This window comes from Neovison vison, chromosome 8 (assembly GCF_020171115.1).
Source record: "Neovison vison isolate M4711 chromosome 8, ASM_NN_V1, whole genome shotgun sequence".
NCBI classification, from domain to species: Eukaryota; Metazoa; Chordata; class Mammalia; order Carnivora; family Mustelidae; genus Neogale; species Neogale vison.
This window is the reverse complement of record NC_058098.1, coordinates 101,125,465-101,269,643: the sequence shown is the minus strand read 5'-3', so window position 1 is coordinate 101,269,643 and position 144,179 is coordinate 101,125,465. Positions and strand designations below refer to the sequence as shown.

General features: G+C 35.2%; 1 pseudogene; it reads right to left on the bottom strand.

Moving 5' to 3' along the window:
- Positions 1-34,390: 34,390 nt before the first annotated feature.
- On the bottom strand, positions 34,391-139,738 carry LOC122915453 (annotated as a pseudogene).
- Between the last annotated feature and the right edge of the window lie 4,441 nt (positions 139,739-144,179).

Genomic DNA, 144,179 nt, shown 5'->3' with positions numbered 1-144,179 from the left:
AATGAATTCCTATTATCCAAACTGTTCCAAAAAGTAGAAATGGAAGGAAAACTTCCAAACTCATTTTATGAGGCCAGCATCACCTTGATCCCAAAACCAGACAAGGATCCCATCAAAAAAGAGAATTGCAGACCAATATCCTTGATGAACACAGATGCAAAAATTCTCACCAAAATACTAGCCAATAGGATTCAACAGTATATTAAAAAAATTATTCACCACGACCAAGTGAAATTTATTCCAGGGCTTCAAGGTTGGTTCAACATCCACAAATCAATCAATGTGATACAACACATTAATAAAAGAAAGAACAAGAACCATATGATACTCTCAACAGATGCTGAAAAAGCATTTGACAAAGTACAGCATCCCTTCCTGATCAAAACTCTTCAAAGTGTAGGGATAGAGGGCACATACCTCAATATTATCAAAGCCATCTATGAAAAACCCACCGCAAATATCATTCTCAATGGAGAAAAACTGAAATCTTTTCCCGCTAAGGTCAGAAACATGGCAGGCATGTCCATTATCACCACTGCTATTCAACATAGTACTAGAAGTCCTAGCCTCAGCAATCAGACAACAAAAAGAAATTAAAGGCATCAAAATCAGCAAAGAAGTCAAAATATCACTTTTTGCAGATGATATGATACTATATGTGGAAAACCCAAAAGGCGCCTTCAAAAACTGCTACAACTTGTACAGGAATTCAGTAAAGTGTCAGGATATAAAATCAATACATAGAAATCAGTTCCATTTCTCTACACCAACAACAAGACAGAAGAAAGAGAAATTAAGGAGTCAATCCCATTTACAATTGCACCCAAAACCATAAGATACCTAGGAATAAACCCAATCAAAGAGGCAAAGAATCTATACTCAGAAAACTATAAAGTACTCATGAAAGAAACTGAGAAAGATACAAGGAAATGGAAAAATGTTCCATGCTCCTGGATTGGAAGAATAAATATTGTGAAAATGTCCATGCTACCTAAAGCAATCTACACATTTAATGCAATCCCTTTCAAAATCCCATCATTTTTTTCAAAGAAATGGAACAAATAATCCTAAAATTTATATGGAACCAGAAAAGACCTTGAATAGCCAAAGGAATATTGAAAAAAAAAAAGCCAAAGTTGGTGGCATCGCAATTCTGGACTTCAAGCTCTATTTCAAAGCTGTCATCATCAAGATAGCATGGTATTGGCACAAAAACAGACACATAGATCAATGGAACAGAATAGAGAGCCCAGAAATAGACCCTCAACTCTATGGTCAACTAATCTTCAACAAACCAAGAAAGAATGTCCAACAGATAAAAGACAGCCTCTTCAATAAATGATGTTGGGAAAATTGGATAGCCACATGCAGAAAAATGAAACTGGACCATTTCCTTACACCACACACAAAAATAGACTCAAAATGGATGAAGGACCTAATGTGAGAAAGGAATCCATCAAAATCCTTGAGGAGAACCCAGGCAGCAACCTCTTCGACCTCAGCCGCAGCAACATCTTTCAAGGAACATCGCCAAAGGCAAGGGAAGCAAGGGCAAAAATGAACTATTGGGATTTCATCAAGATCAAAAACTTTTGCACAGCAAAGGAAACAGTTAACAAAACCAAAAGACAACTGACAGAATGGGAGGAGATATTTGCAAACGACATATCAGATAAAGGGCTAGTGACCAAAATCTATAAAGATTTTAGGAAACTCAACACCCACAGAACATATAATCCAATCAAGAAATGAACAGACGGGGGCGCCTGGGTGGCTCAGTGGGTTAGGGCCTCTGCCTTCGGCTCAGGTCGTGATCCCAGGGTCCTGGAATCGAGCCCCGCATCCGGCTCTCTGCTCAGCGGGGAGCCTGCTTCCTCCTCTCTCTCTGCCTGCCTCTCTGCCTACTTGTGATCTCTCTCTCTCTGTCAAATAAAAAAAAAAAAAAAGAAAGAAATGAACAGAGTACATGAACAGACATTTCTGCAAAGAAGACATCCAGATGGCCAACAGACACAGGGGAAAAATTGCTCCACATCACTCGGCATCAGGGAAAAACAAATCAAAACCACAATAAGATATCACCTCACACCAGTCAGAATGGCTAAAATTAACAAGTCAGGAAATGACAGATGCTGGCAAGGATGCGGACAAAGGGGAACCCTCCCACATTGTTGGTGGGAATGCAAGCTTGTGCAGCCACTCTGGAAAACAGCATGGAGGTTCCTCAAAAAGTTGAAATTAGAACTACCCTATGACCAAGCAATTGCACTGCTGCTTACTTACCCTAAAGATACAAACGTAGTGATCCTAAGGGGCATGTGCACCCGAATGTTTGTAGCAGCAATGTTCACAATAGCCAAACTATGGAAAGAACCTACATGTCCATCAACAGATGAATGTATAAAGAAGAGGTGGTATATATATACAATGGAACACTATGCAGCCATCAAAAGAAATGAAATCTTGCCATTTGCAACGACGTGGATGGAACTAGAGGGTATCATGCTTAATGAAATAAGTCAATCGGAGAAAGACAACTATCACATGAACCCTGATATGAGGAAGTGGAGATGCAACATGGGGGGTTAAGGGGGTAGGAAAAGAATAAATGAAACAAGATGGGATCGGGAGGGAGACAAACTATAAGTGACTCTTAATCTCAGAAAACAAACTGAGGGTTGCTGGGGGAGAGGGGTCAGGAGAGGGGGGTTGGGTAATGGACATTGGGGAGGGTATGTGCTATGATGAGTGCTGTGATGTGTGTAAATCTGGTGATTCACAGACGTGTACCCCTGCGGATAAAAATATATTCTATGTTTATTTAAAAAAATAAATAAATAGATAAAATTTAAAAATAAATTAAAAAAAATAAAATCCTAAGAAAAATTACCTCCTCAGAGGGTTAGGCCGCTGCCTTCGGCTCGAGTCATGATCTCAGGGTCCTGGGATCGAGTCCCGCATCGGGCTCTCTGCTCAGCAGGGAGCCTGCTTCCTCCTCTCTCTCTCTCTCTGCCTGCCTCTCTGCCTACTTGTAATCTCTGTCTGTCAAATACAATAAATAAAATCTTTAAAAAAAAAAAAAAAGAAAGAAAACAGGCATGGAATTAAGAGCTAGATAAAATAAGCAAAATCCAATATGTAAGACTTCAGATGTTAAACAAATCCTGTAAGATATGCTTACACACTGCTCTTAGAAGAATTAGGCACTGTCCATTTCACTCCACTGGTAGAAGACAACTTAACTTGAACTCTATCCAGGACTCTGACCTACCCAAGTATTACCTTTGCTGATTTTAGTCTGTATCTCTCACTGTAATACACTGTAACCATGAGTATAGCAACTTTTCTGAGTTCTTGCAAATAACTGAACCTGAGGGTGGTGTTGGGGACCACCAACACAGTAACATAGATAAGAAAGTATAAAAGTAGTGTCACACATCTAATATTTCCCCATATGGGAAAGGGACCAAGTTGCCCTGTAGCACCTAAGATTGACTTAGTGTCCCACAATAAAACTGTACAGCTCTAAGATGAAATAAGATAATTACATAAAATGCCAAATGGGAGCAAAAGTAGATTAATTCTTAATACATGCTTTCTGTAAAGCCTATCATGGAGCCCAATGTGGGGCTCGAACTCACAAACCTGACATCAAGACTTGAGCTGAGGTCAATAGTCAGACATTCAACTGACTGAGCCACCCTGGTGTCCCTCTGTAATAGTTGTTTTTATCTATCAGGCACATCTTTATCCCCACTAGGATGTCATCTTATGTGGAAGACCAAAAAATAAGTAAGTACAATGAGATCTTCAACTATAGCACTTTGTAAGTTCCACGGAGAGTCTCAGGAAGGAGACTATGGCATTCCTGCATCCATATTTAGCACATGCTCTACCTGACTCTATGCTCGAAAGCATGGCTTTACATCCATTAAGACTTGGGTCCATGTCCTCTTTCCACCAACTCCATTACTATCTATGTGAGCTTTATACAAACTTTCGATCTCTATTTATTTTCAATTTCCCATTCTTGTAGTGGGGAGAATAATATTACATTATGGTGCATTATGATTCTATTTTAATACATAACGTTATATAATTATTATGTAGGGTTTTGGTAAATATCAAATGAGAATATGCTTGAAAATCATTTAGCACAGTGGCTAAGCAGCTACAGATACAGACTATTCAATTAAATATTCCTCTAATTATTATAAGTAGCAATAGTTAGTAGTTGCAGCAGTAGTCATGTGAGTGCTTTTTAATCACTAAATCATCACACACCTATCACACACACACCTATAAGGGATAGTTGGTCACAACACAATGTTCATTTGCTACAAGTTCATAGGATCTTTTATGCTATTTAGCAAGCCACTTATTAACATGGCTCTCACAGTGCTGAGCAGGCAGACATCTTATAGAGTAATTTATTGCTTTGTAATATAGTTATGGAAATAAACAGATAAGTACAATGAATCCGCCATGCTTTATTCACAAATATGAAGTTTTGAGCCCAGGGTAAAAAGTAAATAAAGTTCAGTACACGCCAGTAGGAAAACACATTCCCAAGCAAGCTGAAGGTTAATCTTCTCAAGACATTTGCCACCCTCTACCAATTAAGGTGCACCACAGTGACCCTTAAATGAGAAGTTAAACTAAGAAAGTCTGACTCCAGAGTTAGATTTGGAGACCCTGTGCTCCCGAGGGTTTTAGATATGAACATAAAGACCAGGGACAGAAATAAGTTTAGTCTAGCCTGTGCATTAGCTCCACAAAAGCTGTTAAAGCATTTCTGAACTTAGCAGAAACTTCCACTGACCTAATCAGTGAACCTCTAACCAAAACAAACTCTGCTTATTTGCTGAAACCTGAGCCACAAGCTTATTTACTACTGTTTTTTTATAATTGCTTTTAACAGAACAGTGGAACAAAATGAATGTTTAAAAATAAAGAAATATTAAGTATCAAAAATACCTGCTCTAATCCAGCCAGTAGTGGTTTAGCTTATATATTCTCTAAATTAGTCAAAAAGAACAATACTAGAATAAATCCTTTAAAATACACTAATATGAAGAAGAAACAACCTAGGCTTCTGGTAAACAGGCAAATAAGCTAATGATATACAAATGCTTCAAGAAATCCTCTGTAAATGTGTGAACGCCCAAGGTGAACAGGAGCAGAACTAGTATTAACAGACCAAGACCCTCTTATCTTTAAGATGTGAGGATTTTTACTCAGGGAACATTTGCCAAGTCTACCCATAATTTACTTCTAAATTTAATTTAGTTTTTTATGCTTAAGGGAATTTTAAGTCTTTTCCTGGTTTAAAAATTCTTAAATAATACAGAAATCCTGTTAGAGTTGGGAAAAGGGTAGCAATTAAGTTTTCATTGGGCAAAACCTGAACAATGATTAATTTTTCAATAGTGACTAGCAATGAAAAGATGAGTACAAGAGTAACTGATATATTCTAGAAGAATAATAGGAGCTACTGTAATTATTATAGGAGTTCTTATTATTAATAATAGGAGTTATTATTTTAATTATTAAAAGGAAGAAAGGAGTATTGAAAGAGAAAATCTGGAAAATTGGAAATCAGTCATGGTAATCTTTGCCTTTGCAAAATGTTTCCTAAGATGAGCAAAAAATTGATCCATATATCAAGTTGTTATGTTGTATACCTTCAAGTTACACAACATTATATGTCAATTTTACCTCAATAAAGCTGGGGGAAAAGAGCAGTTGAAAAGCAGCACTTTTAACCACTGTAAGTAGTTTGCTATACTGCCAATAAATAATAGGCCAGATCATCCCATAGTTGGGTGGACTGAGGTACTGTAATCAGGCGAAGAAATTAGAAGGTATACCAGGAGATTAAGAGTGTTTGAGGGGCACCTAGGTGGCTCAGTGCGTTAAAGCCTCTGCCTTCGGCTCAGGTCATGATCCCAGGATCCTGGGATGGAGCCCCGCATCAGGCTCTCTGCTCAGCAGGGAACCTGCTTCTACCTCTCTCTCTGCCTGCCTCTGTGCCTACTTGTGATCTCTGTCAAATAAATAAATAAAATCTTAAAAAAAAAAAAAAAAAGAGAGAGAGAGAGAGTGTTTGATAGTTATTGTGAAGCTGAAAGCGACCTCTCCAGAAATGACAGGGTCCGGAAAATGTAAATAACTAATGTTGCAACACTGTTAGATGAGTTATTGACTCAAAATTATCAGGAAATGATTGTGATAATTAATGATGATGATATGAGTTTTTTTTCAAAATAGCCAAGTATTACTATCATAATAGCAGACACTAATAAATATTTATTATATTTACTTATGCTTAATTTAGTAAGAGAAGCAACCATAAAAGAAATCTGGAGAATATTAAATCTGAGAGGAAAACAAATCTGTTATAAACTTGCTCAGTGCTTTGCAAAAATCTCACCCTTTTTTCCCATCTGTAAGGCAAAGGGATTAGACCTCAAGACATTTAAGGGTGTTTTGTCTCTATTATTCTGGCATATAATAGTTTCCAAATTTGGGGTGGCCAGAGAGATAAAATATTTCACAAAAAGGGTTTTGTGTGTCTGTGTGTATGTATGTGTGTGTGTGTGTGTGTGTGTGTACATGTGCATGCATGTGAGTGCTTTGTCCTTGAGATGTCCTCATATATAAACAATGTTCAATTGTAGTTAACTCTAAAAATAAGGTAACTAGAGCAGGATCTGCAGTAAGGAGCTAACCCCAATCCCTGAATCCCTGACAGCCTTTCCTTTATACCACCAGCTTCACAGCACATAATCAGAGGCAGAAGAGTAGTTAATCCAGAAAAACAAAGCAGTTACTTTATTCTAACTTCTTACTTTATTTATACTACTTTCTTTATTTATACTAGTTTCTTACTAATTTATACTAATTTCTTAATAAAGCAGTTACTTTATTTATACTAATTTCTTACTAAGATACAGATCACATATGTTAAGGTAGTGGTTAAAGTCATGTAATCTGGGGTTAGATTGCCTTTATTCAAATCTCAGGTCACTAATTACTATGTGAAACCATGTTAGGTACTTAATCTACTAATTTCTTGGCTTCTCACTCTTGAATGAAGCAGACACCTACTATTCAACCCAACAATTCCATTGCCAATATGCCAAGAGAAATGAAAACATATGTCTCAGTAATTATATAATCCATACCAAAAAATCCAACACAAATATTTATTATGGCTTTATGTGTAATCACCAAAATTCATAATCGCCAAAAAACAACCCAAATAACCATTAACTTGTGAATGGGCATCTATAAATTACTACTCAAGAATAAAAAGGGATGAATTACTGATGCACACATGGATATCTGCTATAGCATAGATGAATCTAAAATACACTATGCAAAATGAACAAAGCCAAAAATAAAAGGTTGTATACTGTATAATTTCATTATACATGAGGACACAAAACAAATCAGCAATTACTATGGGCTGTAGATGAGGAGAGACTACTGACTCCAAAAGGGCAAAAGCGAGTAATTGTAGGTAATAGGACTGTTGATTAGAATGTGATCACATTTTGTCAATGCATGGTTAATAAAAAGAAAAATGTATACAAAAAAAAAAAAAAGAATGTGATCACATGCTTTATTCATCTACCAAAGTTCACAGAACTGTCCATTAACATAGGATGACTTTTAAAGTTGTACCTCAAAACATTTAAAAAATAGAGACATGATAGAAGCACCTATTTCATCAGGTTGTAAAGATTAAGAAAGTTAATGCACATAAAAATATTGCAGTGTTTAACATACAGAGAGCTCAACAAATGCTAGCTATCATTACTGTCACAATCTTAATTCTTCAGAATTATAATGGTAGATTTTTTGGTAGGTGAAAATTATTTCTAAACAAGTAACAGTTACTCTTTAATAACCTTTTATAAAAATTGAGGGTTTTTTTTGGTTTAATAACAGTTTGGTTTATAGTGAGGCCACCTGTTCCTAACACATTGAAGATGATTGCAACATTCTCAGGTCTGTGTTTTCAAGACAGAATCATATATTAAGATTGCCCATTTTTAGTGCCAAATGAGATCTAGATAGGAAAAAAAAAAACCTAAAATGAAAATGAATTTTGCTTGCTTTTCCGAGCCAATCTTTTTCTTCTGATCCCCAAGCCTCCAGCCCAGAGACAAGATAATGACACTTCTTCCATTTCACCAGGGCTTTGATTTCTTCCATCTCTACCTTCCTAGCACCTTTCCTCATCTCTTTTCTTCTGTAGAGACTCATACTATAGGTAGAAGACATAGTATTCCCTTCCCACATCTGTGTCTCATTCCTTCCAACTGTAGCCCAATTTTCATACCCACACAGTTCTGCAAAAATCTTGATTTGCTAAGCCAAACAATCTTATCTCCTTTACGGGGTGCCTGGTTCAGAGTACCTACTAACTTGATACTCTCCTGGCCATAGGTAGTGAAGAGCAGAGTATAGCATGGTTGTTTAGAAGTTGGTAAGAAAAGATTTCTCTGTATATATCTCTAGGCATGGTGATATACACAGATAGATTCTGCAAGAACCACCATGTGGAAAGCCAGCTTTGCGATGAAGGTCAGCCCAATTCCATTCTCTACCATTTCAGTGGTCAATACATTTTGTTGTTGTTGTTGTTGCTTAAGGCATTTATCTATCTACATATATATACACTTTTTAAGACACACCAAGAACATCTCAACCAATATATTCATCTTCCCCATTAACATTTCACTTTTCCAAGCCCATTAAGGGTCACAGCAGGTTAGAGCCCAACTAATCTGATAAATTTATATAGTAAGCCCTTAATGACATCTAATATAGACATTCTCACAAATACACATATACATTTTAACAGGCCACTTAGAAATCTTATTTTTTTAAATGTAAGTTGAATAAAATTAGGTGATTTTGTAAAAAAAAATTTTTTTAAAACCATGTTAATTTCCTAAAAAAATCTTCACAAATACTGTCTTGTAAAAATTTCTTTTGGCTTGTTGTCCCTCACAATTTCAAAAGAGTAAAATAATCTGTAGTTCTCCATATCTGCCTTTCAAAATCAAATGCATGTTTGATAGAATAAAAAGCATACAATTTCTCTAGTTCACAAAATAAATACAATTACTTAGAATTTTTTAGATGATTTTATTTATTTATTTGACAGAGATCACAAGTAGGCAGAGAGGCAGACAGATAGAGAGAGGAGGAAGCAGGTTCCCCGCTGAGCAGAGAGTCAGACGCAGGACCCTGGGATCATGACCTAAGCCAAAGGCAGAGGCTTTAACCCACTGAGCCACCCACGCACCCCAATTACTTAGAATTTTAACAAGGATATCTGAATTGAATATAGGGATTATGGGTTAATTTCACTTAGCATTTCTTTTGAAAGTTTAAAAAGAAAATTATTTCTCTTTAAACTTCAAAAAAGACAACATCAGATTCATAGCACAAACCCCAGTTTTTGTTTTTGTTTTTGTTTTCAGAGTGGAAATAAAAATTGAGAGAAGTTATCTTCATTGATGAAAATAAGTGATTAATAATAAATTATCGTCCCAGAATTTCCCAGAACTAGTTTTTTACTTTACTTTTACAACAATCTTAAACGCAAAGTCATTACATCTCGTTGTTCCTGGATTTTCAGCAAGAAACTTGTTTTCAGCAAGATGACTGTCTTTCGCACTCAAATATACCAATGACTAATTTTTGTTCCAATTCCATCCAAACTAGTAATTATGTTTCCTTCAAAACCAGAGGATGCACTTGACACCTTGCACATGGCTGAGTCATCATTTTCCATATGGTTATCTACGTACTATAGGACTTCCAATCATTTTGGAAGAATAGAAAACAAAGTCTGCAGTAAAAAAAGCACATATATTTTGCTTTCAGTTCACCTATATCCAGTCAGTTTCTAAGTCACTCAGAGTCAACTGCTGTAGCATTTTCTTGGCTGTCACCACTTTATTTTCCTTTTTATGTTTATCCTGGGTCTATTCTTCAATATTTCCTATGTGAATGAATGCACTGTTCTCTTAGCTCCTTGCCTATTTCCTGTCTTCCCATTTATTTTCCTATTCAAATTTATCCTCCCCAGTAAAAATTACTTGAAAAACGATTTCACCTTGGTATTTAACATCTCCATCTTCATGTTCTAGCTCAGGATCCCCCACCCACCTGGAATTTTCACTTATCACTCTGCCCACTTACCATGATTCTATCCATCCTTGAAAGTTCATCTCAAATATCAATCTTTCACTAAAAATATTCCCAATGCCCTACTCACTGTGACTACTCTCTTTTCTTTGAATAATTTGTTTCTTGCTTATGCCATTTCAAATTTCCTATGTCCTTAAATATACTTTTAATCTTTCCCTTAGAGGAGTCTACATTTCTGGAGGGTACAAACTCCATCCTTTTAATCTTCATCGTCTCTGTCTCAACTACCTATAAAATCAAGTGATCAATAATGATCAATCATGTTGATCAAGAACTAATATATTGTTTTCATCAATATGCTCTCCCAATTCAAAGTTGATATCTTTTTCTTGGATCAGGCTTTGAGCAAGATAGTTTTTGCATATAGACAAAACTTTAATTGAGTCTTTGATGGGGCAGATTTGAGATAAAATTGTAGTGTCCCTGACTTTCAATAACTAACACATACTCTGTTTGGGAAATAGGGGTAAATTAAGAGTGACACATAAAAAGCCCCAAATTTAAGAGTGGCAGAGTATCACAATAATCAAAGAGGAACTGATCTGGGAAATCTGGGAGTCTATGTTGATCTAATTACTGAATTAGGCTGGAGTCACAATGAGTATAATTTGTAGTTAAAATGCTGGAAATGAATTTGTTCTTACGGACTTTTTATTAAATCTGAGGATTATTAAGGTATACGTAGTCACTTTTTTTTTTTTTTTTCTGAAGAGCTAAGATCCTATTAAGTTAAGGACTCCAAGAATTCAAACATGAACATTACATGTGTTACTAGTTAATATTTATTCTTTTGGACTTAATTACGAACGTGGTCTGATACTTATGCATACTGTCTCTCCGCTGAAGTGATCTGTCAATTACCACTTGTCATGTGCACCATCCTACCATAGCCTGGGCAGGCACTGTTGCCAGACTTACTCCAACAGATGAAGTGGTGCCACTGAAAACAATAAAAAATGGATGTGTGCTAATTTCAGATTTTTCGTTAGAGAAAGGGAAGGTGTGAGGTTGGAAGTACTTGTGGAGTGAGATAATGCATTTGAATAGAAACATCATTCTTTTTTAAAAATCACTTATTGGCCTGGGCTATTCTTTTGTTTTTGCTTTGGAAATTTTCAAAGTATTTAGCAAAAGGTTGATTATATGCTTGACTGCACAAAGCGCTATGACTGAAGAAGCAGAGCTGATGTAAAGCTTCTGTTCTCTGGAGGCTGGAGTGCAGTGTGATTAGTTGTGACATTTTGAAGGGTGCGAATGGATTTAGAACAGTGTAGTGGACACAGGATTTTCAGTTCGTTGCCAAGTGGTTATAAACTCAAGCACCATCAACCAATTTACTTACCTTTCATTGTTTTAGAAACCAAATAGGAGTAGGAATATTATACTAATTTGTTTAAAGAGTAATTTGCATTAGGTTTTCCAAAAGCACATTATCAGAGATATTAAAATATCAGGATTATGACTTTACACAGAGACAGTTACTAAATGAAAAACCGGTATTTTATCTGTCATCTATTTTTTTTTTCCTGTTTCCCAAGGTTTGGAATAGTGGACATAATACGTATCCAGAAAAACTGAGTAGAGTGAGTAGATCCTTAGGTGTTTTAAATATAAGATTGTTCCTTATCCTGAAAATCTGACTTTGACATATCACAGAATAAGTAGTTTGACAACCCAGTTACTAAAGGTAGTACTGGCTAATTAAAAATCTGCCAATAGACCCCAGAAGTGCTACTCCTTAATTATTTACAAAGCTGAAACAGTTTGAACACCCTGAATTTCTTGTTGAATCTGCTTGGGCATCTGGATATCTCCCACTATATGTTTCTTGTTTTGGCCCATGCGACTGACCTAGCTCTCTCCTTAATTTCAGTTCCCTAGGTTAGAATTGTGGCTTCTTCTAATTTGACCAACTCAAGGAGCTGCCAGTTGGTAGCTGGCCTGGCCCTAAAGATCTGGGCTGGGTTTCTCACTACTCAACAGAAATGACTCACAGAACACCAACATCGGACAAGATAACTCTAGTGTGATGGGGTAAGACAAAACAAAATACTTTCTGACAACACTCAAAGGAAAGAAAAGACTATGCTTCTTTGATCCTTTCTCAAAATTACCTATTATGGGACCAAATGTCATAACTACCCCTTCTGACACCCTCTGAGAAAGCCCTCATTCCCTCAGGGTGTTCAATTTCCTTTTCCTAGCAAATGATAAACTCATCTTTGCTAAATAGTGTGTTCTCAATGGTCAGTGACAGGCAGGCAATGGCAACTTATATATTAAACATGCATTATATGAGTTCTATGACTGTAATGCTCTGGTAGATATATACCATTGTATACTATGATAAAGAAAAAAGATGAGGATATCTTTGCTTTACAAAGGCATACAGCATTTTAGAAAACAGAATATTCTCAATGATTCCTGCATGTTAAGCACTATACTAATCATTATATGGGCATTAACTCAGTTATCCTTACTATAGTCCCAGAAAGACAGCCATGCTATTATCTTTATTCTGCCCACTACAAAACTGGCCTCACAAGAGTTAATCAGGTCATCCATAGTCTCTGTGGCAGAAATAAAAATTCACCACTCATATCACCCACTGAGGCAAGCAAAATGGACTGACAGCCTCATCTGCCATTCCCTTGATCTACCACTGTATTGTCATCCAGGCCATGTTTCTCCTAGCTTTTCCCAGGAAAAAGGGAAGCACAGTGGAAATATTAATGCTGGCCCATTTCTGGAGGACAGGACTGAGACAGATAGGCTCAGAAATGCCCTGTTGACGTACCCAAGCCTTTCTTAGAACTGAAGAGAAGTTTGAGCATCTTCCTACCCAATCCTCTTTCCTTCTTACTCTGGTTTTACAGATGACAGACATGCACGTAATCTAAAGGTGATCTTGCTCTAGCCTCCTTGTCCATTACAGGTGTTTTCCCAATATATCTCATACACGTCTAATCCCACTGTGGCATTTGCTTCCTGGAGGACCAGGACTGAAAGTCACTGTAAGAGGAAGTAGAAGAGTTAAATTTTAATATTGGACAGTCTATTGCTATTCCCAATGTTTTTAACAATCACTGAAAGAATGAGACCACTTTAAATGTCAAATCTTGAAGGATGATTTTAAGATGCTAAAAGAGCAAATTTAACTAAGATAGTGCCAAACATTTTATAAAATCTGTCTGAGCTGTGTCATACTTAATTTCATATGAGATATGGATTTCACTCTCTAATTCCTCTACCCATTTATTCCTGGGATTTGGTCTTGCCTCTTGTCTCTGACATGTATATTTGAATTGCAGACTTCCATATTCTATTAGCTCTTAGAACTTTCTTTCTTCCTGTGAAAAAAATCTTTCATCCTTCAAGATCCACTAAGCTTCTTGAGGGCAGTATCCATGCATCTGAAGGCTTAGTCTATACTCCTCCTTTCCATTCACCCTTAACAGTTTGTACTTATCATATATAATGAAGATTTTAGGTTCTCATTTTACCTCTATTAATGTCACAGGAAACAGTATTTTTAAGATTTGCAGCTACAAGTAATGAGTGAATAAGTGGATGAATTTCATTCTAAATGGTCTTGCTTCTAACTCATGTAACTTTCTGGTGTTTCCACTGCTACTTGACCACTGTACTCATAAAATTTAGAGTTGTTCGGTCTACTACATCACATCTTGCCCACACCTGTTATTTTGACTATTTTTTCTGAAAAATTACAGTATCTCTGGATATTTTGTTATGGATGTATGATAACATGATATGTAAGCCCAATGATGGCAATGATTTCATTGTCCTATCGATGCTCCACTTCTAGTACCTGGTATGTGTTAGGAACCCAGTAAATGAACGTAATACCAGAGTATACGGAATGCTATAAAACACAACAGAAGGTCTTGTTAAGAAGATGAGTGCTAGTATAGACTTCTTGAAGATGTAGAAACTTGACCTTTAGAGAAGCGGTAGATGAACTTAATTATATAATTGAAGACTATTGGAAACTCTTCAGTACTGGAGAACTCTGACAATTACACAAAAGCCTGTCAATGCCCAAATACTCATATACAAACCTCAGGGATGACAAGAGCATGACTTAAGTGACCTCCATCAAACTTCATCTATTCATGATTGTGCTGTGAATTACTACAGCATCCATCTTTAGCCCAGGCAGTGACAAAAATTTTAAGTTGACAATCCATACAAGAATGCAGTAAAGTAAAATATGAAAATAAAATATGAAACGGTTCTGTGATTAAACTCTTATATAGAAGTAATGAATCCAGAATGGTATATGGCTAAAGTTCTGACAAACACTATTTCACTGCAAATTATCCATTTTATGATCTATGCAAAATTGCAAAGTGTTATCTAGGTGTAGTAAATAGAACAAATTGGTTGTTACATCTATTACCAAATATGGAATAGATAAGGTGCATGGATTTAAATAAGAATAAAACAAAACTAAAATAATAAGTAGTAAGGTACATAGATTTAAATATAGATAATGTCAAAGGGATTCTATCCAAAGAATTAACCACTTATTTATAGAACAATATCTTCATTGTGATGTCACAGTTGGAAGAATCTCTGCCAGTGAGAATATTTCCTGTGATAATTGTAGGTCTATAAAGTACCTATTGGAACATCTGGATTAAAACAAAATATGGTTGAAACAATCATGTGGCTATTTGGCTACGAAAAAGCAAAAATTATTGTGAATGTTGGTGAGAAAATTTTCAATAGAATTCTTACTAACATGTCCACTTAATAATTACGAGTTTTCTTTGTGAAGTTTAGAGTAGGTATAAGCGCTGTAATACTTACTTCTGACAATTCTGACTGGTAAATTGTGCTGACTGCTCTGACTCTGTATGTAAACTCAACAATATTTCAGTTATGATTCTGCTGCTTTAAAAGAAAAGGCTCACACTGATCCAAATTGAAAATAAAAAAGTATAATAAAAATTCAAAAGCAATGCTTGGCAGAGACCTACTTCCTTATCAGAAATGATATTTATGGTTGTCCCAAATCTCTAACTTATATTTAGTTAGTCATTTACTGGTGCATCTGTCAAATCCTTCCTAATTGCCAGTAGTGCCTAGTAACTGGGAGGCTAAAGTGTGCAGTTTGGAAGGAAAGCTAGGTAACATCCTCCGAGTCTGAACATGCTCCTTATCCTGTACAGGATGCTTCAGCTTCCTCCTACACAAGTATCCCATGGAAGTCCTACTAGAGGACCAACAGATATAGGAGAGGTCACAAAATGGGGAAAGGGAGCAACAGTTTTAAAGTAGAAGCTGTCTGACCTCAAGTTCCTACAACTACCATGGACAAATAGTTCTCAAGTTGTTTCACTCAGTGCATCTACTCTGGGGATACAAATCAAGAGTTCCAAAGAAATCTTAAGGATACTCAGCCTCTGCCATGGAATAAAAAATGGGATTGTTCTTTCTAACTATCAAATAATAGTTAACAAAATAAAAACCAAATATCCCAAACACTTCTGATTACCAATCTGAAGCAGAGAGTAGTGTTCAGTAAACACTCCTATTCAAGCAAATTACCTGCCTTATGCCTCTCAATCACCACAACCACCCAGAAACCAGGGTACAGCAAAGTACAGTATCTTGTCCAAGGTCACAATACCAAAAAGTGTTTGATCTTGGATCTGAAGCCAGAGTCCACATTGTTTAGACCCTGCCATATTCTGTGATAATTCTGAGGGAATATGAATTAAGGCAGATGAATTGAATTTACACAGAGATAAATTTTAATTCAAAATAAAAAGTATTTTCAGAAGTTATAGGATTGCATTAATTAAACATATGGATTCGTGACATAGTGGCTTTACAGACTTAGGTTTAGGTCCTGGGAGTACTGAAAAAGAAATTAACTAGTCATCTGTCACAGATAGTACATGCGGACCTGAACTGTGTTGCTCCTGATGGTAAATTATTATAGCATTTAAATGTTAACACATCCCTGTCATAGTCTAAATCCTTAGTGGCAAAAAACAAAATTCAGTCTCGGTAATTTACATATAGATTAATTTATTATAAAGAACTATAAAGAATAAAAAGAAATATCATGGATGCCAATAGATAAAAATACAGAAGAATCCCAAGGTGAACTAGGATGATGTCCACTACCTCCCTTGATAGATAGACCAGTAGATAAATAGATGTAAATGTACTTATTTATTTATTTATATTTGGTTAAAATAAATACATATGCATATTTCAAATACATTTAGCATATAATTTGTCAATTATGCCTAAATAAATGTTTTAAGAAGGTGAAAGTCTTCTATTCTAAAAATACAGTGATAAAAATGGTTTCTTTCACTCTTCATGTATCTATATTTACATCTGGTGGGGAGAGGAGAGAACTACATCCTTTGGCCACAGGCTACCAAATAGGGTCCTTGAAGGGGGTCTTATTCTCAATTCCTAAAACATAAACCTACCATTAGCTTTGTGTTGCTGACACGGTAGGTCAGGCACCAGGACTGAGCAGTAATTTGGAGTTAAGGTGGGGATAAAAAATGCATCCCTTCCTTAGTTTAGGCCATGTATTCACCACGACCACTGTGTGGAGAGTAGAGTCACCTGATGTTAACATGGCTTTCCAAAATCATTACATTAACTAGAACTGAGCTGGGTTTGAGGGGTCCTTATAAAGTAGCCTGTCTGTATGCTAGATAGAGTCCAATTTGAAACTTGGCTTGGTCAGCATTCATACCCTTTTTATTGCCTGAGTCTCCCAAGTCTCAATAATCTAGTCCCACTCTAATTAAACCTCTAAATTCTATGTCTAAATTCTCATTGCAGAAAAGAAATTCAAGTGAGGTAGGATATCTTATTTGATTAGAAGTTATGCCAAGTTTCAATCATTCTGTCTTCTATTCCTATTCAACTTCTACCAGCTTAGATTATCAAACTGATTTAGGATTTGAAGCCAGAGCCCACTCTTTCACCCTATGAGGCTGAGATGGGTAGGGGAAAAAACTCCTACCCATCTTTTATGTAGATATTTTATGTAGATATCATCTGATATTAAATCTTCTTTGCATATGTACGATGCTAACTGTTAGCATTTAATCTTTTGGTCACCAACATTCCTCTGAACTGAGACTTTCATGTGAATCTGCCAGACCAGCATTCTTCTGTAAGTGACAAATTTGGACTGTCATGCCCTCATGATGGAGGAGCCATGTGATCTGAGTTCTTGTCCATCAATGGTCAGTGACAGATATCACAAGTGAGTGAGGGAGCTGGCAAAGATTTGTATCAGTCCACATGTTCTGATCTCAGATCAAACTTTCCTCAGTTTTTTGTAACATTTATTATAGAATTGTTATTATTTCCTCCTTAAATATTTGGTAGAACACATCAGTGCAGACATCCGGGTCTGGAGTATTCTTTGTGAGAAGTTTTAGTTCATTTGTTTTTATAGATACTAATTTTTTTTTATTATAGATACTAATTTTTAAAAAAATAGTTATAGAAGAATTTAGGCCATTTCTTCTTGAGTAAATCTCAGATGCTGTATCATCCATGGAATTTGTCCATTTTTCGAAGTAACTGAATTTATAGGCATAAATTAATTTATATTAGACCTTTATTTTCTTTTTATTATCTAAAGAGTCTATAGTGATATTCTTATAAAATTTCAGGTGTTATTCTATATCTTCATTCATTTTTTTACTGGTCAGTGTGAATGGAAATTTATCAATTTTATTGATCTCAAAAAATTAGCTTTAGTTTTATTTTCTTTATTGTCTTTCTGGGTTCTGTTTAAATAATTTTGGCTTTTATTTAAAGTTTTTCCTTTCTTCTGCTTACATTTTTCGAGTTCACTGATTTGGTGCCTTTCTTTTCTGACAGACTATAAATTTCCAACTAAATATTGTTTTAGTAGCATCCTGTAATTTTGATGTGTTATGTTTTCACTATTTAGTACTAAATACCTTTTATTTTCATTTATGGATACTTTTTGGAACACAGCTTTTTACAAGTGTTTTATTTAGTTTATAAATATATGGTAATTTTTCAGAGATTTGTTAATATTTCTATTTTAAATCCATAGTGGTCAGAGAAAATACTCTGTATGAATTAAATCCTTTTAAATTTGAGTCTTTTATTGTAACTCAGAATATATTTTTTCTTGGTAAATATCCCATGTGGACATGAAAAGAATATCCATTCTATTGTTGCTGTGCAAAGTATTTTATAAATTTCAATTGGGTAAAGTTTGTTGAAATTGTTATTCCAATTTTCTAACTCCTTACTAATTTTCTATTTGTTCCATCAGTTTTTCAGAGATAGATATTGAAATCTTATCATGTGATTTCACTTTTGTTTTTCTCCTTGCAGTTTTTAAGGTTTTGCTTCAGGTATTTGAAGCTTTACTATTAACTGCATAAATATTTAGCATTTGTTTGCTTTCTTGATAACCCAACACTTTCAACACTATGTTTAGCTCAGATAATATTCTTTACTCCAAAACTTGTATTGTGTAATGTTAATATAGACATTCAACCTTTCCTTTTATTAGGGTTAGCATATATCATCCCTAATCTTTTTACTTTTAACCTGTTTGTGTCTTTGTATTAAAACTATATTCCAATGTAAGCAGTACTAACCTGCGCCTTGTTTCTTTAACCAATCTATCTCTAATTGTTAGTTTTGTTTATTTATTTTTAAAATATTTTATTTATTTATTTGACAGATGGAGACCACAAGTAGGCAGAGAAGCAGGCAGAGAGAGAGGAGGAAGCAGGCTCCCTGCCAAGCAGAGAGCCTGATGTGGGGTTTGATCCCAGGATTGGGATCATGACCTAAGCCCAAGGCAGAGGCTTTAACCCACTGAGCCACCCATGCGCCCCATTAGTTATATTTAATATTACAATGAATGGGGTTACTTTGAATCTATCATTTAATTTTTTATATTTTTAATTTTTTTTCTTTTTTAATGTGCTTTTATCTGGATTTAGTCTTTTATTTTTTTTCCCTTTCTGTTAATCTAATAACTATAACTCTTAGGGATTTTTTTATACTTTAATAGTTACTTTAGAGTTTACAATATACATCCTTATCTATCAAAAGCCAACCATCAGTAACACTTTGTATAAATTCAAACATAGTTAAGAACCATACAAAAATACACTTCCCTGTATCACCTTCTAGCCTTTATGCTCTTGTTTTTACCCTGAATACACTCCAACTTTTGTTTAAATAGTCAGCTATACTTCAAAGATACATCATAAGAAAGATAATGTTATGTAATTATTCACATAGTTACTTTTTGTGTTGCAACAGAATTCTTTTTTTTAATAATCTAGCAACAGTTTCTCTTTGCCTAAATGACTTGTTTTAGTATGTTTTGAAGTATGGATTTGCTGGTGTCAAATACTTTCAGCTTTTGTAAGTCTGAAATGTTCTTAGCCTTTTTTTTTAAAGATATTTTTGTTGTAAATAGAATTTATAGGTTTAGAGTTTTTTTTCTTCTTTAAAATATTGTTCCACATTCTTCAGTTGCCTTGTTGTTGTTGTTGTTTTGATAGTTTCCTTTTTACATTTAAATAAAATGCACTTCTGATTTCCAGTCTGACATACAAAGAACTTAAAAGGTGTCACTTCTATCTCCACAACAACAAAAAAGGCTTAAAAACAGAAAATCAATAACCCTGCTAGAGATCCATCAGAAAATTAGGGTGATAGGACAAATCCCTGAAAACTGGAGAGACAAGTAGATACAGAAAATTACATCTTACCAAGAACAGAAACCACTGCTGGAGCCAGCATCAGGCAGGAATATTTAAAGGGTAGCTGACTAACTCCTGGGAACTGATTATGGGCTAGCTTGAGAAATAAAAACTCCTGGAGGCCCTGCATTGGGGAAATCTCCACACTTTTGTGAGGTTTTCCTCCAGGAGCTCCACCAGATTCTCACTATAAAGTCTAGAGAAAAATGACTTCCTACTTTCACCAGGAAGAGACAAAAAGGAGCCATTTGAAATAAGACTGTAGCTTTCTTTACTCCTCACCAAATACTTGCCCTCAAGGGAAACTATTTTTTAGTACCTCACCAATATGGGGAGGGGGGATAACCAACTCCAGCCCCTTTTAGTATTCCTGTCTCATCTAAGGTATGAAATAGAAGGCTGACCAGCACTTAGAGAGATCATAGCACAGGTGAAGAGACTCAATAAAACATGAGATTTAATCACAGGATTACAAAATGCTTTCTCACCCCCTACATTTTACTATCACAACAATAGGGCTCCTGTATAATAATAAGAGACTACAGCTGAATAGAACTGCAAGACTCAGACCCTACTTAAAAAGTCCTTAGGCTAACACAAGACAGCAGAGGAAACAAAAACTAGGTCACCAGAGGAAATTTTAGCCTTTAACATCTATAGCTCGAGCAAACGATTAACAGCTTAACTTCTAGCCAGATAAACATAAAACCAAGCAATAAAGACCAATTTACTTTGTTACCTTTCACATTATATATCATGTCTGGCTTTCAACAATGGCAAAAAATTGCAAATCATGCTAAAAGAACCAGAGCCAGATATGACCAATATTTTCAAATTATCAAACTAAAAATTTAAATAACTGTGACTAATATGATAAAGGCTCTACTGAAAAAAGTGAATAACGTGCAAGAGATGGGTAACGTAAGCTGAGAGATGGAAATAAAAGAATATCATAAGGAACTGCTAGAAATTTAAAAAACACTATAACAAAAATGAGAAGTGCATTTGATGGGCTCATCAGTAGTTTGGGTATAGACATGGGAAGAATCAGTGAGCCTGAGGATGTAACAACAGAAACTTCCCAAAGTGAAATGCAGAGAGGAGGAGGAGGAAAACAAAAGGAGAAGATGTAATAAAATATCTAAGAACTCTGAAGTGATTACAAAAGGTATAACATACACATAATAGGAATGTAGGAAGATGAAAAAAGAAAAGAAAAATATTTGAGGTAATAGTGGCTGAGAATTTTCTAAAATTTTTGACAGATACAATGCTAGGAATCTTACAGAACACCAAACTGGAAAAATACAAATAAACAAATGAATGCTATACCTAGGCATTTCCTACTCAAACTTCAAAACACTAAAGACAAAGATGAAAAATTTAGAGAAGCACTATGAAGTGGGATAAATATCTTATCTATAGAGTAACAAAGACTGGAAGAGATTATGCTGAGTGAAATAGGTCAAGCAGAGAGAGTCAATTATCATATGGTTTCACTTATTTGTGGAGCATAACAAATAGCATGGAGGACAAGGGGAGTTAGAGAAGAGAAGGGAGTTGGGGGAAATTGGAAGGGGAGGTGAACCATGAGAGACTATGGACTCTGAAAAACAATCTGAGGGGTTTGAAGTGGCGGGGGGTGGGGGGGTGGGAGGTTGGGGGAACCAGGTGATGGGTATTAGAGAGGGCACGGATTGCATGGAGCACTGGGTGTGGTGCAAAAACAATGAATACTGTTATGCTGAAAATAAAAAAAAAAGAATTAAATCAGACTTCTCTTCAGGTGCTATTCAAGCAAGAAGAGAGTGGAATAAAGTAATTAAATGTGATAATTAAATAAACACCTAGAATTCTAGATCCAGCAAAATTATCCTTTAACAGTGAAGAAGAAATACTTTCTCAAACAAAATTAGAAGGAATTTGTTGCCAGTAGACCTGATGTACAAAAAACATCAAAATGAATTTCTCAGAAAGCAGGAAAATGATGTAAGTCAGAAACACAAATCTATGTAAAGAAAGGATAGGCATGAGAAGGAATAAATGAAAACAAAGTCATTTTTATTTTTCTTATTATTAAATTCTCTAACAAATAACAGTTCATTCAAAATAATAATAGCAATAAGAAACAAAAATAATTAAAAAACACAAAATAATAATAGCAACAATATATTGGATGATTATAGCTTATGGTTAAATGAAGTATATAACAACAATGTTATAAGGCATGGGAAGGAGAAATCTGGAATACTCAAGTTATAAAATACTTGAGCTAACCATGAAGTGGTATAGTGTTATTTGAAAGTAGACTTAATTTAGTCGTTAATGTGTATAGCAAACTGTAGAGAAACCAGTAGGAAAAAAAATTGAAAAAAAATTAAGGTATGGTCAATATGATCAATATCCTGAGAGGTAAGAAAACTAAATCATGTAAAATGATTGATTAAAAGCAAAATAAAAATAAAAGAAAGAAAGACACAATAAATAGAAAATAGTAACAGATGTAGAAGATGATGGCAACTCCATCAAAAATCATTTTAAATGTGAATGGTCTTAATATACATACAGAAACCATCAGAGTGGGCTAAATAAGAATCCCAAATATATGCTGTCTATAAAAAACACAATCATAAGCAAATACAGATTGAAAGTAAAGGAATAGTGAATACACTATACTAACACTAGTCAAAAGAAAGTAGAACTAGCTATTTTAATTTCAAAGTAGATTTTAGCACAAGGGAAATTATCAGACATAAGGAGGGAGATAAAGATAAAGATAAAATATAAGATAAAGGTAAACATAAGATAAAGGAGTCAATTCTTCAAATAGGCATACAATCCTTACTGTGTACACACCTAAAATGTGTACATCAAAATAGTTAGGAAAAACTAATAGAGCTAAAAGGGAGAAATACACATATTTTAGTTGAAGAATTTAAACCCCAATTTCAGTAATTGATAGACCCAACAGACAGAAAATCACTATATAGTTGAAGTGTTCAGCACCATCAATCAACTGAATCTAATTGACATTTATAAAGTATTTCATCTAACAACATCAAAATATATATTCTTCTTAAACTCACATAGAACATTCCCAAGATGAACTGATCCTGGCTCATAAAACACATCTTTGCAAATTTAAAAGAATAAAAATTACATAAAGCATATTCTCAGATGATAATAGAATTAAACTAGATATCTATAACAGAAAGAGGCTAGAAAATCCCCAAACATTTCAATATTTGGTTATTTAAAAATATACTTGGAAGTAATACATGGATAAAAGAAGATGTTATCAAGGAAATTACAAAAACAATTTTGAACTAAATGAAAATGAAAATACAACTTTTAAGATTTTGTATGTTATAGCAAAAGCATTTTTAGAGAGAAATGTATGTTAAATACATCTGCCAGAAAAGACAAAAATATAAAAGTTAATAATCTAAGCTTCAGCATTAAGAAACTTGAAAATGTAGAGCAAACTGAATTCAAGTAAGCAGAAAAAAGAGAAATAACAAAAAATTAGAAATCACTGAAATTGCAAACAGGAATTTAACAGAGAAAATCAAGGAAACTGAAAGCTGGTTCTAGAAATGATAAATAGAATTGATAAAACTTTAGCTAACCTAAAAAGGAGGAAAAAAAAGATGACACAAGTTATTAATATCAGAATGAAACTGGGGCCAACACAACTGATCTCATGGTCATTAAAATAATAATAAAGAAAAACTCTGAACAACTCCTACCCCCAAATTTGATAAATAAGATTAAATAAACTAATTCCTTAAAAGACATGATCTACTAAAAGGGACACAAGGAGAAATAGATAATTTAAATAGGCTTATATATTACAGAAACTGAAGCTATATGTACTAATTTTCCTCAAACAGGAAATACCAGGTCCAAATAGTTTCACTGTGAATTCTATGAAACACTTAAAAAATAATACCAATTCTTCTGCAATTCCATCCAGAAAATAGAAGCAGCGGGAATACTTAATACATGTTCCCGGGCACCTGGGTAGCTCAGTGGGTCAAAGCCTCTGCCTGCAGCTTGGGTCATGATTCCAGGGATCTAGCTCTGCATTGGGCTCTCTGCTCAGCAGGGAGCCTGCTTCCTCCCCTCTCTCTCTGCCTGCCTCTCTGTCTACTTGTGATCTTTGTCTGTCAAATTAATAAATAAATCTTAAAAAAAAACATGTTCCATGAAGCCAGTACTACTCTAACACCAAAACCAAGACATTACTAATGAGAAAAATTACATACCAAATCTCTTATGAATGTAGATGCAAACATCCTCAACAAAATATTAGCAAGTGAATCCAACAATATATAGAAAAAATTATATACTATGTCCAAATATGATTTATTCCAGGTATGCAAGGCTGGTTTAAAATTCAAAAATCAATTAATGTTAACTCGTGATATGAATAGTCTAAATAGAAAAAAAAGTATTTTCATACCAATAAATGTAGAAAATACATTTGACAAATCCATGATCTACTCACAAAAATTTTCAGCAAATCAGACACAGAAGGAACATCCTCAATTTGCTAAAGAACATCTACAAACAAAAACAAAAAAACAAAACCCTAAAACAAACAACATACTTAATGGTAAAAAACTACTTTTCTCCCTATAATCTGAAACAAGATGAAAATGACCCTTCTTACCACTCCTATCCAACACAACTGAAAGTCCTAGCAAATTCAAGACAAGAAAAGGAAATAAAAGACATACAGACTAGAAAGGAAGAAATAAATCTTGTTCACAGATGATATGATCATCTGTATAGAAAAATCCCAAAGAACTGACAAAAAGAAAAATCTCCAAGGACTAAAAAATGATTACGACATAGTTAGAAAATACAGTTAATATACAAAAATCAATTGGTTTCTCATATGTCAGTAACAAACAATTTGAATCTGGAATTAAAAACACAACACTACATTAGTAAAAACAAAAAACTGAAATAATTCGTTACATCCCTAACAAAGCATGTATAGATTACAGATCTATATAAGGGAAACTACAAAATTATGATTAAAAATCAAATATTTAAATAAATGGGAGTGATATTTCACAAATATAGAGACATTGAGATATCAATTCTTCCTAACTTGATCTACAGATTCAATACAATCCCACACAAAATCCTAGCAAGTTATTTGGTGAAGATCTACAAACTAATTCTAAAATTTGTATGGGAAAACAAAAGATCCAGAAGAGCCAACACAATGCTGACTAAATGACTGTAAGACTTACTATAAATAACAGAGATCCAGATTTTGTGTCAATGGCAAAAGAAAAGACAAACGGATCAGTACAATAAAACAGGGAGCACAAAAATAGAATCACATATATAGTCAACTTATCCTTGACAAAGGAGTAAAAACAAATCTACAAGAAAAGATTAGTAATTTCAACAAATAGCACTAAAACATCTGTATATCTATATGTAAGAGAAAAAATAATCTAGACATAGTCCTTACACCTTTTATAAAAATTAATATAAAATAGATCATACAGTAAATATAATATAAAGAAACATAGTTTTTAGAAAGTAACATGGAAAAACAAAGGTGACCTTCAAGTTGGCAATGACTTTGTAGATACAGCATCAAAAGCATGATTCCTCAAAATAATTGGTATGTTGTCCTTCATTAAAATTTTAAAATTTCTGCTCTGCAAAAGAACTCAGGAGAACAAAAGACCATCTACAGACAGGGAAATAATATTTCAAAACACGTATATGGTAAACAACTGGTTTTCAAAATATACAAGCCTTTTGATACTCAGCTATAATAAAACAATTAAAATAGTGGACAATACAACTGGACATTCACCAAAGAAAATATACTGATGACAAGCATATGAAAGGTGTTCAATATCACATGTAACTAGGGAAATGCAAATTAAAACATCACTGAGATACCACTACATACGTATTAGATAGCTAAAATCCAAAACACTGACAACACCAAATGTTGGTGGTGGTGTGGAGCAACGGGAATGCTCATTCATGGCTGGTAGAAAAGCCAAATGGTGCAGCTATTTTTTTTTTTAAAGATTTTATTTATTTATTTGACAGAGAGAGATCACAAGTAGGCAGAGAGGCAGGCAGAGAGAGAGAGAGGAGGAAGCAGGCTCCCTGCTGAGCAGAGAGCCTGATGCGGGGCTCGATCCCAGGATCCCGAGATCACGACCCGAGCCGAAGGCAGCGGCTTAACCCACTGAGCCACCCAGGCGCCCCTGGTGCAGCTATTTTAGAAGACAATTTAGCAGTCAATAAAGCTAACTATCATCTTATAACATGATCCAGAAACCACACTCCTAAATATTTACCCAAATAAGTTAAAAATATTTGCCCACATAAAAATCTGTACATGAATGTTTACAGCAGGTTTATTCCAAATTGGCAAAACTTAGAAATAACCAAGATGTCTGTAAATAGGTAACTGGGTAAACAAGCTGTGGCACACCCATACGACAGAGCATTTTCAGTGATAAAAAAGCAATGAACTCTAGAGCTTTGAAAATATATGGAGGATCCTTAAATGCATTCAGGTAAGTGAAAGAAGCCAGTCTGTAAAGTGATACACCTTATGATCCCAACTATATGACATTCTGGGAAGGGCAAACTGTAGATACAGTGAAGTTCATTGGTGTCCAGGGATTAAGAACAAGGAGCACAGAGGTGACTATGTAGCGCAAAGGACATTTTTAGGGCAGTGAAACTATTCTGTGCTATGCTGTAATGGTAGACTACATATCATTATTACTTAGTTAAAATCCACAGAACTTTACAACACAAAGATTAAACTTTAATGTAAGCCATGCATTTTGGTTAATAATAATATATTAATATTGGTTTATCAATTATAACAAACATTATCAAACTATTACAAAATGTTAGTAAATGTGGAGAAATTGTTAGGGGAGAACCTATATATGACAACTCTCCATTTCCAAAAACCTAAAATTGCTCTAAAAAAGGTCTACTAAAAACTTAAAAATATGTTTTTATAATAAATTATTAATCATAACAGATCAATAATCACAAAATATAATTATTAACTTATTTTACAGAAATAAACTTTTACTATTTTTAAAAAGCTGTCTATACAGTTTTATGCATAAATTGATTATCTTAGGATCAGTTTATGTATGACTTTGCCTGTCTAGCCTAAAGGATAAAGTTTACAAAAGAAGAATGAAAATTCCTATTGCTTGGGCATGTTATCACTACATCACACTCATTCTTGCCCCCATATACTCCTTTGATCTCCATATCCTCACCAATTTTTTTTGCTGTATCTTATATACCTAATAACTTGTTAACTATCCGCCATCATTCCCCACATTTCCACTAGTAGTTCTATTACAGTGTTGAATTCATGAAAAATTAGAACAGGTTACAAAAAAAAAGAACAGGTTTTAAGAAGAAGAATAAGGTAAAATGGTATTTGAAACTAGGTTTTGATGAATTTTCAATTTCTACTTAATTTGGAATTTTTAGGTTCTTTCTCTTTAAACTCCTTCAAGAATTCATAATTAGAAACCCTGTAAGACTAAACAAAATACCATAAATTATCCATTCAACAGTTGTTAAAAAGATACCAAAAGAAGAATATTTAAATATTGATTTGCCTCTTCCAGTAAGAAAAAAAACTTATTTTGAATATACTTCCAGTGCATCGTTTAGGCTTAGATATGGTGATGTCATTTATTACTCTCTTGAAGGGACTTGGAGTCTCACCTTTATGATAGCAAAATTGGCCTGGTTTGACGTATCTGCTGCTGTGTAAATGAATTGAATCTGTTAGAACTGGTCTTTTAATGCATATTAACCTCTCCTGGGCCATACTCTTGCAACTGGAATAGCTATTGGTTGACACTGTATACATGTGCACAAATAGCTCATTCAGTAGATGGGTAACAGAGTTCAGAGCATTTGGTATCTTGTGTGGTGCTGTGTTAAAATAAATATATTTTAACTCCATACACTTATACACTAAGTATAAACAATCAAAATGATAATAATAACTACTATGTACAATATCCAATGTTTCAGATATTTTGCTTATAAATTGACATACACCGTCATACTTAATAGTCACAAAAACTCCACAGGGTAGATATCACTACTGGGTTTTGTGAATTAGAACTCTATGGTGTATGTAGGTTAAATCCCAAAGATCCACAAAAAATAATAAGCAGAGGAGCAAGAACTTAAACATACGTTATTTGACTCATTGTCAATATTCACAATTACTGCCATAATTAGTGTGAGGAAATGCTATTGGAAAAAGGATATAAAAAATAAACAAATAGCTTAAGATAGCTATTTTTACATTGTTTTCAATATGCTAATAATAAAAATGCGACTAAATTGAGAAATATACAATAATAATCATTTCACTCACGTATCTATAGGTATGTTTGGTTTAAACTACTCAACTGTGCTAGGTTCCAAGCTGCATGTTGGATCAGGATCTGCTTTAGGTAACTCTTACCTTCATCAGACCAGCCCTCACTTGAAGCATGTTCTTACGGTGAAATGCAGGAGCTTGCAAAAGGAAGCACAGCTGTATAGCCGTTTTGAGCTTCTACTTGTTCTACATTCTATTGGCTAAGTAAGTTATCTACAAAACCCAACCTCAGTGGTACCTTCCACAGTGGTCAAGTGGGAGGTGATGGACATTTGCTATATGATAATCTAATCTCACACACACAAACACATGCACATATACACACATCACCATCACCCAATCCCTTAGGTACATATTGTATATGGGTGCTATTTCCTTTCTAATCAAAGATTTTATGACTCAACTCACCCAATCTACTACTGTCGTTGGAGTTGGGTTCTTTGAGTTTGAGATTCCAGTTCCAATAACCATCATAATTATAATTTCTTTTCAAAGAAAGAATGAACACTTCCTGCTCAGCTTAACTGCCCATCTATATATTTGAAGTAGAAACAACTTTGTATCACTGGAGAGATAAGACTCTAATGACTTAAGTCTCATGACTTAAAAAAAAAGAAAAGAAAAAGAAAAGGAGTGGAGAGGAAGACAGATTCACCCTGGAGGTGGAGTAATTATTTAAAGCCACAGATAAAGGGGTGCCTTAGTGGCTTGGTAGGTTAAACCTCTGCTTTTAGCTCAGGTCATGATCTCAGGATTCTGGGATCAAGCCCCATTTGGGCACTCTGCTCAGCAGGGAGCCTGCTTCCCCCTGTCTCTCTGCCTGCTGCTCTGCCTACTTGTGATCTCTCTCTGTCAAATAAATAAATAAAATCCTTTAAAAAATAAAAAAATAAAACCATAGATATGGGTTGTAATTTTTTTTTCATTTAGACATCAAACCTCTTTGCTCTCACATTTTACAAATAATCTTTGCCATATAAGCTAATCAAATAGGGTCTATGAAATTTGAGAATCTGATCATTTCTTTGCAGGATACTAGCTTTTTTCATGTCATACTAGGAGGAATATAGGTATGGAGTTATCCAAATCAAAAGGTGGGGAAGGCTTTATCCAATTCTAAAAGGGGAAGCCTTTTAGAATTGACTCTTAAATTAATGTGTCATGTCTCTGTGTGTTCTTCACCCCTAAGTCCAGGAGGGAAGAATAATTTGAGGAGAACACACACTCAGGGTCACAGCATGATGAGCAATCCTTTTTTTGGTAAAAGAAATATTTGCTTCATAAAATCAATGAATGGTTTTAAAAGTCACGTGGCAAACAATTTTCTATTATGTGAGTGAGAATTGATTTAGAAAGGCTGCCTGTGCCTTCTCCACCACCACGTGCTCAGGCTTACAAATTTATTTCTTAGTACTCAAAACAAACATTTAAAAAATCCTGAGATTATCAGACAATCTCTCCTCATTTTGCATTGCCATCTGAATACAGATTCCAAAGCAACACCATTCTTCAGAAGAGCTACTCCTGAAAAACAGAGGGTTGGGATTGAATTGAGACCCCTGGAATGCTCTGGTTTTAATGCTTAGTCTGATTTGATATATAATTCCAAACAATTTAAGGCAGGGAAGAGAAAGGAAAGCTTTCCAGAACCTCAGAGTACAGTTCAACCAGTCATTTTGTGAACCACGGAATATGGTAGAGATTCATTCTGTGACTTTTTTTTTCCTTTGTTGTTTAAGACAAGGAAGTTACTCAGGACACTTGTCAGTGGGTCTGTCATTCTCTGGCCCTATATGAGACCATAGCAAGAGCACATAAAAATGGAAGAAGTTGGAACAAGTTTATTATAATGATGAAGACGGGACATATTTTTGCTTAGAACTGACTGAAAACTTATTACTATCCATTCTGGGAAGGGAAATATCAAGATGTACACAGATATGAAGGAGATGAAAAGTATGAACAGAGCTTCATCAAAATCCAAAAAAAACGTTTTAAGGGAGAAAGTCTATGCATGGCTATTAATGCTTAAAAGATAAAGAGTTTACTTACGTTATATGCTCCAACAAACAGTGATTATATACCTAAAACTTATTATAAAGGCAGTTTAGGCTGATATAGTAAGTTGTTAAGAATCACTTTCATTGGTTTGCATCTATTTCAGAATTTCTATTGAGCATTCCCCTGCCCCAGTAAAAGCTACAGGCTTTAATACTGATTTCCCACTGGCCCTACCCCTTCAAACCAAACACCACCACTCTTGTAATATAGCATGAATATTATACTTTAATCTTTTCCTAACTGACATTATGATCAATTTGTGTTTTCTGCTTTATAGATGCTACACGTGGGAGAAAGTCATAAATATTAAAATGTGTATCTAGGTATCTAAGATGTTCCAAACAAAAATTGGAATGTGCATTGACCATGTGAACGAGTTCATCCAGACTTGGCTGGGAGCAAAAAAAAGTTTCTGGGGTTAGCAAGATGGTGGTATAGGAATTTCTAGTACTCTTTCCTCCCAGAAACATCAATTTGAATAAACACCTGCACAGAAAATGACCTTCACAATTGCTAAAGATTCCTGGTAAGATATGACAGCAGGATGGATGGAGCACAGAAATAAGAAAATACGTGTTAAAGAAAGAAAGTTTCACATGACCCTATAACCCATACCCCAAACCATGTCAGCCCAGTATGGAGAGTGGAGCTTTGCTTTCCTCCTGACTTCACTGTGGACCTCTGCATCAGGCCTGCACCAGCTCCCGTTGACTGGCTCCTGGTACCCCAGGTTCCCAGTTTACCCTAGCACTAGGTGGGCCCCCATGGTTCCAGGCCCAACCAAGTACCTTGGATCCCAGGCTTTCAGCCTGCCCCAGCACCAGGCCAGTCTCCCAGGCTCCTTTCCTGTCTCAGTGATTTCCATGGATGAAGGTTCCAGGCCTGTCCAGGTGACAAGCTATTGCCAGCTGTCCCAAGCTCCAGGCTGGCTCCCAACCAAACCCAATTCTTGTCAGGTCTCCACAGACCCAGATGCTAGACCCACACCAGTGTTCTCCTGCTTTTAATCAATCCCCTTTCCCTAACACAGAATCCAGGCCCATCTATGCAGACCTAGAGTAATCAAAACAGTGCTGTATTGGCATAAAAACAGACACACAAACCAATGACACAAAACTGATGCCCAGAAATAAACCCATGTATACACAGTCAATTAATTTTCAACAAAAGAGCCAAGAACATACAATGGATATCCTTCAATGGATAAAGGCTAGTCCTTTCAATAATGATGTTGGGAAAACTGCATAACCACATGCAGAAAACTAAAACTGGAGCCTAGCTTACATTACTTATTCATAAAAATTAACTCAAAATAGATGAAAGATTAAAGACTTAAATGTAAGACCTGAAACTGCACAACTCCCAAAGAAAACATAAGAAAAAGCTCTTAATGTTGATCTTGGCAATGAATTTTCAGATACGACACCAACAGTGCAGGCAACAAAAACAAACATAAATGAAGAGGACTATACCAAACTAAAAGGCTTCTGCACAGCAAAAAGAAACATTCAATAGAATGAAGTGGCAATCTACTGAGAAGGGGTTAATATCCAAAATACATATGGAAGTCACACACTTTTTAAAAAAGTAATCCAATTTAAAAATGGGCAGAAAACTCAAATACACATATTTTCCAAAGAAAACATAATAATGCCAACAAGTACATGAACAGGTGCTCAACATCACTAATAAGCAAGGAAATGCAAATAAAAACAACGAGATAATACCTTACGTCTGTTAGGATGGCTACCATCAAAAGAACAATGAAGTGTTGGCAAGGGTGTGAAGAAAAGAGAATACTTATAAACTGTTGGTGTGGATATAAATCAGTACAGCCACTCTAGAAAGCGATATGGAGGTTTCTCAAAAAACTAACCAAGGTTCCTATCAAAACTAATTAATTGGATCCTGCAATCCAACTTCTGGGTATATATACTAAGGAAATGAAATCAGGATCTCGAAGAGATAACTTGTACTTCCTGTTTGCTGCAGCATTATTCATAATAGCCAAGACATGGAAGACTAAATGCCCAATGACAGATGAATGGATACAGAAAAAATATATACCCATATTCACACACACACACACACACATATTTTTTTCCATTAAATTAAAAAAAATCTAACCTTTCGTTATAAAATGTACGGATCTTGCAGTGTTATGCTAAAGGAAATAAGTCAGAGAAAGACAAATATTGCATGACCTCACACACAGAGTCTAAAAAAAGCTGAACTCATTGAAACGGAGGATAGAATGGGGGTTGTTAGGATCTGAGGGGTGGGGAAATAAATACTGATCAAATCAAAGGGTACAAGCTTCCAGTTATAAGATGAGTAAATTCTGGGGATGCAACATATAGCATGGTGACAATAGTTAATAAGAGCTGAAAGAGTAAATCTTAAATGTTCTACCACCAAACAAAAGGTAATTATGTGGATGATGGAGTAAGTTTTAAATCACCTTACTGTGGCAACTATTTCACAAATTTTTGTGTGTGTCAAACTCACGTTGTATACTTTAAAAAATTTGCACAAAGCTATATGCCAGTTATATTTCTGAAGACTTGGAAAAAAGGAAGTTTCTGGGTTCCTGAAAAGGGTAAATCAACTAAAAATCTTTCTATGGATTTTGTATGGATTCAAAGAATATTAGGGTCTCAGACCGTCTTCTGGAAAACTGGGCCCTAAATATTTACATAAACCACTTCAATCTGGCTTCTGAAGAAAGCCTGAACAAGCACCCCTGCATTATACATAAAGGTCACAGAGACAAGCTAAATTTCATCTTTCCTAAAAATGTGTGCAGTCTCTGAGGTCCTAGAGTCTCCATAACAGTCCTACCCCCGACACCAAAGGTGTGAATAACTACACACCTACACACACAGATAGATACACACTAAGGCAATGAAATTGTTACAAGATAAATTGCTTCATTCTCTTTCTCTTTCTAGGATAATCCTTATTTAGAATGTCCACCTTTGAACTAGGTGGTATTTTTTTGTTTTCATGCTGCCCAGACATCCACTAAGTTGAAACAAAATGGTCTCTGATTAATGTTTAACTAACAAGTAGTCCCACAGTAAGCTTCCAGGTTTCAGGTGCCCGCTAATCTTTCCAGACGAGATCCCATGCGTTCAGGGTGGTATAGTCACAGACCCCGCTAATCTTTCCAACTACTACTACTGGGAACCTCCTCCCATCATTCCTTTAACATCTGTGAAATGGATCTTTATTTAAAAAAAAAAAATGCTTCCTTCCTATGGAATAAACATCCAGTTTCTAGTATTTCCTATCAAGTCTTTTTCTTTCCTTTCCTTTTTCCTTTCCTTTCCCAGATACCACTGAAACAAAACAATTAGCAGAATGCTTGTATGTATAGAACAACAACAACAACAACAACAAAAGTTATACATAGCTCCCTGAAATGTGAAGGAAAGAATCTGCAAAATCCCTTACATGCTATGAAACCTAAGGAAAACAATGTCTTTCTATTTCAAGAGGATAAGAATTCCTGATCATTTTAACTTAAAAGTTGTTTCAAGTCAAATAAACCATCCAGCATTTTTTTTGGAAGGTTCTACAGTAATCATTTATTAATTTGATGAGAAAAAGTGTTTCTAAAAAGCTCCAAAGACTCCTCTAGTACTTCCAATTCCTACTTAAATAATCCCACATACCTCAAGGACACTGGGGTGGGGGGACTTTGATAACAAGCACTTAGTTTTCTTCAGTCCTGTTTTTCTCCCCAGCTCCACGGGGCCCATCCCAGGGCCCAGGATGAGGCAACCAGTCCAGTAAAGATGCATGAAGATAAAAAAGTACACTCACCTACTTATTATTATTTTTTTTAAAAAAAAAAAACACTCCCGATGCTTTGCCCGGAATTTCAAGCGGCACACAAGACCTGGTCCACTCTAGCTTCAACCTCAAAGATATCTGGCCTGTCCTGTGGGTTAGTAGCTAACATCTCTCTCAAGAACTGCTTGATCCCCTCAGACATGGAAGTCCTGAATTTCTGAGAGACAGAGGAGCAAGCAGTCCATCTTTGGGTTTTCAAGCTGCGCCTCACCAACAACGTCCACCTAGCGCTCTTGTTTGACACAGATCCTCAAGCACGCCTTCTTGGTCTCAGAATCAATGACAGCGACTCTATCTTTGTCCAGGTGCTAATGCCCGGGTGGTAAAGATATCAGCCATGGCTGTCTACAGGGTCCGGTCCGTCCCAGACGTCAGCAGCCACGTGGAAGTCTGAGCCACACGCTGAGGACAGGTGGTATTTATTCACATTCACATTTTTGTTGTCTCGAGTGCCCACTTTGCTTCAGGGGAGCCAGACCAGTACAGCCTTTGCTTAGTCCAAAGTCGGCTACCTTTTGGGTGGGGGTGCCCGACCGCTCCGTGATGAGGCTGTTACCTGGCTTTACGTCACTGGGTGCTATATGGATTTTGTGCCCGAAGGCAGTGAGGCTCGCGACCTGTACCATGAAGCTTTTGTTGGTGCTGGCTTCCACCTTCACAGAGCTCCATGACAAGCCAAGAGTACCAGGGCTCCTCAGCACAAACCACGGCCCTCCCTCCTTGGACCAAAGCCGCCGCCAACTGCAGAGAGAGCGGCGCTCCGGTAGGCACTGCCCATGCGCACAGCCTGCAGTTGCGCGACAGGACGCAATCCTCCAACTGCGCGCCTCACTCCTCCAGCCGTGCTGCGTTCTGGTGGCGCCCCTGAGGTCGCTCAGGCTCCACGTTCTCTTCGGCGTCCTGGCGCACCTGCGTGTCCCCCCTCAAGAGGTCTCTGCTAAGTCCGGCCACTGCCTAGTGACGCAGGCCGTGGCGGCCCAGCTGCGTCTCCTGCCGCGGGCTGTAGCGCCGCTGTGCGGACCGGTCCCCCGCGTCTGGCCGCCCCAGCGCCAGGTAGGCCTCGTCCCCGCCTCAGCTGTCACTGGTGAAAAGGTTCACGAAAAAAACGTCAATATGTTAAAGATAAATAATTTTGTTTTAAAATTCACCCTTCCTTAGTCATAGCTTCCATGACAGTGGGAATAGAATTTTAATAGGAATGATAAACTATGAGTTATAGCTCTGCAAAGATTATTAAAATTATTGTTTCCATTTGCTTCTATCTAGGCCCTGTTGTAGCAAGAAGAATCCCACCTGCCTCATTCCTTCCTACTTGAACAGATGGATCATAAAAGTATGGGCTCACCAAGGAACATTTAGTCTCATCCCATTACACCTGCTGGCCAAGGGAGCGATACAAAACAGCCACTATCCAATTCATATACTTAAAACCATCCAAGAGAATGGTTTCGCAGGCCTTACTGGCCAGCTGGGTTTGTCCTTGGCTTGTTCCCAATAATATAAAAGTAAATTATAGTAATTGCAGTCCCTTCCATATCACATGTGTACGGGCCCTAAGAACTGCATTACTGCTACGAGTAGGAAAAGATAATGGATCCCTATTACGTAAAATGTGAGGAATATATATTTTTTAAAATTCCAGGTTTGAAGAAACGGGCAAGAAATGGACCTTCTTCAAAATATCATGAATCAGTACTGTCTGTGGATAGGCATACCCATTTTCAGGAATCCTGTCTTATTTACCCTAAGGAACATCATACGAACACATATATTTGTAAGAATGTTTATGGTTTTATCATTTGTCACAGATGACAAATGGTTGGAAATTACCAAAATTTATAGTGACATGGGACTGGATTAAAAAAACCTATGGTATGTGTATACAATAAAAAACTAGGTATACATCAATAATGATAAGTAAAATTGAAGTTATTGACATGTAAATTGATCCATGTTATATATTTGACTGAAAAGGAATAGTGCATAAATGTGTATTTTATAATGCATTTAAGTATGTGCTTGAAAACACATTATTAACCAAAATGTTAATAATAATGAATTTTGGTAACTTTTGTGTACTCTCCAATATATTATTTACATTAGTTGAGTATATATCACATCAATCCAAAACAGTAAATTTCATTTTAAAGTCAAGCCAAACCATGTCTCTCTATATAAGGAACACAGGCATTTTAATTCATTCATTGATCACTTTCAGGTGCTTGATGTGTTGTAGAAGCCAGTTTCCTTGTTAGTCCTGAAATCAGTCATGGAACAATACAATTGAATAAAATAAAATAAACATTTAAAATACAATACAAATGAATCACCAGAAATATAATCACACTCTTAGAAGTCATGGAAATATTCAGTTTCTATAAAAAGTGCCTGTAATCTTACTCTCAAATTCTGTATTTATCTAATTGCTAGCTGGTGACACTAAGCTTGTGATTCAGCACAGGTCTGCAGATCACACTGTGAGGACTACTGCTCTAGAAAATATGGTAGTTTCTAAGGAATCAAAACATGCTATTTAAAAAGGCCATTTAAATATTGAGGATAGACCCATCTATGATGAGGTTAAAATTAATTGTAAAAATCTCAACAGATTAAATAGTAAAGCATTCTTTCTCAATCATTCAGGGTCCATGGTAGGTCAAGCCATGATTCCTATAGCTCATACCACTTGGAACATTTGGTTTCTATATCCCCCTGACAAAGGAAAAAAGAGTTGAAGAAGTAATACCAGTTCTTTATTGCCTTTGACTATAAGGAATGCGTATCATTATTGTTCTCAGTCCATTGATCAGAATTAGTCATATGGCTGCAAACTAAGTACAATTTAGGGTGAGAGATGTAAGACCAGAATTAGTCATATGGCTGCAAACTAAGTACAACTTAGGGTGAGAGATGTAAGAGAAAAAGAAGATATTTGATAAACAATAACTTCATGGAGAAGTTACTAACTGAAGTTGCCTGACACTATCAAAGCAGTAAAGAATATAAGGGAGCTGGGACTAAAACTCAGGTTTTTTAAATTATAAATTTAATATATATTTGTGTCAATTTGGATAGACTAAGTTATACTGAAGTAACAAATTAACCCCCAGATCTCAAGAGCTTAGCCCATGGGAATTTATTCCATGCTTCGTTTGGAAGATTTTCAGTCTACCAGGGCGTGTGTCTTCCAGGGTGGCAAGAGAAAGAAAAGAGAGTGCCTGGAGAAGACACACCTTTTCTATATCCTGGCCCAGAAGAGATACTTGTCACTTGTTCTCAGAATCAAGTGGCAAGAGCTGGTCACATGGACACCCCATCACAGGAAGATTGGGCATGGAGGAAGAGCATATGTTTGGTAAGCAGTATATAGGTATATGTATATTCTTTAACACTCAACTAAATCAAACCAGCTCTCTGTAATTAGTCACTGTTTGGATATTTCTGCCTTTTCAATTGCAGTTATGTTTGGAATGGTCGAATGAAATTTTTAAATTTCCTAATTTATCCTTTCCCTTTTACCCTTGCAACTTTATTTACCTATCAAATGCCAGTTCAGCAATTTTCTCTAAACTCTTCAATCCTGTGGGGGAGAAAAGAATCAGGTAAAACTATCAGTAGTTATTTGAAGAGAAATAATAGACAAATTTGTCAAGCTTAAAACATGAATAACCTTAGCCTCATATTATCTTCTTTAGGTTTCCTATAAAAAGGGAAACAGCGATAAGCCTAACTTGTTCTCCTTTTCCATCAACTGGGAAGAGGTTATCATTCTGTTTTCTCTAACATGGTCCAGAAAATATGTGTAGGGCACTTGCTTGTCAGGAAGCCCCTTTAGAGTCAAACGGTATATGAGAGTTAATCCTTGGAGAATCCTCAAAGACTATCTAAAAGAATATTCAAAGAATGAGGGGTTTGAAATGGCGGGGGGGTGGGAGGTTGGGGTACCAGGTGGTGGGTATTATAGAGGGCACGGCTTGCATGGAGCACTGGGTGTGGTGAAAAAATAATGAATACTGTTTTTCTGAAAATAAATAAATTGAGAAAAAAAAAAAGAATGTGTATTTTAAATATCAGAGGAGGAGAACAGATAGCCATCTATGCCAGCTGACATAGATTTTCACCAGTGTAAAGCCAGGAGGAAGGACCAGGTGATGTCTTCAGACAACTATTAGCTCAGGAATGTAAGGATCAAAGCTGTGTGTTTGATATGGATTGCAGCTATCACACAAACCTGTCTTTAATTTACCTAAAGTACCCATATCTCATCAGGAAATAAAATATGAGTTCAAACTGAAAGGCAAGGTGGTGTAGGAAAGTGGCACCTGATGGTGTAAATGTGACAGTAGATCACATGGAACTTGCCAAGTCCTTATGAAAGAGTGTTTTAGCTTGTAATCTTCCACATAACAAAATTCTGTCTGAGGTGCCTTCCATCTGTCTTGGCAGGTATGTGGATAAAATTATCAGTTCTCTATTAGCATATGTTTCAGTTCTTGGATGTTTGTTTATGGGGAGAATTAATGTAGCATACAACTTGCAATTAGTTTTTATACGGTTAATGACAGGTTCACATAAAATGCCTTGCATTGAAATATGGAAGGTAATGGCGTTAATAAAGTATACAGATGCTCAGATTCAGATCTGAAAAAGGAAGCCAAATAAATAAAGTTTGCTAATTAAAAAAAGATTGAGTTATTTGATAAGATCACTAGAAATTTTGTGATTGGCTACCCATTTAGTAACTTGAATATTAAGGAGTTTTTTATGGCTGAAGTCCTTAGTATAATCTGACCCTGCTAGTTAAATAATGGGTGAGTTACTTACCTCTACCTATTCATGTATATCAAGTGAGAATTTTAGTTTACCTTTTGTTGAAAAACTGCTCTAGACTGGGTTTAAAAGATAAACATATGAGTAAATCATGGTATCTGCCCTCTAGGAGACAGGTTATAAGAGTGATTCCTATGTATTTTTGCATATTAGAAATAGCTGGGAAACTTTTTCAACAATAGAAATTCCCAGGACCCTCCCATCATAACTTCTTACATCAGTTGTAATTCATTAACTCTTGGATTAGGTCTAGGTGCCTGCATTTCTTTTTTTTTTAAACTTCCCATATCTGAAGTAACTAGTCAGTTAACTAAAAACTGAGAATTCCTATTAATCTAGTTATTTTTGTATTCTTTGAATGTAAGTATTGTCACTATTTGAAATGTTTCCCTCTTTCTTTCTAATTTCCCATAGCATAAAACATTTAATATTTTATTAAAAATAAAACAAGGGGAGCCTGGGTAGTTCAGTCGGTTAAGCATCTGCCTTCAGCTCAGGTCATGGTTCCAGGATCCTGGCATCGAGTCCAGAGACAGAGCTCCCTACTAAGCACTTGTGTGCTCTCTCTCTCTCTCTCTCTCTCATAAATTTTAAAAATCTTTAAAAAATAAAACAACTTGTATAACATTTCACCATGATATTTCTCAATTCAGAAACTCTGACAATGACTGTTACTGATCATTGTCTCATTCTCTCATGATAGACAATATACAAACAATTAGGTCTTTCTATGGATGCTCCTTTTTTGTGTTTTTGGATAATTGGAACCATGCAATATATGGCCTTGTTTGTCTGGTTTCTTTCACTGTGCATCAATTTTTAAAGGTTGTTCCATGTTGTAGCATGAGTAATTACTTTATTCTTTTTTTTTTTTTTCCCCAATTTATTTATTTTCAGAAAAACAGTATTCATTATTTTTTTACCACACCCAGTGCTCCATGCAAGCTGTGCCCTCTATAATACCCACCACCTGGTACTCCAACCTCCCACCCCCCCGCCACTTCAAACCCCTCAGACTGTTTTTCAGAGTCCATAGTCTCTCATGGTTCACCTCCCCTTCCAATTTACCCAAATTCCCTACTACTCTCTAACACCCCTTGTCCTCCATGCTATTGGTTATGCTCCACAAATGAGTGAAACCATATGATAATTGACTCTCTCTGCTTGACTGATTTCACTCAAAACTTTATTCTTTTTGATATAGCTGAATAATATTCCATTGTATGGATACACCACATTTTGTTCAGCTATTCAGCGGTTGATGAAGTTTAGGTTGTTTCCACATTTTGGCTATCATAAGTAATCCCCCTATGAACATTCATGTATAAGGTTTTGCCTGTGTGTGGGCATATGTTTACAAATCTCAGGTATTTATCTAGGAATAGATTTACTAGGTCATACAATAACTCTGTTAATCTTTTGAGAAATTATCAGACTGTTTTTCCAAAATGGATGCCTCATTTTACATTCCCTTCAGTTGTGTAGAAGGATCCCAGTTTCTCAACACTCAAGATTTTTTGTTTCCCTTTTGATAATAGCTCTCCTAGTGTGTGTAAGGTGGTATTTATTATGATTTTGATTTATATTTCCCTAATGACTAATAACATTGAACATTTTTTCATGTGCTGTTTTGCCATCTCTCTTTTTTAGAGAATTATCTAATCAAATCCATTTTTAATTGGGTTTTGTGTCTGTTTATCACTGAGTTATAGTAGTTCTTGGGGGCCTGGGTGGCTCAGTTGGTTAAGCAACTGCCTTTGGCTCAGGTCATGATCCCAGAGTCCCGGGATCAAGTCCTGCATCAGGCTCCCAACTCTGCAGGGAGTCTGCTTCTCCCTCAGACCTACTCCCCTCTCATGGTCTTTCTTACTTGCTCTCTTTCAAATAAATAAATAAAATCTTTTTAAAAAATTAATTATTTATATATTGTATCAAATCCTTGCCAGATACATGATTTGCAAATATTTCTTGGATTCCTGGAGTTGTCCTTTCAGTTTTTTGATACTGTCTTTTGATGAACAAAAGTTTTCATTTTGATGAAGTTCAATTTACCTATTTTTCTTTGGTTTCTTTGTGTTTTCCATGTTATATTTAAGAAACAATTGTATAATCCAAATTTATGAATATATGTGTGTGTACATATGTATATATATATACATATCCTTCCAAAAGTTTCATAGTTTTAGCTGTTAAATGTATAAATTTAAGTATAAATATTAAGTATAAATTTAAATGTATCTTTCACCTATTTTTATTTAAATTTTGAATGTATTGTGAGGTAGGGATCTAACTTCATTCTTTTGCATGCGAATATCTACTTGGCCCATCACCATTTGCTAAAATGACTGTTTTTCCCCCATTAAATTGTGTCTTTGGGCTGTTATAACAGAATACCAGGGACAATACCATGACTTATAAACATAAGAAATTTATTGCAGTGCAAGAAGCTGGAGGGTCCGAGATGAAGGTGCCAGCCAATTCAATAAGAGTCTGCTTTCATGTTCATAGACCATGATCATCCCCTGTAACCTCATTTGGTAGAAAGGGCAAGGGAGATCTCTGGGGTCTCTATTATAATGGCACTAATTCCATTCATAAGGACTCTGCCTTTGTGATCTAACCAGCTCCTAAAGACTATACCTCCAAATACCATCACATCGGGGATTAAGTTTCAATGTATAAATTCTAAGGGGACACAAATATTCAGTCTATAATAAATGATCTTGACAAGCTTGTCAGAAATAAACTGAACAAAATGTATGAGCATATTACTAAACTTTCAGTTCTATTCAGTTGGTCTGTATGTCTGTTCCCTATGCTAGTACTATACTCTTTTGATTACTATAGCTTTCTAGTAAGTTTTGGAATTAGAAGGTATGAAACCTCCAATTTTCTTCTTTCCAAGATTGTTTTGGCTCTTCTAGATCCTTTATGGATCCATATGAATTTTAGGATTAGCAAAAAAGGCAGCTGGGATTTTGATAGAATTGCACTGAATCTGTAAATCAGTTTAGGTAATACATTATCCTAAATATTAAGGCTTCCATGAATACAAGACATTTTTCCATTTACTTAGGTTTTCAGTTTCTTTCAATAATATTTTGTATTTTTTAGTGTATAAGTATTACTCTTTCTTGCTAAATGTATACCTAAGTATTTTATCATTTTTCATACTATTATACATGGAATTATTTTTTTAACTTCATTTTTGGATTGCTCATTGCTACTGCATGGAAAAGAAAACTCTGAAGGTGGAAGATTACCTCTTTTAAGGCCCTATCTCCAGTTGCATTCTCAGGAATTGAGTGTTAGTACTTCAACACTTGAAATTTGAGGACATACAACCCTGTCCATAAAAATACCATTAGGCATGCCTCCTTACTAACTCACTGAGGAAATGTAGTGTGAACAAAACTTTCATAAATTTTTGTGCACATTGAATAACAAAGACTTGTGGGTTTTTGTAACTATAGCATAATCTAGGGAATTCTGAATGACATATTTCACTCGATAACATTATTTTATACATTGATCTATGCAATAGAAAAATCAATGAGCAAAACCCACAATGTCCCTGCTCTAACGGATCTTAAATTTTAGTGTGCAGGGGTGATAAGCACTAGACAAACAAACAAAAAAAAACTCAGAGCAAGTGGATGATGGGTGAAATGTTTTTCCTTAACTAATCTGGGATTCTAAATGCTTTGGGAATCTAATTCATATAATCCATGTAATTTAGTAGCATACATTATAATAAAGCAGTATGTATAAAGGTAATGGAAAATTAACTGAAAAAACATTTTAAAGAGGTGTTTACATTGTTTCATTTTGTAGTACATTTTGGAAAAAAATGTATTTTATACCAATTAGATTTTTATCCATGGCTAAACTGAGGGCCAGAGACCTTCATTAAATTGTCTAAGGTCATATAGCTAGTTAGGGAGAAAAAAGTTAGGCCCATAAAAAGACTTCTGTTCCTAGACCTTATATATTTTTCTCTACCATTGCAATTTTGCTTTATTGACTCAAATATCAACTTTAAAACAGTAGGGTTTTTTTGATTTGTGCCTTAGGATTCTTAAAGCAAAGTGAACCCTTCTATCCATAGGGAACAGCATTCTTCATGTTCCTTGCTTGATTAAGGATATAACTGAGTCTTTTATTTCTTACTCCTTGAATATTCATTTTCTTTTTTTTAATTAATTAATTTTTTATTTATTTTCAGCTTAACAGTATTCATTATTTTTGCACTACACCCAGTGCTCCATGCAATCCATGACCTCTATAATACCCACCACCTGGTTCCCCCATCCTCCCACCCCCCCGCCACTTCAAACCCCTCAGATTGTTTTTCAGAGTCCATAGTCTCTAATGGTTCACCTCCCCTTCCAATTTCCCCCAACTCCCTTCTCCTTTCTAACTCCCCTTGTCCTCCATGCTATTTGTTATGCTCCACAAATAAGTGAAACCATATGATAATTGACTCACTCTGCTTGACTTATTTCCCTCAGCATAATCTCTTCCAGTCCCGTCCATGTTGCTACAAAAGTTGGGTATTCGTCCTTTCTGATGGAGGCATAATATTCCATAGTGTATATGGACCACATCTTCCTTAACCATTCATCCGTTGAAGGGCATCTTGATTCTTTCCACAGTTTGGCAACCGTGGCCATTGCTGCTATAAACATTGGAGTACAGATGGCCCTTCTTTTCACTACATCAGTATCTTTGGGGGGGGGGGTGCCTGGGTGGCTCAGTGGGTTAAAGCCTCTGCCTTCAGCTCAGGTCAAGATCCCAGCGTCCTGGGATCAAGCCCCGCATAGGGCTCTATGCTCAGCAGGGAGCCTACTTCCTCCTCTCTCTCTCTCTCTCTGCCTGCCTCTCTGCCTACTTGTGATCTCTGTCTGCTAAATAAATAAATAAAATCTTAAAAAAAAAGAATATTCATTTTCTGTTATGAGCTGAAGAACCTTATGTATCTAATCTATGTATATCATCTAATAGATAATAACTTTTAAAGTGTAATACAAGGAAAAAAAACCCTAAATTCATGGAAATTCACTTTTTAAATCTTGAAAATTTAATGCATTGTTAGAATGCAACAATTTATAATAATAATGAACTTGAAAACATACAAATTAAACCAAATATTGACCTTTTTCTGTTTGTGTCTAGGGAATTGTCTAGCCTCCAAATTGCTAGCCTTTAGGTGGTTCCCCTACTGCCCACCCTCCCCAATAGAATAGATATTATTGAATTAAGAGAAACTGGGAATGAGAGAGAGAGATTAATATTTCCTTGTACTGAAAAATTAAATCTAATTTTGAAGAGATACAATAGAACTTAATAAAGACCTCTTAATGTGTTGATACTTGAAATAATTTGTAAATTAAAGTATAATGCTTCCTATAAAATTTGATGGGTTGTCTTTTACTATTCTAGAATATGTTTATTTTCTTCCCTAAATTTTCTCTGAGTTTAAAGAAACTAAGCTGTGGTCATCCTCATCTTACCATATTTTCTACTTTCAGTGCCTTTCAGAAAATTTTCAGAGAAGTTTGATGGCCTTGGATTTTCTGTTCCAGTATCCCTGGAAATTTCTTGTAAAAGAAGTATCAACACACTTCAGAGATCTGTGAAGGACATGTTAGTCTAGAGATTGTGGCGCTATGTTTGAGGGCTGATTGATGAGTTCTATCATTTTTTTCCCTATTATTTTTTGAGCATTAAAAAGAAGAAATACATTTGTTAACATGAATAATCCTTCCAGAAATTAACACAGCATTATAATTTGATACATATCTCCACTTATATTAACACAGAGAGATTGAACAATCTACAATCCTATTTATTTATTTATTTTTTTAAAGATTTTATTTATTTATTTGACAGAAATCACAAGTAGATGGAGAGGCAGGCAGAGAGAGAGAGAGAGAGAGAGAGAGAGGGAAGCAGGCTCCCCGCCGAGCCCGATGCGGGACTCGATCCCAGGACCCTGAGATCATGACCTGAGCCGAAGGCAGCGGCCCAACCCACTGAGCCACCCAGGCGCCCCCCTATTTATTTTGATATATAGGTATACTATACATTTATTTGATTATTTTGGTGTTTGTGGACACTTTACTCACCCCCCAAATTTGTAGATTATGGAGAGGTTCTAGAGATTTATACTTTTCAGATGTTCTGCAGTTGTCTCAAGCAGTCACATAAGTTAAGCCCCTAATACGTGGTCCTAACAACATTGTTTAACTTCTTTGAGACTCGGTGCCCTCATATAAAATGGGAATGATACTCTTATTACTTAAAATACATGCTAATGGTGTCAGTCTCTTAGAAATGATGTCATGAGTTTTATTCCTGAATCAAACTATCTTAGTTTGTGAAACTAGTTATGTCTTATGGACATAACTAGCTCACATCTTTCCTCAGAATTACAAGAGCCTACTATATTTTTTCATTCACTTCTATAGCTGATCATCCCTTCCATGTGATCCTTGTCCCACAGACTGCCTGAGCAAGTTGTATTTCCCAATCTAAAACATTTTCTTTCTTCCTATTAAAAAAATCCTTTCAGTTTAAATATATAGCCTTATAAATTCCAAATATTATATTTAATAATCCTCTAAATATTGAATCTTCTATCTCTTATCATAAATAGGTTAAATAAGCTCTTAGAGATGAGTCCGTAGGTTTAGAAAATTTTTACTTATCCCTGAATTCTGTACTCTTTCTTTAATCCCCTTCATGGAATCTGGGCATATACAGGGATTTCTAAGATTTTGTACTTGTGGATAGAAGGGGCTCTTGCCTGAATGCAGTGTTTTGTGGCTCTTCAAATAATTGAGAGCCCTATCTCAAAGGTGATAGTGGAGGTAACATTGCAAGATGACGTACTGGAACTCACGGCTGGAGTACTTGGTCTAAGTTGCTCATGCTCTTAGTTAAGTTGGAGTACTTGGTCTTAGTTGCTCATGCTTAAGTTGCTGAAGAAGTTCAGAACATTTCACTCCCAAAATATGTCACTTTGGCATATTGATTATTTTGAAATAAAGGCACTTATGAAACAGTACCTGTAAAGAGGAAACTCTGATCCCCCCCCACCCACTCTTTGTCTTCCTGAAAGGAGGAGAGAAAACTCCCATGTGAAAGTTATGCCCACTGTAGCAGGAGGATGGAAGAGGTTCTTACCACCAGAGACAAGGAAGTGGGTCCAAGAAGTCTATATACACAGACCTTCTTACTCTAATCCTCCTCTCATTTACATTTTCACCATTTATGGCCCCTAGCCCAAACCCCTTTGTCTTCTCAGTTCTTTACAAATTTATTGTTTCTTTTCCCAAATGGTATAAAAGCTTCCTTCTTTGGTCACTTCTTCAGGTTTTCATTCTCTTTTGAAAACTCTCATGTACAAGAAAAACTTCTGTATAATGCGTATGTTTCTCTCCTGTTTATCTTTTATCAGTTTAATTTTTAGGACCAGCCTGAGACCCAAAGAGGGTAGAGTAAGATTTTTCTTTTCTCCTGCAAGACAGGAACCCTGGTCTCCAGGACCAGAAGCTAAGCCTTATGCAGGGCACTCACCAAAGCAAGCTGAAACTCCTAGAATCCAGCAGTCCACGGGTGTCTGAGGAGAAGCCAGAAACAAGGCAGCATCTATGCAACATTTCATATCTAGGGCACTTACCACTCTTCATCACCTCCTTAGAAGTAATTACTTACAGAATTTCTTTTAAAACTTTGATGCTTTTGTCTGCAGTGGTCTCAGTGGTCTTCCCACAGTCATCTAGATCTTCTCCCCTTTCCCACCACTGAAGCCAAAGGGATGGGGTCATGCTCAGTGATATGTGCCAGCCTTTCTCTTCTTACCTTGGGTCTCTGACCTAAGAAAGGCAGATTCTTCATATTCTCCAAGTCCTCTCTTAGGTCTTGTCTTTTCCAGCAAGTATAAACTCCAGGGCCTAATATGGCCTGTTTTTTGTGGCATTAAGTAGATTTCAATTTTAGTATTCTTCCTCTTACTGTAAAATGCTGACATTAAAACACACACACACACACACACACAAAACTATAGCTTACCTAAAAGCAGTCAAATAAGTCAATAGAATAGTAACCTCTTTGTTCTATAGGAAACTTCAATCTCTTGCCTGGGTTGATCACTCAGTCTTGGAGCAGAAGGCTCTGAGAGAACATGACATGATTCATTGTGAAATGTGAAGAGGGTGAGCAGTATTTAGAATCACAGTATTGCCTTTTTTTTTAAGACACTAAACAACTTTGCACATATAAAAATGATCTTGAATAATTCACTTATTTAGATTTTTATGGATATAATTCAAAAGAAAGAAAATAATATTTGAAATTATTGTTAGGCCAAATAAATATGTAAATATATTATATGTGTATGATTTATATGATAGCATAGATTAATGGAAAAAATAAAGACTAGAGGTATGTGACCTGCATTTTGGGTTTGTTTCTGCCTTATCTGCTTTGGTCATTTTAAAGACCAAATCTCTGTTGACTCTTTTAAAAAAAGTTTTATCATGAATTTATGTGAAAGAATTGTTTTCTTCCATTTATCCATTAAGTCCTTTCTCCTTAATTCCAGTCTTGTATCAGGTATGTTGCATGTAGCCTGTTACCTGCATGTGGCAACAAGTTGGCAGCTTCATCTGATGTACTTGCACTTTACCTTTAAAATATGGCCATATATGCACAGAAACGTGACTCTTTCCAAAAGTCAACATGGAGTCTATATCCATCGGCAGATCTTGGAAGGTCAGGTTGGTAAGGAATTACATAGTGAATTCTGACTAATTAGGATGCAAGGAACAGAATACGGCATGTATTTTTATACTGCATGGTGAGACAACAATTTTGTGTGTCCCCACTTATGTTCCATTAACTTTTTTCATAAAATGATTGAAACACAGAAATACATCCTTAATCAGTATGTAAGCAGATGGCAAAAAAGGAAAAGATTCCGCTGCCTGACCTTGATCATTAGCTATAAAGACAGCACAATATCCTAACACATTGTTCTCAGTGATTAAATCTGTATCTTTATTGACTGGCATACCATATTTTTGGAATAGATTCAGTTGTACTGGTTCATATCACATAAGAACAGTGAACTCATTCCTCTGACCTCTGAAACTGTAGGGCACAGTTGCCTAGTATGGAAAGGACCATTTTCTGATGAAAAAGCATTGTGGTAGTTCTATAGAACGTCATCATCTATCAAAAGCTGTTGGAATTTAAGCAGATCACCTGATCTTGAGTTTCCGTTTCTTTTCTAGTACTCCTTCCTCAGAGTTCTTCCTCTGTTCTACTCTCTTTCATGTTTTATGTGAATTATTTTCATAATAACCTGAAAGTATAAGTACACGTTGTTTCCTTACTTTGAGGATGGGAAAAACAGAGGCTAAAGAAAGCATGCCTATTGGCCAAGAACATATAGTAAAACTGGGTATAAAGTCCATCATGTTTTTGCAATTGATACATTAGCCTCAAAGAGTTCTTCTTGTTTCAATGTTCAGTTGGAGCATGGATATCAATATTTTGACAATGGATCTTGCTACAATCTTAGAACTGCTCAGGTATATAGGCAACAAAGACTTTGTCCCTGGCAAAATGGTAAAGTAAAGCCCTGGGTCTAAACATACCACAACATCTGTTTTCATACATAAAATTTTATTGGGACACAGCCACGCCCATTTTTAATGTATTGCCTGTGGGTTGCTTTTGTGCTACAATTACATAGTGGAGTCCTTGCAATAGAGACTTATGGACTACAAACACTGTAAACTATTTATTGTCTGTCCCTTTGGATAAATGTGATGATCCTGGGCATCCTATAGACTTTATTGCTCTCTCTTGAATCACTTGAAGATAGCTGAGCACCCTTATACTTTGAATTGAACAACCTGTCTCTTTCTAGCTTTCAAATGCAGTGGCAAGATTTCTAGCCCCAGATGAAGTAGTGGGTCATTAGAAGTATCCAGCAGGTGATAACATACATTGGAGTGACATGGATATGAGGTACAATGTCAGTGCTGGAATAAGATGGAACTAGGCATCTGTGAAGGTGGACTCATTAATACATTGAAACAAAGTATTTAGGAGTGACTAATTCATGACAAGATTTGCAGTGGGCATTTAGAGTAGTATAGGAGAAGTGTATAGGAGAAAAAATGTCTCTTGCGTGTTCATTAGCATAAGGGAGTCACTTGAAAACAAGAGACTACCTTTCATTATAATACCTACAGCTGACCATATAAAAGTACTTCTTCCATTTGTATATACCTATTATGTGCAGTGCTAGGTTCTTCCCTCCTTCTTTCACTCTACATATGACTTCCTTAGGATTATTTCTCTTTATAACTACTCAGGGTTCCCCATGTGTCCCCTGGCTTCTGACCATAATCACTGTTCCTGTTCTTGCCTGACCCACCCGAGAGCACTATACCTGAGCCCAGAATTTCATAGGGTGTTTAAGTGGACCCAGAAAGGAAAGCACTCCATGGCAGTCACTGAGATAGAATTATAAGATTGGTGCTTCAGAGTGTGCAGTGGATGTTATATATTTGGGCTGAAGCAAAGAATTTGATGAAGTGTCTCATGAAGTTTCACATATAAAATTGGTTCAAATTGCTTGGAAAAAGAACACTGTCAAAATGAGAATTGGCAAGAGCTTAAGAGGCAGAAACAAAGAGCTTCTGTATGAAATGTGTAGAGTTCACAAATATCTGGACTTGTGTAAATTGGTGGAGGATGGGATTATTATTATTTTTAGCATGTTGTAGGGAAGAGAATGGAAGTCATATTTATCATATACCAAGATTTCAAGGAATATGATGTATGTCCACAAATTTCTAATTCTGATCCTTCCCTATTAAAAGAAATCATTATTTTCATATAGACCAATACCAAAACTCACATGAAGAATGTAGATAAAATTAGGTGAAGTCTAGGATGTAAATAAAGCTATTTTCTCTTTTCTCTCCACACCCCCATGTTAGGCATTTCTGCCAGATGCTCAAGATTCTGATTATAATATTTATTACTACAAGTCTCTAAAACTCCTTTTTTGACCCTCCAAATTGCCCCATTATATCACTCTGAATTCTTTATCTCCTTGTTAAACTTTATAGACTGATTGCCCCACCAAATTCATTCTCAGCAACTCCCTCTCACAAACTTCTCATATCTGGTGCCTCAATGACATCCCATTTTAAACTCAGGACTATTTCTCTGACTTCATTGGCACTCTGACACGTCTGCTGGTAGGAAATAGCATATAATTCTAACTGGATGAAGGCAACAAATCCATCCAGAACCATACTTCTCAAACACTAGTGAATGTCTGAATTATTTAGAGAGCTGGGTCAAACACCTGTGACTGGGCAGCTGTCCAGAGTTTCTGAGTCAGGATTTCTGGAGTAGAGACTGAGAATTTGCATTTCTGACAAGTTTCCAGGTGCTGCTGATACTTCTAGTCTGGGGACCACATTTGGAGAAGGGCTGCTCTAGAACTCCTGACTCTTTCCTCTTCCTTCACTCACAGTCCTTATACTTCACTGTCAGAAATAAATTCTGAATTCTGAGAAGCCTCTTACTTGCAATTCACAGGCAGAATTAAGAGCAAACTGCTTCCTATGTAAGATCTCTAATAATAAATCCCAGGTTTAAGTTCCAGCCTCTCTTCCTGCTAAAGCTTTTGGACTCCATCCACCATATACTATACATTAGTTATACTGAATTACTTTTGAATCTATAGAGATCACTTGCCTTTTTTCCTCTTGTCTCCACATACGCTGATTTCTTTTGTCTGCCTGACAAACTGACTCACAAACATCTGTTCTGTATAGACAGTGTCACCTTACCTATAAAGCATTCTCACTTTCTCTGAAAGTATTAGGCACTTCATTTTCTACAGATCTTGCATTTACATATGTTAGAGTACTTATACCATTGTGTCGCAATTGTTTTCTTGCTAGTCGCAATTGCTTTCTTTCTCTAAGAGGGAAATATGTGGTTCCTTGAGTACACTGGCATGAATGGCTTAATTGTCAATATACAATATACAGTCCCACAGCATTTTGCATAAACCCTGGCATGTTTTAAATGCTCAGTATTTTTTTTTTAAGATTTTGTTTATTTGTTTGAAAGAGAGAGAGAGAGAGAGAGAAGAAACACAAGGGGGGAGGAGGGACAGAGGGAGGGGGAGAAGCAGATTTCCTGCTGCTGAGCAGGGAGCTCAAAGCTGGACTCTATCCCAGGACCCCAAGATCATGACCCCAGTTGAAGTCAGATGCCTAACCAAGTGAGCCACCCGCACACCCGCACACTCAATATTTTTTTAATGAAAGATTTCTCTTAGGGTACCTGGCTGGCTCGGTCAGTAGAGCATGCAGCTCTTGATCTCAGAGTCCTGAGTTCAAGTCCTGTATTAGGTGTAGAGTCTACAAAAGAAAGAATAAAGGGTGGGGGGAAGGAGGGAAAAGGAAGGAGGGAAGGAAGGAAAAAAAGTAGGTAGGTTGGTTTCTCCCTTCAGATGTTTCACCCTATGAGCTAGATCTTTCTTTTCTTCCTAATGCTTCTTCTACAAAATTTAAACTAACCAATGCATTATATTAGTATCAGTTATAGGAAGCAGAAGTGTTTTTCATATCCTTCCATAAAATACTATTAGAAGAAGTGTCTTAGGCTCATTCTGTGTAGAGTCAAGCTTAGAATAATTATATGGCAGTACTTTATAAAAATAACCAAAACAAACTTAACATCTGATATTTATTTTATTGCCTACTTATTATGTTTGGAGATATTGCTCACAATTAATTTCTCATGAATCTTCAAAACAATTTTATCACAGGAGTGCTACTATTAGTTTCATATTACAGATGGAGGAATGGAGAAATTAAGTATGTTTTTGAGTATCACACTGATTATAAATGGTAGTTGGTGATTTTAGCTGACAATCTAACTTCAATATCTTCTATTTAAATAGTCTAGAAATACGTTCACAAGCCCACCCTTCCAGATAAATATAATTTCAATATCTGTGAGAATCCCAGAATAATTACACATCCTTGCCTATAAAGTAGATTTACCTTAAGAAATAATTCATCTTACGCTTGGTATGAGAGAGGTATGTTATCAAGATTATACATTGTGGGATTCTTTAGTCTAGTAATTTTAGTGGAGGCCCAGTGTGACACATCTGTGAGGCAAGGCTGTATCCATGATCCCTGGTTCTTAAATAGAATTTCTGGTTTGGTTGGAGCCATGGAGGAAGAGAATTCCTCCCCTACTGCCAGAACCAAAAATAGGTAAATAAGGTTTTGGAAGACCTAAAATAGATATTATGATTTAGAAGATCTTGGAAGTCATCCCTAAACTGAAGGAGTACAATGGACACAGAGTAGCATGAGAGGATGTTAGAGGATAAGACAGCCCAACAGAGACTATCTTGTTCAACCATGACTTCCTAGGACACGAGGGCTTACTGAGTTCTCCAATATGCCATATTACTTCATAGTAAGTGAAGATAGACCTTACTGTATGACTTTTTGATCTTTTATTGTATCATTCTCTGTTATTTGTATTTTCCTACATCATTTAACAAAAAGTTTGATTTTCTTATCTCAGTAATGTCATCAATAGTCCAAAAAGTGGCAACATTCACCTCTTTTATATAATCAGAATTACCTTTTTAAAAAAAAAATCATCTCTTTTCAGTTAAGCTCATTCTTATAAGTATTTGTAGAGTGAGTACTTTGTGTAAGACTGTGAACCAGGTATTTATTACAGATATGTGGATGAATAAGACTCAGTCTTAATATCCAACAAAGGGGCATTAGAAGCTTTGATATACTTGAATAAAACTTCAAATCTAGACAGTCATCTGCTAGAACCCTAAGTACAAATCATTGCTATACTCACTTCAATAAGTGGGAACAACTCTTTATTTAGGGGGGCTCTGAACATTTTATCTTTAGAAAGAAAAAAAAGAAAAGGAAAAACCATTCCCACAAAAGGAAGGTGCCACTTGGGTCCCTGTCTTTTGTTCTCCCTGACTCCAGAGACTTCTGCATAGATCAGCTTACTGGCTGATCTCCTCTTCCTAGGGCAACAGTCACTGCTAAGCATCCTTTTCCCCCACTTCTCACTAAACCCTGTTCCCCAAAGTCCTCAAGTGCACATCTGAGCTCTGGGATAAAATTCTTGACAAAAAGAACTGATGTAATTAGAGATTCATATTAGGAAGATTAAATCAGGTGACAGTATTAAGGAAAGTTTATAAACTAGGGCTAGTGTCTGTAGAAAGTGTGACAAGAAAGAAGTGTGGAACAGCACTCAAAAGCTCAGATTTTTCTTGATTCATATCCCAGTCTACTTTTCCGCTATGGGATTTGGAGCAATATGGTTTAACTATTCTGAGCCTCATTTTCCTTACTGGTAGATGGAAATTTCTGTGTTATTGTGATGATTGGTTGAAGTAATGTGTGTGAATTGCTTAAGATACCTGGCACTTTAACAAGTGTTCAATAGTTAATAATTAATAAGATTGCATTATTATTATTATTTCTGTTATTTCTGCTGGAGTGAAACATATATATAAGAGATACCATAGAAGAACAACAACAACAAAAAAAACAATTTGCTGACATGAGGAGCGGGGAGTAAGAAGATGTCATGGTGAATCTAAAATATCGATTCTGGGTGAAGAAAGAGAGAGCAGTATTATTAGTAAGCATGAAACTGCACTGATTCTCGCTCCCTAAACCATATCCCCAAAAGAACTGACAATTACAAAATGCAAAGAAGATTATTTGCATTCAGCTTTTCATCAAGTCTTCATAACACCAGTAGGGAGCACTGGACTCCTGATTTGAGAAGAGACTGACACCAGATGAACAAAATTATGCTTATAAGTATTTGTTTTGGAGACAAAGGAATGGCCACTAAGTAAGTCAATAAAAAACATTTTTTCCCAAAATAAGTTTAATCCATAGTGCTTTATAGTGCTCCTCCATAAACTTCTAAATTTAATCCATAGTTCATGTTTTTCTTCTATTACTGTCTATTTTTAATCTTTATTTTCCCAGATTTTGTAATTCCAGTTGCAAATTGTACCTCCCCAAAGGTGTTGATCACTATATCCTGAAAAATAGTAATTAAGTCCATTGACCTTGTGAACACATAGGAAGGCTTCCTAGCAAAGCTTAAACTTCAACTTTCTCCCATATGAAATTATGTGAGGTTGATTATAAAAGCTACAAACTCACATGCTAATTAAAGCTATAGTTACTATCATTACACAGAGCAAAAAATGTGCTTTATAATGATAAATATGTAAATAAAATTAGTTTATAAGGATTGTGGGGAAAAAAATCTATGTCAAGTAGCACAAAGTGGGCACACATTCTTTCCTTAGGTAGATTCATCCTGAATCTGTGTAATGAGCACACAGACACCTGCAGACTAACCTTCCCCTGCAGGAACCAGAGGTGATGATTAACCTACTCTGTGACAGTATTTGATTAGAAATACTTTGGGGAAGCTATACTGAACATTTTAAGAAATGTCTACTGGAGATCTTTCCTGGATATCCCATGCTGAAGCCGTCTTACCACCTATTCTTTTTAAGCCTGTTTCTTAGAAATCCAGGTTCTTTGTCTGTTTCTTTCCATTATGTAACCCAGAACTATGGAGAAGTTCTCCTCTACACCCCGCCAAGTATCTACATGCTGCATTCTATCCTTTAAGCTCCTTTATATAGGTTCTATATTTATTATATGCACTTTGTTTTTTCTCATGCTTTTCTTCAGTTGGACCTTGATTCTCCCACTAACTTTTGATAATCCCAACTTTGTATTTTTCTTTGTCCTAAGATTGCATGTCTATTGGATTTGTGTTTTTCCTTAGGCTAAAGTTGTCTGAACTCTTATTTGGATATGACATTTCTTTAAGTACTTAAGAGCTACTTTACTCAGCCCCTAACCCCCAAGTTTACATTAGCTCCTTCTCCTGCTAAATTTGGTCCTTTATCACTTGCAGGATGATATTCTGAGGCCCATTAAGCAAAAGTATAATGTCAGCATTTAACACTGGAAAATAGATTTAGATAAAGAAGACCCAAAACTACTTCACATAAATGCACAGTTTTCTACACCACTACCCTGATACTTGATTTCCTGGAAACAAAATTACATTATGAGGCAAGTCACCAGAAAGTCAGTGGAAACAAATTACCAGATATAAGGCCTTCCAGAGCAATAATATCTGAAAATGAATGACAGGTCTTAAATTTGGGTACAGTGAGGGTTCGGACTTCACTCAAGCCTTTTCAAGAGATCTGGACTGGAGAATCAGTATATAGTTAAAACTATAAAGACTCCCAAGATTGAGAGGTTTAAACAGGCAATTCTGGCCCAGATATTATTTTTGATTCCTTGGTACTAGATGAGAATAATAGAATTTCTCTGTGGGAATAGGGTGTGTGTGTGTGTGTGCATGTGTGCACGTGCCTGTGTATGTTAACAAATGAGTGTGCAAGCAAGATGGATACAGTTTCACTGGCAATATGTATGTTAGAACTGTGCTTCTATTATTAACATGCCCTAAGCTTTACCTCTGGGTATTTGAACTCCTCTAATACTCCTAATCTCAGTGAACAATGCCAACGTTACATTATCTTAATTTCATGTCAAACTTCCATTTTGGGTAAAATGCAAATATTACTAAAGCCCTTTATTTGTGTATTTAATCCCGGATTATTTTATAGGCATGGGAATTACCAAGAGTTGAAGGGAGAATAGAGCTAAGGACATTTGGTATTTGAACATTTTGAAGAAAGAGCAGGAAGAGGAGAGATATAGAAACTGGAGGTCTTGGCATTCTGAATATTTATTTATTTATTATGTTCAATTAGCCAGCCTATATACATCGTTAGTCTTGCTGTAGTGTTCAAAGATATGAATGATTTTAAACATAACCTAATTTCCTCGATCACTTTACCAGTCCAAAAGAAGAGTAGGTCTTTGGAAAGCAAATTACCAAATTTCCATTCATGTTTCTTCTTGTCCTTTCCCAGTCCTAACCATATGATTCCAGGGTAAACTTGACTTTTATAACAAATTCCCTACCTTCTGTGTCAGTCTATTTTATTATTGAACTCCTTTAGCTTTAGAATATTATTTCTTAAGTTAAACTAAAATTTGACTCTCTGCTTCTAGTTCTTTCCTCTGAGATGATGCAAGATAAGTCAAATACTTATACTTGAGAGTTTTTCAAATAGTTGAAGGAGCTGTTGTGTTTCCCCTAAGTCTTATTATCTGGATTTTATTGTTAATATTTTCTTGAGTCCAATATGACACTAAAATCCAGGTTGACACACTCTTCACCAATACTGTACAAATTGGTCTATTATTTTGGCATCGTGCAGATTTGACCCTATTGATTCTTGAGATGAGTATATTTCCTTCTTCAGAACACCTGCCTAAAAGAAAATATGACAGGTTAAAAGGCTTTTAAAATATGAGTACAGCCTTACATGCCATGGAATCATCAAGAAAAGTGGTAAAGTCAGTTTTTCAAAGATTTTGGAGATTGTTGAGTTGGCAAAAGATTATATATGATTAGAAAATCCAAAGGGATAACTTTGGTTATTGCCCACTAGAAAACCAGTTTCAGGTATCAAATTTAAAAATTTTAACTCCTTTTCTGCCTTTGAAAAATAATGTAATCAGCTGTATTTTGTGAGACAATTACTTTCTCTCTCTTTTTTTTGAAATAATACAACTTTGTTTTGGCTAAGATTATTGTTTCATATATCTTCTCTTGAATTTCCATATCTATTTTTGTATTTCTGATAAGTTCCATCTCTCTTTATTATATAATTATTTTATGGATTTCATTTTATGGATTATTCATAACATAGTTAATGAAGAAGTAGAAACTGTAACATTCATTAGACCAATAGGACACAGTGCAATAAAATATACAATGGATAGATACATGCCAACAAATCGAACAATCAACCATCAAAACAAACAGATTCAGTCTGTGCATCTCTTTTAAGGAGATAAAGCCTCAATTCTGTCCAGTCAGTATTTAAGGTTCATGTTTGAATCCGGATAATGTTGTTTACATTTTTTTTTAATTTTTTTGAAATTTTTTAATTAACATATAATGTATTATTTGCTTCAGGGGTACAGGTCTGTGATAAATCAGTCTTACACAATTCACAGCACTCACCATAGCACATGCCCTCCCCAGTGTCTGTCACCCAGCCACCCTATCCCTCTCTCCCTACCCCCAGCAACCCTCAGTTTGTTTCCTGAGATTAAGAGTCTCTTATGGTTTGTCTCCCTCTTTGGTTTTCATCTTGTTTCATTTTTCCCTATCTTCCTCTATAATCCTCTGTCTTGTTTATCAAATTCTTCATATCACTGAGATCATGTGATAAATGTCTTTCTCTGACTGACTTATTTCACTTAGCATAGTATCCTCTAGTTCCATCTACGCCATTGCAAATGGCAAGATTTTAGTTTTTATGGCTGTATAGTATTCCTTTGTGTATATGTATATATATTTTATGGCTGTATAGTATTCCTTTGTGTATACACATATATGTGTGTATACACATATATGTGTGTATATACATACACACATATGTATGTGTCTGTATAAACGCACACACACACGTATACCACATCTCCTTTATCCATTCATCTGTTGCTGGACATCTAGGTTCTTTCCATAGTTTAGCTATTGTGGACATTGCTGTTATAAACATTCAGGTGCACGTGCCCCTTAAGATTACTACATTTGTATCCTTAAGGTAAATACCCAGTAGTGCAATTGCTGGGTTGTAGGGTAACTCTATTTTCAACTTTTTGAGAGGAACTTCCATACTGTTTTCCAGAGTGGCTGCACTACCTTGCAGTCTCACCAACAGTGTAGAAGGGTTCCTCTAATATTATCTATCATTTTGTTAAAAAGACTCATGTAAAATTAAGATTTTTCTTCAAAAAATGACAAACAAAATGACAGACAACTGAAAGAAGAGCATATTTTCATGTTTTAGACCAATGAGAAATTAATATCCAGAATTTATAATAAAGTTCTAATATCAACAACAAAGAAAGACAAAATATCCAACCTTAAAAAAAAAAAAGCAACAACAGAAGAATTGGAATTGAGAATTCATAGAAGGGAAAATAAATAGTCCTCATGAAGTTAGTCATCTTTATTAAAAAGTAGTGCTGAAATAAAATTGTGCATATTATAAAAGAAGATATAGAACTATCTTTGTTCATAGTTACCATGAAAATCCAAAAGAACTGACAAAAAATAAACAAAAACAAAAACAAAACCCTCCTGAAATTAATTAGTAATTTTAGCAAGGTTGCAAGATACAAAGTTATCATAGAAAAGTCGGTTGCTTTCCTATATACCGACAATGAACAAATGGAATTTGAAATTAAATATAAAGTACTATCTACATTAGCACTCCCCCCCAAAGTTAAATATTTAGGTATAAATATAACAAAATATGCATCAGAACTCTGTAGGATACTTCAATATTCTGATGAATGAAATCAAAGAAGAAATAAATAAGGGAGATATGTTCATGAGTAGGAAGAATCAATACTGTCAAGATGTCAGTTTGTTTCAGCCTAATCTGTAGATTCATTGAAATGCCACTCCAAATCCCAGCAAGTTATTTTGTGGATATTGACAAACTGATTCCAAATTTTACATGGAGAGGCAAAAGACCCAATATAGATGATACAATACTGAAGGAGAAGAACAAAGCTGGAGGATTGAGGCCAACCTGACTTTAAGTCTTACTATAAAGCCATAGTAATCAAGGCAGTGTCATATTGGCAAAATAATAAACAAATAGAGCAATAAGAACACCTTACAAACAGAGATCCCATGAAAAGGCACCCATAAGTATAGTCAATTGATCTTGACAGAGGTACAAAGGAATATAATGAAGCAAAGATAGTCTTTTGATAAATGCTGCTGGATTAATCAGACATCTACATTTTAAAAAATTGGTCAAAGATACTGACCTTATACTCTCCCCAAAAATTAATTCAAAATGTATTCCAGACTACAATGTAAAATGCCAAATTGTAAAACTCCTAAAAGTCAACATTGGAGAAACGTTAGATGACTTTTGGTATTGTAATCCCTTTGTAGATACAACACAAAAGGGCATAGCTACAAAATAAATACTTGATATTAGAAGATAAGATATAGATTAGGAGAAAATATTTGCAAAAGATACATCTGCTTAAGGACTCTTATCTAAAATATAAAAGGAATTGTTGAAACTCAACAGTAAGAAAAAAATCCAACTAATAAATGGCCCAAAGACCTTAACAGACACCTCAGCAAAGTGGAAATTATACAGATGACAAATAAGCATATGAAAAGATGTTTTACATTGTATTCCATCAGGGAAATGTAAATGAAAATAATGAGATGCTACCATACACATAAGTAGAATGGCCAAAATCCAGAACACTAATAGTACTGAATACTGACGAGGATGTAGAGCAGAAGGAACTCTCATTCATTGCTGAGGGGAATGTAAAATGTTATATAGCCACTTTAGAAGACAGTTTGACACTATTTTTTACAGAACTCCACACACTGTTACCATCTGATCCAGCAATCGCTCTTCTTGGTATTTACCAAAGAAGTTGAAAACTTATGTACACACAAAAACCTGTACATGAATGTTTATAGCAGCTTTATAGCAACTAAAATTATAAGAAAGTTTACAGTAACTGAAGTGCCCTTCAGAGGGTGAATAGATAAAGTGTGGTATACCTAGACAATGGAATATTATCCAGTGCTAAAAGAAAGGAGATGTCAAGCTATGACAAGACATGGAAAAATCTTAAATACATATTAATAAGTGGAAGAAGCCAATTTGAAAAAGCTACATATTGTGTGATTCCAACTATATAACATTCTAGAAAAGGCTAAACTATGAAGATAATGGAAAGATCATTGGTTGGGTGGGGAAGGGACCAGAGATAGATAAATAGGCACAATATAGAGGATTTTTAAAGACAGTGGAAATACTATGTATGATATTATAATGATGGATATATTTCATACATTGTTTAAACCCATAGACTGTACAACACTAAGAGGCAACCATAATGTAAACTGCGGACTTTGGGTGATATGAAGTGTCAGTGTAGTTTCATGGTAGTTTCATGTAGCTTCTTGATTAAAAAAAAAGAAGTACCATTCTGGTTGGGATGTTGATAATAAGGAATGCTATGCATTTGTGGGGTCAGAGGATAAATGGGAAATCTCTGTAGATTTCCCTCAATTTTGTTACAGAACAAAATCTCTGAAAAATTATCTTTAAAAATATTGTGGACATGAGAATATAAAATGTTCATCTTAGTTTATTTTTAGGTAAATGTGAGTTAAAATGATCATGAGATGCTACTATCTACTCATTAGAGATGAACATTAGAAAGTTGGATAAAACCAACTGTTGTCAAGAATTTGGGACAAGAGGAATACTGGTACACTATTGGTGGTAGTGACACTGGGGACATTTTATAGTATGAGGAGTATGAATACCCCGTGACAGACTAGTCCCAATCTTGAGTGTGTTTCCAGGAAAAATGTTCACATCATTTGTGAGGGTTCTATGCAGGGAAGGATGTAGTGCATAAATATAACGAGTGGTATAGGTGATCTAGATGCCTATCACCTTTGGAATAGAAAATAAGATTCAGAAATAAAGGAATGGAATTTTGTGGAGCAGTACAAAGACATGAACCTGATAGATAAAGGACAGCATGGATATATCTTTTTTATAGGTGTCAAAGGAATAAAGAGACAGGATTTACAGTTCAATATTCCTCCTATAGAGACAAATTAATTATTGCTATATATTTTATAAATATCCAGTAGAATGAATTAGTGCTTATAAAGGTGTGTGTAAGGAATGAATAGGAGTGGGGATCTGAGAGGAGGACAAAACAAACTAGATAGAGATAAAGACAAAGGTAGAAATAGAGATATAGGTACCTATGAACATACTGTGCCATATACTAAAAATTATTAAGTCAGTATGATGTACCTGAAGGGTAAAATGAAAAGAACCCTCTCAGAATTAGAACCCAAGAAAAATATTCTTTCTCTCATGAAGTATATGACTTCTCTCATCAACACATGAATTTTCATTTTATACTGACTGGACATTAAAGAGTACCCATTTGAAATGGGGTTGTCTAGGTGATAAAACAACAAGGTTGAATAAGCCTGGTTCTCCCTCCAAGGTCTCTTCTATCTACTGGGTGGTAGGGGGCATGTATACATCTTTTCTCTCTGTCACTCCCTGGTTTCCTTCCTTTAACACTTTGGAGGAGGGGGAAGTTGTCTTTGGCGATACAACAAAACTAAACAGGAAAATTTTAGTAAAATAAGATGTAGAAGTTATATTGAAAGAGACTACTATTATCTGAGAGTTGACTGTTCATTTGTTCTTAACAGTCCATACCAAGCTCTATGGCAGTTCTCCATTTGTCTCCAGAATGGAATGCTCAGGGGTAGAGTTTCAAGAGGGAAGGTGACTAAGAATGTCAGAAGATAAAGGGATTCTAGACCACTATGTGAAGTTCGTGGTACACCAACTGGGGGGTGGGGAGAGGAAGCAAATTCAGGGAATAACATGTCTTTTAACCTCTCTATATGGTTAGCTAATAACTTAATCATTTTCTTTTATATAATGGCCTATACCAGCATTCTCTTGTAGTAATAAAAAAAGTATAAAAGAATTAATAATCAAAATTTGTGCTAACTTGGAGATGCCTATCTGTAGAATCATTCTACATAGATGAGTCAAGAAGAGGAAGTTACAGAAATAAGGGGAGCAGTTATAAGACTGGTGGGCAGATTTGAATGCAAATCATTTGACTTTAACTCCAGAGCTCTTTCTAATATATTTCAGCTGTGTTTCTAAAAGTGATAATATATTCCAAAGCACTCTGTAAACTATAAAATACTAAACAAATGGAGAGAATTAGTTTGGTAGTATACCAGCTACCCCAAAATTATTCCTTAGATCTAAATATTGCATTATGCATTCACTTTGGTCACTTGGTGGGAGATATATCAAATTCCAATCTATTGTTGAGTGTTATACAAGAAAACACAAAAACAGTGACACACTGGACAAATGTTTTTTTGAAACATGTAGACTGACTTAGTTATATTTAATAAACTTTTACCATGCTTACATGACAAATATTCCCCAACAGAAAACACTTAGGAAAATAATTTATAGATCAACTATTCCTGATTCAACTTGTTGAAGGCAACTTTCAGCTTTCAGGGCCCAGAGTCAGCCCTAGGAAAACTTTGAAAATACCAGACTTATAACTTGTCTCAATTCCCCTTATGCCCAGGCTGCCAAGACTGCACAGCTGAATTTATGTCCAATTACAGTAATTCTATTAGCTGAAGTATTTGGCATATTTATATCCCATTCCCTTTATATAATATTTGAACTTAACATTGAAATATAAGTGGTATTATTTTAAATGTCTTTTATTGTAAGTAAACTCAAAAACTTTTAAAGGAGATATAAGTTAAAGCTTCAGTAAACAAAAATTAAATGAATAAATATGGTTTTGGTGAAAGACTTGGGGAAGAGAGCAGAGATTGTTCTCTCTCTCTCTCTCTCTTTTAAGATTACTTATTTGATAGAAAGAGAGAGAGATCACAAGTAGGCAGAGAGGCAGGCGGAGAGATGGGGGGGGTAGCAGGCTCCCTGCTGAGCAGAGAGCCCAATGCGGGACTCAATCCCAGGATCCTAGATTATGACCTGAGCTGAAGGCAGAGGCTTAACTCACTGAGCTACCCAGATGCCCAACTGTTCTGTCTTTATCACAATCAGTACAGATCTTCCTCTCCTTATGGTGGGATTACCTCAATAAATCCACTGTAGGCTGAAAATGTCATTAAGTTGAAAATGCATTTAATACATAACCTAATAAATGTCATGGCTTAGCCTAGCCTACTATATATGTGCTCAGATGCTTACATTAGCCAACAGCTGGCAAAAATCATCTAACACAAATCCTATTTTACAATAAAGCATTGAACATCTTATAATTTATTGAATACTTACTGAAAGTGAAAAAAAATAGAATGGTTATATGGGTATAGAATGGTTGTATTGGGTGATTGCCCTCATGAACACATGGCTGCTGGGGAGCTGTGTCTTGCTGTCACTGCTCAGCATCATGATAGAGTATACCACATATCACTTCCTTGGGAAAAGATCAAAATTCAAAGTATAGTCTCTACTGAATGCATGTCACTCTTTCATCACTATAAAGTCAAAAGATCATAAGTCAAACCATGTAAGTCTGGGAACTATCTGTACTGAGCAAAGTTCCTGCCCAAAGAAGATGCTCAAAGAATAGTTGTAAAAGGAAGATGAAGGGAGGGAGGAAGGAAAGTGAAAACAGATGTGATTCTAAAACACAGGTTTAGCTGTCAGTGAACTTTTATTGAATTTGGGTAGCTAATGTATGTCTCCTATATTTTATCTAATTTAATCCTCACACTAACATACAAAGTCATCATCTTTATGTTCTTTATGTTCAGAGATTTTGCTATCTCTGTGCATGAACCAAAGTATGCTTTAATTCATATTTTCTTTATATTGACTTACTTTTTCTAGAATAAACTTACTCATAAAGAGAATGCTATAGCACATCCACAAACAGAACATATATTTTAAATAGTATGATACAATAATATAAACTGAAAGCAAAGCAGATATTTGAATTCTAGTAAGATATTAATACCTGTCCTCATGCCTAAGATTCTGAGTCTGGAGTCTGCCTTTTCTTTTATTTTAATGGAAAATAGTAATGACATTAGTGATTGCCCACTAAATTTGTGCTGTTATCATGTATGAGGCATTCTGTTATCTAAATATTTTATATGGGTACAGTACCATAGTTGATCCTGAGAACAACTGCTTGAGGGAGGAAATTTTATTTTCTCTTCTTTAAGGATAAAGAAACTATAACTTGGAGACTTATTTAGTGAGTGGTAGAGTGATATTAATGTAGACAGACTAGATGCAAACCAAATTATCCTATTCCATAAAAGAGAAGAATTGAAAGAAGTTGAGGAAGAGGCTGACTTTCCAGCAATGAGAATCAGTGTTGGGCCTGGATAATCGCTAATGTCTGATGTCCCAGCACTTCACTGAACCTCTCTTATACTTAAGAGCATTCAGGGAGGGAATATATTGGGGGTTATATTTTTATTTTTTATGAATTAGACAGTGACATCACATTTGGTGTAAAGTACATTCCTGTGTGTAGGTAGAAGGAAAAGCAAGTAGCCTTAAATTACTTTATACTTACGTTGAGCCAAGATTCACACTTTGCAGGAATCAGGAGGAAAATAAAGCATAAAAGCATCCATAAAAGGTTATAGAAGAGTATCCTAATAAAAATCATGTGGATTTTTTATACGAAAAATGAGTATTATTGAGGAGACATTTTGAAACATTGACTAGGGAGTGAAATCTCAGGCATTCAGAAGGGACTTAATCAGTTGTACAGTGGCATGCCTCTACCTACCACTTTTCTTTTTTTTCAAACTGAAGAATTAGTTTCTACAAAGTTTATGTTTCATATGCTTATTTAAGCAAAGTATTTGTTTCTCTGTGCTTACCACTAGAACAGATTCATGTAAGATTTATGAATCACATTGGTTCTGCTCTGCAAAGATGTGAGATCTCGATCAATATGACCATGCCTGCACAACACCTTGCAGTTAGGTTTACTAATGAGAAAAAGGAAAGTGCTTAAAAAGCTTCACTGTTCCCCTCTCTTCTAATAAAGTGAATTTGCCCTGCATCCCAATTCATAGTCCCCTAAGTGAGGTTGCAATCTCCAGGGAAGAGAAGTACCTGACATAGTCCATGTAAGAGGAACAGTCTTTTTCTAGGGAGAAAAAGATAGAAAAATGCAAAATTTCCATTCTCCAAGAAAGAGTTGGCTTTAGATAATTGACATTTTTTCACTTTGTAATGCCAAGTTAGTAGAGGAAACCTTGGTGCCATAGAAGGACATTTAGTTTGTATGATTTGGTGTCCACCAAAATGTGTTTTGTCCACAAATCCTCCCTAACACTAGAGAACTGTGCCACTGGACATTTATTATAAAATATGTAAGTGCTATGTCTGAGATAGAACGTATTAAACAGGTCTGGCAAACAACATTCATACCACCTTAGTGAAAATTAACTTCTTTCTGGGGATGATACAGTCATAGGGCAGTGGGGAAGAAAGGGCTTGGTTAGCCTGAGGTGCTACTAAAGACAAAGAAATTCCATATTCAAAAACCCAGAAAGTAGGGGCACCTGGGTGGCTCAGTTATTAAGTGTCTGCCTTTGGCTCAGGGCTTGATCCCAGGGTCCTGGGATGGAACCCCGCATTGGGCTCCCTGCTCAGCAGGAAGCCTGCTTCTCCCTCTCCCACTACCCTACTTCTGTTCCCTTTCTCTGTCAAATAATTAATCTTAAAAAAAAAAAAAAAAAGAAAAGAAAAGAAAAAAGAAACCGACTCAGAAAGTACTATAGCAGCTTTGTGGGGAAGAAGTGACTGAAGAGGGACATAGAGCTTTACTGAATATGGTAATCATCTACTTCATGCCTTTGTTTAGAGTAGGTTCTGTGTAATGTATGTACAGGAAACTAATTAGCTACTTAATTCATTCTGTGTATATTATAGCAAGTAGATGTAAAATCCAGGCCTCATAGTCCTTTTCTGGCATTAACCTCTGATGAAATTATTTACACATATGTGCCTACACTTTAGATACAGTTTCTGTTAGCCAGCAAGGAAAATTATAAAAATGACCATCTTTTACTTACATATATGAGCAGTGCTCTTATACAGTAATGGGTTGTTTTCATCCAAGATAACTATTCCTTTATGTGCCAAAGCATCAGGCAAGTTATAACTTTACTAGGTCAAATTTTCCTCCTTTGTGCTTGTATCACAAGCTACTTATTTCTACCATATCTCTACCTTATTTCTACACTATTCAGTATTATCATACAAATAAACAATAACTACAGGACAAAGCAGCCTGATGAATGGTCCATTTATGAATTGTTACAAAACTTTAGGATCAGTAGAGACTTGAGCAAATATGCTGCCAAGGAGCTTCACAGACGAGCCAGTTAACTAAGCACTGAAAAATGGGTAGGGATTGGAGCGGGGTGCACAAACCACACTAAGCAAATAACACAATTAAATGTATATAGTGGAAGGAAAAAGGTATAAACCACCCCCCCTTTCTTATGGTCTTTTCTTGATAAATGTCCTCAAAGCAGTTTTTTTTTTTTTAAGTCTTCCTTTCTCTTTTTTTCAAACCTCATATTAGAGAGCAGATCAAAACAGAAGAAAAGACAAAACAATATGCATGATGAGTCATCTGGGCACCTGTGTTGCTAAGGCAACTGCTTTAGACACAGAGGGAGGGAAGGGAATGTAACTTAACAGCAAATAATTGAATCGTATCTACCTCTCATAAAAATGTGTTAGCTTGAGCTGTTGTATCCAATAAATGCTTGCAGTCTTGTGAATGTCTTTACAATTGTTTTGTGGATTCAACTTTCTCTAACAAAGCACAATTAATTTAATGCTAGCAACCAACTATTTGGTTTTCTTAATATATTCATATTAGTAATGAATTTTTATAGAGCACCTTTCATTTTCTTTACTAGATAGATATATTCATACAAGGGCATGGATATTCCAAGCAGATCTATTTTTCTAACACCTGTTGAAACTAAAAAGAAGGAATATGCTTTTAAAAACAGTTTTACCAGCCTGGTCATTCACATATCTAACCATGGTTATTAAACTCATATTTAGTACTTTCCCCAAAGATCTGTAAATGCTGGTATAAGTTCCATAAACCAAAATACATTGCTGTAAGGTTAAGAGAATATTATTGTTAACGATGCCCCTTAGTGTACTTATAATTTCCTTCTAAGAGTTATTGGCTGAGGGACATTCCCAAACCATATGGATGTATATTCTCTAGTCATTATGGAAATTCCAGTGTGAGCGCTGGTATTCTCATATTTTACTATGGGCTGTGTGGGAAGCATAGAATGTCCTCAGTTTGCCTCTTTTTAAAAAATCATCCTCATAGAGGACCATTGTGGCATGTAAAATGAACTTCCTTCAAAGCCAACATTTCTTAGGCATGGTTCTGTACTACATTCAGGTTTATTTTCCATTTGGCCTGGATCATTAGGCCTCTTAAATTGCCATCATTCAAGACATTTTTATAACTTGGTGTCGGATGACTGATCCTGGAAAATTTTTGGTCCCGCTTTAACACCTTAACATGCAAATCTCCATCATCAGGATCTCCAAGCAGTAAGAAGAATCCACTTGTGAATCTAGAAAAGGGAAAGACTCCACAGGGTTTTATCACAGACCAAAGCACTTGCACTCTAAGGAACAGGTTGGAGCATTGCAAACACCACTCTGATTCCTATTTAAGAATTCCATCAAATGAATCCTACTGTGTACTGATGCTTAAATCCTGCATCCTCCATAAACCTACCATGGGAACACCCGTCCCACAGTACAATCTTTCTTATCTGAGCATCAACTAGATTTAATTTGGTACCATCCAGTCAGGCACAACATCATAAACTTCTCTATCACCTATTTTATGTTGCAAATAATTGAGAGTCCATTTCTTTAGAGAGTGATTCTTGTGTTGTTTTGGGTTTTTTTGTTGGTTGGTTTTGGCATGCCTGATACTAAAATCTAGTCCTAAAGAAAAAATTTAAGAATATAAGCATTTTGTAGGGTATTTATCAACTGGTAAATGAAAAATACATTTATATTTGTTTGTACCACAAAAAATAACCAGAAAAATTAGGTAAATACTCAAGTCCATAGAGGTAGAATGTGGGAAAGATGAAACTTGAAACCAGGTTAAATTATTTACAACTATGGAGGGAGACCCTCCATAGTTATTTTTTTTTAAAGATTTTATTTATTTATTTGACAGAGAACACAAATAGGCAGAGATGCAGGCAGAGAGAGAGAGAGAGAAGCAGGCTCTGCACTGAGCAGAGAGCCCGATGTGCGGCTCGATCTCAGGACCCTGGGATCATGACCTGGGCTGAAGGCAGAGGTTTTAACCCGCTGAGCCACCCAGGCGCCCCATTCCTCCATAGTTATATTTTAAGGAATTTCATGGAACCTTAAAATAATATTTTGATATCTTTGACATTTCTATACTATTTACTGCCATCCTCAATCAATTAACAAATTTCTTTTAATTTAGAGTAATGGTTGTCATTCCATGAAAGTCTAAGTACTGTATATTACAATATAGACTTTATTATCATTTTTGATAATTTACAGAAGATTTCTGATGGGTCATATTATCCATATTTTATGTATAGGATCTGAGGCTTGGAAAGGTTAAGATTTCTTCTTGATGCTACATTGTAAGGATGTCAGGACATTTTGTCAGATCCTCAGTAAGCTGAGGATTAGGGACAATCAGTCAAGGTTTTTCTGTTCTTAAAGCCTGAGTTTATCCTCTTTTGCCACACTGCCTTGAATTCTAATCCTTTCACTATCCTATTTTTTCCACCCTCCTCTCATTCTTTCAAGCCTTTGTTTGTTCTCACTTTCTGTGTAATTATCACTGTGCTTTGTAAGAACTCTGTATCCCGTGACCCCCATGCCAAAGCTACCTGCTCGCCATTGTTGGTGCAAATTCCTCAGAAGCAAAGGTCAGCTTCATTGCCCACTTCCCTGATCAGAATCTTTTAAATGGTTTGTTCATTGATATTTGATGAATACAATCTGAAATGATTAACTTTGCATCAAAGACAAATCCCAAAGTTAATACGAGATACTGTCTATTTCACCTTCAAATTTCACTCATATCAAAGGGCAGATCTGGTGTATAACCTGTACATCTCCTGTACATTTTGATATCATATTCTCCTTTTCTGACTTTCTTCTAAATCTGCTTAATAACAAACCAGTCATGCTTAAAATCTCAGTTTTAATGTGTCTTTTCTCATCTCACTGAAATTGGCAATTCTCTATCCTGTCTGAATTCCCATAATTCTTGTTCTTTTTCTATTATGAAACTCATTATCATTTACTTTGAAACACTGTGTACATGTATTATCTACTAATTACGCCAATGGATTTTTGAATGACTAAGACCTTTGACTCTCCTGTCTATACTTCCGTCTCTGAATCTGCCCTGTCCTACCGCTTCGCCTACCCTTTCATCTCCAAAGCTAGTGTACTTGACTTTGGTACCCTCACCCAGTTCTGCTGGTTCTGTATATTGATTGCTAAGAGTTTGGACCTCTAATGTACTCTAGAGTGACCAGCCATCCTGGCTTGCCTGAGACTGTCCCAGTTCTCCTCGGATTGTCCTACCTTTAGCAGTGCATAACCTATATCTGGAAAAATCTCAGTCCCAGGTAGACCAGAAAGGTTTATCATCTACATACCCTCAGGTAATTATGCCACTTGTCTCTATTTGGCTTTTAATCACCAGAGAGCTTGCCAAGTTCCAACTGATTAATGGGTTGTATCTTTTCAAGACTAATCATAGTGTTCTGTTCTCCAGCCTCTGCCAATATGAGCTCCTGGGATTTCCCTACTGCCGGGCCAATTTGTCCCTTCTACAGTAATATCTTTGCCTTATGTCTTTTTCTTTGTTCCCATGGCTTACACTTTTACTTTTTTGAGTGTGTTTTTATGGTGTTGATTTCTTTTCAAGGTTATAATACTCTAATTAAGATGTTTCTGGTATTATGTAGATCATAAAGATCTGCCAAGTATAGACATGGTAGTCTGTAGTTCTAATTCTTATTTCCAGACTTCAGAGTTCCAATTCTAATTTGTCTAATTTCTTCCAATTTTCTTTTTCCTTGAGGAAGACTGCCATATTTGAAACTTGACTCAAAGAACAGGCTTTTGATAGGTTGTCCAATATTTATGAATTTTAGATTCTTCATTGCAAATGTTAAATCTGTTCATCTGTTCATCTGTTAAAATCTGCATCTCTAAATTGTTATTAATAATAATTTCCTATTACTTCTTTGAGATAAATAAGCTGGGGACAAAAATATATTCTAATGTCTGATATAAATGTTCAGTGAATCATAATTTATTGGTAGAAAAACACAAAGCATTAGGGGTGTCTTTGCAAAAAGAGGAGATGCCTGGTTTTCTGGTAGCATGACCTTCCAGCCACACACCTTGCAGGGACCTCCAAAGACTGGGACACAGGCCACAAAGGAATCACACTGAAGATAATAAAAGTGAAGGGAGAACATTTCAAGGAATACTACTTTCTTGGTTGGGGTCAACTAATCCCACTCCTAATTTTAGGGTAGTGTTTTTTTTTCTCCCTCGCCTTAATGCTTGTCATTGATTTGACAGAATATACTCTGGTGAGGTTCATCTTGACATGTATTGTAAAGTAACACAAAAACAAAATTTCTGCATCTAAAAACATATCCCACAGGGCCAGGATTAGGGTAAGGCAAATCAGATATTTGTTTAGATACACAATTTGAGGAGGTTCCAGAGAAATAAGGAGTCAAGATAATAATATTTAATAAAATATTTTTAAAAGTCAGAATTATTGCAAAAAATTATGATGAACAATAAGTCAAATTTTAAAATGGAGATAAGATCAGTATTACTGATTTTTTTTTCCAGACGTCAGTATGTTTTCTCACACTACTAATATGTCAGTACAAACAGAAAATACAGGAGAAGCTAGATTCATAAGAATATATTTAGAAGTTATTATATTAGGTACAAGGATGAAATATTTAGCTCAGAATTTTATAGATTTTATTTTTAGAAGAAAAATTAATAGGAATATTTTGGGAACTTATGGTGATTGTCTCAGAATTAGATAAAACAATAAGCTGTCTACACTAAGTGGAACAGGGAAGGATTCAAATTTCCTGGGGTCTGTTATGAACACTGAGCTCCACATGTATGATCTTACTTGATCCTCATAACATCTGACCCCTATTTTAGACATCAGGAAATTGAAGTTCATGAAACAAACAGCTTTCCCAAATGGTAAGCATCTTGAATTATAAGATTGTTTAACTTCTAATCAAGTGATATCTTTTTTGTTACCTTTTATTTAGGTTGTTCCTACCTTCAATAGAGTGGAATTGAAGATGTCTAGTTAGACCAGCAGTCCTCGCCTGCCTACCCTCTCTCTCTCTATTTCCCTCTCTCTCTCTCTGTTGTTGTTGTTGTTTTTTTCCCCTCTCATTCTTGCCAAATGTCATTTTCACTTCTTGCATGTCTTTTCTACAACTTGATTCTTCCAGTGTACCATTAAGTATATATTTTAAAATTCTGGAGCATGAACTCAGAAGTGAACAGTGCTAATTAACAGCTACTAACTAGCCTGGCTTCTTTTTTATTAAAAGGAATGAATTAGATCATGATTCCTAAGAAAAGTCATTCCATTCCAAAATTATTGATTCATGTTAAAATGAAAGGAGTAGGCTTACTGGTGGGGTACTAAAATACTTTAGAATCTCTTTTGCCTGCCTTAATTTTAAAAGGTTGTGCAATTTCAAATGTGAATATCAGCCGAGGAAGAGAATAGGGAACCAGCAGTGAAAGGAAGGCAAGTCTACAGTGGGTAGTGGGTTGATGGGGCTGGATTTATCAAGTATGATCAGTTATAGAGGAAGTTTCTGGGTTTTTTTTTTTTTTTTGGTAGTTGAAATTTTAAGTTTATTGTGAAATTTTATTCTTTAATCATAGGAGAAAAAAGGGAAAGGAAAGCAGCAAATAACCTCACAACAATGCACACACACATTCTTCACTGACACATAGGCTCTGCTCTGATGGCAAAACTCTTCATGGACATTGTGGTAAAATAAAAAGACTTGGCCTCCGTTCTCCAGGGAGATAGCCCATGCTTTTTTTTTTTTCTTTTTTTTTTTTTTTAAGATTTTATTTATTTATTTGACAGACAGAGAGATCACAAGTAGGCAGAGAGGCAGGCAGAGCGAGGGAGAGAAGAGGAAGCAGGCTCCCTGCTGAGCAGAGAGCCCGATGCTGGACTCCATCCCAGGACCCTGAGACCATGATCCGAGCCGAAGGCAGCGGCTTAACCCACTGAGCCACCCAGTTGTGGACAGTTCTCCTAATAATTTCTGGAAAGATTCAAGATTCTTTTTTAAGGGAGCCCTACCTATAGGTGACACATGTCCACCACAGAGGATTCTGGGGGGTGTCATGCCTTCACATTAAGAGCTATTTGGATTCTTTGCATAGTTACCATTGAGATCACAATATGATTCAGGAATGGAAAAGGTACCCACACCACACCTCCCTGACCTATAATTAAAGAGTTGCATAGAAATTATTCTGTGTTTCTTACTAAACATCCCTTCAAATTTCTTATATAACTCTTGACAGGCAAGATATCTGTTTCATATTAATTCATTTACCTTCTCCTTTTATGTCTGATGCATTTTCCATAGAAGGCACTCTGTAAGTTTAGTTGAGGGAATAAATGATTTAATGAATCAATCCTTCATTCAATATTTATATGATTATTCTATTGTCATTCATTTATATATAAAATAATTAAATTTCATCTTATCACAGAATTCTAGATGGGTAATGAGACTATTTTACTGTATCCTAGCCAACAGGACTCGATGGCTTTATATTGCCAAATGAAGATATATTTGGTCACTGAGATGAATCTCGTCATGATCAGAATTGTCAGCAGGCTTGCCAAGTGATCTCAGCTAGCTAAAAAGATCTGCCCTTGGCCCTCTGCCACAATTCAGTGATGACATAACCACTTTCAGAGAAATGACTTATCATGTGAAGTAAACGAAAGATTTCAGGATCCCACAATATCATTTTGTAAATTACATTCTATAGTGCTATAGCTATAGTCCTTCTAAAGATCTGAGAGTATTGAAGTTGTCTTTGGTAGATTGTTGCCTTTGGACAGTTTACTCAACAGTAATAACATTGAAATGGAGATGGTAGACAAGCCGGGAAATAAATGATCATTGAGTAAATGGCAATGATGGAAACTCGGCCTGTATTTTGTAGGAGAGATTCAGTAAGAAGTGATCCCAAACAATTTGAATATTATGAAAAGCAGTGGACAACCTCCTCCAAGAGAAATGACCAAGAATCATACACTTCTCATAGATTTTCACATTTCTCCCCTACATAATAAAGGTTGTCTTCGTTTAGTAATGATACTTAATAAAAACTTCAAAAGGAGCTAATACATTTAATTTTAATGTGTTTCTCTATAAGTTGTAAAGCTTTTTTTGTTTTTGTTCCATTTCATTTATGATATTTTTTTTGTCAGTTTTATTTCATAACCACAATATACTAACCACCCCCCCGCCATGTGCTCCTACATGCAAACTTAGCATTTAACAGACACTTAGCAAATGAACTATTATGAAATTAGACCTGGGCAAGGAACCATAAGAAGCTTCCATTCAGACATTTTACTGATGGCACAGTTAACTTCCACCATAGTAAAGAACTCAGAGCTATAATTTCTGCCCTAGATGAGATTCTTAAAACTTGGCGATTTAACTACCTCTGGCACTTTCTCAAGTTTCCCTCCATTTACTTCATGCAAAGTTCTTCACACTTTCCCGGAAGTATCTCACTGTGGATTCCTTGAAATAAAATTAGTAAGTTAAGGAGAAAGAAACAGAGATTATGTGTTCACATACTTAAATCTTAAATGTGGATGCTGATGTTTTTAAATATGTGGGTATTCTCTGATATAATTTACCTTTCCCACTCTGCTTTGGTCCCAAGCTTGTTAAAGCCTGAGATCAGCTTGAAAGTGTCATATAGAACATGATGGAAAAACACATCCTTACTATTGAGATGGAAGAAAACTTGAAGATAAGTTGCCCAGCTTTTGAGGATGACTCTGACATTGAAGGTAAAAGGAGAAGTACAAAATCTAAAAGAAGATAAAGGGGTTGATGCAACAGTTGATATCTTTAGTTAGGAGAGCAGAGGGTCGAATTAATGAGTCTGACAGTGAGTTTCAGGCCTAGGCCATGGCAGACAAGATGGAAAACTTTAATTTGGGAGCAACACAAGAGAAATCATTCCAGGGCATTGGAGGATTTCAGATCTAATTAGCAGCAAAGGATACTCCAGAACAAAATGATGCTGTAAGAGAATTTATCCATCTATTTATTCTTTCAACAAATACTTATTGATCATTTACCATTTTCCAGGGTCTATCCTTATCTTGAGGAACAAGTTGGATAAGTAGCTGGTTTCTAAGTTCTATGTAGTAAGAGTGTGAGACTGTACTGTACTGTTCTTGCTTCCATTAAGATGGGCTTCTGCATACAGACAGGGCAAAGTTTTTAGGTAGTGTCTTTAATGAACTTTGGGGAAGAAGTGGAGGAGGCAGAAGTGAGAGAAAGTGAACAAGGATGAGACTGTGCAGGTGAATACCTCCTTAGATATTCTAGCATTTATTGAGTTAAATGTTTAAAAACATTTCTATGATTTCTGCTCATAATTCTGTAAAGGAGGATACTTTAGATAAAAGCTTAATAATGCAGTACAAATGTTATTTTACTTTCTAGATATTACTTACTCAAAAAATTATGTGAATGTGTGTGTATTTCTGTACCTTCACTGTCCTAAATATTCATTTTTCTCTCATTATCAGTAAGACTTACTACTTGATTTGTCTGGAATCTGCATATTAAATTCAATTTTTTTGTCTACATCTTTCTGTATTTCAAAAATAAATCATCTTCCACATGTTCCTTTCTTTATTCTTTAGGGTATTTATGAACCAGTTGTGTAATAATCTTATCAGTTTTGTAATAATTTTGTAATTATTAATTATATATTCTAATATGAAATGAAACATTTAATACTACTTTATATGCTTATATACGTGTGTGTGTGTGTGTGTGTGTGTGTGTGTGTGTGTGAACTTAAATCCTAATTTCTGTCATGTGGATTTGAAATCAGTATAACAATGTCAGGCATATAAAGTCGAGAAATCAGTTGTGATTTTTAGTGCACCATGCCTATCCCTGGACAAAGGATCTCCAGCTTTAATCATTTGATTTTTTTGACATAAATATTCTAAGTTGCATACAAAATGTTAGTCATTTTATAAACCTGCCAGGGCTATGAAAAAATATTAACTTGAATAAATGACTAATTAGTAAAAATATTTTGCATTTACAATATGTAAAACTATGTTTTAGGTATAAAATTAATAAAATTATGCCAGATTTTATCTCCTTTAAGTTCTATAATGGCAGGGGCGCCTGGGTGGCTCAGTGGGTTAAGTTCTATAATGGCATAGTTATAATATGAAGAGAATTGTTCTAACTTTAATGCACTGAATAACTATGTTATTTCTATTAAAGTTTTTTGAAGAGCAAAGTTAGATGCAGTGATTATTCTCGAAAACACAATTAGTGATTGACTTTATGTGAACAGTCCTGCCCAGTCTCTCTCCTTCATTGTTTTTACCCAACCTAAATTCAGCCATGTCTTCTTCCTTATTTCCCCCTCTCCTTTTTTCATCTACCACCATCTTTTGGTGTACTATTTTTCATTTGTTTCTTATGTAAATCAGGTTAAACATGCCTGTGATCTAGGCTGAGTATACCATTAGTACCTAAGTGCACTCCTTCTTTCAGTACCACTTACTTTTGCCTTCTATTCACATAGCTCAGAGCACCTCACTCCAGAAAATTCTTCAAATCTGTCTCCCTGAGTCCGGGCAGGAGACCATAGACCCAACCTCATTATTTTGCCAAATACCAGGATCAACCTGTTCTGTGAAGAATTCCATATGAATCTCCTTTTCACCTAGGTACATGCAGTTCTGCCTTCTTGATTAACATGTAGCTCATGTTTCAACAGCTTCAGTATCACCTGGGAGCTTGTTATGAATCCAGACTCTCAGAACCCTCCACTTCTATCTACTGGATCAGATTCTGCATCTTAACAAGATTCCTCAGGATTCATAAGTACATTGAAATGAGAAGCACTGGCTTAGGGATTAAGGGGTAGATGATTTCAGATATAAACCTGCCAGACTGGATTGGCTATTCAAATGCCTAGAAATGACATGGAGCCAATGAAATGTGACAAGAAAGTCAGACATAAAACCAGGCAGGAATACTGGTAAGTGAGAAATATATTTTATAAATGTTCCATCTAAAAATGGTACAGAAGCCACATGTTTCTTGTTCATTATTGTCATTCAGGAAAGATTCTAGATGTGTCAGATCGTCCAAATTTCAGGAGAAGAAATTTTTTTGTTAAATTTTTAATTATTTACGTACTCACTATCAAACATATTTTTTTAAACACTGTATGAGCCTAACTGATACATGTGCCTACTGCATCTGGACCATGGGCTACTAGTTTACAACCACTGTTTTAAGGGCTATCTTTTTTTTTTTTTAAGATTTTATTTATTTATTTGAGAGAGAGAGATGGAGAGGGAGGAAGCATAAGTGGGGAGGAGAGGGAGAAGCAGGATCCCTGCTGAGTTGGGAGCCCATCCTGGGGCTTGATCCCAGGACTTGGGACCATAACCAAAGCTGAAGGCAGATGCTTAACTGAGCCACTGAGGCGCTCCTTAAAGGCTATCTTTACATTAAAGGAGAGTATTTAATAAAAACTCAGACTTAGGAGATTTTTTGTTAATATTTTGGATAATTTTAGTGACTATCTTAAGGATTCAATATCCCAATTATAATTTTGAAAAAGCTGCAAATCTAAACTACGGGGTGTCTCTTTGACCTCGTTTAGTAGAGAGAACTAGTGATGGCTTCTTTGAGAAAGTGAAAGAATAGCTAAGTTCTGATAAATGAGAAAAAAAAATATTTAGGCAAAGGAGAGTAGTAGATAAGGAGAGAGTAGTAGATAAGGAGATGTGGAGAACTCCAGGAGAGAAAAGAGCAAAGGCCCAAGGCAAGAAAAGAGTTAAGTACATATGAGGAATTGAAGAATGGTCTTTTTTTTTTTTTTAATTTTTTTTCCAATTTATTTATTTTCAGAAAAACAGTATTCATTATTTTTTTCACCACACCCAGTGCTCCATGCAAGCTGTGCCCTCTATAATACCCACCACCTGGAAGAATGGTCTTATGACTTAAACAGGCTTGTGATTATGACCAAAAGCGTTAAATCATGAACTCTGCCTTGTATTCTTAGCGTTTTCCTACGTAAAATAATAGGGAGAATTTTGTGACATATAACAGTATAATATGACTGGATTTACTTCTACAAATGTAACTGTAATTAAAAGATCCTATTGGCCAGCAAACTTAACTCCTGGGAGCATTGAATGGATTCTGATAGGCATCTGAAATATTACAGCCCTAGCTAACATTCTGATTCTAAATGAGGCCTCATTTTGAAGAAGGTTAGAGGCATTCCATTCTCTGATTTTCTCAGTCAGCTGTTCATCTGCCAAGAAGACACAAGCGCATCACCAGTGTGATGAGATTTAAAGGAAATAGTAAGATTCTCCTGGAAGAGATTTCTCTGTTGCCCTGTCTTGTGCCAGAATCTTAACCACTGAATATCCACTTCCTTCATGGGTAAAATAAGTAAATCTGTATAATTTTATGTATATATGTATGCACATATGAGCATGTGTGTGCATATGTGTATATGTATAAGATAATGTGTTTACAGTCTATAGGAGATGTTGTTATCAATAAATATTAATTCCCCTCTCCTTGGACATGAGGACAAATATGTATTTAAAGAAAAGAAAAAGACCTACAAAATTACTTAAGATAAACAGTGTGAAATAAGATGAAAGCAGGATTTTGAAAATACGAATTCATAGTATACTCTAAGATGAGATCTGGTGAAGGAAAGTGATAAAAATTATATAATGGATGTTTTCTCCTGTCAGTATTCTTAGTGTTTATCTGTGACTATATGTATAGCTACAGTGGAAGAGAATACTGAAACTTGAGGACATTTGTGAATGTCGTAAAATTGCCTTATCTTACTAGAATTTATCATTGATTATGAAGGGTTTTTTTTTCAAGGAAATAAAACTAACCCCTTTGTGTGTTATTCTATAACACATATGTACACATATAAATACAAGCATTCTATAACATTTGAAATAAATTTGTTGTTAGATCATCCTCCATCCTTTTGTTGTTTATTTGTTGGTAGAATTCTACCTTATAACTGTTTAAAGAACAGTCATCCTGCAGCATATTCCCTTTGGGGATGCATTCTAATGTCCTAGAGTGTGCTGAAAGGTACAGATTGATTATAACCTCTATTTACCTTTTGGATCAGTAAGTGATAAATCGCTCTCCTTTGGCCTCCAGTGCTGGCTGCTGCATATTTACCCTGGAGGGCACTGCTGAGCCTAAAATTATTTACAATTGTTGGAAAGTTAGGTGCCTCATTTCAAGGAAGAAAGAAACCTTTTAAAAACTTCATAATACATATCCATCATATTTGCATCAGTAATTTTCTCTTTTGCCTTCATACTCTCTTTTTGGGAAAAGTCCATCCTGGGAAGCTGAGAGCTAAAGTGTAGATTTAAATATATGACTCTCCTGCTTAAAAAAAAAAAAAATCTTTAAATTAGGGGTGGCTGGTGGCTCAGTTATTAAATGTCTGCCTTTGGCTCAGGTCATCATCCCAGAACTCTCCTGTCATGATCCCAGAGCTCTGGGATTGAGTCCCACATGGGGCATGGGGCTCCCTGCTTGGCAGGGAGCCTGCTCAGGGAGCCTACCTCACCCTGTTCCACTCCCCCTGCTTGTGTTCCCTCTCTTGCTGTGTCTCTGTCAAAAAAAAAAAAAAAAAAAAATCTTTAAATTATACCCCATAGCCTGATTAAGAAAGCCTAAATGTGACTTATCTCTCATACTTCTGTAAACTACATTAGACCATGTCACATCTGTGCTCCACCTCCATGCTTAATGGTGCATGAATAAAGGAATGAATAAACAATAGAAAGTCAGCAACTAATGAATTGACTTGTAGCTACATACAGAATATTGTCATGCACTGGCTTAAATTCTATTGGCATTTACTCCTTTAATTTTTTTTTTTTTTGGATGCACAAATAGCAAAATTTGTTAGAAATGGGAAAGAATTTATATACAGTGTCCTTAGAGTATATGTTTAATAAAATTCATCTTAGCAGATACTCCAATCGTATCAGATTTGTTTATTTTCCAGTTAGGTTATTACTTTTGTCAAAGCTTCCAAATATGATAATCAATCATACCATAGTAATCCGAAGAGCTAGATGTAGAATTAGTTAAACAAAGGAAGCCAGAAACTTCATGATACCACTCCTGGTAACCCTGACAGATGCAATGCACTTCACTAAATGTCAAGAGAAATGGTCAAAGACTCCCCTGGCCAACCAGCAGTTATAAAAGTTTTTTTCTGGATCCAAGTCCATATTTCCATGAAACTTCCATATGAACTGATAATAACTATTTCTCCCATCCAAGTACTAACCAGTCCCGATCCTGCTTAGCTTCCAAGATCAGACGAGGTCAGGTATGTTCAGGGTTGTATAAACATAGACTGATAACTATTTCTCATACCGTTCTTTCGTTTAGCATGATACGCTCTAGTTCCATCCATGTTGTCGCAAATGGCAAGATTTCGTTTCTTTTGATGGCTGCATAGTATTCCATTGTGTATATATACCACCTCTTATTGATCCATTCATCTGTTGATGGACATCTAGGTTCTTTCCATAGTTTGGCTATTGTGGACATTGCTGCTATAAACATTCGGGTGCACGTGCCCCTTTGGATCACTACGTTTGTATCTTTAGGGTAAATTCCCAGTAGTGCAATTGCTGGGTCATAGGGCAGTTCTATTTTCAACATTTTGAGGAACCTCCATGCTGTTTTCCAGAGTGGTTGCACCAGCTTGCATTCCCACCAACAGTGTAGGAGGGTTCCCCTTTCTCCGCATCCTCGCCAGCATCTGTCATTTCCTGACTTGTTGATTTTCGCCATTCTGACTGGTGTGAGGTGATATCTCACTGTAGTTTTGATTTGTATTTCCCTGATGCCGAGTGATATGGAGCACTTTTTCATGTGTCTGTTGGCCATCTGGAGGTCTTCTTTGCAGAAACGTCTGTTCATGTCCTCTGCCCATTTCTTGATTGGATTATTTGTTCTTTGGGTGTTGAGTTTGTTAAGTTCTTTATAGATTTTGGACACTAGTCCTTTATCTGATATGTCGTTTGCAAATATCTTCTCCCATTCTGTCAGTTGTCTTTTGATTTTGTTAACTGTTTCCTTTGCTGTGCAAAAGCTTTTGATCTTGATGAAATCCCAACAGTTCATTTTTGCCTTTGCTTCCCTTGCTTTTGGCGATGTTCCTAGGAAGATGTTGCTGCGGCTGAGGTCGAAGAGGTTGCTGCCTGTGTTCTCCTCAAGGATTTTGATGGATTCCTTTCTCACATTGAGGTCCTTAATCCATTTTGAATCTATTTTTGTGTGTGGTGTAAGGAAATGGTCCAATTTCATTTTTCTGCACGTGGCTGTCCAATTTTCCCAACACCATTTATTAAAGAGGCTGTCTTTTTTCCATTGGACATTCTTTCCTGCTTTGTCAAAGATTAGCTGACCATAGAGTTGAGGGTCTATTTCTGGGCTCTCTATTCTGTTCCATTGATCTATGTGTCTGTTTTTGTGCCAGTACCATGCTGTCTTGATGATGACAGCTTTGTAATAGAGCTTGAAGTCCAGAATTGTGATGCCACCAACTTTGGCTTGCTTTGTCAATATCCCTTTGGCTATTCGAGGTCTTTTCTGGTTCCATATAAATTTTAAAATTATTTGTTCCATTTCTTTGAAAAAGATGGATGGTACTTTGATAGGAATTGCATTAAATGTGTAGATTGCTTTAGGTAGCATAGACATTTTCACAATATTTATTCTTCCAATCCAGGAGCATGGAACATTTTTCCATTTCTTTGTGTCTTCCTCAATTTCTTTCATGAGTACTTTATAGTTTTCTGAGTATAGATTCTTAGCCTCTTTGGTTAGGTTTATTCCTAGGTATCTTATGGTTTGGGGTGCAATTGTAAATGGGATTGACTCCTATTTTTTTTCATTTCTTTATTATTTTAAAAAGCTTGCTTTTTGAAAGGCTTTATATGTTGGGTACTATGATATAATAAAAGGTAAAATAGAAGTGTATCTGAACTTCAGAGTACTTAGAGTGTTGTTGAGAGATGTTACATTCTCAAAAAATTAAGGAAAGCTATAGAGTAGTAGGGAGCCTAGCTATACCAGGAGGAGAAAACAGGCATTGGGGAAGGTTACTTGAATTCCTATTCTAGCCGCACTATGCTTTGAAAGTTTGTCAAAGTCTCTGGACTTCAGTGCCTCCTTTATAAAGTAGCAATAGAAAGAGTGCTTCTCTTATGTGTTATTTTCAGGATTGAGACAAAATACGAAAAGTCCTTAAACTAATGCCTAAGTTGTAAGCGTTCAATATATATTAAAGCCCCCAAATTTGTTTCCGTTTAGGTTCAAAGACGTTCACATTGTACTCATGTATGATAATACATTTTTTTTTATTTTCTTAAATTCCAGTTATTAACATACAGTGTTATTAGTTTCAGGCATATAATACAATGATCCAACAATTATTTACATTACTCAGTGATCATGATGATAAGTTTACTCTTTAATCCCTGTCACCTGTTTCACCCATCCCCCTACTCACTTCCCCTATGGTAACCATCAGTTTGTTCTCTATAGGCGAATCTGCTTTTTGCCATTTGCTATGAAATGGGTGGAGCTAGAGTGTATTATACTAAGTGAAACAAGTCAGAGAAAGACAAATATCATAGGATTTCACTCACATGTAGAATTTAAGAAACAAAACAGGTGGACATAAGGGAAGGGGAAAAAAGAGAAAGAGGCAAACTATAAGAGACTCATAACTATAGATAACAAACTGCTGGAGGGGAGGCAGACAGGGGATGGGCTAAATAGGTGATGGTTATTAAGGACACTTGTGATGAGCACTGTGGGTTACACGAATCACTAAATTCTACTCATGAAACATTATATGTTAATTAACTAGAATTTAAATAAAAGCTTGAAGCAAAAGAAGAGCTATATTAAAAAATTAAAAATATGCTATTATCTTTTTTTTAAAAAGAGTCTATTTTTGTTTTGTCTCTTTTTTCTTTGTCCATTTGTTTTGTTTCTGAAATTCTACATATGAGTTAAATCATATCATACATGTCTTTCTCTGACTTACTTATTTCACTTAGCATTATACTCACTAGTTCCATCCATGTAGTGGCAAATGGCAAGATTTCTTCTTTTTTGTGGCAGAGTAAGTTTCCATTGTATTATGTATTTATATATAATATATAATATAACATATAATGAATATATTACATATATTTATATTAATATATAATGTTAATTATATATTATGCCTTACATATATTTATATGTTATATAATATATATTATATATAATATATATAGTAGTGTGTCTATATATAGACACACTATAGACATATATATAGAGAGAGTGTGTATGTGTGTATATAAACCTATATACATAGTGTATATATATATGTGTGTGTGTGTGTGTTTGTGTGTGTATAGATAGATATAGATATAGATGTAGATATATCTTCTTTATCCATTCATGAGTTGATGGACACTTGGGCTGCTTCCATACTTTGGCTATTGAAATAATGCTGCAATAAACATAGGGATGCATATATCTTTTTAATTATTTGTATTTGATTATTTGTTATGTATTTTGGAGGTAAATTCACAGCAGTGGAATTGCCATACCAGATGATAGTTCTATTTTTAATATTTTGAGGAACCTGCATACTGTTTTCCATAGTAGCTAGACCAGTTTGCATTCCCACCAAATGTGCATGAGGGTATTTTCTTCATCTCCTCACCAACACTTGTTTCTTGGGTGTTGAATTAAGCCATTCTGACAGGTGTGAAGTGATACCTCATTGTAAAGGCTTTGATTTACATTTCCCTGATACGAGTGGTGTGGATCATCTTTTCATGTATCTGTTGCCCATCTCTATGACTTCATTGGAGAAATGTCTGTTCATGCTTTTTGTCCATTTTTTAAAAAAAATATTTTATTTGAGAGAGAGAGTGCCAGAGAGAGCACAAATGGGGGCTGTAGGAAGCAGAGGGAGAGGGAGAAGCAGACTCCCCACCAAGCAGGGATCCTGATACGGGGCTCGATCCCAGGATGCTGAAACCACAACCATAGCTGAATGCAGGCACCTAACCAGCTGAGCCATGCAGGTGTCCCTTCTGCCCAGTTTTTTAAATTGGATTATCTGTTTTTTGGATGTTGGGTTGTATAAGTTTTTTACATATTTTGGGTACTAACCCTATATCAGAGATGTCATTTGCTAGTATCTCCTCCCTGTCCATAGATTGTCTTTTAGTTTTGTTCATTATTTCATTTGTTGTGCAGAACTTTTTTATTTTAATATGGTTCCAATAGTTTATTTTTGCTTTTGTTTAACTTGACTCAGGAATCATATCTAAAAAAGTATTGCTATGGCCTATGTTGGATAAATTACTGCCTGCTCTCTTCTAGGATTTCTATGGTTTCAGGTTTTACATGTAGGTCTTTAATAGATTTTGAGTTAATTTTTGTGTATGCTGTAAGCCTATGGTCCAGTTTCATTCTTTTGCATGTTGTTGTCCAGTTTTCCCAACACCATTTGTCGAAGAGGCTGTTTTTTTCCCCCAAATATATATTTTGCCTTCTTTGTCATAGATTAAATTACCATATAAACGTGGGTTTATTTATGGGAATCTCTACTTTGTTCTGTTGATCTGTGGGTCTGTTTTTGTGCTGGTACCATACCATTTTGATTACTACTGCTTCATAGTATATTTGAAACTGGGAATGTGATACCTCTAGTCTTATTCTTCTTTTTCAAGATTGATTTGAGTATTTGGGGTCATCTGTGACTCCACACAAATTTTAAGATTCTTTGTTTTATTTCTGTGAAAAATGTTACTGCTATTTTGATAGAGATAACATTAAATTTGTAGATTATTTTGGATATATGGACATTCTCACAATATTTGTTCTTCTAATAGGATAATAGGTTTTAATAATTCAAAATATTTTCCCTTAGTTAAAAAAAAAAGATGCAAACTTTCCATCCCACAAAATATGATGGCTGAATATATACATATAAACAAGATAATATCTGATTTCCAGAAATTAGATAGGTTTCCTTAACATTAAATACTCCTTTCCCACATGCTCATTGTGGTTTAATACCTGCTTACTTATTAAATTGTTCATTCCATAGTATAACATGTTGCTAAAAACATCAATTCCTCTGGGAGAGTGAAATGAGTGTGACCTATATCCCTTCTAAGTTGAGAATAATATAAGATGGTTATATTATAACCCATATAAGATGGTTTTTTGAAAGCATATCTCAAAGGGTAAGGAGGAAAGAGAGAGAAGGGATTTATTGCCAGACTACAAAGAGATGGAGAACATTCAGAGTAACAACAACAACAACAATAAAAACAAAATAAGCAGAAAAGGTACAGTAGGTCACCTGAGTGAAAAGAGCTCGAACTGTGTGGAATACAGTGTAGAGACTCCAATTCCAGGGTCCAGGAACCAGTAAATGATATGAGTGAATGCCAGACTGAGAGTCAAAGATGGAACTGCAAAAAGCTGCTAGTTGTCAGGTAGAATCTAGTTAAATGAAAGAACGTATTTGAATTAGACTCTTTAAACAAAGGGACACATTTGACTAAGATAGCCTGTATTCCAACATTGGCATTTAAATCTAGGGAGATATTTTAAATCGAGCTTTTGCAAATCAGAGTACTGATGGAGGAGATTTGTCAAGATTGCCTGGTTCAGGAAAAGCTGCTTAAAAATTGGTTAAAAGTGGTGCTTCCCAAACTTGTATGCATGAGAACCACCTGAGGAGCTATTTTAAAAGTGGTTCTTAACCTTAGCTGCACATTATTATCATCCATACACTGTTTAAAAAATCTCATGCCCAGCTCACACTCAAGACCAATTAAATCAGACTCTGTTGGGGTGGGACCTAGATATCACTATTTTTAAATCTCTACAGGTTATGCCATAGTACAGCCCAAGATGATATCTAGTATTTTCAAAGAGAATCCCTAGAGATTCTGATTCAGAAAAACTGTAGGAAGGCCAAGGACCTTGTCTTTTAACAAGTATAATAGATGTTTTTCATACAGATGGGTGTAGAGATCCACTTTTAGAAATCTGGTTTTAAAAGCAATATGATTTCAGGGGAGATTCTTAGAAACAAATAATCCTACACAGACTGTTTAAACCTATCCATCCCAGTAGCCCTGATGCAAGTCTTTTTTTTTTTTTTTTAAGATTTTATTTATTTATTTGAGAGAGAGAGACAGTGAGAGAGAGCATGAGCGAGGAGAAGGTCAGAGAGCGAAGCAGACTCCCCATGGAGCTGGGAGCCTGACACGGGACTCGATCCCGGGACTCCAGGATCACGTCCTGAGCCGAAGGCAGTCGTCCAACCAACTGAGCCACCCAGGCGTCCCCTGATGCAAGTCTTAAAGAGTTAAGGCATACAATTCAAGAAAGAAAGCATCATATATCAGCAGAAAAAAAGTTCATACTGCAAATTCTTAAAAAGCAGTCTTCTCTGCCTAGTATGAGTACCTATACCTGGTGAGCTTGTGCTCTCAAGTACAGTTTAAATATACCCCATACCTAGTTTCCCCCTTTTCTAAGAAACATGTTACATCAGTATGATACATTTCTTAAAATGTTATTAAGTAAAGTCCTAATATTTAGGTTTTATTTATTTTTGGCTACTGTCCTTTTTTTGTCCTAGGACCCCATCCAGGACATCACATTGCAGTTAGTCATAACATCTCCTTAGACTCCTCTTGGCTAATAAAATTTCTCAGATTTTCCTTGTTTTTTTTATGAGTTTTGGGGAATAGTGGTGAGTGCATACCCCCACGGACAATAATTTTTAAAAAGCTAGAGTATATTGCTTATGTACAGTTCCATCTGCTTTTATTCTCAGGCTCCTTCACTTCCAAAGTCACTTATTAATAAGTAAGTCATCACCTATTCCTGTAAGCCTTTAGTGATGTTTCATACCCTGGTAACATATTTAGATTCTTCAGTTGCGCTCTGCCGTAGATTATGGCATCCTCCAAACTCTTAACTCCTCTCAAACTCCAAAACTCATTTTGTCAAATACTTGATCTGTATTAATTGGCATTACCATATGATTTTTCTCCTTTAGCTTGTTAATATGGTAGATTACTGGGGCACCAGGGTGGCTCAGTGGGTTAAAGCCTCTGCTTTCAGCTCAGGTCATGATCCCAGGGTCCTGGGATCGAGCCCTACATCCGGCTCTCTGCTCAGTCGGGAGCCTGCTTCCCCATGTCTCTCTCTGCCTGCCTCTCTGCCTCCTTGTGATCTCTCTTTCTCTGTCAAATAAATAAATAAAATCTTAAAAAATAGATGGTAGATTACTATAAATAATTGATTTTCAAAAGTTGAACTATTACATATATGGAATAAGTCCCACTGGGGTTGTGATGTGTATTATTTTTATACATAGGTGGATTTAGTTTGCTAATTTGTTAGAAATATTTATATTTGTGGCCATGAAAGGTAGTGATCTTCCTTTCTTGTAATCTGTTTATCTAATGGTTTGAGTGTAGAGTAATGCTGACCTCATAGACTAGACTATGAAGTATTCCCTCTGTTCATACTTTCTTGAAACTGTTGTAGAAAATTGATAACAGGCCTCTAATATATGCATTAATGCCAGAAATTTCCCTCTAAGCACTGAATTTGCTATATTTCACGAATTTTGATTGGTTGTATTTTCATATTCATTTCATTTAAACTTAGTTTAAATTTCAGTTGAGATTTCTTTAGCCCGTTTGTTATTCAGATGTTCATTGTCTAAGTTGCAAAAGTTTTCAAAGTTTTTCAGCAGCTTCCTATTATTATATCTAGTTTAATGACATTGTGGTCTGAGGACATATTTTGTAGATTTCTATTCTTTTAAATCTATGAAAATATGTTTTATGATTAGGATGTGGTCTATTTTGGTGAATGTTCTATGTAAGCTTGAAAATATGTATTTGGCTATTGTTAGACACAATAGTCTATAAATGTCAACTGGGATGAGTTGATCAATAGTACTGTTTAGGTCAACTAAACTCTCCCTGATTTTTTGCTCTTTTGATCTATATGTTGTTGAAAGAAGAGTGTTGAATTTTCTAATTATAATATTGGATTTGTATTTTCTTTTTGTTCTATCACTTTTTGTCTCTTATTCTGACACCTTGGTTTTAGATGCAAACATATTAATAATTGCTGTCTTCTAGAAAAATTACCCTGTTACCATTATATTTTGTCTCTTTTACTCATAGCTATTTTTCTTTTCTGAAGTCTTCTTTGTTTTTAATTTAGCCACCCCCACTGTTTTTTAATTATTAATATTTTGATAAGTATAATATGTTCTATCTTTCACCTCTCTTTTTACTATATATGTCTATAGCTAGTTTTTTTGTTTACAAGATATAGTTTGTCATTGTTTTTTTTTTTTTTAGATGTACAAAAATAGTCATTTATTATGTTCTATGATGGACCTCATTTTGCCCTTGATCTTCTATTTCTCTAATTAAAAGTAAATCTTATATATATGTATATTCCAGGCAAACAAAAAACCCTTAAATCTGAAGAAAACAGTAACTTTTCTCTTGTGGTTATAAAGGCTCTCAGGTTAATTCAATCTCTTAAGAGTAAATAATCATTTTGGAGTTCTTAACTTTGTGTACTCCTAGGAGCGTACCTAAGGGCATGCAATCTCATGAGCACAAGGAAGAGAACTCTCTAGTTCTGCTAGCCATGGTGACTCTGGCCAGGCAATAACCAGTAAGTCTTAGCATTGGTCTTTGTCCTTGTCATTGTTTTAATTCACTCTGAAAATCTCTTTTAATTGGTACATTTAGACAATTCAGAAGTTAAAAGTGATTATTCATATATATGAACTATATCTACCATGTTTGTAACTGTTTTCTTTTATTCACTGACTTGTTATTTCTTTCTTTTTTTTAATCCTTTGTTTCCCACCTCCTCTGGTTTTAATTGAGAATTGTGTTTGATCCCATTTACTCTCATTTTATTGGTATATTGATTGTGTCTTATTTATTTATTTATTTTTTAGTGATTAATCTGGACTTCGCAACATACATTTACAACTGACCTAACTCCACAAGTATCACTATTCTATCTCAAAATTACTGTAGATATTTTATAACAGAGTGTTCACAATTTTTCTTACCCATCACTTAAAACATTTCTTTCATTTATTTCACCTATCTGTATGCTAAAATCACCTAATACATTGTAATTTCTGTTGCTTTGAATTAATATGTATTTGATCAATTCAGAATAAGAAAAATAAAAAGGTTTCATTTTACGTTTATTCTTTCTTTGATGTTCTTTTCTTTACGTATAGATGGTGTTTTTTACTTATATAATTTTACTTCTCTTTAAAGAACTTCTTTTAACATTTCCAGGATGAGTCTGCTGGCAATGAATTAATTCAATTTTTATCTGACTTAAAAGTTAGTTTCTCTTTCACTTGAAGGTTAATTTCATTAAATATAGAATTCTAGATTGATGAGTTTCTTTTTCTTTTAATATTTCACCCCATTCTTGCTTGTATGGTTTCTGCAGAGATGACAGCTCTAATTCTAATCCTTATTCACCCATATATCAGATGTCCCCTTTGAGCTTCTCTCAAGATTTGCTCTTTGTCTTGGGGAATTTTGCATTGTATCTGTGAATGTGAAGGCCATATATACATACATACATACAGATGTATGTATGTATTTATCCTGTTTTGTGTTCTCTGTGCTTTTAGGACCTATAGTTTTGTATTCATCATTAATTGGAAAATTCTTTGCTGTTATTACTTCATATATTTCTCCATTCTCTCTTGTCTCTTTTTTTCCCTTTGTCTATTTCTTTTGTTTCTAAAATTCCACATATAAGACAAATCATATGGTGCTTATCTTTCTCTAATTGACTTATTTCATTTAGTATTATACTCTAGCTCCATCTGTGTGGTGGCAAATGACAAGATTCTATCTTGGCTCTTTCCTAAGAGAATCTTGTGATATTTTTAGAAATAAAACACTCAAAAAGATATAGAATGCTCTAAAACAGTCTTGAATTTCTCACTCTCATGGTGATTCATATTCAGCCTCCAAAAACTTGCAGAAATTACTCATTATGTATTCCTACCAGTTGTAGCTCCTGTATTTTTTTTCATCTAGGTACGATTATCTCAGCTGTAATTATTGTGTGTTTCTCTGTCTCTCCAGATTTTGGGGTGGTGGTTTTCATTGCAATTTCAGTCTCTGTTAAGGCTAAGGAATGTATTGATTTTCATTTTGTTTAGCTTTTTTTATTATTATTGTTATAGAGACAGGAGTGATGACTTCCTACTCTTTTTCATGTCAGTCCTAAAGGCAGATATTCCATATATATATATTAATTTTATAGGTAAAAATAGTGATATTTAATAAATTCCATGAAAGAGATATGTTACCATTTAGAAAATTTGATAAATTTTTATGTTATAAAAAAGAAAATTAAAAACAAAAACCTGCCCTCAAATTGTTTAAAGGTAACTGGTATTATCTAAGGATAGATTAGCCTGTTATAGATCACCTTTCTCCTAAAACTGTTTTTTGTTTGTTTGTTTGTTTGCTTGTTTTAATTGTTTGAAGGCATAATGAGGTATAGAGGTAATGAAATTTAGGTGATAAAATCTCAGAGAAAGAAGAAGGTTTACACAGGTGAGGCAGACTTTTGGGAATGCATTTCACATCGAAAGATTCGTCCATTATTAAATTGGTAGTTAGAGCTACCAATAGTAAGAAGTAAGAAGGTAAGTAGATCTTTCAGGGATGATGGAAAACGTTAAAGGCCAGGGCCTCCTGCATAGCAGACACCCTAGTAAACATCTGGACTGTCAAATGAGACATCACAGGAATATAAAATTATAATAAGGATGAAGAGATACACTTAAATATAAGGATGTGGAAGTGTTAGAAGATTATGAAATATATCATGGAAACACTGTCCAAATATGAATCTGGTCAGTCTATACTAATATTAAGCAAGACATTTTTAGGTTAAAATCATCACTAAAGATGAACAATTCATAAAGATATAATTTTTTAAATATAAAAGATATAAAAATACTAAATTAAACAATAATATACCATTCAAATATATAAAGGAAAACTGACAAAATTAAAAGATAAATCGACAAATCAATGTTAATAAGGACAGATTTGAAACTTTTTCTTTAGTAACTGATCCATAAAAATTTGAAAAAGTAAAATAAAGATATTAAAACACTAATAAAGTACACCTAAATTAAATGCATGTAATACTGCATGCAATAACTTCAAAGTAAACTTTTTTTTTCAAGAGAGCATATTATCACTTAGAAAATTGGCCATTTCCTGGACTATAAGGGAATTCTTAGAAAATTTTAAAGGATTGAAATAATACAAAATATTAGCAAAAGATAACTATAAGATCCCCACCTGACTGAAAATAAAATTGTCTAAATGTCACATAGATCAAACAAAAACTCATAATTTGAATTAGGTAATCTTTTTTCTTGATGTATGCATTTATCACTGTATGCTTAGAACTTTTGTTGCTATATCCCATTAAGTTTTGGTTTCCATTGTGCTTCCATTTTTGTCTCAAGATTTTTTTTTCTCCTTTTGGTTTATTCTGTGATACATTGGTTGTTCTAGAGGATGGTGTTTTAACTTCCATGTAATTGTGAATTTTCCAGTTCTCCTCTTACTATTGGTTTCTGGTTTCACTCCATTGTGCTCAGTAATGATACTTCATGTAATTTCTGTCTTCTGAATTCTTGAGAAATATTTTGATGCCTAATATATGCTCTATCCTAGGAAGTTCTGTGTACGCTTATATGTATGTATTCTGCTTCTGTTCCATAGTATGTTGTATGTATGTCTTTTAGAACCATTTGATCTGCAGTGTTGTTCACATCCACTGTTGCCTTTTTGATTCTCTGTCTGGATGATCTTTCCCTTGTTGAGAGTGGAATATTATAGTTTCCAAATAGTAATTGTATTGTTGTTCATTTCTTCTTTTTTATTTCTCTTAGTATTCGCTCTATATATTTAGGTCCTCTGATGTTAATGTATAACCATTTGCGGTTTTTATCTTCTTGATAGATTGGCTGTTATATCATTATATAATGGCCTTCTCTGTTTCTTTTGACCTTTTTAACTTACAGTCTATTTTGTCTGATAGAAGCATAGCTAACCCTGTTTTATTTTTGTTACTATTTGATTGATTTATCTTTACCCTTTCCTTCACCATCACTCTAGATGTGTTTTTAAAGCTAAATGAGTTTCTTGGATGGAGCATATTGTTGAATCCTCTTGTTGCTTCCCATTCAGCTACACTATGTCTTCTTATTGGAGAGTTTAATTCATTTCCATTTAAAGTTACTATTAATAGTTAAGGATTTACTTTTACCATTTCTTCATTGTCTTTTCTGACTTTTTTTGTTTCTTGATTCCTCTCTTGCTGCTTTCCTTTGCAATGTGATGAATTTTTGTAGTGTTATGTTTTGACTCCCTTATCATAATCTTTTTTTTTTCTGTCTACTACTCGTTTTTCCTTTGTGAAAGGAGGCTTACATAAAATGTATTTATAACATGCTATTTTAGGCTGAATACAAATTAATTTCAGTAGGATTGTGAAACTTTATACTTTTAACTACCCCTACTCACATTTTAGGTTCTTGATGTTATAATTTACATCTTTTTAAATGTAATATAACCAATAAAAAGTTATTCCATTCATATTTTTAATATGATTCTTTACTTTTAAGCTAGAGTTGTAAGCGAATGCACCACCATTACAATATTGGAGAATCTAACATGGATTCTATATTTATTATTACCACTGAGTTTTACACATTCCTATATTTTGTGTTATTAACTAGAATCCTTTTATTTCTGTTTGCAAAATTCTTCTTATCATTTCTTGCCTACTAGAACTTCCTGGAAAGAGTTTTGGTGTTTTGGTGGAGTTTTGGTGAACTCCTTCATTTTTTTGTGTGTATTTATCTGTTTGCAGATTTTAAAACTTTACTTATGGACAGCTTTACTGAGCACAATATTCTTGATTAAAAGGTTGTTCTTGGTGGTGGTGTTTTTGGTTTTGGTTTTGGGTTTTTGGTTTTTGTTCAGTATTACCTATATATTATCCTACTTTTTCCTGGCCTACAAAGTTTCTGTTGAGAAATTCATTATTATGGAGTTGTCCTTGTATGTGATGAGTTGCTCTTTTCTTACTGGTTTCAAAATTCTCTTTGTCAAAAAAAAAAAAATTCTGTCTTTGACTTTTGAGAATTTAATTATAATGTGTCTCAATGCAACACTTTGAAGGTTTACCTGATGGGGTCCTTTGCTTCTCATGAACCAGCATATCTACAGGTCATTCCACATTTGAGAAAGTTTCAGCTTTTTCAATCCATTTATCTTTCTCTTCTCTTTCTGTGATGGTCATGATGTATATATTGTTCCTTTGAATGTGTCTCATTAGTCCATTATGCTTTTTTACTCTATATATTCTTTTTCTTTCTTTCTTTTTTGCTACTCTGACTGGATAATTTTATATGACATATAATTTTATATGACATATCCTCTAATTTACTGGTTCTTTCTTCTGGTTGATTCAGTCTGATTTTAAAGTCTTCTATATAATTTTTCAGTCTGATTTTAAGTATTCTGTAGAATTCTTCAGTCAGTCATTGTATTCTTCAGTTCTAAGATTTTTTTTTTCTTGTTAGTTTCACAGTCTCTGTTGAACTTCTCATTTGCACTCACCTTCTTTAGAGGATTATGCTGAATCACTTTTTAGACAATTTTTAGATGTTCATTTCTTTTGGGGTCACTTATTAGAGCTTCATTATTTTCTTTTGGTAATATCATCTTTACCTGATTGTTCATGATCCTTATGTCTTCGTCGTGATATGTGTGCATTTGAATAAAAATTTTCCTTTTCCAGACTTTAAGATTTCTCTTTGGAAGATAGTCTTTCATTATTCACTTCAGCTTGGGGTTCAGAACAGGTTAACTGTCAGCATCCTTGAGGAGGTGGGGCTTTCTATCAGGGTTTCCATTGGGGTGAGGTCACTGCCTGTGCTCTGAGGTGGGAATGGGTGTGACACTGGCTGAACTCTGTGGTTTTGGTGGGTGTGCTGACTGGGATACATGTTCATATGGGACTATAGGGTATACTCCCTGATCAGATACAGCTTCTGGCTGTGCTCTGTGGTTATGTGAAACTACTTTTAGGGTGATGCTCTTCTGGCCTAGGGGTATCAGAGTATAGGCACTCCTCTCAGCCTTCCACTTAGGTCCTTTTCAGTCTCTGTGGTCTAGGGGTTTTTTTTGGCCTCATCCCCTGTTCCTAGGATTTTCTCACTGGTGTTTTTTTCTATGGGTGGTACTAACCAGTCTTTCTGGGAGCAGGGCTGAAGTGGGATGACCTATGCTGCTATCATGATAATATCTCAGCTGCTTTTTAATATTACTCCTAAACTGTGTGATGCTTATGTAGTGCCTCCCACCACTAGGCTTGCCTTCCAGGGCAGTATTAACACTCTACTCTCAACAACCAGGGAACTATGTATCTAGGAATTGTGAAAAGTCACAAGAGGCACTAGAATTTAATAGGGAGAAACCCTGTCCTTGAAAAAACCAAAAACAATAACAACAAAAAACCCTACAGTCTTTGCTCTACTTTAGAGCATGATGTCATAGTGTAAAGAAAATTGTAATTAAATCTTTGTTCTAGACACGAATCTTGTGTTAAGAACATATATACTTTTTTTTCCCAATTTATTTATTTTCAGAAAAACATTATTCATTATTTTTTCACCACACCCAGTGCTCCATGCAAGCCGTGCCCTCTGTAATACCCACCACCTGGTACCCCAACCTCCCACCCCCCCGCCACTTCAAACCCCTCAGACTGTTTTTCAGAGTCCATAGTCTCTCATGGGTCACCTCCCCTTCCAATTTACCCAAATTCCCTACTCCTCTATAACGCCCATTGTCCTCCATGCTCTTTGTTATGCTCCACAAATAAGTGAAACCATATGATAATTGACTCTCTCTGCTTGACTTATTTCACTCAGCATAATCTCTTCCAGTCCCGTCTATGTTGCTACAAAAGTTGGGTATTCATCCTTTCTGATGGAGGCATAATACTCCATAGTGTATATGGACCACTGTGCTGTGTCACTGTGCTTTTGATTTGCATTTCCCTGATGGCTAGTGTTCTTAATCACAAAATTCCATGTTTGTTATCATAATTAGTAAGATAAATTTCCAACACAGAAACATTGAGGACAATATTTTGCCTATAAAATACTTAAGATCACCTGGTAAAGCAAGTAAAAATATCTCTTGGAGGTAAATAAAGCTATATGGGTTTTGTTTTGTTTTGTTGTTTTTTAAACAAAACAAAAACAAATAAATGCTGATGAAGGTAAAACAAATTTCTCAGGATCTTCTTGCAGGTAAATATGGGAACCAGAATTTGAGTCAGGTTATTCTAGGTATTAAACTTTAAAAAACTATGCTGTCATATTTTTATTGTCCTCTAATTCCCGGGTTTAGTTTCCCCATCTGTAAAATGAAAGAATAATATGGGTGACAGTTCTTGTTTGACATGTGATTGGGAGATATCACTGACATTTATTTCCCAGAAGCCACAGAAATTTTGTTTTAAGGGCCTTCCTAGGCTCTGGCTGTCTATGATTGAGTTGGTTTTTAATATAATACCTGAAATAACAAACTGAGGGTTGCTGGGGGAAGGGGGGTAGGGAGAAGGTGGTTGGGTTATGGACCTTGGGGAAGGTACGTGCTATGGTGAGTGCTGTGAAGTGTAAACCTGGTGATTCACAGACCTGTACCCCTGGGGCTAATAATACATTAAATGTTAATTTAAAAATTTAAAAACTAAAAAAAATATAATACCTGAAATATAATATCTGAAAACAGTATATATTCACAAAACATTTGTAAACTGGAAAATATGAAATATATTGAAATATCCACTAATAATTTTACAGTCATATTTTATAAAATTTCTTAGATTTCAAGTTTTAAGGGATTGCGGGTACATTTCTGAATAATTTTTAGTTAAGTTCTTCTCTACTACAGACATGTTAGAACTGTTTCTTGTTCCACAAAACATTATTATACTCCCATTTAAAGAGCTAGTCGTGTTTCTTTCCTTACTTGTTTGTTTGTTTGTTTTGTCCTTCTCTTCATTTTTCCTTTCAACCAGCAGGCCATGTGTGAATAAGATGCTTAGAAGTCCAGAGGCTGCAAGCATCCTCAGATTTCTAGAAGTTGATGTAAGGTTTACAATGACATTTAGCTACCTAGGCCAGGTAGGTGACATGAAAGCTAATGTCTCCCACTCTAAGATCATCTCCCTGTAACAATTTGCATCCCTGTTAAAGTCTAATGGAGTAGTTGGCATCTCCTCTTTGAAAGGGTCAACAGAATCTGAGCAATCCTGAACACAAAGATCTGCCAATAGGCAGTTAACTGGTACTGAGCATCACATGGGTCTTCCCAAATGACATTGAAGTGATTCTGTGGGAGTTTTCTCCTCTTTTACAGGTAACCAGATGGTGCATTATATATCTATAAACCCATTTCCACACTACATTAGGAATGTATCAAAGCAAACCAAATAGCTTGTGAACCAAAATGAAGAAATCTTGGGGAGATTTCATGGCTGTTCCTTGCTTTCTGTCTCACATAATGATAAATATTAACTTGTCAGTATTTCCTTGCGCTCATATTAAATTTATGCTATATATATATTTTGCTCATTTTCTATCTCAAAAAACAATAACAAAATTCTTTCATCTCAGCAAAGCAATAACTACTGCCTCACTGGATATAGCACTGACTCAAACTATATCAGTACATTTTGGGGTTTTTAATTTTGGGTACCTTACTCTAGAAAAAAACATTGAAAACGCTGAAGTGCCACAGATTTAAATGTAATATTATTTATATTAGTGTGTTTTCTACTGAAGAAATCTCATCTCCCATTCAGAGCAAAATTAACATAATTTCAGATATTGATTAAATACATTGCAAAGTTTGTCATTTACTTATGTCAGAGCCCTTACAAATAGCACCAATTTAACTTGACTAATTCTTTTGAGAGGGCCAATAGGAAGAAATCTATGGAACAAACATCTTAGTTGTTTTAATCTTTTATTAACATATAATGTATTATTAACCCCAGGGGTACAGGTCTGTGAATCGCCGGTTTACACACTTCACAGCACTCACTATAGCACATACCCTCCCCAGTGTCTATAACCCAACCATAGTCTCCCTACCTCCCTCCTCCCAGCAACCCTAAGTTTGTTTTGTGAGATTAAGAGTCTCTTAGGGTTTGTCTCCCTCCCGATCCCATCTTGTTTCATTTCTTCCTTCCCTATTCCCCTAACCCCCCACATTCAGCTAACACCTTGAGAATCGTCATTCTAAACTCTAGATCTGACATGTTACCAATGTTTGTATTGATTAGGTCCCTAGCCTTCGGTACTGCCTCTTGTTCTTTTGTTCATGGTGAGTTTTTCCGCCTTGTCATTTTATCCAGATAAGAATATATGCACGAGAGAATAAAATACTAAAAGGGTGGCAAAGACCCCAGAAAAATGTGTATTAACCAAATCAGAAGAGACCCCAAATTGTGGGGAGAAGGAAGGGGTTAAAAAGTAGTCTGGGGGCACCTGGGTGGCTCAGTGGGTTAAAGCCTCTGCCTTCGGCTCAAGTCATGATCCCAGGGTCTTGGGATCGAGCCCCACATCGAGCTCTTTGCTTGACAGGGAGCCTGCTTCCTCCTCTCTCTCTGCCTGCTTCTCTGCCTATTTGTGATCTCTATCTGTCAAATAAATAAATAAAATCACTTGAAAAAAAATTCTAAAAAAGGAGTTGATAAGATAAGTTGGTTGGGAAAAGAAAGAAAAAGGAAGTGGAGAGAATTTGCTCAGGCTGGAGACTAGAACAAAGCCCTGTGCTAGGTTTAGGGTATATTTTGATTAGGAGAAGATGTATCCCAAATTTTTTTAGAAGAAAAAACCCTATATGTATGCAAAAAATAAAGTTAGATACAATGAAGGATAAAATATGACTATAATAATGAAGGTTCAAAAGATTTTTTTTTTTAAAGAAAGATATTGTTAAGATAAACTTTCAGAAAGTGGTCGATTTTCTGTTTGTAGAATTGCTTCTCTTCTTTTCGATATCCTGTTGGATTTGCAGGTGTTCAGAATGTTTTGATAACTACCTAACTCCTGAGACCTGATGTCATCTCAGCCTGTTACTCCTCTGCCATCTTCCCTTTCCTATTTTTCCTCTTAGTTACTTGCTTGTATGACAGGAGTGTCTTTGTGATCTCTCCCCTCCCTTTTGGAAAATTTTTTCTTTTTGCAGATTTTGGTATCAATTGATAGTTTGTGTAGTTGCTAATGAAACAAGGTTACCATAAGATGGTATTTACCACAAGAGAATTCACTAGAAACAGAGGAAGTGCAATGTGTTGTAGGCTCCCACTTCTCTCCCTCTTGGGCTTGACAACCGTTTCTCACGCCTCTCACTCTGCTTTACTCCTGCCAGCTTCATTTAGGAGTTCTCAGGTAATTACTCAAGTAAAATTATAATGAGTTCGATGAAAACATTGGGACTCTATGCTGGGTGTAGGAATAATGGCCCATGAGTCAAATCTAGACCACTGTCTATTTTTGTATGACTTAGGAGTAAGAATTGATTTTGCAAATGAACATCAGTAATTGATTTGATAATAGGAATGCTGATTTTTAAGCCCAATTGTGTAAAATGTCATCCCCTAAAAGAGAATTCCATTCTCATTTGTAAACCTATATTACCAAAAAATAAATAAAATTACTCAGGTGTTATTACATTTTTAATTCATTTAATACAAATTTTGTGTTTTGGGATGCCTGGCTGGCTCAGTTGGTTGAGCGGCAGCCTTTGGCTCAGGTCATGATCCCAGGGTCCAGGGATTGAGTTCCACATTGGGCTCCTTGCTACATGGGGAGTCTGCTTCTTCCTCTTCCTGCAGCACCCCCTGCTTGTGCTCTCTGTCTCTCTCCTTCCTTTTCTCTCTGACAAATAAATAAAATCTTTTTTAAAAATTATGTTTTAACTATGTTATAACCAACTACATAATATCCTCAATTTTTCTTGTTGGTCTCTAAAACCCAAAATATTTACTATCTGGCCCTTTACAGAAAAAGTTAGTTGACTGCTGCTCTGAAGGTCAGACAAAAGTCTCTGTTTACCTTGCAGATGCACTATGTCAGCCATTTTCTCCTCATGACTTTGCAAGATTTATCTTGGGCAAGTCACAGAATTTCTGTAGTCATTCAGATAATAAGCAGTCCTCTGGTTACTTTCAACCCAAGAATAGACTCATTTAGTATTTAAAATATTTCTTTCATAGAATAGCAGGAACTCAGCTTCATTTCAGGTTTAAATTTCTCTGACTTCTCCCTCAACTTAGGCCAGCATCAGGTTGAAAATTGAAAATTGGCATTTGGGGATGGCTTATGATTACATCTTTTTCTGTTTCCCTACCTAGGAAGTCCTTCTTCCATCCTTCCTGACTCACTAAATTCCCTGGCTCCTGTAGGTTTGAGAGAGGAAAGACACAGAGATAAGTACAGAAAATGTCATGTGAGACTGGCGTTCTTTGAACTACCTTTGTTTCCCCTATTTTTGGCCACTACTTAAAGCTGAATATGTCTCTTCTACTCCTTTCATAGATGTCTTGGTGATCTGTTCCTGAATGCCTGCAGCTGGAACTACCTAGAAGTGGCCAAAGTTTATTTTGGTTTGCCATATGTTAGCTTCCCTCAGCCTTCAACTAACTAGTCTCACTGCTTGTAGGAAACCCTCGTGGGATTTTAAAACTACCTCTAACTAACTGATACTCCACCATATCTGGTCTGCTAGGAACATAAGACTATGGCCTGCTTTCAGTAAAAGCAGTTATTTTCCCCCAAACAGTCTTACAGCCTGCCTTCACAAACTATGTCAGCCAGACTTCTACTTGTATATCATTTTCTCTTTTTTTTTTTAATTTATTTGTTTAATGCTTAAATCAAATAGTATTCCACTCCAGGAAAGCATTATGTTCTCTAAAAGATCTCCTTGTAGCTCTTCTCACTGAGGGTGGTGATAGGAAAGAAAACAAATATCCACCTTTTCCATGAGAGGAGGGTATCTCACTGAATTCTAAGGATGGCTTCCCTCAAAAAATCCTCTTTCCCAATTTCTTAAATCTTAATAATTTTATGCCCTCAAGTTGGGAATTAGGCTAATTGTTATTAATATGATCTTAACGTAACTGCTTTCCAAAGCCTACATAGGCAACTATCACCTTAGGTCTATAAAAATACTTGCTCCTTTTTTGTGTCTGTGGAACTTACCTGAAACTGATACAAAAGAGAATTACATTTTTAACATCTAGTTGCATTAGAACTGAATGATACTACACACTAGCAGTTCATATTTAAAAAGGAATTCTAATAAAAGACAAGAAAGAAATGGACTATTAATGATAGAAGTTGAAGCTTCAGATCATAAAATGGTTTCAATCAGTATGACATTTCTTATGTTATTCCTTTCCCCATTTCCATCAAATATATTGAAAAATCAATTGCTTCATTTCTTATTAATAAAGCTCATTCAATTTGTAGATGCATAGATCTTTAAGGCAAAGAAAAATCTGGTGACATAGATCTAAATGCAAACCTATAGTATGAGATAGCTGACATCCTGCAGCATTGCCAAATAAAATATAGAAGACTTAGTTTACTTTTAATTTCAGGTAAACAAAATCTAAATTTTTGGCTTTAAGGATGTTCCCTGCAGTATTTGGGACATAATTATACTAAAAAAAAAAAAAAAAAAAAAACCAAAACACATTTTTCTGAAATTCAAATTTAATTGGGCATTCTGTATTTGTATTTGTTATATCTGATAATCCTGCTTACATACTTATGTGCTAAATACTCCCCCACCCCCTGCATTTGGGTTTCAGAGAAGTTAAAAAATTATAAATGTACCATCCTGTTTATAATCCTGCAAATCTGTAGAATCTCCATCCCTGAAAACCTTTAAGAGAAAATCCTCATCACATGGTTCATTAACAGCATAATTCCATTTTTAAATCAGTATAACCAATTAAGACAGTTTTTGCCATAATCTTATACAACTATTTGAGGGATTTGGGAATAAAGAGGATATATGCAGGATTCTGTTTTTTCCAAGTTAAATGACCTCATAAACCAGAATGAGTTACAGCGGTGAAGAAATTAAATGTATGGTCAATTGTTAATGGGAGAGACCCATTACTGGTTTATTGAGCAGTCTCAAATAAGTGGGATCTAACCATGAAATAGTTTTATTATTCACTTTGTAATCACTGACTTCAGTGGTCCTCTCTGCTAGGGCTCTGAGGACACAGGGGAGAAAACAGGCTACACTTGCAGTTAACTCTAGGATGTTAGATACTTTGTATTTGGTTGTGGACCCCAGCACAAATTCTAGGCAGTAAGGCCAAGTCACTCAATATATATATCAAAATATATATCAAGTCCTCTCTCGATATATATTTTCCTTTTTTATCTCATTCAACTAGGGACTATGCTTAATTGTATCAGAGAAGGATTAAAAGCAGAAGTAATAGGCTACCATCCAGGCTTTCATTTTAAAAAGTCTTTAGCAACAAAACAAAGAATATGACAGAAGACAGAAAGATAATAATTTAAGAAAAATAAAATTAAGAGGGCAGGGTTATTCTGGGATTACAAAAGACTATGCCAAGCTGAGGTCACAATCTACTAGTCCAGAGCCTTGAGGCACTGATAGATCTTACATTTGTCTTACTGGTGTTTCTTCCTTACCTTGCTCTAACTGGCCTTGTGGTAGGACACCAGGCTCTGGAGCTCAGCACAGCTCAGGAAAGTTAAAAACCAGGTCCTCCTTCCTCCTGACTTAGTTCCTCCACTAACATCATTAACACCCATGACCCAGTTCCCTCCTCCCAAGACACCCTCTGGATCTCAATTTGGTTTTGCTATTAAATTTTCCAGTTGGAAAGATAATGAGTTGACTAGAACATAAAAGTTCCAGTATTTCATGGAATGTTACTTCACTTTCATCACCTATGAGTATCACGTTTTTGGACATGTGAAGTTGAGAAACCCCTGTACTTTTGGGAAGGATTTGCCCAGGAACCAGCTTATTTTAGCTTTTAGCCATGGACTGCATATTTTCTTACAGCAGGCAATTCCTAGGGAAGAACATTTAACTCATTTTTTTACAGCATATTTAAAGCACATTTGAGCTTTTAACCACTTTTACTAGATTCTTTCTCTATGTAAACTATATATTAAAGTGAAAGGAGGAACTATTATGGTTATCCAGTGGTAGAGGGGGATGAGGCTGCAATTTTTCTATAGAATCTTCATCTTATGTACATTCACACCTACCTTTTTATGGTGGTCTCTGAGGGGTTTTCAGTGTGTTGTCCAAAAGGCTCTCTTGAAACTGTTTGATTCTGCTTACTTTATTTTTTTCTGGCTATAGTAGGTAATTCTGCTTACTTTTTATAGCAAATTCTCGTAGTATACTTTTTCAAATTAGAATGTGACATGTACATCTGATGATGTGTAATTAATTGTTCATTCATTCTGATGACTCTTTTAGCCCACTTTTAGTCATATAATTTTCTAACCATCTGATTGCCTTTATCAGCATAAACCTGGATGGATCTGTGGATGAAGAGATCAAGATTAGATAAAGATATGAAATCTTAATATTATAAATGAGGACATATTTTCTCTTAAAGGTTTTCAGGGATGGAGCATTTGCATTCCCCTTTCCTCTTTTCTTTCTTCTTTGTATTTCTCTATTGCACATGGTATTTTCTCATGAAAGAAATTTTAAAGTCTGTATTCTCTGTTTTCTTGTTAGGGATTTCCTTTCCAAGTGTAAATTTGTTGTTGAGCCCATATTTACATATAACTACATTTTTTTGAATATCTCTTAAATTCAGTATTTCTTAGGATAGTATAAGAACTCTTCTGGCACGAACTCTGTGTGTGTATTGGGATAAAGGGAGAGGACTCAAAATTGGGATATGTTGTAAGTGAAGTACTTTTTCAATGTGCTTAATGCCTCTTTTAAGTGAATTTTTTTTGTAAAACCTCTGTGAGATCCACATTTTTTCAATATGTTCTGTCTCATCTCAGTATCCAACATTCAGTATTTGGTATTTGAGGTTTAACTGTTCATACTCAAAAAAGTAGTTCTGGTAAGTTACATTGGTCCAAAAGAATTAGTTTAATATTTGATCTTTAGAAGTATTCCTGTTTTAAAAGATCACAGAGATTAATTCTAAAGGAGAAAAGCACCTAAAGTAAGAATTTCAGCTGCCAGTATTTGATAACTGGGGACAAGAGAAGATATTTAGAAGCCCATGAACTGTCTGATATCCTAAGTATCCTTAAATATCAAAAAACTGTTTAGGTCTAGTTGTACTATACAGTGACAGAATTCTTCATTTCTGTGAGACATTTTTGCCTTAGTTATAATTTTCCTTTTGTTTACATTTTGTACAATCACAAAATTGTTTAGACTACCTAAAAAAAAAACACTATATGGATTTTTGTGTTTATCATTTCCTTGTTTTAATTTGTAGTGGTAAATACCTAGGTAAGCATCCCTAAAAATATAACTTGACTTTGCATATTTTTGAAATTTATGCAAAGAGATTCACATTGTACCTATCCTTTTTTTAAAAATTTTATTTATTTATTTGATACAGAGAGAGAGATCACAAGCAGGCAGAGAGGCAGGCAGAGAGAGAAGGTGAAGCAGGCTCCCCGCTGAGCAGAGAGCCTGATGTGGGGCTCGATCCCAGGACCCTGAGATCATGACCTGAGCTGAATGAAGGCAGAGGCTTTACCCACTGAGCCACCCAGGCGCCCCTGTACCTATCCTTTTATATGTTTTTCTGTTCAACATTGTACAGTTATTCACATTTTCATAGCTGCAGATTATTTACTTTCATTGCAGAAGTAGTCCATTGAATAAATATGTCACAATTTAATTATTGATGGATGTGAGTTCCTATTTTATAGCTGTTAGGGGAATATGGTTATGTTATTCATACACACACACATGCATGTGTATTTTTTTTCCAGTTATATACTTAGAGGTGAAATGGCTGGTATATTGGTTTTTTATTGCTGTCTAACCAGTTATCACAAATTTGACAGCTTAAATCAGCATAAATTCAGTATCCCACAGTTCTGTGGGTCAGAAGTCTGGGCATACTCAGCTAAATTTTCTGCTCAGAGTCTCACAAAGCCAATATTAAGGTGTTTGTTGGTCTACACTCTTATCTGGAGTTTCTTAAGAAGAATTCATTTCCTGTTGTTGTTGTTTTCCCAGGTTTTTGGCCAAAGTCAGTTGCTAGTGGTTGTAGGACTAAGTTCTCTAAGGTTTTTGCTGGCTGTCAGCCAGGAGTATCTCTCAGGTCCTAGAGGCCACTTATACTGTTCTTGGTCATGGACTTTGTCCATTTTGGCAGCGAAGTACATGCCCTGTGCTAAATTACTGTAATGCCACAAATCTCTCTGACTTTCTATTTTGCCCCAACTGGAAAAAAATCTCTGAATTCTAAGGGACCATGTGATTTCATACTTTTCACTCAGACAGTCTCCCTGTCTCAAGAGCAAGAAGTGTCATTCTCAATGTTTTTTTGTTCATCTAAGAACATGTATACTTCTCCATATTTTCTTCTATTGATAGTAATATTCATACTTAAAATGTTCAGTTCTAGCAGTTCTGGCAAAGTCATGTAGCCATCCTCAGTCAACATATAAAACAGTTATATCAAACCCCAAGTTTTCCCCCATTCCTCTTCGTGTTCATGACCTACCTCACTCCTAACCTCTGGCAACCACTAATCTATGTTGTGTCCCTAGAATTTTGCCATTTTATAACAACATATAAATGTGTCTTTTGAGTCTGGTTTCTTTCATTTAGCTTAATACCTGTGAGATTCATCCACTTTGTTGTAAATATCAATAGTCTGTTCCTTTTTTTTTGCTTAGCAGTATGCCATTTTATGGTTGGATTCAGTTTTTGTTATTGTTTGTTTTAGAGAGAGAAGGAGAGAGAGCATGTACAAGAGCAGGGTGGGAGAGAGGAGTAAAGGGAAAGGGAGAGAGAAAATCTTCAGCAGGCTCCACGCCCAGCCTACAGCCCAGTGCAGGGCTCCATCTTACCACCTTGACTGAGATCATGACATGAGCAGAAATCAAAAGTCAGTTGCTTACCTGATTGAGCCACCCAGGTGCCCCACATTCAATTTTTATTTCACTATACATTTCTCAAATGTTGAATAACATTTTAATTCTTTCAGGTTTAAGGTTTATGAATAATGTTTTTGTACAAATTCATGTTAGAAGGTTTTTTTTAAATACATCTAATTTTTAATTTCTTTTTGGTAAACGCCTAGGATTGGAATTCCAGTGTTGTATGTAAAGTGTATATTTCACTTGGTATTGGCTAATTTTTTCTTTAACGTTGGCTGTAAGTGTACTCATTCTGAGAGACATGTAGTGACATTTTCTATATCTTCTTGAGTGATCCATATTCAGTGTTGTTGCTATCTAGCAAGTTCAGAACATGTTTCTTCCATAAATCATCACAAGATCAGTTTAGTTAGACTGATGAAGTGCTGAAAGTCTGATTTACAAAATAAATAATCTTGTCAAACCTACAATGACTTATTAATTTGATAATTTAAAGATTCTTTTTGGTAGCTAGCATTTTGAAGATCCATGATGATTTTGGTTTATTGTTACTTTATAAGTCAAATTTAGCTACTAACCAGTTGCAGAAGAAGCAACTATATATACATATAAATCAAAATTTCAGCTGTCTATTTTAATTGTCCTTCCACCTTATTTTATCTGTACACTTTAAACAACCAGTGAATTCATTGTGTTTTTATGAAACAATCATTACATACATATGATTACATACATACATCATTACATACATTACATACATATGAAACAATCAATACATACACTTTAGTATTCTTTTTTTTATGGCAATAGAACTATAGAGTATTATTTTCACCTGTCTTTATGGGGACATCTTTATTTTTTATTTTTTATTTTATTTTATTTTTTATAAGTGAATAGGTGACATGGAGGTGGGAGCTACTCTTTATTTTTTTGTAAAGATTTTATTTATTTATTTGACAGAGATCACAAGTAGGCAGAGAGGCAGGCAGGGCAGTGGGGGGCAGGGAGCAGGCTCCCTGCTAAGCAGAAAGCCCCATGTGGGGCTCGATCCCAGGACCCTGGGATCATGACCTGAGCTGAAGGCAGAGGCTTTAACCCACTGAGCCACCCAGGTGCCCCCATTTTTATTTTTTTAATTAAAATTTTATTTTAATTCCAGCATAGCTAACATATAGTATTATTAATTTCAGATATACAGTATAGGGATTCAACACTTGCATATATCACCCAGTGCTCATCACAGTGAGTGTACTCCTTAATCCCCATCACCTATTTCACACATCCCGTTCCCCCACCTCCATTCTGGTAACCATAATTTTGTTCTCTATAATTAAGAATCTGTTTCCTGGTTTCTCTCTCTCTCAACCCTTTTTATTTTTATTTCTTAAATTTCACATATGAATGAAATCATATTGAATTTGTCTTTCTCTGACTGACTTAATTTATCTTAGCATTATACCCTCTAGCTCCATTCATGCTGTTCCAAACAGCAAGATCTGAGTTTTTTATGATACAATAATATATTTTAGTATTTACAATACTATACAATATTTACAATATTATTTAACATTTAATACAATATTACTATAAATGTATACAACACTTCTTCTTGATCCATTTATCAATCAGTGGATACTTGGGCTGTTTCCATAACTTGGCTATTGTAGATAATGCTGCTATAAACATAGAGGTGCATGCATCACTTTGAAATAGTGTTTTTGTATTCTTTGGGTAAATGCACAATGGTGTGATTTGCTGGATCATAGGGTAGGTCTATTTTTAACTTTTTGGGGGAACTGCCATACGTTTTCCAGAGTAGCTGCACCAGTTTGCATTTGCACCACATCCTTGCCAATGCTGTTGTTTCTTGTTTAGAGTTTAGCCATTCTGATAGGTGTGAGGTGATTTCTCACCGTAGTTTTGATTTGCATTTCCCTGATGATCAGTAATATATTAGGTATCATTTCACCTGTTTGTTGGCCATCTGTGTATCTTCTTTGGAAGATTTTTTTGTTCATGTCTTCTGTCCATTTTTAATTGGATTGTTTTTTGGGTGTTGAACTGGATAAGTTCTCTATATATTTTGAATACTAACCTTTTATCAGATATGTCATTTCCAAATGTCTTCTCCCATTCCATAGGTTGCCTTTTACTTTTGTTCATTGTTTCCTTCACTGTGCATACCCTTTTATTTTGATAAAGTCTAAGAAATTTATTTATGCTTTTGTTTCCCTTGCCTCAGGAGACGTAGAAAAACATTGCTACAGCCAGTATCGAGGAGTTTGCTGCCTATATTCTTCCCTGGGATTTCTATGGTTTCAGATTTCATATTTATGACTTAGGTCCATTTTGAATTTATTTTTGAGTATGTTGTACGGAAGTGGTCCAGTTTCATTCTTTTGAATGTTGCTGTCCATTTTTCCCAACACTACAAAAGACTTTTCCCATGGAAATTTTTCCTGTTTTATTGAAAATTAATTGGCCAGGTAGTTGTGGTTTCATTTCTGGGCTTTCTATTTTGTTCTATTCATCTGTGTATCTATTTTTGTCCTGGTACCATATTGTTTTGATTACTACAGCTTTGTCATATAACTTGAAGTTCAACATTGTGATGCCTCCATCTTTGCTTCTCTTTTTCAAGGTTGCTTTGACTATTTGGCATCTTTTGTAGTTTTATATAAATTTTAGGATTGTTTTTTCTATCTCTGTGAAAACTGCTTTTGGTATTTTGATAGAGATTGCATTAAACATATAGATTGCTTTGAGTAATACTGACATTTTTACAGTATTTGTTCTTCCAATCCATGAGTATGGAATATTTTCCATTTCTTTGTGTCCTCTTCAATTTCTTGTTCTTTAATGTTCTTAAAATACTATCTTACATATTATTTTTAATAATTACTATTAAAAAAACTATTGTTTAACTTTGTCTTATTTTGTCTGCTCAGGTCTAGATACAGCTAGCTGTGTTTGAGAGAAAATTCTAATTGTTGTTTAAATAAAACTTTTTTTCTCTCACACAGACCAAAAATAAGTGGGAACTTGATCATCATGGACTAAGACTCCTTTCAGTCTCAACTCAACAGTTGAGTAGGTCGTTTTCTAACTTAAAGTTATCTCATGAGTGATCCATCATTTCTGCCAGAGCTCTAAATGTGATAAAAAGTCAGTTGGTTGGTCGACTGCCTTCGGCTCAGGTCATGATCCTGGAGTCCCGGGATCGAGTCCCGCATCGGGCTCCCAGCTCCATGGGGAGTCTGCTTCCTCTCTGACCTTCTCCTCGCTCATGCTCTCTCTCACTATCTCTCTCTCAAATAAATAAATAAAAATCTTTAAAAAAAAAAAAGTGGAAACACTTTTAAAGAACTTTCCTAGAATAACCAAGCTTATATCTCATTGATTAGCTAGTCACATGGCCTCTCCCAACTATATGGGAGGCTGGAAAATTCATTATCATTATTTGCTTCAGTTGGGGAATTGTTGCCACAGTAATAAATGAGTTATATTAGTAAAAAGTGGGGACAGTCATCACCTAGTTAGAGTCTAGCTGTGTTTGAACCATTCCAATCAGATCTGGTTTTTTAAAAGTGAGGTTGGAGAAAATCTGTAGTGAAAAGAATGAAGAGGCAGTTGTAATGCTCTCCACAGTAGATTATCAGTGTATTGATTATTTAATTGGCTTTGAAAATGGAGAATTTTCCTTTTAGTTCAGTAATTATATTGAGCATCTATTGTTGCCATTTATAGTACTAAACATAAAGCACATACTTCTAGCATTAAGAAGCTCATAGTGTTCTTGGAGAAATAAAGAAACTAATAATTTCAATAGCAGAAAAGTCAAGAGATATGTCAAATGGATCTAGAGAAAGAGAACAATCTGTCATAGCACTGAGGATTTTCAGTCTTGTTGAGACCTTACGACCTAGTCACTGTTAAGTGAGAGAGAAAATTGACAAAATAAAATCACCTTGGGCAGGTGAGGTTTGATGGTAATGAGTTTGAGATACTTCTACACTTCAATTGTAGTGCTCGCTTCGGCAGCACATATACACTTCAATTGTATCTCGCATATACAGACAGCCAAAAAATATTTGGTGTGTAAATGAGTGAGAATGAATAGAGATGCTTATTATACAATACTTTAATGTTTGGTACATATTATAAAATTCTGAGTATTCATAAGGTTCAGATTAAATGTTGATGAGGAGACCTTAGCAGCTATAATCTATTGTGTCTTTATTAATCATTTTTCTTAATGGTATTTCTTAAAAATACCATTTACATTAGCTTCATGTTTACAACATAGTGATTCAACATCTGTATACAGTGACAACTGATCACTACAGTAAGCTGTTAACCATCTGACACCATACAAAGTTGACATATTATTGACTGTATTCTTCATATTCTTCATCCCTTTGACTTATTTGTTTTATAACTGGAAGTTTGTACCTTTTGATTCCCTAACCCATTTTCCTCCCCTCTAATACCTTTTCCTCTGGCAAGTATGAGTCAATTTTCTGTATTTTCTCTAAGCTTTTTTTTTTTAATTTTGTTTGTTTGTTTTGATTTTTAGATTACTTATAAGTAAAATCATGCAGTATTTGTCTTTGTCTTGCTGACTTATTCCACTTAGCATAATACCCTCAGGTTTCATCCATGTTGTCACAAATGGCAAGATCTTATTATTTCTTATGGCTGAGTAGTATTCCATTGTATATTATATGCCACATCTGCTTTATCCATTCATCTGTTGATGGACGCTTAGGTTGCTTCCATATATTAGCTATTGTAAATAATGCTTCAGTGAACAATGGGGGGTATGTGTGTTTGTGTTTATGGATATGCATATATCTATATCTATATCTATATCTATATATATATCTCCTTACAAACATGTATATATGTTTAATTAGAGTTTTCATTTTCTTCAGATACATAACCAGAAATAGAATTATAGAATTGCTGGATCCTGTGGTAATTCTATTTCTTTTTTCACAATTTTTTTAGGAACTTCCATACTGTTTTCCATAGTGGTTTTACCAGTTCACATTCTTACCAACACTGTATGAGTGTTCCAGTTTCTCCACATCTTTGCCAACACTTGTTATTTTTTGTCTCTTTTATACTAACCAATTTACTGTTGATGAACTCCTTTAGCTTTTGCTTATCTAGAAAGCTCTTTATCTTTTCTTCTATTTTGAAAAATAACCTTGCTGGGTAGAATATCTTGGTTAGAAGTTGTCTGTTTGTTATTTCATTTCGGTACTTTCTACTCCCATCTGGGGATACCTACATGGAGTTTCCTTTGTATGTAACAAGTTGTTTTTCTCTTGTTCCTTTTTTAAGGTTCTCCCTTTATCTTTAATTTTTGACCTTGTAATCATAATGTGTCTTGATGTGGATCTCTTTGGATTTTTTATATTTAATGTCATGGGATTCCTGATCAGGGATATTTATTTCCATTTCCAGATTAGGGAATTTTCAGCCATTATTTCTTCAAATAAATTTTCTCCCCCTTTCTTTTCCCCTTCTTGTGAACTCTATAATGCAGATGTTATTCTGCTTGATGTTGTCCTGTAGATCTCCTAAAGTAGACTCAACTTTTTTTTTTCTTTTTTGTGTTTTGTCTGGGTGAGTTCCATTGCTTTGTCTTCTGTCTTGTTGACCCATTCTTCTGCTTTATCCAGTCTGCTGTTGAATCCTTCTACTGTATTTTTCAGTTCACTTACTATATTCTTCAACACTCTGACTTCTGTTTCTTATTGTCTTATATTCTCTGTATTTTTTGATATTCTCACTGTGTTCATCTGGTCTTCTCCTGAGTTCAGTGAACATCTTAAGAACTATTAGTTTGAACTCTTTATCGGGTGCATTATTTTTCTCCATTTCATTAAAGTCTTTTTCTGAGGTTTTGTCTTGTTTTTTTTAATTTGGAAAATATTTATCATTTTATCCTCATTTTGCCTGATTTTCTTCTGGCTGTGGTGTGGCTGCGGTTCATTGGGTCAGCTCTAGAATTAGGGGGAATGGTTGGGATGTTTACCTTGCCAGCTGTGACACAGTTGTGTCTTGGAGTGTGGAATGCTTACCTATCCATCTGTGGTGTGACTGTAGCATCAGAATGTTCACATTAGTATTCCTTTAACTTAGCTAGCCATCACTCTCTCTGAAGGAAAAGCCTGAAATATTGGGATATTTGAACAGATCAAAAATCAATTAATAAATAATCAAGCAGAAACAAACAATTAACAAATAGTTCAAACAAAAACAAATAGTCAAAAAAAGAGTGTTGATTAATGACAAGTCAATGTAAGAATAAGTTATATTATTACTTATTAATATAACTTAATCATGTAAGTTATATTATTATTATATTTAATGAGAATAATAAGTTGTTTTAATTATACCCTGGCAGCTTCACCAAATTAGACATTTGCATGTTTCAGAATTTATTTGTAGTAGATGTATAAGTACACCATTCCAGAAATATTCTGTTGTGTGGCTTTTTTGGTAATAACTCAAGACTGATGATCAACAATATATAATTTTTCAGTTTTGCCAATCAAAGAGTGAATACAGGAACAGAAGCATGGAGAATCTGAAAAAGCACAAGGTTTGGATTCAGACAGAACAGGTATGGTTTGTTTATATGACCATTACATTATTTAATTTCTTGGAGTATAATATGTAAAAACAGTTAATAGTAGGTAATATAGCAGTTTTGTGAGACAATGTAAAAGACATATACTGATATAGTATCAGATACATTATAAGAACTCAATGTATATTTACCTGTGTATGTTTTTATTTTGGTTATCCTCTGGATAACTTAATAACACCTTTGTTCTCAGATGTTTCAAAATCTGAAGGGAATGCAGCTAGATCATGGACTACCCATTTTAGAATGAGAGTAATAAAACTATTCTACTTTTGTCAGTACCCAGAGAGGTTGATTGAGAAAAATAAGATCAGTCCTAGGGCAGTATTGTTTTACCCTCCATCATGCTGACTTTTAATAGGCTAGGACCAGGAGAAAATAAGAATTAGTATAAAGATCTGAAGTTCAATACAGCATGAGGTTACACTGACAAGTATTCTTTGGTAAATGATCTTGAAAGTTTCACTCCACAACAGCAAAGTACCAACTGTCTATGGAATACGTTAGACAAGTGCTTGCCCTTTCTTTGTGATTATTTAGAAGTGCCAAGTGGCAAGATTTGGGCAGGTAGAGAGAAAAAAGGATAAAGTACTAAATAAAGTGCTGCAATCAAGTTTGTAAGAGCTAATGCACTGCTGGTCTTATGAATACAGCATTTGTTTAAGCAAAAAAGTGCTAATTAGAGTAAGCAAACTTTTCAGTAGGAATGCACCATTTCCATATATTGAATCTGAAGAACTGATAGGGATACAATGCTGCTAGCAAAACCCTTATGACCAGTTGAATACACAAATTTACGGCAGTGCTATTGGAAATGGGTGCAGTATAGTTATAGAAAAGGACTGTGAGAGAGGCAATAAATAGTTGGAGAGGCAAAGGAAAGCAAAGTTGCATGGAAATAGCTTATCAGGTGGGATTATGAAACATGATTTGTTTAGCGTGTATGCTATGAAAGGCAAAAAGTGATCAGAGAATCAGAGACTAATGAGTATCTTAGATCATGTGATATCAAAAAAATAAAAATGAAATGAGAGAGTCAAGTAAGAAGGGCACTTTCATAAAGAGCTGATTATAGAGGCCTGGAAAAGAAAAGGTTGTTAAAATCTAAAGTTTTCAACCCTTAGGAGAATCACATGCTGTACAGCTGTTGTTAATTCTACAGATGCAAAAATCAGTATGGATAGTATATTTTTACTACTTGGAAATACAGTAAGGAATTCAAAAGTTTTATATATGTTTTATGGAATTGTTTCTTTTTATATTAGGATTTTTTAAAGCAAAATATTGGTATTGATTTGTCAAATTCAAAAAATACGCACTGACTTGTGAGGGACGTTTGGGATATAAACATAGAATTAAGTTGGCATCCTAACTTCAGTTTTCAGAGTTTATAGCAGTCTTCAATCAGAGTATGTAATACCAAGAAATAAAATTCCTTAATAAAGTAATGAAGGCTCCCTAAAGTTGAACATAATATGAAGGTGAGGAACATCAGGTATAATGACAGAAAGGTAGTACATGATGTAAGTCAATCATTAGGTAATATGAGAGTAGCCACTGACACTGTGCCCAGGGAGGGGATAAGGCACTAGACAGGTTAGCAGGGAATAACCATATTATTGTAAGGAATTACCAGAAATCCACTCTTGAGATTTTTGGATCTGGAATTCTGGTGTAGTTAACCTCATATCAGTATAATAAAATCACCAAGCTTAAGGGATCCTCTGGTTTCAGCATTAGAAGAACTAATATGGGCATATTTAATATTAAATCCCATCATATTTGAACTAAATGGACTAAGAAAGGCTAAGATATTCTAAAGTTTTCTGCCATATTAAGAAATAGGTTGGAAAGTATATTGAAAATGAGAAGTATTAATGAATCCAGCTGACAGTGGTAGGGGAAATATGAAGATATTGGAGACTGACACAGATAATTATAAAGGCCAATAAGTTTATATGGCTTTCTTTGACAACTATAATCATAGCCTCACAGTCTAATATTATATTCCCTCTTGTTTGGAGTGGCCCAGTTGGTTGCACGTCTGACTCTTGATTTCATCTGCAATCATGATCTCAGGGTCCTGAGATCAAGCTCTGTATCACATATGGTTCCACGCCCCGCTTGGGATTTTCTCTTTCTCTCTCCCTTAGCCCCTCCCCATCCCTCTCTCTTACTAATTAAAATAAAATAAAATAAAATATCTTAAAAAAAAAAAGAAGGAAGTAATTAGGTTGCTTGATTGATTAGGGTTCTCATTTCTCAGCACAACTTGTTCTTGCCCAAATTCCAGTCTTTTCCTCTGATTGACTTTTCTATGTAATTTGTTACATCATCAGTTGTCTATGACAACTGGCCCCAACATGTTTTTCTCTTTCACTCTCTTCTCTTACTAGGGAAATTGTCTCATAATTATAAATAGCCCAGGGGTGCCTGGGTGGCTCAGTAGTTTAAGCCTCTGCCTTCGGCTCAGGTCATGATCTCAGGGTCCTGGGATCAAGCGCTGCATCAGGCTCTCTGCTCGGCGGTGAGCCTGCTTCCCCCTCTCTCTCTCTCTACCTGGTCTCTGTCTACCTGTGATCTCTTTGTCAAATAAATAAATAAAATCTTATTTTAATAAGATTAAATAAAGATTAATAACAACCTTTAAAATAAAAAATAAATAAATGACTGAGTTCTCCAAAGATGAACAGGCAAAAGTGAATTAAGAATTATACAAGAAAGATGTGGAAAATTAAAGTCAGATATAAATAGTTCTCCCAACACCTGCAAGGGTACCAAGTTATGAATGTACCAATTACCAAATTATGAATGTGTGAGAGATAATCCTGCCACTCTTCACCATGAGTGCCATGTGTGTGCCACATCATTTCTGCAAATGAGTGCCCCTACATCACTTCTGATGTTCCTATACCTGTACCCTATGCCAGTATCAGAATACTGGCATTTGTTTGGGTATATATTCTGTTGTTTAATGCTTTCCATCCCACCAAGTCTTATCTTGTCTACTTTGTTTCTATTAAAATTTTTCACTTTAATGCACCTAAGACAACCTTTGCAATTCAGCCTTGAGCTCTCCTTGGATGAGGCCCACTCTAGTAAGAAATCATGATCATCATTTCCTTTGTCATAAGTAGAGATAATTGTAATACCACATGCCCACATTCAGCATGAGATGGCTGTGAAAATATTAAGCATATGTCAACAAGTGTTTCTATTAATTTGTGTATTATCATAGTATTTCATTGCTCCTAACCATTTGGGGCTCTCCAGTTATCTTTTAACACCATTTTCCAGCGTATGGATATAAATCAAAGCTGATTATTGAGTACCTACAACAAAAAGTATCTCCCCATGACCTTAACCCTATGGGGTGAGTTTCCTTTTCTGTTCAAGGGAAATGGCTGTAGAAAGCCTGAATTGTTCAGTAAATTCCAGAATGTTCAGAAAAGCCAGAACCATGTGAACCAAAAGCTGCTGTGTACCAAAAGTTGCTGTGTTCCAAAAGCCTAAGGATCAGTGTTTTAAAGATCTTTTGAATTGTATGTTTCAGTACTAGGCTATTTCCCACCTACTGTGAATGTGACAAACAAATAGCAATTAATCTTAGAGCTGAAAGAAAATTTGAGGCTGAGTTTTAGTTGGTCTGCATACAAGTGCACATGGAATCTTCTTAGAGTTAGATTGTGATTAATATGTAAGTTACAATAGAACGTCAGCATCAGAAGGCTTGTACATTTGGCTTATAGGAAGTGGTCTCATGGAATTGAGGAGCCTAGCTCTAGCTTGAATGAGTGGATATTAACTGTATGAATGTGAGGGGGAAATGTGATGTAGTTGGTTTGCAATCGGTATGGACACAGGCAGAGTATGGGTGTAAAATTATTGTCTAAATGCTGCAATGTGGCTTCCTGAGAGAAAATGGGGTTTAAGCGTGGGGGCAGATGCACAAGGTAACTATAGAATTTATACTGGATTTAAGAGGCAATCACTACTCTTCTGAGTAGATTAAAAAATGTGTTTGGCAATATAAGCAGGATAGATTAGAAAGTAAGGAGGAAGACTAAAAACAAAGTGACAAACTGAAGACCTATCTCAGATGCCTAGCTTGGAGGCAGTGGCATCCTGGCCCAATAGTGTCATTGACCAGAATATGATAGATCTTCTGGGACTTTTGCTGAAAAATACATGGTGAGAACTGGGGCAGATATTTGGTTGTCCCTAGGTTCCAGGCCAGTAATATCACCTTGAAAGTATTTGTCAGATGGTGTCACTTCCCAAATTATTTATTACAATAGATAACTATTATTATTTTTACTGCAGCTTTGTGGCCCCTTAAATGAAGCTCATAACCCTCAGCATAGCCCATGAGATCCTTTTCTATCTTTCTTTTAATTTGTCTCCCATCTTTTCCTGTTAAAAATTCTATGCTAAACATGCTAAACTTGTATCTTACCTGATTATATTATGCTTTTCATATATTTATGCCTTGCTAATTTTCATTATCTTTAGTCTTTAGTTCATTCTTTATCCTTTATCAATTTTTAAAGTTTCAGATCTAGGGGCACCTGGGTGGCTCTGTCAGTTAAGCATTGACTCCTGACTTTGGCTCTGGTCATGATCTCAGGGTCATTGGATCAAGTTCTATGTTGGGTTCTACACTCAGTGTGGAGTCTGCTTGTCCCTCTCCCTCTGCTCCTCCTCCCCCACAAACAAACAAGATCTTTAAGAAAAATAAAGTTTCAGATCTACTGTTGCTTTTTATGTAAAATCCCTTTTTAAGGTTTTATTTATTTATTCATGAGAGAAAGAGAGAGGCAGAGGGCTCTTCAAGCAGGCTCCACATGAAGCAGGAAACCTGAGGCAGGACTCAATCCCAGGGCACTGAGATCACAACCTGAGCAGAAGCCAGATGCTTAATTGAGCAACTCAGGAGCCCTTATTTGTAAAATCTTGACTCCCTTAAGTTGAACCAGTTTCTACTTAAGGGAAGCAGACATAGTTAAGAAAACTGAATTTATATTTGGAAAGCATTTCAATATATTCTACTTACTAACTGTGAGATTTGGTTTTACACATTGCAAGTATCTCATTATCTGTAAAGCACAGATAAAATCTATGCATCATGTAGTTGTTTGTGAGGATTAAATGAAATAAAGTATGAAATTCAGGGTAATAGGAAGACCTCACTAAATGTAATTACTATTACTAATTATAACTAAGCAATTGTTTCACTTTATTATGATCAGTTCTTAGTAGCTTTCCTTCCTATACTGTACTTACATTCCTATATTGTAAAATTCTAGAGAAGAGAGGGCATTTTCTTCATTTTCCCATATCTCCTATTTGCTATCACAATACCTGCCACCTAATAGGCATTGAATAATTTTGTTTATATAAATTTTTGTTTATATCAATATGTAAAATTCATGGAGTTACCCTAAAGATAATGTGAACAGTCTTGCTCATAAAGTTAGAAAGAAGAAAATTTAAAACTAGGAGAAAAAAACCCTCATCATCCCATTTTCTATTATTTCTTTAGAAAATTTTCCAATGTATAGATAGTGAAATCTGTGCTTAAATGACATGTTAGACTCAGTATACTGTCTCCTGTTTTTAATTATTTACAGTTTCATATTAAAGTTTCAGGAGTTCATTTAGTAACTGTTTAACAGATTTTCCTAATACTCAATAACCTGGTCATTGTTTTTGGGTGAATGGATAATGACTAGTTCCAGCCATAGAAATGTTTCCAATGTCACTTTGATTCATAATTCTTCCCCAAAAGATTGTGGTTTTCTGTTGTTGTTGTTTTGTTTTGTTTTGTTCCTGAATCAACCCCTTTGTGATTCATTCAACTTCATTTTACATCTAGACCTTATTTATTATTTTTTTTTCAATGACAAAAGCCCTTGCTACATCTGGATATAGGCACTTCTAGCTTATGCCACAGGGACACCCTGAGTACTCCTTCTTATCATTTGTAACTCCACAATTGTCACAATTATGTTTCATAACTATTAATTCCAAGAAACTCCTGTGAAGATCTTTTGTTTAAAAGAAGACATCCAGATGGCCAACAGACACATGAAAAAATGCTCCACATCACTGGGCATCAGGGAAATACAAATCAAAACCACAATGAGATACCATCTCACACCAGTCAGAATGGCTAAAATTAACAAGTCAGGAAATGACAGATGCTGGCGAGGATTCGGAGAAAGGGGAACCCTCCTACACTGTTGGTAGGAATGCAAGCTGGTGCAACCACTCTGGAAAACAGCATGGAGGTTCCTCAAAAACTTGAAAATAGATCTACCTTACAACCCAGCAATTGCACTACTGGGTATTTACCCTAAAGATACAAACATAGTGATCCAAAGGGGCATGTGCACCTGAATGTTTATAGCAGCAATGTCCACAATAGCCAAACTATGGAAAGAACCTAGATGTCCATCAACAGATGAATGGATAAGGAAGAGCTGGTATATATATATATATATATAATGGAATACTATGCAGCCATCAAAAGAAATGATATCTTGCCATTTGTGACAATGTGGATGGAAAGAGGGTATTATGCTTAGTGAAATAAGTCAACTGGAGAAAGACAACTATCATATGATCTCCCTGATATGAGGAAGTGGAGATGCAATGGAGGTTAGGGGGGTAGGAAAAGAATAAATGAAACAAGATGGTACAGGGAGGGAGACAAACCAAAAGAGACTCTTAATATCACAAAACAAACTGGGGGGGGATGGGGGAAGGGGTGTAGGGAGAGGGTGGTGGGGTTATACATTGAGGAGGGTATGTGCTATGGTGAGTGCTGTGGAGTATGTAAACCTGGCAATTCACAGACCGTACCCCTGGGGCTAATAATACACTATATGTTTATTAAAAAAATTTAAAAAAAATTTTTTAAAAAGCACCTAAATAAGTAGATTATTTGAAAAGATCTAACAAAGATTCATGGGTCTTTGACACAAAAACTAAAGACTGAGTGAAATGCTGACTGATATTATTCCTAGGAATTGATACAGAAAATGTTTTTCTCCTCTTAAAGGAAAAAAAAAAAAGAATAAAAAATTTGAAAACCCCACCTTTCCCATTCCCTTTCATTTGTAATTCTTGGACATTTGCCTTATAGGAGAGTTATGTGTCAGAGAAGACAATAGAGGAAAAATGACAATGACCTTGGAGGAAGTAGTTTAAATTCTCCAGATGTCCTTTTCTCTTTGATATCTTTTAAAGAAATCACAGGAACAAGAATTCACTACTCTCTCTACCTATAGGAAAACAGTGGAAAGTTGTTTGAAACTTAATTTCTTCATAATACCATTAAGGAGATACTTGTTATGAGGAAATATACTTAGAGCCAACACAGCCTTCACATATAGAAGTTGCTAATTCTTTGAAGGTAAATTCATGACTTGTCCTTTCAGATGCCAGGAAATGAAGAGCAAATTTTGCCAACATTTCTTGTTTGTACTGTGAGGGGTAGGATCTGAAGAGATGAATTTGGTAATTGAGGGAATGATCTCCATTTGAGAAGGTTTAAGAGCATTTGAAGCTTAATGACCTGAACTCTTGACAATGCGGTAGTTCTGAAACTACAGCTAGAGAGGGTCCAGACTGCCAAAAATTCATGATCCACGTGGTTGTTTTGGAACTTTCTGAAGTTCTGTGAACTAGAATTCAAATGTGTTGTTGGAAACATGTGAAATTACCAAAAAAAGAAAAAGTTAATTATGGTTGTATATGTTAATTACCGTTTACCAGGCAATCATTTTCACAGTTGATCATCTGTAGCATTATTTTGATGAGTAACAAATGCTTACGAAAATATTAGTGAAATAATTTCATGTATACATTTCTGACTTGAATTATTACACTTATCATCAACATGGGAATTCTATTATGATAAATATGAAAAATAAATGTTAAAATATAGAATACACATTGGTAGTCTTCTTTTACCAATGATTGATTAACTGTGTGTCCTCAAGTAAATCCATTCAGCATAATGAGGACTGGCTTCTTACCTGTTACAAATCAGGTTACATTTGTTATGGTGACCACATTCAACTAAATTCAATATATATGTTGAGAATAGTGTTTTAAAAAAGCTAATGTAGAGCCAGTACATGTAAAAAGCAAATGCTTTCAAGCTGCATAAAAGTGTAATTATATAAAATGTGTACAATTCAACATCATTAGCCTAGCACTCCTACCTCACTTTTTTCTTTACAGTAATGTCATATATATTTTTTCTTCAAAATCCATAATTAATTTCATGAATGCCATTATAGCAAATGATATAATTACTCATTAGAGTTGTGGGTAATCATTTAAAAATCCATTAAGAGTTTAGTCATTGTGTTTTATTTGATTTGTTAACTAGAAACATTATTAGGATTTTTTTCCCCAGAGGCAAGATAAAGGGGAAAAATATGCATTTTAGCATCTATTTTCAGCTTGTGAATAAAAATGATTTTTAAGGCTATATCTTTAAGACAGAGATTTCCCATCCTGTTCTTTTAAACCTGAAATGATTTAGCACTCAGAATTCTCCAAAATAATCTGGCACAGTGACAATCCTTGATTTCCTCCATGTTATACAGAATTTTCCTAAAACTTAGTCACACCTTTATACAATGACGAAAAAACAAAATATTTTATAGATTATACATTTTTTTTATACTTTTTTTTTCCCAATTTATTTATTTTCAGAAAAACAGTATTCATTATTTTTTCACCACACCCAGTGCTCCATGCAAGCTGTGCCCTCTATAATACCCACCACCTGGTACCCCAACCTCCCACCCCCCCGCCACTTCAAACCCCTCAGACTGTTTTTCAGAGTCCATAGTCTCTCATGGTTCACCTCCCCTTCCAATTTACCCAAATTCCCTACTACTCTCTAACGCCCCTTGTCCTCCATGCTATTGGTTATGCTCCACAAATGAGTGAAACCATATGATAATTGACTCTCTCTGCTTGACTGATTTCACTCAGCATAATCTCTTCCAGTCCCGTCCATGTTGCTACAAAAGTTGGATATTCGTCCTTTCTGATGGAGGCATAATACTCCATAGTGTATATGGACCACATCTTCCTTATCCATTCATCCGTTGAAGGGCATCTTGGTTCTTTCCATAGTTTGGCGACTGTGGCCATTGCTGCTATAAACATTGGGGTACAGATGGCCCTTCTTTTCACGACATCTGTATCTTTGGGGTAAATACCCAGGAGTGCAATTGCAGGGTCGTAGGGAAGCTCTATTTTTAATTTCTTGAGGAATCTCCACACTGTTCTCCAAAGAGGCTGCACCAACTTGCATTCCCACCAACAGTGTAAGAGGGTTCCCCTTTCTCCACATCCTCTCCAACACATGTTGTTTCCTGTTTTGTTAATTTTGGCCATTCTAACTGGTGTAAGCAGACACTTCTCCAATCAAGAAATACAAATGGCTATCAGACACATGAAAAAATGCTCATCATCATTAGCCCTCAGGGAGATTCAAATTAAAACCACATTGAGATATCACCTTACACCAGTTAGATTATACATTTTAACTCCCTTGCTATGCATATGAAGAAACTGAGGACTAGTGAAATAAACATCTTGGAGAATTACTTCTTTATCTGGATGGTCCCCAAGTCCCTCTCAACTCAGGAAGCAACTACCTTTCTCCTATTCTTCTATTTAAATAGTTTCTATAATTCCTATAAAACCAAAGTGGTCTCTGTCTGTTCTTTCACACTGCTATTTTTGTAACTTCACACTGTATGACAGTATTTATATACTTCCCCTTTTATACCCCTAACCTATCTAAATTATGAACATGCTTCTAGGCCTAGCACACATCCTACTTCTCCATACAGCTACCTTTAATCATTCCAGCAATGGTGATCTCTTCCTTCTTTTTTTTTTTTTTTGATTTCTTTCTTCTTTAAAACATTTGTAAACTTTTATTTTTTCATAATAATATTTATTTGTGTGCTTGTTCTGTCTTCACAAATGGCTTTATTATATAAGATGCCAAATGTTATTTCTGGTATTATTATTTCATACTGTTGTTTAAATTTTTTGTTTTATAACACTTGAAAGGACTATGCCATCTATAACTCTAGATTGTAAGCTCCTCAAGAAAGAAAAGGTCAGGTCTATGGAATACAGTGTTTTCAGGATATTGCATACTATTATATACATAGGTAAGTACTCAATGCAAAACTGTTCACTGACTGGCAGACTGTCAAATAAATGTCTACCTTATTTTTCTTGTTTTTAACAAAGACCTGCCCAGCATGATTTTAGTTTTCTATTATGTAAACATGTAGTTAGCTGAACTTCCTCTTAAAATCTTGATAAAATTGTCAGAGGGGAAACTAAGTGACCATAGGACTCACTGCATCTTTCCTCAGTTCCTTGCTCAGTCTTCCATGGGCCCATTTTTGAGTTTTTCTCCATTTTCATCTATTTTTCATAAGATATGTTCAACACTAGTTACAAGAAAAACTAAAACAAAAAATTTGTTTATTTATTGATGTTATTTATTTTTTAGAACACTTCCTTCTTTATTATCATATATCATCTTACTCTCACTTATTTTGATACATTCTTATACCTTTTACATGTAAAGGAAATCCTAAATAATGGTGTTTTCTTACAACAAATCTAAAAGTGAATAATATTTAGTGCTTTCACTTCAGGAAGTGTTTCACAAAATACATATTACTCAGTTGGGAATAATTAGCAGGTTCTAGTTTACCATGCAAACAGAGAAACACACAAAATAGGTGAAAAATATTTAAAAACACATATATTTACATATCAGATGAACCACTGATGAGCTGTGCATCAAAAAAGGACATTTCTTTTACAATTTTCTAATCATTTATACTGATATATATTAATGTCCATTTGTAATGAAGAAATTATTTTTATTTCTTATTTTTTTAAGTTTTTATTTAAAATACAGTTAGTTAACACGCAGTGTAGTATTAGTTCCAGGTGTCAGATATACTAATTCAACACTTTCATACAACACTTGGGGCTTATCACAAGAGCCCTCCTTAATCCACATCACTTATTTAGCCCATCCCTCTACCCCTCTCCCCTCTGGTAACCATCAGTATGTCCCACATAGTTAAAAATATGTTTCTTGGTTTGCCTGTTTCTTTTTTGGTCCCTTTACTTTTGAACACATTCTTTTTAGCTGAATGAGCAGGTTGAAACTTTGACACTGAAGGGTACCACTGGGCAAAGGAGAGATGGGTGTGGGATGAAAGAACCACCTGTATGTGATGGGAAGATAGCCAGTTTAGGTCATTAGAACATGGACTTCAAGTTTCATGGTAGCCCACATATTGGAGACATACTTGGAGTGACAGTGTGGAAATGTACTTTCAGCCACAGTCAACAGATATATCGTACCAGATATAGAAGATTTGGTGGTGAGCATATACTGAACCAGGGGTAGGAATTAGAAAAAATCATTCAAAATCAAGATAAAGGGGAAAGCAAGTGGCCACCTGATCACATTAAAACAGAAAAAAATAAAAATAAAAAAGCTAACTATCTAGTAAGTAAAACTGGCACACAGGATCTTAAGAAAGCCAAGTTAGCTTCAAGTTTAATGTGCAGTGAGATATTTTTAGCAATAAGAATGGTATCAGCAAACTAAGGAGATCATATTTTGGATTTTTGTTATGTCCTCTTGAAAGGGAAAATCCTAGAATATTAAAAACCTGGAATGTTCTTTCTTCTAAATGGCATTTTTTCATATTTCTTTTTAATTCTGAAAACACAGTTCCATTTCTTCATATGGCCGTCTTTATCTTTTTTAAAGGGTGTGTTAGTCTTTTCAAATCTGTAGTGAAGAATGATTTGTTCAGTTTGGTGTTTTAGCCTAGAGCACTTTAATTTTAATCAGGAGTTTAATTTTTTTCAGGACTTTAATTTTTTGGAATCCCTTCAATGTTTATTTTAGTTATGTCAGATATTTGGGGAATTTTGTAGTGTTGTATATTTATGTTGTACTTTATGCTGTATGTATATATTTACATGGGGTTAGTCACTTATAGTTTTTGATACTCTATAAACTAAAAGCTGGAGCATTGATTTTGCTCATTACTAGTTTTTATTTCATGATTTAAAAAATTTATTTTAGTATTGCTTCTCAAAACAATCTCTCCTAAATGTATGAAACCAGAGTTATACTAGAGAGCAAGTTACTTTTTTATTACATATTATTTTCTAATATATTAAAATTAAAACATATCTTCATATCTTATAAATATAAAACATTTATGAGGCACTTAATATTTAATGGACTGTATCTTATCTGTAAAATGTTATCACTATATGAATGTGTACAGTTTTATATTCTCTTCAATAATTTCATTAAAAATTTTTTGGGGCACCTGCATTGCTCAGTCAGTTACCCATTTGCCTTTAGCTCAGGTCATGATTGAAGGGTCCTGGGATTGAGCCCCACATCAGCCTGCTTCTCCCTCTCCCTCTGTCTGCTGCTTCTCCTGCTTATATACGCTCTCTCTTTTTCATCTGTCAAATAAGTAAATAAAATATTTAAAATAATAATAATTTCATTAAGAATTCTCTTTTTATTAAATATTTCTTGATAAAGCAATCCTTTTTTGCTTTCCAGTACTATTTCTGTAGATGTTTCATAATTTACTAATTTTTCCTAGTGGGGTGCTGGTAGACACTTAACTACCCCCTATCAGTGGGAATGGGAAGTGATTTATAAAGTTTACCAATTTTTGTTATATAAAAATTCCCATCATAGCTGATTTCAGGACATCAGTGTGCCATCACTAAATGCAGAGTTGGGTATAGATATATGCAACTGGCACCAACGCATCACTCAGTTACACATTTTTGTTATTATAAGCATCAGGATTCTTAGTATTGTGGAATATAAAAAGCTCTGAATATCTCTGATTATTTGGTGTATATTCATAAAAATGAGATTACTATATTAGGCGGTATAACATTTTTAAGGTTTTTAATCACTACTTCCAAAAGTGTAGTATATACATTCTTTTCAAGTGTCCATTGAACATATGCCAAGATAGACTACATCCTGGGCCATAAGACAAAATTCTTTGGCCATAATGGCATCAAATTAGAGATCAGTAACAGAAAAAATAACAAGTAAAGACCCAAACACTTGGGAATCAAACACCACATTACTAATTCAACCATTGGTCAAAGAGTAAGTCTCAAGGGAAATAAAATAAAAAATAAATATATATTTATTTCATATAAAATATATTTATTAGATATATATTGAACTGAATGAAAGTGAAAATACAGCATGTCAAAATTTATAGGACACAGCTAAAGCAGTATTGAGAAGGATATCTATAACATGAAATATTATACATTAGAAAAGAGGAACAACCTCAGTAATCTAAAATATCACCTTAAGAACTGAGAAAAAGAAACAAAGTAAACCCAAAACAAGCAAAAAGAAAGAAATCATAAAGATAAGAACAGAAATCAATTAATTAATAACAGAAAAAGTTGTAGAGAAAATCAATGAAACAAAGAGCTTATTCTCTGAAAATATCAAGAAAATTGGCAAAACTCTAAAAAGACCAACCAAAAAAGAGAGAACGAGAGAGAGAGAGAGAGATTGAGAAGGGGAGACACAAATCACAAATATTTGGGACAAAATAAGATACCGCTCTAGATTTCACAGACATCATAAGGACTATAAAGGAGTGCTACTACAAGCAACTCAACACCTATAAAACTGAAAATGTAGATGAAAGGGATGAATTCCCTAAAAAAAGACAAGCTACCACAACTTACCTAATAAAGAATCTGTACTTTGAATATACCATAGCTGTGGATGAAGCAGAATTCATAATTTAAAAAACTCTATAAAAGAAATCTATAGATACTAGTATCACTAAAGAATTCTCTAAGCCAACTGAGGAAGAATTTTACCACCAAATTTGTGCAGTCTCTGCCAGAAAAAGAAGGATGACTGCCCAGGATATTTTGTGAAGCTATTATTACCTTATTAAAAAACCAGGCAATAACAACACAAAACAAAAACAAAAAACAAATTGCTACAGACTGGGAGGTCCTGGGTGGCTCAGTGGGTTAAAGCCTCTGCCTTCAGCTCAGATCATGATCCCAGGGTCCTGGGTTTGAGCCCTACATCTGGCTCTCTGCTCAGCAGGGAGCCTGCTTCCTTCTCTCTCTGTGCCTGTGTCTCTGCCTACTTGTGATCTCTGTCAAATAAATAAATAAAATCTTAAAAAAAAATGCTACAGACTTATATTCTTCATGAATTACAATGTGTAAATCCATATAGCAAAACATTAGCAAACCACATTCAATGGTATATAAACATAAGAATACAATGTAACCAAATGAGCTCTATTCCAGGGATGCATGGCTAGTTCAATATTCATAATACACCAATGTAATCTGTCATATTAACTGACTAAAAAAGAAAAATCACATGATCACACAAATTATTTCAAAAACAGCATTTGATGAACTTCAATACCTATCCATGATAAAAACTCTCAGAATAGGATGTGAGGGCTCTCTGGCTGCAGCATGTCACCCCATTGATCGTCACGGTTGATTCCGCTGATCTGGCTGGTTAAGGGGGTGTCCCCTTCTTCACTTACCATACCATGAGTGTCTCTCCAAAAAGGGAAGGTTTGGTGGAAGAGGATGACATTACCTGATGGAGGAGGAGGACCATTCTTCAGTCAAGGGTATAGGAGTAGCTGTGCTCCCCTGCTGGAACCTCTAAACAAGCTCTCATGGTCAATTTGTAGGAGACCGTAGGGTAGTCAAGCTTCCAAGACTACAGACGCGGATCCAAAGGAGGCACTGTTTTTTTGGCAGTCTGCCTTTCTTTAAAACAAACAACAAACAAAAAGACTCTCAGAATTATAGGGATTATAGTGAACTTCCTCTACTTGATAAAGAGTATCTATGAAAAACCTACACCTAACATTATATATAATAGGGAATGAATGCTTTCTCCCTAAGATCAGAACCAAGGCAATAAAGTCCACTGACCTCTTTTATTCGACAGTGCTGGAAATTCTAGTCAGTGCCATAAGGCCAAGAATATATGGTAAAAAAATTTTTATAATGAAATGAAAATAGTAAAATGTAGTTTACCCTTGCAAATATATTTCTTAAGATTTTATTTATTTGACAGACAGAAATCACAAGTAGGCAGAGAGGCAGGAGGGGGAATGGGAAGCAAGCTCCCTGCTGAGCAGAGAGCCCGACGTGGTGCTCCATCCCAGGACCCCAGGATCACGACCCGAGCCGAAGGCAGAGGCTTTAACCCACTGAGCCACCCAGGCAGCCCCCATGCAAATATTTTTAAAAAACCAAAATAGCATAAGCAATAGTGTTGAGATGTAATTTCTAAACTTGACTGCATTAAGACTATAGGAGAACGTACAGAATGGATTTCCAGGATAATTTCAAGGCTAAAATCTTATGATAAATATGCATTAAAACCCTTTTACATTTGATATGTATATTTACACAATTACATAAAATACAAATATTAAATATAAATTATATCATATATAATTATGTTATATATATGCTTCTGTGTTTTATATATTCTGTACATATAGCAAACAATATATATATATCTTATATATATACACAATTGCATTATATACATGTATATACACATGCACTTCTAGTTAAATTTTATGAGGAGAATGAATAACAGATTTTAAAATTCAAATATATTTTCTCAGTATCCCAATTAATATTATTATTTCCTTCTGTGCATTTGTTGATGTATACTCAGATAATCCAACTGAAAAGGAAGAGGAAACATCTGTAAAACAATGAATCTGCTGAAAATGTCTAACCCATAGAATGAAAGCTTTGGAAAACTGTAGAACCTCACAGTGGTCAAGGTTCTTTGAAGCTTATTCCTTGATAAAGCACGCTGCACTAAACTAGATCACATATGTTTTCATCTCTCTCAAACACATTCAGTAATGATGATTTCACTAATTCACAGGCTTTCCAGAAACAACAAACCAACCTGAAGTCTAGGAATCTGAGAATTTTTTAAAAACTCGACATTTTCATGTGATTTTTGAAACCCTTTGGCAGAGAATGCTTCCTCAGTCCTTCTGGAAATGTGGCCAGGTAGATTGCTAATAACCACAGCTAAGCTGACTTGAGGAATTGAAAATGACAGGCTTTATTTGAATGTTACCTTCTCCACATAAATACATTTTTCCTCTTCATATCCAACAACAAAGACTGGTATAATAAATAACTCTATGATGTACAGTAGTTCTTGAGCATTAAATTATGCCTTTTACCTCTGGACTTATCATTCATAGAACATATAACATACCTAAAAGGTCCTTCCAGTGAGCAATACTGCTTGCTAGTGCTGAACCAAATTTAAATCTCGCTAGACTCACAATGAAATTGCTTGTTCGCCTGATTGTTTTATTCAACTAATGATTTTGCAATATCACATTCAATTGAATAATTATACAAGGAGAGATGCTGAATGCCCATCTTTACTAGATTAGAATAATTTATAAGTGCAGTTTTTCTATTCCATTAAACAGTACCACCTTTTAATGAGACATAAGCACAACAAGGCAGACACAATGATATGTTACAAATATGAGAAAGAAAATACAATTTGGGTAGGCAGAAATTTAGTGGAATATATGTCAGGAAAAGGAGTTTTTAATTTATCTTCACAGAACAAAGTACTCATAAGAGAGCACAGAATAGCCTTAATACACAGAGACATATACATACACACATATGTGTGTGTGTTTATATTTATATATTTAACAACAAATAAATAGAAAACTAGACAGTTGGCATGTTTTTCATTTTGTATGGATGATTAGTAGCAGAGCCAAGTCCAGAAATTTTATCTCAGGGCTTGTTTTCCTCCTAAAATAGTCTGAGCCCTATGCTCAGAGTGTGGCTAATACGTGTACTTCTCTCTTGAGAATTTAAGGGAAAAGTTATTGTGTCTACTTTCTCCCCCCCTTTTGCTCATGCCCTCAGTGTGTTCTCCTGTTTTTGCCTTGCTGTCCCTCTTTAAACTCAGTTTAATTCAGACAGTCTGGTGCTATTTATGAAGGCCCCATTGGGATGCCAGATGGCAGAACTATTCATCTCTCCTGTGGGTGCCTGGCCATGGGCCATAGGTTATTCATTTCTGGCTTTTAGTTCAGCTGTGAAATGAGAATTGGCTATAACATGCTACTTTTGGAAGTAGCAGAACCTAATTTTAAAATGCTCTTACTATAAGTGTATCTGTATAATTGACTGGGGAAAAATAAAATATTTTACTTTATTTACTTATTTTACTGTAACCCAGTGTTTACATTTTTAATTGTTCTTATTCACAAAAATCTGGGCTTTTTTTTTTTTTGTCTTAAAATGTTTTAGTTTGTGTATGTATTAGGACTTTAAACAGGAAGCCATTCCAGCATACATTTAAGTATACATGTAAATCAAATAATCAGGTACATAATTGTCTTTTTATATCTAGGGCTTTGTATCATGAGTCAGTTACAGGAATCATGTGCTTAATTTAGGAGAGTAACATTTAATTGCATATAGAGATATACAACTTTGTAAAAAGCAATCAGTTGTTGTTATAGACCAGTGGTGTACAATTTGTGTCTTGTGTGTGACCTGGGTGCTTCTGTAGGGAACCAGTTTGGGAGGTTCCTTACAGCTAGGTTTCTCTAATCCCACTTCATCTAGAGTAGCTATATTTTTATTTGGTTGACGTATAAGACAAGACTAAGCACTGGAGGTAATAAATAGTTTTAAGTAAATTCCAGTAATTTTTATTAAAACTTTGTAATCCAGTCACTCTGGTAGTTTCTGCACTTCCTACAGGAAGAATTAAGTATACATAATGCCAAAAGATTTAATTATCTCAGGACTCAAATGTCTTTGGGAGTCATTAAAGAGATACCCTTAAAAGAGTCCAGCAGGAAGAGTTAGCAATTTCACATTGGAACAAAAATCAGGATTGTCAGAAAGGCAGTGATATATCAGGGTTGTGGGCATTTCCTCAGTTTCCATAATGATGAGATGCAGAGGACAGCCTGAAACATCATGCCAGAGAAGGTGTTCCACCTGGGCACAGATCACAGTGATTGTAGAGAAGGGTGGTACTGTGTTGAGCTATGCCATGAACAGTGGCAGAGAAGAGAAGACAGTGCTAAGAGCCAGCCTGGGCAAAGAAATAGAGATGTTCAGTTGGCGTTTACTAAGCAAGCAGAGTTCTTCCCAAAATGAGGAATGAAACATTTTATTAATGCTATCTTATTTTTCCCCCATGGTCTGTGAGATGTGGAAACTTCCCAGTTTTACTCAATAATCAGAACTATTTATTGCCCTGTGACTTTATGTAATTTTTAAGGCTAGAAAAAGTGGATTCCTTCTAAAATAGTGACAGTTACCTATTTGTTTCTAATAATGATAGGAGAAAGTATTTGGAAAAAGTGAAATTTCATAAAATATAGCTTTATCAACATTTTTAATTTGTTATTTTCTTGAGTAAGCCTCATTTCCTTCTAATCATAAGCTATAATACATCATTATAATAATTATATATTTTATTCTATATCCTATACCAAAATCCCAAAACTGTAAAATTGGTTAAAAGCCTAAAATTTTGGCCTCAGGTTCATCTGTATTCTAACCCTACTTGCAAACTTTGTTAAATATTTTATTTGAAACAAGTTTTATTTAAACTCTCCATATAATGGGGTAGCTGTTGTGAGGCAGATTCAAAATCATACTTACCTCTGAAGAATATTCAGTTAACACAACATAAATCATCGCAAATGCTATTTGGTACTGAAAAAGGAAAACAAATCGTCACAGAGGCAATCTAGGGAAGACAGTTTTGGAAAGGAATTGCCACTTTGAAATTCTACCACAAAGAGAGGTATCAACTATGCATAATCGGTACCCAGTTTCTTCTTTACAGTTAGAAGAGCAAGGAATTATTAATTGGTTAAAAACTTTTCCTGATGTGTCCATTTGCATAATTTAGGATGCTTCTTGGATTATTTTTTGACATTGAAATTATGTATTTTCTGATATTTAGAATTTATGCAATAGCTTAATGAATTTCTGTAGCATTCATTTCCAAAACATGGAATTCGTGAAATGTTAAATATGTCTCATTTATTTCAGAAAATGAACCACCCTGGTGTTGAAATTGTATAGTCATATCAGAAATGTCACAAAGGGGGCCATTTTCCTATAATAGATCACTTTTCTGTTTAGATTGAAAATGATAAAGAGGGCAAGGCAAAATAATAGATGATATGTCTCATTCTGCATGTTTTTTTACTCTAAAAAATAACACAGCCATCTGTTATCTGCATGTCAAGTTGTTGCAAGTAAGTGACATTTTTCTTTTTTATTTGAGAAGAAATTTATGGAAATACTGAACAAAGTTAATTTAAAAACATATGGTGATATTAATAAAGCACCTATGTAAATACTAAGTCCTTATTATCCTTTGCATTTATGGGCTTGGATTAGGTTTTTAGCTGTATTGTGTAACTCCAGAACAATTCTTACTGCTCCAACTAAGTGAGACTTGGACTGTGTATGGGTAAAATGTGATAAAATATATTAATTGTTTGAATAATTCTAGAGCATTAAACATATTCTCCTGGAAAGTTAAATAATTGTGATTAAAATGTAATTATTATATCTACTTTTAGCCATGTATTTGCCTCATGTCTATTTCTTGTGTTTGTTTATTATCAAAATCACTCTAAAATTGATACAAGTTTATAAATATCTTTTGGGGAGGGGAATACATGTGTAGTTAGAGAAATAGAAGGATTCCTGTCTATTCAAATTAGACCTAAACTATTCCAGGAGGATTTATTTGACAAGTAGATGCTTCAGAGATCAGGAGAGACAGTCTGTTCCTTGCCAGCATCACTATGGTATGAACATATATTATTTTATTATAGTTTCTCATTAGAGAGCAGAGGGGCTGGTTCAACTTAAAAGTATAAGAATAGGAAATTAATGATTCATCTTAAGTAAAATATTATATATAAAAATAATGTAATACTACTAATATTGCTATGGTTACATTTACAAGAAGGGGTAAGTGACTGTAAATTAGATCTTGGGGTGCCTGGCTGACTTGGTTGGAAGAGTGTGTGACTTTTGATCTCAAAGTCATGAGTTTAAGCCCCATGTTGGGTGCAGAGATTACTTAAACAAACAAACAAACAAATAAAAATAAATAAATAAATAAATAAGATTCGATCTGAGCTCACATTTTGTAGAGGGTATGGAAAAAAAGCCTCGGGGCTCATTAGAACTCTGGAAAGGGGAAAGGAAAGGATGGGCAAATAGAAGGAAACAGCTACAGAATAGGAGCATAAATGACATACTAGTATATTTTGCTTAGTCTGATCTTGACTATAAAGTTCTTAAGAGAGATAAAAACCGAAAATGTGAACTAGGACTATATTCGCTGCAAAATCCCATATTGAGCTGGTTTCATTTTGTATTATATAATTGTCATCACCATTGAATGATTTGAGAAGTGGTCAAAAATGTTTTTGTTAACTATACCCTACCATTTTGTCAACCAAATGTCCCCAGCGCTACAGGACAGTGTCTCCACTGTGATAAACATTTTGCCAAATTGGAGATTTCATTCAAATACAATTGTCTCTTTGGAAATTAAAGTGATAATAGTCATACTACGAAGCCATTACTAGGAGTTAAATGACTCGTGGGCAATAGCAGGGCACATCATGTCAGGAAAGGAGATGGAAGCATAGAAAGTTGGAAGTAATCTTCTCAAACGTGGCCATTCTCTTCTGGATTTGCCTTTTCCAGAACTTATTTAAAGATAACATTCTTGATATATACAAGATTAAACTTGCCATTGAATGATAATATTTTAACAATTAAAAACAGCATGTACAAAATCCAGAATCCCAACTTTTAATGTATACTTTCTCTCTGATTTACCACTTTTACCTCATATGATGATGGAAATATTTCTATATAATTGGGCTCTTTTGAGATTTAATTATATAGGTATTAGCTCCAGTGCATGTCATTTAGCATGCATCTAGTCACTAGTTCTTACTATACCTTGAATTTACTTTCAGATAAATTTTGTTTTCTATTTTCCACTTATGCTATTATTATTATTATTGAAGACAGAGAAAAAGACATCTACTAAGTTATGGTTTCAAACGCAATTGATGGCACTTTGTAATTAGGTGGTACAAAACTGAGCAGTGAAAGACATCTAGATAGACTCAGTTTGGTAATATAAGTGCCATTGTTTTAAAAGTCAGAAAGAATAAGCTTTTAACTTTCAATTCTACCACTTTCCCTGTGACTTTGGGTGAAATGTTTATTTCCTCTGAGTTACTAGATCATCTTTAAACTGAAGAAATGATACCTTTACCTACATATAGAGATATTGATAAAGATTAATTATGATTCTAAAAACTTAGCATGCTGCCTGACATTAAGCTCTGTCCTTTTATTCACTTAAGAAATTGGGGAAGTGGAGTTATGGAGCTTTTTAAAACACAATGCTTGATTTCCAGCAAATCACATAATCCTTTTTACTTATTTTTCTCTACTATTACTATTACTACTAAAAACGTAATACAAAAGTGACTATTTTCTCCATCATGGAATTAAGGTCAGATCTGTGAAATAATAGATGCATATGATTTTTGAAAAGCACAGTATTCTGCTCATATAGAAAGTGTCTGATAAAATTTTATTTTTTGCTGTACTTTGTCTCAAATTTAATCACAAAATCTACTGACTTCATAAAAATAACCATACTCATGCCTTAAAAACTTAAATAATATTTCTTAAGAAATGCATGCTGAAGTATTTAGTTTTGAAATATCATGATGTCTGCAACTTTTATTTTTTTCCAACTTCACTAAGATACATTTGATAAATAACATTGTAGAACTTTAAGATATACAACATGATGATTTAATATATGTGTATAGTGTGAAATGACTACCTCATTAAGGTTAGTTAATACATCCATCGTTTCATATAGTTACTTTTTTGTGGTGAAACAGTTCAGACTTACTCTCTTAGCAAAATTCCAGCATCCAGTAGAGTGTGATTAACTATATTCACCATGCTGTGCATTAGATCCCTAGAACTGATTGATCTTATAATTGGAATTTTGTACCTTTAGATCAGGACTTTACCATTTCACCTATTCTAGATCGCACCAATGTACTCTCTGTTCCTATGAGTTCAACTTCTTAAAAGTTCCACATATCAGTGAAAGTATGCAGTATGTTTTGTTGCTTTTCATTCATGTTCTAACAAATAACAGTAGTTGCTTCTTCTTTAAAGCTGAATAATACACCATTGCGTGTGTGTATATCTATGTACATTTACATTTCTTTATCTATTTATCTATCTGTGATCAGTTAGGTTGTTTCTATATTTTGACTGTAGGGAATAGTGCAATGAATTTGAGGATGCAGAGATCTCTTTAAGATACAGGTTTCATTTCCTTTGGACATATACCCAGAAGTAAGATTGCAAGATCATATGGTAGTTCTATTTTAATTTTTAAAGAAACTTCCAAGTATTTTCTGTAATGGCTATACCAATTTACATTCCTACCAACAGTGCAGAAGGACTTTCCACATCTTTACCAGTACTTGTTCTCTCTTGTTTTTTTGATAATAGTCATGCCAACAGGTGTGATTTGTGTGGGTTTTGATTTGTATTTTCCTGATGATTGGTGATGTTGAGCACCTTCTCGTGTACTTGGTGGTTATTTGTATGTTGTCTCTGTAACAAAACAAAACAAAACAAAACAAATCTATTCCGGTCCTTTTCCCATTTTCAAAAGATTATTTGAGGTTTTTTGCTATTGAATTGTATGAGTTCATTATATATTTGGTTATTAACTGTTTTTAGATATATGATTTGCAAATATTTTCTCTCCTTCTGTAGTTTGCCTTTTCATTGCTTTGTTTCTTTAGCTTTGCAGAAGCTTTTTAGTTTGATGTTCCCACGTATTTATTTTTGCTTTTATTGTTGTGCTTTTGGTGTTTTTCAGCGCCAGTAGAGCTCTTTCTCTTTATTTTCTTCCAGGAATTTATAGTTTCAGGTCTTATATTTAAGTTTTTAAGCATTAATATGTAGATCACTTTAGTAGTATGGGCATTTTAACAATATGAAATTTTCTGATCCATGTACATGTGATATCTTTCCATTCACTGTGTCTTCAATTTCTTTCAGTGGTGTTTTACAGTTTTAAGTGTACAGATCTTTCACCTCCTTAGTTAAATATGTTCCTAAATATTTTATTATTTTAAATACTATGAAAAATGGGATTATTTCCTTTACATCTTTTCAAAGAGTTCACTGTTGGTATATAGAAACACAACTGACTCCTGCATGTAGCTTTTGTATCATGCAATTTTACTGAATTTATTTATTAGTTCTAACCATTTTTTGATGGAATCTTTAGGATGTTCTATATAAAAAGGATCATGTTATCTGCAGAGACAATTTTACTTTTTCCTTTCCCGTATGGATGCCTTTCATTTCTTTTTCTTGGCTAATTGTTCTAGCTAGGACTTCCAGTACTATGTTGAAAAGGAATGATGAGAGTTGGCACCATATCTTGTTCCTGATCTTAAAGGAAACACTTTCAACCTTTCACTATTGAGCATGATGTTAGTTGTGGCCTTATCCTATATGGCAATTAATATGTTGTGATATGTTCCTTCTGTACCCAATTTGTTGAGTATTTTTGTCATGAAGTAATATTATGTTTTGTCAAACATACTATTGTTTTTGCTTCATCCATTGAACAATCATTTGATTTTATCTTTCATTCTATTAATGTGGTATATCACATTAATTGATTTGCATATATTGAACCATCCTTGCATCCCAGGGATAAATCTTACTTGATCGTTATGAATGATTCTTTTAATGTGTTGCTGAATTTGGCTTGCTAGTATTTTGTTCAAGATTTTTTCATTTATATTTATCATGGATATTGGTCTATACTTTTGGGTGGGAACATAGATTGAGCTTCATGGTTGAGTGAGCCACTGGTTGTGTTCCATTCTTGGAAGGGTCACTTGCCAAGCTCTCTAGTCTCAAGGGGCTGAAAGCTGAGCTTTACAATTAGATGGGGTTATTGGTTGGGCTCTCTGCCTGGGTGAGATGCACCCAGCAACCTAGCAGTGTTATAGGCTAGGCTCCACAGATAAACAGTATTACAGGTTGTACTCTGAGACGTCCCAGGCTTTCTGGAATACTGCTTAGGCTCTCTGGTCAGGTGGGGCCAGAAGTTATGCTTAGTAATTAGGCAGGAATACTGGCTTGGCTCCCTGGCAGAACAGGATTTTAGAGTGAGTTCCATAGGAGCCCAGATTCTCTGGCAAGGTTTCTTGGTCAGATGGGGCTGCTAACTTGGTTTCCTACCTGGGCAGGTTGTTGAGTGGGCTCCATAGGCAAGATAACTCACTGGATAGGGACCCAAACTGGGCAGAACTGACAACTGAGCTCCCTGGCCAAATGAGGATGCTGGCTGTGTTCTGCAAATAGATACAGCCACTGGCTGGGATCTCTACGAGGGTGCTGCCACTAGCAGGAATGCCCTGTGAGCCACACCTCCTTTCTATCTCTAGTTGATTTTCCCAGTGATTCCTGTGAGTTAGTACTTAAGTAGGCCTCCAATGAAACATCCTGGAATGCTGGTGGATCTAGATGTCTACCTTGGGATTTCATTTTCCCACTGGAGAAACAGTAGGTGCAGGGGATGCACCAAATATGGTGCAGTGCTAGTTTTATGGGAGGACCAATACGGTCAAAGTGAAACTTCTTTTACCCTTCTGGGTTTTTGTTTTGGTGGTGGGTTTTTGTTTTGTTTGGTTTGGGTTTTGGTTTTAGTTTCTGTGGTCTAAGGTGGGAGGGGGGGCGAGATGCTTAGCCTCATTCCTAGGCTTTGAGATCTTCAGAAATCAATCTTTCTATGCATATGGCTATTTGCTGTTTTGTGACAGGAGGTCAGCCAAAGCCAGGAACTACATATTTTGCCATTACTGACATTAGCTATACCCTGCAGCTTATTTTTAAATAGTTCAGCCAAAATAGTCAGTCTGCCTATCTATCTATCCATTCACCATCTATCTATCCATTCACCATCTATCAAGAAATGAGGCCCGTATGAGCAAATATTAATGAATCAGTTGAAGAGTATGCAAATGTTCATTGTACTGCTCTTTGAACTTCTCTGTATGATGGAAAATTTTTAAATAAAAATATTGGGGAAACATGAATGAAAATCATTTGTCTTTATTTAGTTGGTAATTTTTAGATAACTAGCTACCTACTCTTCAATAATCATTGTACTTAACTATGTACCTGATATGGAGCTAAGCATCTGCATTCATCACTGTATTTAACTCTAACAGTCCTGAGTGGTAGGCTTTATTATCACATTTCCCAGACATGAATACTGAGATCTAGAGAGGAAAGTAAGCAATGTGTCTCATAAGTAACAAAGCCATGTTCTATTGAGAGAGAGCCACCTTTGCAAGGATATAGTCTATGTCAAACATCTTTGGAATTTCTGAAAATTGTTACCAAGTTTAAAGGTTTTTTTTTTAAAATTTCAGACTGTATACCATACCTCAGTAAATATCATTATGAAAAATAAAAGTCTGTCACAGCTCACCTGAAAACATAACATTACAGTTTCTAGATCACTGTGTTCATTCTCTTCTTATCTGTATTTCTCTCTTTAACAAATATTTAAGTGTGAGCTCTTCTCAGGGATGTAGTTGAACTGAATTGTAGCTGAATTCCTTATAAAATTTGTCTTATCACCTACTAGTGATAACTCACATCTCACTTTCTTTACTTCAGGCATCTCAACCATCTTTAGTGGAAGTAAAGCAGAAGGAAATTAAGGCTGGAAAGTAGATATAAAACTCCAAACAATAAGCAAACAAAAACATTGAATGCACTCACTTGCCCATTTTCTCCCTTCTTTCTCTCTCTCTTCCTCTCTCTCTCTCTCTCACACACACACACACACACACACACACAGGCATTACCATGTGAGAGAAAGAAACCTACTTCCTGATCTGGGTTATAAAGTACTTCTTTCTACAAAATTCTGCAAAATTTCCTTTCTAATTATAAAAGACTAAGAATATGCTCCCAGAAATGAAAAAGTTTAATTTTAAATATACCTATTTATGGTATTCTAAAGGATACATACAGTAATCCTGCCAAACTAAGGATTCTTTTTCTTCCCCCCAGTGCTTTGATTTTTAGTTTAACTTTTCTATTTATTTCTTGCAAAAAAAAGACTGAGAAGGAAATGATTGAAAGTAGAAGAATAATAAAGCATTCTAGTCTCCAAGAATTATTAACTTAAATTTTTCATATTTTATTTCTCATTTACTTATGAATTACCACAGATATTTGGATTAATTGGAAATCTAAACACATTTCAACTCAAATTAGGTCATTCTGGTACACTTGATTTTTAATATGACTTGCTATTTGTATTCCGACCTCATTTGTTAAAAATGGAAAATTTAACTTATGCCAGTAATTAAGAGTATTATTAGGATAGAAACAACTTGAATTATGTGACTGAAATAATTAATATGAAATAATTACATGCAGATATGTTTAGTATGATTCCTAAAATAACAAGATGGAAATCATTTTGTATACTACAATGGAAATAATGAGTGGGCTGTTTTGGAAATCTCTTGACTTTGGGAACTTCTTTATTCTATCTAGTATATACCCATATCAAACCTCCCTTTTACCCCATGCTACAATTCAACAGTGTGGCAATTTCTAAAATATCACAGAAAGAAAAAACTCAAATTGTATCCCATACTTCAATGTAGTTTCAGTATTGCTGGGATATGTAATTTTTTTTTTTTTACATTTTTTAGTATAAGGTGCTATTTTTTAACAAGTATTAATTTCAGTGACTGTGTGCTCCTGGATAGCATACATTGGAATCAGACTTACAAGGAAGAACTCATTAGTAAGTCCATGTTTTCAGAAACAGAAGAAAAGCCAAGGACTGAGAGATGGTGCTATAATCTTAAAAATAAGAATTTTTGCAACAAGGCTCCAAATTTGGAGCAGCAATGGATCACATGAAATATCAAATTTGGAGCAGCAATGGATCACATGAAATATTAAGTAGATGAATCTATAGCCAGCTAAGAGACAACCAGAAATGAAACTAAGGTACACTGGATTTCAGGTGTCAGGTGTCTTATGTCTATAGTTTAGAGTATAGTTTTGAAGTGAGAGTTTACATTAAGGTCATAGGGAGGTTTACTTACATAAAAAGACCAGATGGAATGAGTTAAGTGTTTCATACTCTCTGAAGATAATATGTTGTATACTATTCATTAAATAAAGGCATTTTGGTTTATGGCAAGTCTTTTGTGTACTTCCAATAATTTTATTTGCACTGATAATAATAGTCACTTGCCCAAGTAAAAACAGTTCACAAGTCAAAGTGCCTTCATCCTTGCATGAGCCTGCGGTGAGAGAAACAAGTTTAAAAAAAAAAAAAAGTTTGCTTTCCAAATTGAGCCTCTGAGTAATAAACCAATCATCATGATGATGATAAAACGGTTATGATTATAATGGTGATGATGATGGTGGTAATCAAAATGATGTTAGGATTTCATTGAGTTTTTACTATATTCAAGTACTATATTAAGTACTATACTCAGTCTCATTTAATTCTTACAAAAATGCTAGGAAGACCATTATAACTGTTCCTAGTTCAGGAGAAAACTGAAGCTCTGACAGTTGAGATAACTTGTACAGAGTTAAGTAGCTATTAATTGTCAAAGATAAGATATACACTTTGATCTGTTTGCTTTCAAACATCATGCTTTTTTTTATTAGCATACACTCAAGACACTGCTTAAAGCTACCAGTATTCACAATTAAACCCAGTTATAATATTTTGCTTTAAAACACAGAATAATAGCTAGAAGGGAGATACGTCTCTGTTGCTTTCCAGTCCTACCTGCGCACAGGTACTGGGGCTCTTCCTTCTCTTCCATCTCTCCGAGTAACGGGGACTGTACATTTGTTTTAGGGGAGAATGGACTAATGAGTATTCTAAACCATTGCCAGGAAAGGGAGCACACTAGTTAAGATGGAGCTTAGAAACTCTTGAGACATAAGCAGAGCAGACTTCAGTAAATTAACCTTTAAGGTCTGGGGGTATATAAACACATGTAACTGGGGAGGTCTGCCCAGTGGAAATGGCTCCATTGTGGAGATGACATATGATTCATGCTTAAATGCTGATGGACAGGTTATCTGAGATGTTGGATCAGCCTGAATGAGTTTCTCTTGTGATACTGATGTATGATCTGCCCATGGTTACCTCTGCCCCTCTTTAGCTGATTCCATCTAGGACAGTTTTGCTTTACCAGATTTCCTCTCATGGCCTAGGCTAAGTGACTCTTACTTATGTCTCAGATATTGGTTACTCTGGGCCTTTGGTTTTCTTCTTATTCTTCTGTTTACCATAGAGTCTCAAACACACGTCTTTCATGTTTTCTTACTTCTGAAATTAACATGTACCTTTGAATCTGTGAGATCTTAGTCAGACAATAGTGATGACTTAGTGGCAATTATCAATGCACATGTGAGTTTTTTTCAGAGTTGTACATACTATAGTATATGATACAAATTTAGGTCTAAATTAATTTAAAAGTACTTCTAAAATAAATATAAAAAATTATAAGATAAACACTGGTATAGTATAACTTTGCCATCTTACCTGAGCACAGGTACTGGGCTCTTCCTTCTTTTCCATCTTTCCAAGTGACAGAGACTTGCACATTTTGTTTTAGGGATGAATGACCTAATGAATATTCTAAACCATTGCCAGGAAGGGGAGTACACTAGTTAAGATAGAGCTTAGAAACTCTTGAGACATAAGCAGATCAGACTTCTGCTGCTTTAGGTATATGTGAAAGTTATACCTGAGTACTTTAGGTATATGTGAAGAGCTGCCTCAAGATTTATTTGGTCTAATATTAATGAGAAGAGATTACAGCTTAGTACTCTTCATCCCAATATTATGGAAAAAGTACTTTGTAGCATTTAAAATGTATATCTCTTTTCATAACCAAATTGCTCTCTAATAATCAAGAGATGTCCAAAACCAGACTAGTTTGTCTTAAAGTACAATGGACTCACCATCACTGGACGTCAGGTGTAAAGAGTGGCTAACCATTAGAAAGATGGCATTCTTTTAATGGTATGGGAGGTAATGATCGTGCAGTTCCCTTCCCAGTTATGGTCCCTTCCAGTTATTAAATATCAATTATGTGGGGCTTTTTGTAAGGGCTTTTAATGGCTTATACCATGAAGTTACAAATGATAGAATCTCAGAATAACAGGAAAAATATTTTAAAGCATAAATAGTTCCAACCAACTGCTCCTTTTTTATGTTTTTTCTTGGCAAAATTATCAAAATATGACACCTACACCCCTGGAGATATGTTTGTGTTATAGTTAACAAAATGGAAGGCAACTGTTTCTGAAACTGACATTTTTCTTCAAGAATCTGAATCTAAATGTATGTATCTCAAGAGAAATGAGTAAAAGCTATATGATATGGAAATATGTTTTATTTTATTACATTTTTGTGTTCATCATACCTTGCCTCTTTTCAAAATAAGACACTTATCTCTTTGAGGACTTTGCCATTCCAATTTCTATATAGCTCTTGAAGGCTATAGGTGGAGTACTCTGGCTATAGAAATAGGCATGTGACCCAGTATTGGCTAATCATTATAACCCACCCTCCTGCTCCTTCTTTGATAGTGACTGGTCAAAGGATGGGCCCATTATCTGTGGAATCCCCCTAAGAGTCTTTCTCTTTGTTTTTGGTTTATAAATTTCAAATAATTCAAGCTTTTATTTCTGTGTAGTCAAGTCTCCCTTTCTAGAAGCATAAGGAAATAGGGTAAAACTGTTTTTAAAAAAGACTTTATTTATCTTAGAGAAAGAAAGTAAGAGTAAGTGGTGGGGAGTGGCAGAAGGAGAGGGAGAGAGAATCTCAAGCAGACTCCACACCGAGTGCAGAGCCCAGTATGGAGCTCAGTCTCACAACCCTGAGATTGTATCACAACCCTGAGCCAAAATCAAGATTCAGCTGTTTAACCAACTGAGCCACTCAGGTGCCTGATTAAGGGCAAAACTCTTAAAAAGATCTTGGAGAGGGGGTGCCTGGGTGGCTCAGTTGTTAAGTGTCTGCCTTCAGCTCAGGTTATGATCCCAGGGTCCTGAGTTTGAGCCCCATATCAGGCTCCCGTCTTGGTGGAAAGCCTGCTTCTCCCTTTCCCTCTTCCTGGCTGTGTTCTCTATCTCACTGTCTCTCGCTCTCTGTGTCAAATAAATGAATAAAATCTTAAAAAAAAAAAAAAAACCTTTTTTGGAGAGAGAAGAAAGGACAGAGACTGAAAAATCAAGTATTTTGCATTTCTGATGTTTCAGACACCAACTCCATCTCTGAGGTCCCACAGTAAGTGAGCTAATATATTTTCATTATTTTTTTTTCTTACATTTGTTTGAAATGGATCTCTGTATTTTGCAACATGAACCTTGAGTAATAGTGACAAGACTACTAGTGGTGAATGTTTTAAGTGACAAGTTCTAATAAACAGGATTGGTGGGATGATAAGTAGTGAAGTTTCCTTAATACCTAATTAGGAAATTATGATGGTAATAATAATGCCTGTCATTGAATCATGGGTGAACTATCGGCCCGAGTCCTCAACAGCATTCTTAGACTTGTGTGAGTTTTGGAAGTTTTAATAAAAAGGTCAGAAACTTGAATTATGTGTAGGCTGCTTCTAACATCCTTTTAAAAGATTCCACATATTGCAATGAGTACAAACAGTGAATCATGGAACACTACACCAAAAAACTAATGAAGTACTGTATGGGACTAACATGACATAACAAAAACATAATAAAAAATAAAAGATTCCTCATAAAAGAGAAAGAGGTTTGTAAGCTAACATATTTGGTAACAAGGAGGAGAAGCAAAGAGTTTTAACAAGAGATAGACACTTGAGGAGCTAGCGTGAGAAGACTGACACATCAGGATCCCCCCAAATAGCTCTTGCTGAGTACCAAATGATCTGAAAAGGTAGTGATTATATCATAAAGTACTTTTCACTGAAGACAGCCAAGTGGCAGAGAGGCAATTTGCCATGACTTACTGTTCTAGCCAAATATTTCACTTTGCTTAGACACAAAGTACAAGCACAGGAATGTTTAGTTTAGGTCTGATACTGCCAAGAGACTCAAAATAGCAAAAAATAAGTTATATGTTACAGGACAATTAGTCAATAGTATTTCTGGTTATTGACTACTAGAGGACACTAGGATTGATACAGAATGTAGCTGACCGTGTTTTCAAGGTTGTGTTGACAGAGAAAATCCAAGCTTGACAATGGTAACAACACTCTAGATCAGAGAAAGGAGAGCTGACTATCTGTACCACATGCCATGAAAATGGCAATAGAAAAGATTTATGTAGGTTATCTTTTTTCCCCTCTATCATTACACGGTGAGAATTTTATAATGATGGCAGTGATCATTGATCCAGTGGTATCAGGTTCAGATATAGTACACCTGGGTTCAAGCCTTTTTGCTGGATGCAGTACCTGGGTATAACCCTGTGTGTTTCACCTTCAGTTTGGGAGCATATTTTGTTGTATCCAGAAAAGTTACATTATAGTAGGAGAGGAAATTCTTGAAAATATACTTCTGTGAACACTGACAAAATTGCTCTCATTGATCAAATTCTACTGAAGGTCTTCTGAGCTCTTTTTCAAGTAGACCTTGACTTTTGGATTTCCATGTTTGTGTCTGCATTGTCCAGTTTTAGCAGGAATTCTGCTAAGTCGGGTTAGTCACCCTCAATCTCTGATTAAGTGCCACATCCTCTATTAACTCCCAGGTGATATCTGATCCCCTTGCCTTCCCTTAGTTTAGCTAGAATCTCCCCTTATCCCTGATGTTTCCTCTTAGTAATTTTCCATTCACTGACCTTCACCTTGCTCCTTGATATAAATTCCCACTTTTCCTTTCTGAATTCAAACTTCAGCCCTATCTCTCTCCCCGACTACAAAACCCTATTCTCATAGCCCTCTTGTATACTTATGGTGATAGTCCTTTTTGAGTAAAGTCTGTCTTACTACTTTTTTAGCAAGAGTCTTTGGATAATTTTCTCTTTAATTAAATAAACAGAAAGCCCATCCTAAGTTCAGATTTTATTTAATATCCATGAAGAGGGACACCTGGGTGGCTCAGTTGGTTGAGCAGCTTCCTTTGGCTCAAGTCATGATCCCAAGGTCGTGGGATCAAGTCCCGCATCGGGCTCCTTGCTCAGCAGGGAGCCTGCTTCTCTCGCTGCCTCTGCCTGCCTCTCTGCCTGATTGTGTGTACTCTCTCTCTCTGGCAAATAAATAAAGT